This window comes from Chamaea fasciata, unplaced genomic scaffold (assembly GCF_029207755.1).
Source record: "Chamaea fasciata isolate MVZ Bird 193981 ecotype frontalis unplaced genomic scaffold, bChaFas1.0.hap1 SCAF_10, whole genome shotgun sequence".
NCBI classification, from domain to species: Eukaryota; Metazoa; Chordata; class Aves; order Passeriformes; family Sylviidae; genus Chamaea; species Chamaea fasciata.
Window position 1 is genome coordinate 31,062,094 of NW_027094095.1, and position 116,194 is coordinate 31,178,287.

Sequence of the window (116,194 nt, forward strand, 5' to 3'; positions counted from 1 at the left end):
ACATTTGGAGTTTTTTTAATGCTAAAATTGCCAAGATGCACTTGGTGCCAATAAGTAATGACTGACTTTGAAGCTGAATGAGGAAAAATGAAGCCTGTGTGGGAAGAATGGTGATTTAAAGCAGGGAGGGCATTGATTCAGGAGAAAGTGCTGCAGAGGTTCCCCTGTGAATCCCTGGGCCGTTTATTGAGGAGAACTGTATTTGTTTGATCTCATTTTCCTTTGTTCTCAGTTGTTATTCAAGACCTTGGCTTTGCTTTGTGGTGTTTATTTTAAGATTTACTCTTTTTTTTTTTTTTTTTGCTGCTGCTGCCTTTAAACACAGCCACGGAGATCTGCTAATGATGCATGGGGCAACAAAGGTTTGAAATTCTGCTGCAGAGACCACAGGTCCCAAAATAGCCCATTACAGCAGAGCCCAGTAATGATTTCCTTGCAGGAGTTACTCACTTTGTAACTCACAGCTCTGAACTCTCCCACCTTTTTACTATTTATTTGCAGGCCGCTGAGTTGAAAGAGTGGAAGCAAGGAGAAGCAGCTCAGCTGGCTGATCCTGAGATAACCCATCATTCCCAAACTCAGGGGCACCAAATTCACAGCCAGCAGGTTCCACTTGAAATGTCTGGCCAAAGAGTTTTTTGTGCCTGGATGGAAGAACAGGAGCGAGGAAACGTCCCAAGTTTGGGCATGTCACAGAATGGTGCACTGAGAATGCCAAAGGTATTGGAATTTGTAGGGGGGGAAAAAGGGATGAAGGAATTCCTTTTGGCACCTCTGGTGTGTTTTGGGTGCAGCGTGTATGGTGAGGTGATCTGGGTGATCATCACCGAGCTAATTATTGGTGTTGAAAATGAAATCTGCATCTCTTGGATTCCAACTCGGAGTGTCTTAATGAAACACCGGGAGCAGCTGGAGCAGGAGCAGTGGGAGCAGCAGGGACAAAAGGGAATGGCATTGTTTGTGCTGTTGACATGAAGTGCTGATGGTAATCCATTATTTTTATGGAATATGAAGCAGTTGATCCCACATCCCCGTGCAGGAAACATTTAATTGTTTTAATTTCTCTTTCATTAAGCCATCACTTACCTAAAGAGCTCACAGATAACATTCCCAGGACCTCAGATCCCTGGGAATATCAGGTGGCTCCTGTATCCAGCAGATGTTCTCAGTCTTGCCTTTCACTTTACGTGCACAGATCTGAATTTGTACTTTTGGATGTAAAATCCCAGGAAATCCCAGAATCCTGGACCGGTTTGGGTTGGGAGGGACCTTCAATCCCATTTCATTCCACCCCTGTCCCATGGGCAGGGACACCTTCCACCAGCCCAGCCTGGACAATTCTGCCTGACAATTATTCCAGTTCCAAAAGACTGGAATTGGAATTGTTTGGAATTACAATTCTAATTCACACTCGTTCCATAAAAATTACAAAACATATATGGCTGGTATGACTTCAAAGCTGCAGAAGCACAGGGAAATTTATCTTTTTAGGAGAGCTGGGGTTGGGTACTGGGATATCATTACTTGGATATTACTCTTAATTAGCAAGGAATTTAATGAACTAAATGAAATCATTGCAAGGTGGTTTATCAGTGTGACAGCATCAGGGCAGCAGCACAACTGAAGTTACACTGGACTGTTGGATTTTTTAAACAATTCTTTTTGCTTCTGCGGCAATATTGAAACCCAATGAAAGTGGTTTAGAAGATTGGAAACTGTTCAGATCAAAGCGTAAACGTGGAGGGGTTTGGTTTGGAAGCTCCAGAAAAGGAGCCAAAGCCATCCAAATATTTCATGGAGAACTGTAATCAACAGGAGGAAATTCCTTAGGGAAATACCTGCATGCCTTGGCTCAGCATCCTCTTCCTCCTGGAACAGCTTTTTTTTTTTTTTTTTTTTTGGCAGGCTGGTATCACCTGGACATGAACACTGTGGGGGAAAAGATGAATACTTTGACCTACAAAATAAAATATTTTAAAAATCTATCCCTAACCAAGAAAAAAAAAAAAAGTGCCTTTCTCTGATATTTTCTATATTCTCCGAATATATTCCTATTCTCTAGACTTTCTCTGGAACTATTTGCTGCAGGAGTTTTGTTTGTGCCATTAATATCAAACTGTTCATTCCGGAATTCTTTCAGCAATGACTTTTAAATTCGAATTACTTAAATTCAGGGACACCTGGCAGCCCATCAAAAAAAGACCAAAAAAAAGGCAATTTTTGAGGAGGAAATCGCTGTAGGTAGAATTAATGAGCACTGGTTAGAGGTGAAGCAGTGTCCACCTTCAGACTGGAAAATTAATGGTAAAATTAATTACTCTGCTTGAATTCCTTCATCAGCATCACTAAATTTTATGATGTTTGAGCAGATCCATAATTTCTGCTGTAACAGCTTCATCTGGTGATAGTTTTGGAGGAGATACCACACGTTTCAGCATTCCTAGGAGAAAAGTGTTCCTTTTCCATGATCCCAGAATTATTTACATCCCATAATCCATGAGCCCTTCACACCTCTCATTTCCAGTGATTTTCTTTATGACAAATAATGCAAATATTGAAGGAGGAGGAACATGACCTGTTTGAGGAAAAAATCAGGGGAAAGGGAGCCCTTGAACAGAAGCTTGTCAGCTGTCAACTTTTAAACACCAAACCAAAAATCCCTTTGATGGCTGTTGTTTTAAAATTCATTTTAGAAGTAATGAAAGTCCAAGATACTTTGTGTTCTTAACTTGTTTTGGTTCGGGCTAAAGCAGTTTCTAAAATAATTTATTTGGTGGCATTTTTTTAATCTGTAACTGGCAGTTAAAATGGCACCTTGAACCTTGAATTCCCCATCAGAAATAGATTTTCTTGATAAGAATAGTCACACCCAATTTATCTCCAAGCGTTCTTCCAATTTCCTTTTTAAGACTCCTTACGTTTCAGGTCTGGATTCTCTTTTTGCCTGTTCTTCGTGGTCGGCCTGGTGTCTAAAAATGGCTACAAATATTTAAATTATTCTTCACTCATTTATAGCAATGATGACAACGTTAAGAGCTAAATTTACTGTGTTGTAAATGACACTGCGAGGAACTATGCTGGAGGAAAAATGGATTTTCCAAGAGAACAACCTATTTGATTTTTTTAAGTGAGCGCTGACTGAGTGAAATGTTTTTATCAACAGAGACTTCATGGAAGGGGGAAATTTATTTTATACTGATTCCATGAAATATTGCCCTTCTGTTGTGCTGCTCCTTTTCATGGCAGGTCACAGCGCTGTGCCTGTCCCCTGTGTCACCAGCACAGCATCCAGGTGCCGCTTTCCTCATTTTCAGGGATTTTTAATTAGTTTGCCACATTTCCTGATGAGAAACAGAACGGGGACAAGATCACTCTGTGCCAGCTGATCTCCAGTGGAGTTCTTGGCTTCCCTTGGGATTAGAGGTTGGATGATCTCAGAGATCTTTTCCAGCCTAGTTTATTCTGTGGGATCTGCTTTATTTTGTTGCTGTTCTGTGTTTCAGTCTCTCCAGGTGGATCAGTGATGGGGATTCGGGGAATGATTCCTGATGATTTGGGGAACGATTCCAGGATGGTGCCCTGGCTTTGCCTTCCATCGGGATGGATCCTGGGGCAATTCCCCTCACAACAGAGCCTCAGCTCTTCTCCAGAGCACTCAAATCCTTCCCAAAACTCCGTCGGGAGATGCGTTACTGTGGGGATGAAGTGAGGAGAAGGGCCTGGGGGTGCTGGCGGACAACGAGCTGCCCCTGAGCCAGCAGAGTGTCCTGGGGGACAAGAGGCCACCGCGGTCTTCTCTGCAGGTCAGGGCTGATCCTGCCCTGTGCCCAGCCCCGGAGGCACCTCTGGGTGCTGTGTCCAGCCCTGGGTCCTCAGCGCAGCAGGGACAGGAGCTCCTGGAGCTCAGGAACGGCCTGGAGCATCTCCGTGCCCAGGAAAGGCTGAGGGAGCTGGGGCCGCTTAGCCTGGAGAGGAGCCCCAGTGAGAGGGGCCCTCAGCCCTGGGTGTCCCCTGGGTGTCCCCTGGGTGTCCCTGTCTGTCCCCTGGGTGTCCCTGTGTGTCCCCTGGGTGTCCCTGTCTGTCCCCTGGGTGTCCCTGGGTGTCCCCTGGGTGTCCCTGGGTGCAGGGAGGGCTCCGAGCAGGGCCCAGGCTCTGTTCCAGGGGCCCAGCAATGGCCCCAGAGCCACGGGCAGCCATTGATCCCAGGAACCCCCCTTGCACAAGAGGCAGAACTCCTTCACTGTGCGGGTGACAGATTGTCCAGACAGGCTCTGAACTCTCCTCACCGGGGATATCGCCGACCCGTCTGGCCACAGTGCGGTGCCATGTGCTCTGGGATGACCCTGCTCGAGCAGAGCGCGCTTTGGGACCCGTCGTGCGAGATCGCCGCTGCATTCCCCTTCATCCCGCACACCCCTCGGAGCTCCGTGTTACGGGCAGCGCGGGGTTGGGGCTGGGCGGGCCGGGGTCCGGCGGCCGTGCGGGGCCGTGCGGGGCCGAGCGGGGCCGAGCGGGGCCGGGGCTCCCTCAGGCTCCCTCAGGCTCCCCCCGGGCGGGGCAGGGCGGGGGCGGCCCCAGCGCCGCGCTCCCCCCGCGCTCCCCGGGCGCGCTGCAAGATGGCGGCGGGAGCCGAGCGCGGCGCGGCGGTGCCCGCGGAGGAGCCGCCGCCGCTCAGCGCCGAGGAGGTGGCCAGGCGGCTGGCGAGCACCCGCCGCCAGCTGGGCAACCGCCGCAAGATCCTGCTGAGGAACCTGCCGGCCGAGAGCAGCAGCCAGGTACGGCCGCCGCCGCCGCTGCCCGCACAGCCGCCCGGCGGCGTGGCGCGCTCCCCGCCCGCGCCTCAGGCGGGGGCCGGCGGCGGGGAGAGGAGCGCGGGGCAGCCGCGGGATCCCCGCGGGGCTCGGCGGCCGCGGGGCGCTGCTTTCCCCCCGGAGCTGCCCCGCACGGCGCCGGCTGTGCGGGGCGGCTTTGTTACCTGGCCAGAGCTCCGGCTCGCCCTCAGCGGGGGCCACGCCGGGCTGGCCGGGCGCCGCTTCCCCCGGGGAGCGCCGGGGGTCGCGGCCCGGGGCGGGAGGGAGCGAGGCGGGGGCTCGGAGCGGGCTGAGCGGGTAACGGGAGCGCCGCCGGAGAGGCGGCACCTGTGTGCGCGCAGGTAGGGCACTGCAGCGCAGCCGCTTTCCCCTGCGAAATCTGGGCGAAGAAAAAGCCTCCAGACTGGCTTCTTTTATTTATTTTTTTTTTTTTTTATTGTGAGGTGAGCCAGACGTAGAGAGGGGAAAGCGGTTTTCCGCAGTCTGACGGTGGTTTAGGAAAATTCCGCTCAAATTGCTGCTGTTGGTAGGAGATGGTCGCTGAACTCTTCAACCGACTGCCGTGAGTCAGATGCTGAGGTGATTTTAGCTGCACAGTCGCTTCACCAGCTCCAAACACAACTCGATGCACGAGTATTAACCGAAAAAAAGAAAAAAAAAAAAAAAAGTAACTGCGGCTTTTGTTCTGCTCTGCTCCTCGTCTGCCATCCCCCCCCTCTCTAAAGCACAGGTGGTTTTAGTACCTGCGGGGTAAGAGCAGCACGTGCAGACTCTCGATTCCCGCATAACTCCGGCAGGAAAAAAGGGGACTATTCATTTTGGAGAGGCTCTTGGAGCTCTCGCTGTAATCCGAGCCGCAATACCCAGCTGGCCGCTTCTTGCACTTCTGGCTGTTTTGTTCTCGCCTCCGCGGTGCCTCTGGCTCGGTGAGCCTCGTGGAGCAGGTTGAAAGTTTAGGGATGACAGCTTTGTTCAGGGCGCTTTAGGCACCTCTGTTTCCAGCCGCCTGATCGATTGCCGGCTTGGTGAAGGCTGCTAATCTTCGTCCCTTGGTGAAGTGTTGACAGAGAGGGCTTTGCTGGTGTGTCAGCGGATGCTCGCTGTGGCTGGCCAGGACAGCAGCACTCTCCGGCGTTTCCAGTTGTGTCCCTCGCTCCCGCTGCAGCTCTTTTTTATCGATTCCCGTGTGGGAATTCACCTCTGTGGAACCTCTCGGGTTTGGCGTTGCTTGCTCCGTGTGTGCCGCAGGGAAATACCAGCGCCGAGGTCAGGTTCGGCAGCCACTTCTGGAAGTTTGCCTTTTTATTTTGATGCTTTAAAAGCAGCGCTTCTCCTGTGTATCAGCTCTGATGTTGCCCTGAACACCGCGTGCAGATCCTGAAATGCACTTTGCAAACTGTCGTTTTGATTTTTGACGTTGATGAGCACTGGTGGTGGTAATAAAGTCAAAAGATACAGAAAGTTTCTGTCCTGGGGCAGTTTTGGAAAGAAGTATGTTTGTGGTCGGGCATGTTAAGTCTACATGTGTATGTGGTTGTCATACACTCCCAAAATTACTATGAAATTTAACGTTTCTTGTTGCCAGTTCACACCCGTGGTAAACACGGGTTTGTCTTCTGTTTTCTCCTTGAAGTAATTGGTGAGGCAAGTGAAATCAGATAAACTCTTTCTGACCTGGCCAGTTTTATTCCCTGTCAAGAGGGAGATGAACATCACTGAAAGGCAGCCAAGTCTCCCAGAATAGGTTTTCAGAAACGTAACTATTCATCTCTGAGCGTTGGGGTGTTGGCTTTGCTGCCATTTGTTGTTAAGTGAAGAGTGAGGCCGGGATTTACCCAAAACAGTTTTGAAGTGACAAATGACTGTTCTGCTGATAGAGAGAGAGGGATTGGTGGGGACCCTCAGTTCCTTCAGAAAAGTGGGGAAAAGACTGTAATTTTGTAACATGAAGTTACGTAACAAATGTAATTTCTCTGCCAGTTGTAGCTACATATTAACTTTATTATTGTACTTGTAATCTTCTATTACCTTTGGAGCCCCACCTGTGTTAAACCAAATTTAAAAAATTAATTACTCTCGAGGGCACAGAAGAAACGTCCCTTGGCCATGAGGTTTCTCAGCCAGAAACAGGTTTGCAGCCTCAGAAGCCAGACAGAGCTCAACCTGCAAGTAGATGTCTGCAGGATCAGGGTTTCTTCAGGCAATTCTCTCACTGCAGCCGTGGAGAAAGGGTTTTTTGTGGTGGATCTGTGGTGAACAATTGACATCCTCACTGTTCTTGAAGGCAGAGTCTCCATTTGCTGTTCAGTTGGCAGGTCTGTCGATGCTGAACTCTTGCAGAGTTGCCAGGGAGTTCCCCGAATTCATCCTCCAGCTCAGCATCAAAGCTGTGGTGTGATAACGACCTAAAAATGGCCACAGGCTGTTGCTGACCTCTCTGAATCTTCAGATCTTTGGTGTCTGTGGCAGTGACTGTGCCTGGAAGGCAGAATTCAGTCCTGAGGGTGGGGCAGGATCACCAGAGGCTTCCCCAGGGATCCACTGTGCTCCTGCGGCCTTGGCAGATCTCACTCCTCCAATTCCAGTTGCTCTTGCCAGAGTGAGGAAGTGTCCTGTGCTATTAGAACACTAATTTTTTTTCATTTGCTGGCTTCATTAGGGCGGGGCAGTGCTGTGGGCTGTGCTGCAGTAGGATTGTCCCCTCGGTGTCAGTCCATTTGAGGAGCAGCCGATCCTGAGGCTGTTCTTGTTTGCATTAATGGCCTCTGATGTCTGCAGGAGGAGTCTTTGCCAAGAGACATAAAAGTGAGCCTGCTTGTGGTGATTCCTTTTCTCCTCGGCAGTGGGATCTCCTGGGTTGCCTTGCTGTGTGTGTGCATCTCCCTGAGCCACCGGCCCTGATCCATCATCCATCCCAGCAGCAAGAAACACAAGGGATGTTGTAAGAGCAAAAAATTGCAACCAGAAGGTCTTTGGGACGACCGTAAAACTGTTCCCGGTGCTCTGGAGGAGGAGGAGGGCTGCTCTGAGCAGAGGGAGGGAAGGAAATGCCACTTTCCTCTCTCCTTTTCTGCTCAAGAGATGCCAAGAACTTCAGGATGGAAGTGAAATTGTACCTCACTAAAAACAGGAGGTTTTATTTGGAGCTTGTGTTGGTTTTACTCCAGCCAGCAGGGGAAAATTTTACTCCAGAATCAAGGGAAAAACAAAGCTTGGGAGTTAAGAACAGTTTAATTACTGAAGCAAAATAGAACATATCTAAAATTAATATAAGACTAATAATGCTAATATCAATTGTAATAAGAAGGAATTTAAAGCCAAGAGAAACAAGTGATGCCCAGTGGAGCTGCTGAGCACCCACTGGGTGATGCCAGCTGCTCCCAGTTTAGGTACTGGGCATTCTGTGGTGTGGAGCATCCCTTTGGCTCTGCTCCCTCCTGGCATTCCATGCCCCTGTGCATGGCAAACTGGAAATTTCTTGGCTCAGAGTTAGGCTCTGCTCAGCAACAACTGAACCATCCCAGTGTTACCAACATCAGTCTCATCCTAAAGTCAAAACACAGCACGGGACCAGTGAGAGCGAAATTAATTCTGTCACATTTCCCAAACCAGGAAAGTGCTAATTACCATTTACATTTTTTTTTTCTGTAATTACCCCAATGGATTGGAATAATTGATCTCGGTTTACTCCAATTTGTTGGGATTTTTTTTTTTCACTGTTAGATGCTCCTTAATTATGGCTGATGAACTTCCACAGGGGCAGTGGCTCATCACTGGGACACCGTCAGCAGACTGATATGGAATCCCAGTTCCTATCCCATGGAGTTCCTGCTGGGAGGATTAGACCTTAGCTTATTTTATCTTTTTTTTTTTTTTTTTTTTGCTCAGCATCACTGAGATTTGTAGACAAATCTCCAGTGTTCTGTGCCAAGGTCAGCTGCCCAACCAGAGCTGTTGGCTTTTTGCTTCCTCTCTTTGCAGAGAAGAGAAGATGCTGTGGAAGATCCAACCATTTTTGGGTTGATTATCCCTAAGCGCCAGCATGTCACAGCTCTACAAAATAAACCTGATGGAGGGGATGCTCTGCTTTAATGTAGGGCTGGTTAATTATTTTAATTAACCCTGTGGTTCTCCCGGCCTGGGACAGAATCCAGAGAACAGTGAAACACTGAGGTGTTGATTCAAACCTTGTCCAGTCCACCTGGGACTGGGATTTATTTGGACCCATTCAGTTTGTTTTTTTCTCTGCTGTCTGTTCCTGATCAAACCCCAAATCACTCCTTAACCTGGTGCTGTTTCTGGTGGGGTTGTGGTATTTTTTTCCCCCTTTCTCCCTGGATTAGCCCTAATTTTTCCTTGCTTGATGGGAAGCCTCTAATGAGGTGTGATGATTGAGGAAATGCTCTCTCCAGTCTGTCGGAGGCCAGACCTTTAAGCAGAAGGGCCTTTGTGTTTTCATTACTCCTCTGTCACAGTGCCTGAACATGAAAGGCACATTGTGGAGAGGGAGCAGCTCTCCTGCCTTCAGATGGACGTTTTAAAATTTTTTCCTTTATTACTTTTCTTTTGCTTTGAGCTCCCGCTCTCTCAAGTTACCTCTTTCTATGTCTTTTCCCTCTTTCATTTTGCTCTCACAGCACCCAGTGTACCCAGGAGGGTGGAATTGATTTCCAGTCCCATAAAGATCCTCTTACCAACACTCCCAAAAGTCTCTGGAAGATCAGAGGAAAAAGTTTTTCATTCCACTGAGGAATTGTCGCTTTCCTGTCTTCACATTTTCTCACGTTACTTCCCTGAAGATCTTGGAGAGCTCTGGTCTTACAAAAGTGAGAATCGATCCCCAAACACAGAGGTTTGCCCCAAAAAGCAGTTTATGGCCTGGAATGACAAGGCTTGAATCCATTTCAGGGTTCCTAGGTTGGGATTGTGGAAATGGAGAGGGAATGAGCTGAGCAGGAGCTTTGGGACACACCTCAGTGCTCCCTGTTCCTGGGCAGGTCTCACACTTGATCCTCCACCTTTGCTCCTCTGAGAACTCCCTTGAACTCAGCTCTGAAAACCACTTGGAAGTTGGGAAGGAGGAGATGTGGTGAGCCCAGTCTGCCTGAAATGTTACTTCTTAGGGGGATTTATCCAGCAGTTAATGAAGTTTTGGGGCCCTCCTACCTCTCTGATCAGGAGATGGTTAAAATTGCACTTTGGTTAAAATTTGCATCAGTCCTTTGGTTTTTTAGTCACCCTCCTGTTGGTGCCGAGTGCTGCACTTGCTCTCCAGCAGAGCTCAGGGTTTCCCCCTGAGTAACATTATTTAAACTGTGCCAATATTCCCTTATTTACTAATTATTATTTGCTTAATATCTGCAGTGAAATCCATGTGTCATGTCATGAACTCAGCTATTCAGCAGTCTAAAATCTGAATCAGATGAACACCCCATTATATCATTTTGTAAATGTAAAGCTTTTTTTTTTTATTTTTTTTCTGAGAACTTCTCTTTCTCCTGCCCTGCCTGCACAAATGGAACAAAGCCTTTCTCAGCTGTGAGATGATTTAAAACTTCTTGGTTGGCCAAGTAACTACTTTAAACTTAATTGATTCCCATTTCAGGCATATTCATGTGAAGTTCAAGCCTTCAGCTGCTCAGGGAGAGCCAAGTTATGGACCAGGCTTGGAGAGTGTTTATGTTGGAGACTTCCCTAAAGCTCACTGCAGAAATCTGGCCAAGGCACTCTTAGAGCTGTTAAATATTCTCTTGCCAGAATAGCACAATTATTACATTTCATATCAAGGTCCAGTTTTACATCTAGAGAGAGAGGAGTGCTTGAGTTTGGTGTGCTGTAGGCTTTATATACATTATTATATATATTTTATGTATTGTTCCAGGTGAATAGTGAGAATTTACTGGATTTTTTTTTCCCCTTGCACTGTGAGAGTCTGGGTAGGAGCAGCTGCTTTTGTTAGAAATAAACCACTGAGCTTTACTAATTTGATAAGTGTGCCTGTGAATGTGTCCCTTTCTCATTTGTGTTTAAACAGTGCAGGTACTGAACACAAAGGTCCTCTCTAAGGAATCCTTTCTGTCTCAGAGGTGCAAGTCTCACATTGGTAATAAATGCTGAAAACTCAGTTTTTGTTCCCAGGAGAGGACTGGGCAGGAACTGAAGTATTTCGAGGCCACCTTTACAGTAGTAAATAATACACTTTTTTAAAGGATAAAGAGTGATTTCTCTTAAACCCCCTTTATTATATTTGATTTTGCTTTTTCTGCTGATATTCACGTACGGCTTATTATTTCCTAGTTAAATCCTAATTTAATTTAATTTGTACTGATGACAAGATTATCTGCTTTTAAAGCTTTAAGGGGCTGTAGAGTAGCTGGACTTTATTGGTTATATTTCAGCTCCAGGAGCACAAAATCCTGGAATGGTTTGGGTTGGAAGGGACCAGACAGAAGCACATTATATTTTTGTTGTCAGAATCTACTTTGTCCAGTGTGTGACACTCGAGCCTTCAGCGTGTTGGTAAACATTGCTGTTGTTTATGGGATGTTAAATGAAGGTTCCTGTGGGAGTTGTCAGTCAGTTTTTGTAGATTAGCAGATTAATTGATTTATTAACGAGGGAAAAGCCCTTCGGGAGGAGCAGCTTTGTCACTGGAATTTTGGGATGCGGATGTTGGAGCACGGACGAGGTGGTGTCCCCGTGGCTTGGCAGCCACTGCTCAGCTGTGGCACCCCTCAGAGTTTACTCCTGCTTTACTACAGCTGGGAGCAGTGCTCAGGGTTTGCTCCCTCTCTGCTGGGAACGGGAACGAGCGTTCCCTGTTTGTTTGGGCCGTTCTCAGGGAAACATCCCTGTGCTTACATTCCTCCCGAGCTAACGGCAGCACGGCAGAGCATCTACCTGACTTGGCTGAGCCCCTTCTCCTCCTCCCGAGCCAAAAATTCCCTCCTGGCCCAATCCTGGAGAGCTGACACTTCCCTGACACTTGTGTCCTGAGCTGGGAACAACAGCACAATGGGAGGGAGCTCTGTTCCTTCTTTTCCACCAGACCTGAGTGCCAGGAGATGGTGGAAGTTTAGAGAAGTGCCTGCCTTGGCAAGCGGAGACATCCCAGTGCAGCACCCAGATGTTTACAGCTGTTTCACTGAAGGGAGCACACGTCTTCCTGCAGTTGGCAGCGTGTGTTTTATCTGTGTAAATCCTCACGGACGGTGTTTGTGTGAGGAATGCTTTCACTGGAACACCAGCTCCACAGGGGAAGGTCTCAGCCCTACCAGAACCTTCCTGGAGGAATCCTCTGCACGAACCTGGCAGTGTTCGCAACCACCTGTGGAAAAAATATTTAAAATATTAGTTAAAAATAGTTATAAAATAGTAGTTAAAATATTTACCGGATTTCTGTGCTTACATCAGGCTTTATTTTAAATCTCCCTTATATCCTCATCATTTTTTAAGAAGAGATCTCATCATTATCTCCCAAAGAGTTGTTCAGTAGGGGATGTTTTTCCTCTCAAAGTTTCAGGTACTTACAAACCTGGCAGTGTTTGCAACCACCTGTGGGAAAATATTTAAAATATTAGTTAAAATCAGTTATAAAATTAGTTATAAAATAATAGTTAAAATATTTACCGGATTTCTGTGCTTACATCAGGCTTTATTTTAATTCTCCTTTATATCCTCATCATTTTTTAGGTGAGAGCTCATAATTATCTCCCAAAGAGTTGTTCAGCAGGGGCTGGTTTTCCTCTCAGAGTTTCAGGCAGTTACTGGGAAATCATGTGGAATCATCTGACACACAGATGACTTTCAAAAGAGTGTTCAGAGCTGTTTGAAATCCCATTTCCTGCCACCTAATCATCATATAAAACTTCCCAGTGTTGCTCTTGTAAAATAATACAGGAAATCAAAAGGACAAATATTGTCCCTCTTTTTCTGAGTGGGACAGGAACAAATTGTTTGGAGTTTTCAGTGGCACGGCACAGCTGAGCTGCCAGAACTCTACAGAAAGTGTCATTTCAGTCTCTCACATCTGAGAATGACCCACCTAATTCTTGTTGGAGAGGTGTCCTGACTCACATCCCCTGCCTGGCTGGAATTTTGGGCACATCTTGCATTTCAGAAACCCCATCCTTGTCACGCTTTATTGGAGGACGGAGAAATGCTGCCGTGTTTTATTAATGCAGTGTTTGACAGCTGTTAAATAGTGAAACCAGAGATTGGTGCTCTGCTGACTAAAAGGTGTGTGCACCTGATACCCCTCACAGAGAACCCAATTAACCTTTAGGCTCCAAATATTGAATTACCAAACTGGCAGCTACACTCAGCTGCTGGAAATCAGCCGGGATTAAACTTTCAGCCGAGGCTGGTTGATTATTTTACTTGCAGAAATCATCTTGCACCCTTGGGTGTGGGATTTATCCAGCTGAAATAATGTAAATATCCAGGTTGTTATTGCTCCTGGTTTTTCCCTTGGGCTGGTGAATGCTCATCTCTGCTTTCTCACCGCTGAACTGACAATAATTTGGGGGGTTTTTGGGGCCACGTGCACCTCGTTTTTTTGGGAATAGCTGCAGCAAACTCCTCTTAGACTTGCTGTTCCCATTAATTACTGGGAGCAAATAACACTCCTGGGATCTGCTGAGCAGCTGTGCAGTAATTGATAGAGGATACTTCCCAGGGGGTACTCTGGCCACAGTTATCTGCTGGGTGAAAGAATATCCATTATTAAGAGTGCAAATCGATTAAAAGTGAACTTGAGCAGGAGACTAAAAGCAGCAGTTGGCTTTTGGGGCAGCCTTGTGCCCTCAGTAACGTTTGGTGACGTGATGCTGCCGGTGCTCCTGGTCCATGTGGTATTTTAGCTGTGCCAGTCGTGCTCCAGAGCAATGGGAGAGGGTTTTGCTATTTAACGAGCTGTGATGTTATTTGTCTTTATCAAAAGACGCTTACAGGACGCCCTTTTGTGTTTACCTGACCCTACAGAATGAAAAGTAAATGAATCAAATTCAGCCAGCCAGTTTTGTGTGTGAGATAACAACATTGCTGCAGCAGTGTCACCAACTCCTTGAAAAACAAACACTTACCAAGCGTTTCTATGGTGAAATTCTCTCTTTGTTGGGGAAGTTTTGGGTTTTGTTTGAAAGGAGGATGAATTTATACACTTGCTCGGTTTGGTGACTTATTTACCTGATGTTACTTGTACTTCTCCCTTGCAGGAAATCCACGACTTGTTTAAGGATTATGAAATCAAGTATTGTTACGTGGACAGGAATAAAAGAACAGGTGAGAACTGGGAAATTTCATTTATTTCAGTTCTGTGAGGAACATCATGTGCCGTGTGTGAAGTCATGGACTGTCCCAGCTTGTCTGGTGGCCCTCAGTGCCTTTTTTGTCACCTTCTACTGAAGCCAGTGAAAGTTGGGAACTTTCTGGTGCTGATCAGAAGCTTTTTGGTCCACTCTGGTCTCTCTCAGGAGTTCAGTGAGTGTCCTTTTGGGACAAAGCTGACCTCAGCTGCCTGTATTCCTTTGGAAAACTGGTCCTGAGGCCTCTCTTGGGACAAACCACACGTGCCTGAGAGGGAAACCTGCCCAGCTCCAGTTGCATTTGCAGTTTGCTGACATCAGGAAACACTTTAGCCCTGTGAGGCTCACCCGGCCCTGTTGTAGGTTGTCCAGAGAGGTTGTGGAATCTCCATCCTTTGGGATCCTGGGAACCCATCTGGGTGACCCTGCTTGAGGAACAGGTTGGACGAGAGCCCCTCAGGAGGTCCCTGCCACCCTCATCCAGTTTGGGGATTGTGTGAAATGCTTTATGGACCGAAAACCTCCCCAGAAAAAGATCTCTTACCCCAAAGTGAGAACTCGTGGGTGTTGTCAAATCAAAGAGATTCCATGGAATCTGTGATGGGTTGACTTCAGTGGAACATTTAATTTAGTACATAACAGTCTGCTAGTAGAATATTGAATTTTGTCCCCCAGCTACAAAAGCGGGTTGGGTTCCAAGCGGTGAAGTTGTGTGCACCACAACACAGTCACTTTTGGAGTTAATTCCCCGTGGTGTTTCATTGATAATCCCAGATTTTAGATGTTCTGTATGTAATCAATCTATTTATTGTGTCTTTGGGGTAAATGTGCAGCTCTCACCTGTGGTTTCAGGGGGGGAGGGAGAGCTGTGGCTGCAGATCCCCTGGGGTCGGTGATGTCCCCACTGCTCCTGTCTTGCAGCATTTGTCACCCTGTTAAACGGGGAGCAGGCGCAGAGCGCCATCAGGAAATTCCACCAGCACTCCCTGCGGGGGAAGGAGATCTCCGTGCAGCTCCAGCCCACGGATGCTCTGCTCTGCATCACCAACCTGCCCCTCTCCCTCAGCATTGAGGAGTTTGAGGAACTGGTCCGTGCCTATGGCAACGTGGAGAGGTGTTTCCTGGTGTACAGCGAGCTCACCGGCCATTCCAAGGGCTACGGATTCGTGGAGTACATGAAGAAGGACTCTGCTGCCAAGGCCAGGCTGGAGCTCCTGGGCAAGCAGCTGGAGGAGAGCACTCTGTTTGCACAGTGGATGGATGTGAACCAGCTGACCACAAACCTCATTCACTCCAAGTGCCTTTGCGTGGATAAATTACAAAAAGACTGCGCCGATTCCAAGGAGCTGATCCAGGCGTTCTCCCTGAAGTACAAACCCGTGTTCTGCCAGGTAGGGTGGGTTTCTGCCTTAGGGAAAAGCCAGGCTGGGATTGCAGCTTTGCCTCACTTCACCCTTGCTGTCTCCCAGTTCTGTTTTTCCTCTGATCACTCAGCTGTGCATCTGCATGGTGCTGGGAGTGGTGGTGCTGAGCTGCTCTGGGTGTGATCCGTGGTGTCTGGGAATTCTGCAGGACACCACTGCAGTGAAATGCCAGCAAAATGTTTGGAAGACATCCCCTTGTATCACTGACATCCCCTCATGTCATTGACATCCCCTCATAGCATTTACTGAAAATTATTTGGGGTTTTGAGAGCTTTTAAGGTTAAATCTTGCTGAAGGTTTCATTGCTCAAAGAAAGCCAGAGTGCATGAATACCACAAGTGCAACAGTTCAGATGATGCAAAATACATCATAGAATTAATATATTTAACATGTTTTTCCCTAACTGAGGAAGGTGCAGGCTTGGTTTCTTGGGTATTGTCAGGGATAGAAGTGACACATCTTTTGGAAAGTTGGGAAGCACAGAAGAGTTGGATCCTTGCCTTTGTAGTGCAGAGGTTTCCTTCTCATCCTCTTGGCTTGTGAGATGAGATCACAAATAAATTAAATATTTATGACGAGATCACAAATAAACGTGGCACAGATAGGTCATCATAAACAGGCAGTAGAAGGAAATCTTTCCATGGAACCACACAGATTTCAGTTGCAGGGTTGTTTTTTTGTTGGGTTTTTTTTTTTTCCCCTGAAGTCTCTTGGCAGGCTGCTCAGGGATCAGCCCCAGGGATGAGCACCCAGACATTCCCAGCATGTGGAGCTGAAGGATCTGCAGCCTGACCACCTGCAGGCCTCTCTTTTCCAACTCCAAAGTAAATCCTTAGACTTGCTTGATCCAAATCCACCAGGAGATGGATAGATTGCAATTGACTCTTCCCAGAAAATGCCCATTCCCGGTGATTTTGATCACAAGCCTGGGAATGAGTCTGGCTTCAGCCTCACCTCACTGATGCTTAAATTAAGGAGCTCTTGCTCCCCGTTATTCTCTTCCTGTAAGAAGGTATTAAATGCTGCACCCAAGTCCCCTGCTCAATCTTTGTTTAATTAGCTCAACAGATTGATCCTTTTAAGTCTTTTCCTTCAGGGCTTTTTTTTTTTTTTTTTTTTCCCAGCTGTCAAATAATCCGGGAGCTGTTCTCAGCTCCCCCAACGATTTTTCACCATCCTTGAAAATTCCTGAGCTTCAAAGAATAACAGACTTCTTGGGGAAAGATGGGTTTTCACTGCCAGAGCTCTGCTGTGCAGTTAGAGGCACCCAAAAATGGACTTTTTACCTTTTGAAATCATAATAAATCTTGGGTCACGCTTGGTGTGGGTGAGGAGAGCGAGAGATATTTTCTGGAAAACTTTAATGTAGCTCTTGTGGTGCTGCCATGACTCAGTTCTGCTGGGAGCTCATGCAGTATTTCATCAAGTAGATACAATCCCTTGCCCAGAATTCCTACCTGAACTCGTGAAATAAACTCTGGGTTTTTTCATCTCATCCCAAAGTTGCCATTATTTTTTTAAAAATCATTTTGATTTCTCCTCTGTTGACGACAGAAGTGTTCTGTCAGGAGCAGCTGAAGCTAAATACTTACACGTGGATATTAGGGAGAATGTGTTTTGTCCTTTGTTTTGACAAAATGGACCAGAAAATCTCATTTTTTTTTCTTCTGTCAACTTTAAATTGTCACTTAAAGGTCTCCACCCTTATCTGGGTGGGAATAAAGAGCTTTTTTTCAGTTCCTGTTTACCTGGGAAGCTGAAAAATTCCTGAATCCTTTGCAAAAATATTGGTGGCTGCACTTGGGACATGTTAAGGGAGTTTTAAACTGTGTTTTATTTTAGCTGAAACTAAAATACAGATGTTCCATAGCTTCAAACCCTTCTTTCCACAAGGACCTTTGTCGGTGCACCTAAACTGGGATCAGAATAAAACATAAATATGAAATGTATTTATATAGGAAATAGGTGTTCTCCAGAGCCAGGCTGGGACAGTGCCAGTAAAGATCTGACCACCCTCTTCTTCTTCCAAATCTTTGACATTTATATTTCAATTGTCAGGAGAAGTTTGTGGGGCTGAGGTTGTTTTTATCCAGCGCATTCTGGAGGAGGTTTTGTCTCCTCCCCACCAGAGCTGGTATCACTTTTATCACTCCCATTCATTTGGGGACTGGAGATTTTTTTCGCCCGAGCTTCGTCCCTCCCTTCTCAGCCTGTTTTTTTTTGTTGGATTTAAATCTGCTCATTCTCTCTCAAAGTCTGCACACAAAGGCCAGGGCAGCGTTTGCCACGTAAGCCCTTTTCCAGTCTGCTTGATTGATCAGTCTGGCATCTTCTCTTGGCATTCCCCACGGCCACAGCCTTCACATGCTCCCCCCCCCAAAAAGGCACCAGACACTGGTGGAATTTGCATTGTTGCATGTTTCAGCAGCTGTCATGCACCCTGACGAACGACACTTTGATTGTTGCAGGCTGAAAAGCAATGAAGAAGAACGAGTTTATAATTATCCTGCGAAATAAAACCGCTTGTGGCATCCAGCTGTATTTACAGCTCGCTCCTCATTCCTCCCCTGTTGTTTGAATATTGTGTTAAATGCATTTCATAGCTGAGGGTCTCCCTGAGGTGAGGTGGGAATGAAGGTTGGGATGGAAGAGATAATGGAAGGAATGACCAGATAACCATGAGGAGATAATCACGAGTGCACCAGCAAACAGATGAAGACGCAACATCCAATTAATTTCCTGCGTTTTCAGAAAGAAACCTCATGGTTTGGGGGGGGGGAAATACTAACCTTGAGTTGTGTCAGCTGTGCAAGATCTTGCAAGGGGCAGGTGCCACTCTTGCAGGGCAGCAGCTGGAATTGCCAGTTTTCCATGGAGAGCTGGGAGCCGCTGTTGTCGTTGCAGTTTGCCCAGGACGAGGACGGCGGCAGCGGCGACTTCGCCGTGGTGGAGTACGAGAGCGCGGAGCAGGCGGAGAGCGTGCGAGGGGCCATGGACGGGCTCACCATCAACGGCAGGAGGGTCCACGTGTCCTTCTGTGCCCCTGGAGCACCTGGCAGGAGCACCTTGGCAGCTCTGATAGCAGCGCAGAGGATGGTGAGATCCCCGGGAACCCCTTTGGGATGAGCTCGTCACGCCTCAGCTGCGGCTTGGCGCTGCGAGGAGAACGAGCCAGGCTTGGGGAAGCATTTTGGGTTTATTAAATCAGGTTGGACAGGGCTTGGAGCAGCTCTGGGATAGTGGGAGATTCCCTGCCCATGGAGAAGGAGCCAGGCTTGGGGAAGCATTTTGGGTTTAGCAAAGGCAGGTTGGACAGGGCTTGGAGCAACCCTGCCTTAGTGGAAGATTCCCTGGCCATGGTAAAGGGTGGAGCTGGATGGGCTTTAACCAACCCAAACCATTCTGGAATTCTGTATAAATCAGCCCAGTTCAGGCTTTTCCCTAGGCAAAGATGGCCAGGAAGAAGAGAAAATATATCCATAAAATATCACAAAGCTACCCCCACACAGCTCCGGGATTTTAGTAAATGTAATCTCCCGTGAGAGAAATCATTCCAGCTCAAAACAAAAGTGACTGGGAATGAGTCACTGGACGAGCTAAAACTTGGTTTAAAACAGAGAGGCAAGAATTTGTCAGCTTTAAGATAAATTTCAAGGCAGGAGAAATAGGTTTGTTTCATGCTGGAGGTAGAAGAAAGCTTTTTACACCCACATGTCTTACCAAATGATTTCCCTGGAAATTGGATGTGATCGGTGTTACATGGAGAGGCAGGAGAGTTCCCTCGCTCCAGCCAGCTCTGTAAAAGAGATGAGAAGTCTGTTACAAGATCTGGTGCTCATGGCAATGTTTCTTACTCTCCTGTACTGAGATAACTCTGGGTTTAAGGGAAAAAGAAAAAAAAAAGAAATGTGCTTGAAATTTTGTTGGAATGGTTTGTTAGGTGTTTCATTTGAGGGGGAAAAAAGAGCAGGAAATGGGGAAGGAAATAGTTTTTTTTCTGTGAAATGTGTACATTGCCGTTGAAGTTTAGGGGATTTAAATGTTTTCGTTGTTTTCTCCTGCCTTTAACACTTTTTCTCTCTTCTTTGGAGATGAGGAACAATAGGAAAGGTTTGCTTCCAGAGCCAAATCCGGTGCAGATCATGAAGAGTTTTAATAATCCAGCAATGCTGCAGATGCTGCTGCAGCCCCAGCTGCGTGGCCACGCTGTTAAACCTGGTAAGCTGTTCTGAAATAATGGAAAATTCAACCTTGTTCTTCGTGCTGCAGGGACTTTTACAAAGTAATTAAGTAGAAATGATGTTTGACATCTGTGCAGACGCTGTTTCAGTGCGTTTGTGCAGATAATTTCACATTTTCTGAAAGCAAAAGCAAGAGGTGCTTTGCTACACTTTTGTGTTCGGGTAAAATTCAGTGTTCCTGCAGATATCCTTGTATGAACTCTGTGGGCTCTGAATATTCATATTAGAAATGGGTTTAGAAAGAAACCTCTCGTGCAAGACTTTGCTAAACTAAAATGTGATTGTAGATGTGAATTTTGCAGCCGGAGTCTTTCTCCTGTTGCCAATGTAAATCTTTATTCCTTTGGCTGCTGCCACAGCTGCGCGGAGTGTTTATTACAGCATCAGCCAGAAACATTTCTGTGTTCTAATTAGGATGTGAATAAACAGAAACCCTAATTAATCACATTTCGAATGGGGCAAGGGCTCAGAGCAGGAACCAGGTGATGAGGAGATCAGGTGGGGGAGAGCTGGGAGTGTGGTGACAAAGAAACCCAGGAATGGAGTGAGAGGTGACCAGGGCAGAAACACTTGAGCTAAATCTGAATTTGAAGCAGTTTCAGATAAAGCTGAGAGCTGGGATCAGCTCAGGAGTGAAACTCTCAGGTGTGGAGGGGACCTTGGAGCTCTCACATTCTGGTGATTTTTACCTCAGAAGGTTTCACAGCCTCTCCCAACCTAAACCAGTCTGTCATTCCCTTACAATGACCTTTGTACCCTTCAAAACGTCCTGGAAAGCAAATTAAAAAATCCAAGATAATTCTAAAGATTTGTTACTTGCCTAGTTTGTAAAATACACGATTTTTTTTTTCTGTGTGTTTCTCGAGCAGTTCTTGGAGCATCTGCAGGTTTACCTCACCTCATAAATTCAGCAGTTGGGCCGCCTTTTTTACAGCTGAATAAAGTTCATCAGGTATGTGACCAAAAAAAAACCCAAACTGTCATCAAAAGAGGTATTTGGGGAGATTTTAACATGAGAAATCCTAAAGTTTTAAGGAATTACAGCTGAAATCCAATGTTCTTGTTAGAGCTCTAAGGAAAGTTCTGAGATGGGGGAGCAGGCAGGAGTTATTTTATCTAAATTTTTTGACTTAAAACCTGCCAGTGTAAACAAAACTTTGTCATTACTGGCAGAAAAAAACCCTCTTTAAATCCTCAAGGAGCCTGGCACATCCCTCTCCCTTGGAGCAGCTCATCCACACTCCTGTAGAGCCTTTGTGGATTTATCTGATTCAAACCCACGAGTTCAGCACCTTCAGCTTGGTTTTCAAGCTTGCAGGGACCCAAAAGTGCCATAAAAAAAGTGGTTTGAAAATGTTCTTTGTTACTTATAAACCCCTCGAGGTCCTCCTGCAATTCCAGGAGGAATCCCAGAATTCCTGAGAGATGATGGGAAGATCTTTGGGATGAGTTTGTGTTAGAAATTGAGAAGGAGAAAATGCACCCCCACAAACCAGAATTTCTGCCTTGAGCTGAGCTGCTCTCAGGGATTTCTCCAGCTCTTTGCCAGGAGCCAGAAATTGAATTTATTATTCATGGTTGGGATTTACACAAATACCTACAAGGGACTGGAGTTGATCTCTTGGCCTTACTTTTTCTGATGTTTCAGAAATTCCCATTTGAAAAAACCAAATCCCCTTCAGCATCAATTATTTCTGCAGTTCTTTTGGCAAACACAGGCTAAAAGAACTAGAAAAAGACCCCGCTAGAATGCAGAAATATTCCTTCTGTTTGTATTTTGAGCTTTTCTATTTTTTCTCTAAAAACTGGTAGGTGAATACATTAATTTTGAATAAATGCTGTTAATTTATTCAAATAAATAAATAAAATTAAATTATTTTAATAAAATGGATTGCTTTTGCCCATATCAAAAAGCCACATCATTCTTTGAGGTTTTTTTTTTTTTAACTTAAATGACATTTTCAATTGGTCTGTTTAAGTTCCTGCTGCTCTCTCTTCTTCCTTGGAAGGCAGAGCGAGTGTTTGGTGCTCACAGCTGGAGCCAGGGATGTTTTCCACAATTAGCAGTGGGATTGATGATGATCCAAAGGTTTTTTTTTTGCAGTGGTTTTTGGCTTGGGAGAGCTGCAGCCAAACAACTCCATGTTTTCTCTGTCCAGAGACTTTAAAAGTCTCCTTCTCTTCCCGGGAGCTTCCTGTCATTTAATGAGCTCCAAACCTGAATTTTAGAATGAGCTGATGATCCCAATTTCTTCTCTAAGTCACATTTTTCTCTTTTTGGGTGATTTATTTTGGAGAATTCTCCAAAGGCAGAGAAGCAAGTCACTGTTTTATTTTTATTGTCTTGAAATTCATATTATTGTCTTGAATCACCTCCCCAGTCACGCTGATTCAACTCCCTGCACGTCTTGGGTTTCTCTTTTTATATTCAGGGCTTTGTAAAGTAACAGAGTGAGAATAAATATTTTAAAATAATTATTTAAAAAGGATTCAACAGGCAGGATTTGAAGGTTATTCACCCAGTAATTTTTCGACTCGATGTAGCCTGATTTTCAACTTGCTTCTCTTAATTTCTCTTAGTTATAAACTATCCTGTGCCAAAATAATGCATTTTCAGCTTTCTCAGGGATGTTTTCTTCAGTCACCCAGCAATTTATTAAATCTTGATGAATCCAGAGCCTTTCCTCTGAGGATTCTGACCAAACTTGATTTTTCCACTCTTTTTATTTCTGAAAGTTTTGCAACTGAACCCCTTTGCCTTGTTGCTGGAGCCAAGTTCAAAAGGAGCAGCCCCTGGCACTGGTGACAAGAGCCAGCCCTGCATAATTTCTCCTGGAAATCACTGAGACAATTAAAATAGATGCTTAACTAATCTAGATACGGCACATCTTAGTTTGGAAAAGCACATTTCTGAGTCCAGAAGATCATATTTTAGTCCAGGAGATGATATTTTAGTCAAAAAGGGTTTTTTCCCCTAGGGAATTTAACCCTGCCACCCAGAGACACAGCTTGGAAATGTCTGGGAGGTGTTTTGCTGTCTTCATTCCCTGGGTTTGGTGATAAAAAAGAATAGAGAAGGGTGTACTTGGCGTGATCACAGTGTGCTGTATATTTATTTTTGTACAACACCCTATAGAACAACCTATATTTTACTGGCAGATGATGCTGCCAGACACTTCCAGGCCTGCAGCATAAATCAGGATGTCTTTTAAAGTTCATTTTAAGCCTCAGTGCTGGCCAGAGCTCCTAATGTTGAACATACCAGTGGCAGAGTCTGAAGAGAGTGGCCCCACAGTTATTAATTTAGTGGCTCAGTTCTGGTGGCAAACTGATCCAGAATATTTTGAATGAACGGTGTGAATATTTTATGGGCTTGCCAGTCTGCAGGCCCTGTGATTTGTCAGGTGCTAATGGCTCTGGAGTAGGATTTCATGTAGATGAGACATAACCTGGATATTTCTCTGAAGCAAAATCAGTTCTGTGGAGGGAATTTTTTATTTTCCTTTGCTGTCTCAACTCAGAATCTTAATTTTTTTTTTTTTTCCAAGCAGTGTTGTGTGAAAATGTTTCAAGGCTGCTCTGTTCTCCCTGACTAATTGTTCTAATCCTTTCTCAGAGCTCAATTCTGGGGAGCACCTCCAGCCTGCTGCTGCAGAGCCCTGCTCACCTGCCCCTGCCCCAGCAGCAGCTGCTGAAGATGGAAAACATGCAGGCAAACAGTGTAAGGCCATCCCTGCACCTCTAACTCCCTTTGGACACTCATGATTCCTAAAATAAACCATTTTTATCATCAGATGCCCATGATCTTTAAGTTCCCTCCCAACCCACTCGTGCTTCTGTGATCCTTGTCCAGTTTAGTGGAGCTGAAAAGGTTGAGAACGGTGGGAGCTGTAAAAAACAGCCGTGAGCAGATCGTTTTAATCATTCACACAGTTTTCTCTTCTTCCTTTTAGAAACCAGGTTTGCTGGGAGAACCTCCAACAATGCTGCTGCAGACAGTGCTGGGCATAGGGGTGATGCCAGCAGTCAACTCAGGCCTGGCAGCTCGAGGAGAAGCTCTCAAGCGTAAATGACATTCTATTTCACCCCAAAGCACTGAAAAACGCCCAGCTCCACATTGTGCACCTGATTTTCTCCCTGTGTCACAAAGGCAGGCTGTTAAATCCTCAGCTGCCTCAGTTACTGCCTTTTTTTGATGTTTTTTTTTTTTTGTACACTTACAATATGCTTTTATTTAGAGGTGGCGTTTTGTGGGGTTTCTCAAAGCAGGTAAACGGGAGCTGCTTAAGAGGCACCACGAGTTTGCTCTTCATTTTATTAAGAAATGAGTTTTAACAACCAGTCCGTGACAGATGTCCATTTGGAATGCAAATTTCTGTGCCACTGATGCCCTCAATATTTATGAGGAAAGATCAGTTGGATACTGGGAATGTTCACCTGGAGGAGAAAAAGCTCCAGGGAGAGCTCAGAGCCAATTCCAGTGGCTGAAGGGGCTCCAGGAGAGCTGGAGAGGGGCTGGGGACAAGGCATGGAGGGACAGGACACAGGGAATGGCCTTAAGCTGTAAAAGAGGGGATTTAGATGGATATTGGGAAGGAATTCCTGGCTGTGAGGGTGGGGAAGACCTGGAATAGAATTCCCAGATTTGCTGTGGCTGCCCCTGGATCCCTGGCAGTGCCCGAGGCCAGGTTGGAGCAGCCTGGGACAGTGGAAAGTGTCCCTGCCATGGCAGAGGGTGGAAACGGATGATCCTTAAGGTCCCTCCCACCCCAAACCATTCCAGGATTTCCTGATCTTGTTTCCTGCACTGCTCCACTGTGTTCTGCAATCCTGGCCGTGCTCTGAGTCATGGCAGTAACCAGCAGCAAGGGCAAGGTATCCAGAGAGCTCCTCAGAACATCCAGCTTTTCATTTTGGAGAGCAAAAATGAAAATTTTTGCTCTTTCCAGCTCTTCAGTTGAAAGAATTCTTCCTAATGCCAGCTGAGGTGGGGTTTCCCCCAGTCTTCCCATCCAGCATCCTCCAGGATGTTGTTCCCGGGGTTTTTTTTTTTTGAAAATACCAGGAAACACCAAGTTAGTTATCACAGGGGAATGTTTAGAAAAGTCGGAGTTTTATTGAATCAGCTTGAAGTTGCCTTGTTTGCCTGTGGGACTGGAAAAGAGCACAGGAACTCTGTTGCAAACCAGTGAAGCAGATGTAGAGTTGTTCTCCTCCTCCCTCACTAACCCCCGCATCCAACCCCTCTGTAATAAATGCCATGGAACAGCGAAGTTTCTCCATTTATGGCCGGCTGCGGCATCTAACGCGGCTCCCTTTCCAGCAGCAGGGATGGGCGTGCTGCCGTTCTTCCCGAGTCAGCCCCTCGTCGGCCAGGCCGTCCCCGGGCCCCAGGCGGGCGGCGCGGACAAGGGCGAGGCGGGCGCGGGGGCTCAGCCCTTCCCCGCGGGGCTGCCCGCCGCCCTGCGCGCCGGCCCCCGCAACGCGCCCGGCCCGCCGCGGAGCTGCGACCCCGCCCTGGGGGTAAGGCTGCCAGCGCGCTCCGCTCCGCGCTGCTTCGCTCTTTCCGCTTCTGCTCCCTTCTCTTCTTCCTCTTCTCCTTTTCTTCCTCCTCTTCTTGTCTTCCTCTTTTCTTCTTTTTCCTCTTCTTCCTCTTCCTCCTCTTCTTCCTCTTTTCTCCCTCTTCTCCCTCTTTTCTCCCTCTTCTCCCTCTTTTCTCCCTCTTTTCTCCCTCTTTTCTCCCTCTTTTCTCCCTCTTTTCTCCCTCTTTTCTCCCTCTTTTCTCCCTCTTTTCTCCCTCTTTTCTCCCTCTTTTCTCCCTCTTTTCTCCCTCTTTTCTTCCTCTTTTCTTCCTCTTTTCTTCCTCTTTTCTTCCTCTTTTCTTCCTCTTTTCTTCCTCTTTTCTCCCCCCTTTCTCCCCCCTTTCTTCCCTTTTCACTCCTGCTCCCTTCTTCTTTTCTTCTTTTCTTCTTTTCTTCTTCTTTTCTTCTTCTTTTCTTCTTCTTTTCTTCTTCTTTTCTTCTTCTTTTCTTCTTTTCTTCTTTTCTTCTTTTCTTCTTTTCTTCTTTTCTTCTTCTTTTCTTCTTCTTTTCTTCTTCTTTTCTTCTTCTTTTCTTCTTCTTTTCTTCTTCTTCTTTTCTTCTTCTTTTCTTCTTCTTTTCTTCTTCTTTTCTTCTTCTTTTCTTCTTCTTTTCTTCTTCTTTTCTTTTCTTCTTTTCTTCTTTTCTTCTTTTCTTCTTTTCTTCTTCTTTTCTTCTTTTCTTCTTTTCTTCTTCTTTTCTTCTTTTCTTCTTCTTCTTCTTTTCTTCTTTTCTTCTTTTCTTCTTTTCTTCTTTTCTTCTTTTCTTCTTTTCTTCTTTTCTTCTTTCCTTCTTTCCTTCTTTCCTTCTTTTCTTCTCCTCCTCTTCGCTTCTCCTCTTTTCCTCCTCTTTTCCTCCTCTTTTCCTCCTCTTTTCCTCCTCTTTTCCTCCTCTTTTCCTCCTCTTTTCCTTCCTCCTCCTTCCTCCTCTTTATTTTAACCACGCCTGTGTCTCTGGTGTAAATTTTGCTTCATCCCAGGAGCATCCTGGAGCCACCCAAAAGTCACTGCACTGTGGATAATGGGAGAACAATGCTGCTCCTTGGTGGTCCAGCTGGATGAACAAAGGAGGCTCCGCAGTGCTGCAGGGCCTTTTTCCATGTGTCTGATGATGAAATTGATCTCAGGAGAAGTGTCTCCTTTAAAGGCCAAAAATTGAACTTGGGGTTGAATTTTGTGATGAATCAGGAGCAGTTCTGGTGGTGGTGGGAGGCTCTTTGGGTTTCCAGCTGCTTGTTGTGTGTGTATAGAAATTTTCCACTTTTAATCATCAGTATTCTAAATATTATTTATTCCCTTGAAGGTGAGGTGTGAGAGGATGATGGGATTTAAGTGGTCTCATCCTTTCAGATTTTGTTTTCTGCCCTTAACAAAATTTACCTTTTTTATAATATACATCAATACTTGGACATTTTTTGGGGGGGAAACATGTTCTTAATTCATGATTTTCCTGACATTTGGCCTTTATTTCCTCGTGTCTCCAAATGAAAGAAGTTGATTTTTGTCTTGGCTGCGTCCTTCATGTTCACTCCCTGCATCTGGAATTGTTCGAGTGATCATTATTCCTTCACTTGCATATAAAAGGTTTTCTTTTGTTTGTTTGTTTTGTAATATCCTTTAGGAACTTGCAGCCTGAAGAGAAGCATTCCTACCAAAACTGTTGGGTAGAAAAAAACGGCAGGCAGTGTGTCCAGATTGCTGAAATAAAATGGAACTTCGGAAGGATTTGACTTCAAAAGTTTCATTTTATTTCAAACGTCGCATTTCAGAAGTTGATTTTCATAGGGCTAAGCTTTTTCCAAGGCCCTGCTGGGCCTCTTAACCTTATTTCTGATCAATTTTATATGAATTTAATGCAAACCTCCCCTTTTTTTGTTTTCAGACTCCCTTGAAAAAACAGACTTCTCTGCTTGGGGAACCCCCAAAAGAAATTCGGCTGAGCACCAACCCCTACTTGAATTTGGCAAGTGTTCTGCCTGGCATCTGTCTGCCAGGTAAGCAAACATTCCATGGATTTCATTGCAAATCCCCACAGCCAGAGCATGGCAAATGTTTATCCTGTTTGCCTGGTAAATCCAGTGACCACGGCATTAATCCTTCAGGAGAAATCTCATAGTGTGTCTTAAAATTGCAGAGTAATTTCCAGAGGCTCACTAGCTTCTGGTAGCACTGATGAATTTGGGGCACAGCCTAATGCGTGAAGGCAAATTTCAATTTTAATCCTGGAATAGACCCTGATTCGTGTGGTTTGTTTTTTTACAAGGCAGAGGTGTTCATTCAGATCCTTTGTGTTCCCAGCAGCAATTGCCAGCAAAGCCTCCAGTCCTCCACAGCAGACCAGCCTTCCCAACAACGTCGTGGATGCTGCCGTGTCTCAGGGAACTGCATCACAGCATGCAATGGAAAATTACTTCAGTTATTCCCAGCAGCCTGGGGAATACCCACAGGTAGGAATTCCACAGCCTCGGGGGTTCTCCCAGAGCTGCTCCTTGTTTTCTCTGGGTGTCCTTGCTGAGCCTCTCCACTGCCACTTGGTCTCTTTTCAGTGCTCAGAGCAGGTTTAGCACAGAGAACGTTCCCCGCTGAAATCACAGCCCTTGAAAAAAATTTGCTTCTGGAGAGGCTGAACTTTGGGCCCCCACTAAAAAATGACTCCTCAGCACCTCTTCCCTGGCTTTTGTCTGCCTTCAGAACCGGAGGGTTTTTTCTCTTTGCCTTCCCCAGAAGTTTTGAAGTGTTGAACTTTGGCTGGATCCCAGGGAGGAGAGCTCTGCCTGCCCGTTCCTGCAGAGCCTGGGGGATGTTTGCCAGCTGCTGTCAGTGCTCCCCATCTGCCCCACGTGCTGATCACAGGAGCTGCAGCCTCTGCAGAGCGTTGCGGTGCTCAGAGCCAGCTCCACTGGAGAAAAGAACCTTCCCATGTTTTCATTAACCATCCCGAGTCTGGAGGAAACTGGAACTGCACAGATCCAATCTGAGGAGTGCCTTAGTGGGGACACAGAGCCTCTCCTGGGCTGCTGGCAGGGACATCTGAGAGCCCCCAAACTCCTGGGAGTCGGCTGGCCCCTGAGGATGGACAGGCTTGGGGTTGGGAGGCATGGAACAGCGTCACTGCACAGAGCAGGGAGCTTTGCCAGGAGCCAGACACCTCTGGGATCACATCCGGTGCCTAAAAGGGCTCCAGGAGAGCTGGGAAAGGAGTGGGGACCAGGCATGGAGGGACAGGACGCAGGGAATGGCTTCCCACTGCCACAGGGCAGGGCTGGGTGGGATTTTGGGAATTGGGGGTTGTTCCCTGGCAGGGTAGGGGTGCTCAGAGAAGCTGCGGCTGCCCCATCCCTGCAGGTGTTCCCAGGGCAGGAATTGTTATCCCTGCCTCCCTGCCAGCCCACGGCTGCCTCTGGTGTGCTTTAAGCACTTCCCACAATTGTCAGCGTTTGATTTGAGTTCCACCACTGGTGCTGAAGGTGTTTTGATGCTTCTTGGAGAGCTTTGGGCTGTAAGGACTGTGGGCAGACACGGGAGAGGATTTCTGCTCCTCTCTAGGAGGCTGTCCAGTGGTACCAGCATTATGCTCAGGCACATCACTCTGCCCAGCCCAGAGTGGATGGCTTGGAAAAGGAAGCCTCTGAGGTGAGAAATAATTTCATTTCCTTGCTGTCTCCACTGGCTGTCGCTGCCATCAGCTTTTGGACACCTGCTTTGTGTGTTGGCACAGGAACGAGGGGCTGGAGAGCGTGGGGTGAAGGCACTGGATGGGGACACGGCTGCACCCCCTGGAGTCACCCCCAAAACATCCCTGCATAAAATCCCCCCTCCCAAAATCACCTGGAATGCTCAGGAGTGGATTCAAATCTTGCCACCAGGAAGCAGCACACCCAGTGCTGAATTTCCCAGCATTGAAGGGCTGTCTCTTGCCCAAGCTGAGGTTTTTGTGACCTTTTTAAAGGAATCACACAACTGAAAGCGTCATGCAAATCCCACATTTTGCTCCAGGAATTGCTGCACACCCGAGCTGCTGTGAATTGTCACTCAGGTTGTTTCCGTACCTGCTGAGAGCTCATCACCACTGCAGGGGAAAAAAAAAAAAAAAAAAAAAAAAAAAGAAAAATCATTAAACCTTTTTTTCCTTCTACCTCATGGATCCCGTTCTGGATTCAGGAATCCACAGGTGGATCTTTCCCAGACTACAGCAGCTGCCTGCAGGTGGTTCCTGCCCTTTTGAGTGGAGCCCAGCAGGGCTTGCAGCCTCCTCCTGCAAATCCCTTAAAGCAGGTGAGAGGAGAGGAGCTGCAGAGGTTTTTCTTCCCTGGCTGGTGCTGCCCCCGAGTGGAGCTTTCCCTCCGAATCCCTGCTCCGCACAATTCCTGGGAATGTGAGCAGAGGCTGGACCAGCTCCAGAGCCTTGCAGAACTCCTCTCAGTGCCCCAAAACCCACAAGGCTGGGTTTTTGGGAGCTTCTTGGAGAGATGTGAGTGTGGGAAAAGGCCTGGAAGGAGGCAAATGAAATAGGAAGAGAGGAGGGAGGAGGAGGTTCACTCTGGATTTAACTTGGTGTTTGCCTGACTTGCAGATGGTTTGCACTAGGATAGAATCTCTGAAGTGGAAAGAGCAGCTCAAAATGTCCTGGAAAGAAAATTTAAAAAAAAACAAAGCAGGATAAATCCAAAGATTTTTACTTACCTGATTTGTAAAATTCACTTTTTTTTTTTTTTGGTGTGTTTCTAAACCAGCTCTTGGAGCATCTGCAGGTTTACCTGCAGCATCCAGGTTGCCACCAGCCCCTTCACTGGATCCTGGGGGATAAAATGGGTTTTATTTGGAATTACAGCAGGTGTCAGCTGCAGCTCAGACTGGCTGAGCAAAGCTTCCTGTGCTGCTGCTCCAGTGGGCACGGAGTCCTCGTCAATAAATGGAGTGGGAATGCTTTGGGAACAGTGAGTTTCTGGAGTCTGGTTAGGATTTAGAACTGCTGAGGAATTCTGTCCCTGTGCTGCAGGTAAATGCCATTGCTCCTGTTTTTATGGATGGGGAGATGTGAGGGGCCTGGCCCTTCCATCACAGCATTAAATCCTGTGGGATTTAATGAAATTCCTCTATTTTTTTTTGGAAGATTTTGAAGGCAGTGCGTTCCTTTTAACTCCAGCAATTCCTGACTCGAGCTGGCTAGGGTGAAGATGGCCAAAGCCTGGCCATGGACTGAGACATGAAAAAATTTGAGTTTTCAGATTCCCAAGAGCTCTGACATGGCTGGAAATGCTGGGATGGCAGCCCAAGAAGAGTGTGAGGGGTTGGAGCCGAGCAGCACCTCCCAGTTTATCTCCAGAGAGGTTCCTGGGCTGGTGGTGTTAATGACAGGAGCCATAAAAGGCAGGAGGAGCGCTCTCAGTCCCTTGGCACGGTTTGCTCCAAATTGGAATTGCAGATAAATCTCGGTGAAGAGCTGCTCCCCGGGAGGCTCGGCCAGTCCGGTGTGTGCCTGTGCTTGCAGGGACCCTGCAGCTCCTTTGAATCCTGCTTGTTTTGGGTTTTTTTGTTTTAATCCTGGTGTTTCAGAGGCTCAGGAGGAGCGGGGTCAGGGCATTTGTGTGAAGCATCAGGACCTGCTGGGGGACACACAGGACGTGGGTGACATCCCCATGGCTTTCAGAGCTGCAGGAGAGAGGACAGGGGGGAAATTGCCCTCAACCAACTTCGTGTTTCTGATGAAGGTGCCCCCAGGGTGAAACTGGGCTGAGCAGGAGCAGTTTGAGCTGGGAATGTGGACAGCACAGGGTGCTTGGAGGTTTTCCCAAAGGGAAGGTGAACCCAGGGAGCCCTTGGGGCAGCCTTAGAGCAGCTGTGCCCTGACAGAAACCCGGCTCTGGGCCCCTCAGGGCTGAGTGTGCCAGAGCTGAAATTGCAGGTAAAGACCCATTGCTGCTCCCTCCGTCCCCTCGCTCGAAGATCCTGCTCAAACCCGCTCTGGCACAGCTGGAAAATCCATCTTTCACCCCCTGCCTTGGTGTGGGAGCTGGGCCAGGACTGTTGGACCCCTTAGCTCTCCGGGAGGAATGGAAGGTGCCTCGTCCTGAGGGCTGGAGATGTCTGCAGCAGCTGCAGGACAACGCCCCAGCCTTTCCCCCACTGGATTTTATCCGTGTGCTGTGGGATGAGGCTGCCTGGCCCAGGCACCGCAGGTTTAGACAGCACAGCACTGAAGGGACACCACGGACTTGGGAACGTTAATACCAAAAACCATCGTGCTTGAAAACCTGGGAAATGCTTTCCCCAGCACTCCTGGAGGTTTTCCTACCCGAGTGCTCAGGCCTGTGGAAGCAGGGAGGTGTGAGCCCTGTGGGGCTGATCAGTGTCCACACAGGGACAGAGGGGTGGACTTTCCTTTCCTTTTCCTTTCCTTTTCCTTTTTCCTTTCCTTTCCTTTTCCTTTTCCTTTTTCCTTTTCCTTTTCCTTTTTCCTTTCCTTTCTTTTCCCCTTTCCTTTCCTTTTTCCTTTTTCCTTTTTCCTTTTTCCTTTTTCCTTTTTCCTCTTTCCTTTTTCCTCTTTCCTCTTTCCTCTTTCCTCTTTCCTCTTTCCTCTTTCCTCTTTCCTCTTTCCTTTCCTTTTTTCTCTCCTCTCCTCTCCTCTCCTCTCCTCTCCTCTCCTCTCCTCTCCTCTCCTCTCCTCTCCTCTCCTCTCCTCTCCTCTCCTCTCCTCTCCTCTCCTCTCCTCTCCTCTCCTCTCCTCTCCTCTCCTCTCCTCTCCTCTCCTCTCCTCTCCTCTCCTCTCCTCTCCTCTCCTCTCCTCTCCTCTCCTCTCCTCTCCTCTCCTCTCCTCTCCTCCTTTCCCCTCTCCCTTTCCCTCTCCCTCCATCCCTCATCCATCCTCAGGTGTTCTCCTTTTATCAGTGGGGTTTGTTTTAGCCCGGAGCGCTGTTGGCCGCCAGTGTCCCCAGTGTCCCCAGTGTCCCCAGTGTCCCCAGTGTCCCGTGTGGCGTGTCGCCCGCAGGTGGCCCCGAAGCGCAGCTCCTCGTACCTCCTGTCCGAGCCCGGCCCCGTGGAATTCCCGGCTCCCGGCGGCGCCGCGCGCTACTCGGAGTCGTCGCTGAAGAAGAAGCGCGTGTATTGACCCATCCCCAGGGATTCTCCCTGCATTCCCCGGCCGGCCCGGCCCACGGGGGGCAGCTGGGAATCCGATCCCGCTGGATTTATTGCTGCCTTAACTTCGGACAAGGAATTCTTTCTGCGTGGGGTGAGTGTCCCGAGAGGAGCCAGCTCTGTCCAAGGACACCGAGTGACAGCCGGGCTGTGACAAAGGTGGTGGCTGCTTTCACTTGGAGAGGAGGGGACAGCGTTGGCTTTGTCACCTGGGGGCTGAGGGACAGAGCACAGGGACTTGGGGAGCTGGGGCAGCTCCAGCTGAAAGCAATAAAAACCCAGAGGAAAGCAAGCTGACCCTCTCTGCAGTCCTCAGCCTGAGGAAGTTAAAAGAGGAAGTCCTGATAGGAATTATTTTGTATTTTTTTAACTCAGAACGCGTGTGTGTGTGTGGGGGGGGGGGGTGTTCCAACTTTCCTTTTTCCAGGATTAAGAGCTCTGCATTTACAGCCTTTCAATTTTTGATATTTCTTCTTAATCCTGGAATGGAGCGATACCAAATGGATTCCCAGAGCCCTGGTGATGTTCTCAGTAAATGCCTGTTCAAAGGGAGTCGCTGTCCTCTGCTGCCTTGGAATCTTCCCTGGGATTTGGTGAGCTCGTCCTTGGACAGTGGAATAACTTTGTTTTTAGGCTGAGAATCCACAGCTTTTCCATGGAGCTTTTCCATTGTTTCCCACTTTTTTGAGTGTATTTTCCCTTTTTTTTAAAGACTTTTTGTATTTTTAGCTTATTATCAGCTCTGGCTCGAGTTGTTCCCTTCTGCCCTTGGAGCTGGAGATCAGCAATCCTTCCTTTGGCCATCAGGTAACTGAGGAGCCAGCCCTCATTCCAAGGTTTTTCCCCTTGGAATCCTGCTGCAAATCCACTGGGATCGAGTTCCCCCAGCCCAGGAGCCACCTCCTTTCCTTCTCCCTTTTCTTTGCTAGAGAACACTGAAGCCATTTTTTCAATACTGATTTTTTTTTTTTTTAATTCAAAGTCTTAAACTTTGCCTTTCAAGCTTTGGGATGTGACCAGGATCCACGTTTTCAAAGCTTAAAAAATAAAACAACAAAAATCCCAGTCAAAATCCCTCTTCCCTCAGCTGCTGGAAGTGCTCCACAAAGAGGAGCCAGGAGCTTTTCTGGGATTCTGCCTGTATGTATTGATAAATTCACTTGTAATATTTTGTTTCAGCTGTTTGTATATGCAACTTTCTCAACTTGTTACACTTTTCAATGAAAATAAATTGTTGGTACTTAATTCAAGTGGATTTTTTTTTTTTTTTTTTTTGTGGGAGGAAAACAGCCCCTGGACTCCTTTAGTCAGGCAAGGTGGGAAAAGGTTTTGAAAGAACACCATTTCTATGGAAATCACATTTTAAGAACTCTCCTCTGTTTAATTTATGATTAAAAAGGGAGGCACGTGGAGAAAAAAAAAAATTCTTTATTAGATTTTTTTGTATAAAGAGTAACAAAGTGCTTCCAGATTAAATTCAGCTTCCTAAGTGACATACAGAAACAGTAACACTGTAAAAATAAATCTGACCTCCTTGGAGCTCATAATTACCATTTTTATATATATTTATATTTATATATATATATATATAGACCTCTTTCTATTATTGCCAAAACTCGAGCATCTCTTCAGAGCGTTTCCCAGCTCCAGGTGTGGTGGGAAAAACCCTGGCAGCAGAAGGTTCCAGTTAAACCACTCACGGGCTGAGTCCAAATGTTCTTTAAGAATTTCGTTGGAGGGGTTCCCATTCCCTGGGACACCCCTGGGTGCTCAGGCCTCGTTTTCCTTTTGGATAATCCTGGCCATGGACTGGGGTTCTTTCCCATCTCCTCCATGAATTCCTTCCCTGCACATCCCTCACCAGCAGGGATGCAGCATTCACCACCCTCCCCCCTCCAGGCTGGGAGCTCCAGGGGGAAGAATGTGGGAGTGGAGTTAGGAAAAGCAAATTATTTATCCCAGAATTGGGGTGTTCTCACTGAAATGCTCAACTGTGCCCGCCCCTCCACGCTCCTGGGGTGGTATTTTTAACCTTTTTTTTTTTCTAAATACCTGTAAGAGCTCAGGGCTGGGGCCTGCTGGGTTAAAAAGAGCTGCAAATTTTACCTCCCCTGTATTTTTATGCCAGGGTTGTTTTGTTTGTTACTGGGATTGAAGTGCACGTGAAGGAGATTTTTGTCAGCTGACTTTAAAAATCATCTAGCTGAGCCCTCTCACGTCCACTGGCTGAGGTCTGAGCTGAGAAATGCAGTGGGATTTTCCCAGCTCACATCAGGGCACTTCCAATTGTGGCACAACCAGAAGCAGAGCAGGATAAAACTGCCCTGCAAGAACAGCAGCAAAAGGGAGCTGGAGTTCATTTTGCCCAAAAACCTTTTAAATTCCTTCAATCCAACTCTTCAATCCGTTGGTAAAAGAATCCTTTAGAACCGCATCAGCCCAGCCAGAGTACAAATTACAGGAGTGGGGGGAAAAAAAAAAATAAAGGAACAGCCTTGGGCATAGATAATTTGTTGGGCGTTTAAAGTCCTGACAGGATTTAAAAAAAAAAAAAAATTAATTACATTTTACTCATAATTGTTTCAAATCCTTGGATCAGGTTGTGGAAGGTGGTGCGTTCGTCGTGTTTGTAGATCCAGCACTTCCTCATCAGCTGATCCACCTGGCAGCACAGACAGGGATGTTTTGAAAGGAATGAAATTTTAAAGGAATTTCTTGGGGTTTTCCAGGAAAAGACAATGGAGCAGAGTCTCCCTGAATGAACAGAAGCACCTCAGGTGTTGGGCAGGGACCTGAGCAGGGGGGTTTGGTCAGTGCAGGTTTAAACCAACACAGCGCTTCCACTCCACAGGAATTCCCAAAATCAGAGGGATTCCCAAGGAATTTTCATGGATCCAGGTACTACAGCGAGTCCTTGACCCCCCAGGAAGGACACCACAGACTTGGAAATGTTAATATCAAAAACCATCTTAAAACAATACTTGAAAACCTGGGAAATGCCTTTCCCCAGCACTCCTGGAGGTTTTCCTACCCAAGTGCTCAGGCCTGTGGAAGCAGGGAGGTGTGAGCCCTGTGGGGCTGATCAGTGTCCACACAGGGACAGAGGGGTGGACCTTCCTTCCTTCCTTTCCTTCCTTTCCTTCCTTTCCTTCCTTTCCTTCCTTTCCTTCCTTTCCTTCCTTTCCTTCCTTCCTTCTTTCATCCCTCCATCCATCCATCCATCCATCCCTCCACCCATCCATCCATCATCCATCCCTCCATCCATCCATCCCTCCATCCATCCATCCCTCCATCCATCCATCCCTCCACCCATCCCTCCATCCATCCATCCCTCCATCCATCCCTCCATCCATCCATCCATCCATCCATCCATCCCTCCATCCATCCATCCCTCCCTCCCTCATCCCTCCCTCACCTCCTCCGGGCACGTTGGTGGCCGCGGCAGCCGTTTGTCGTCCTGCAGGACCCTGACGAGCCGCGCCACCGTCATCTGTCCCTGCGTGGGGCCGATCATCTTCAGGAACTCCTGTGGGGACAGCGGGCTCAGCTGGGAATCCCCCCACACCGCAAGGACAACCCTGGGAGCTTCCCAGGATAAACCTGGAGGCCGAGCGTTCCCCATGGGAGGGGTGGGACAAGATGAGCCTGAGCGTCCCTCCCGGCCCAAACAATTCCCTGATTGCTCCCCGTGCTGCCAAAGCCAACACCAATTGTTTTAAGTGGTGGGTTGAGGCAGCTGTGGCAGCCGTTTGTGTCCCAGCCACTTACTGCCATGGGGCTGGACTCGGAGTCACAGTAGGTGAGCAGCTCGTAGAGCGTCACCCCGAAGGACCACACGTCGGAGGCGATGTAGAACTTGCTCTGCAGCAGACACTCGGGGGCGTACCTGGGGACACGAGGGGACAGCGTCACACCCGGACCTCCCAGCCCTGCTCACACGCAGCCGCAGCCGTGTTTGTGGAGCCCGTGCGCATAAATTAAAAAGTCATTAAGGCGCGTTGCACAGCGAGGCACCGTGAAACCAAGGAGACCAACGCCAAAGCGGTGGGGAACTGGGAGAAACAAACGGCACGAGAGGGGAGTACGGTCCACCAGGGGCCTTTTCCTTGCTCTCACGGTGTAGCTTGGCTTAGGCCTCTTGTAAAACCAGGAAGAACGCCGTGGAGCACAGCGCAGAGGGGTCCCTGTCCCCCAGGGCCCTACCAGAAGACGGGGCTGTCGCGGTCGTCCTTGACGGTGTAATATTCCTTATCGGTCTCGATGGCCTTGGTGAGCCCGAAGTCCCCAATCTTCACCCTGTTCTCACTCTCCACCAGCACATTTCTGGCTGCCAGGTCACGGTGCACGTACTGACGGGAGCCCAGGTAGTCCATGCCCTAAGAGAGGAGGAAAGAAGCCTTTTGTTTCCTTTTCTTTTATTCCTCCAGTACTTTAATCCCTTTTTCTTGATGGCCCGACCATGCTCTGCACTCTGATCTCCAGCCCTTTAGACTTCACCTTGCTCCTTTCCTCTTGCCGACACACCCCCAGTGCTGCCCTCCAAATCCTCCCCCAGGAACTTTCCCCAGCAGACTCTGGAGCTTGGCACCTCTTCATTATCCCCCTGCTGATCTTTTTGTGCCAGTAGCACCCAAAGCACGGGAGGGGTTGCTTTATTAGGGACAAAGGAGGAGAATGAATTTGTTGCTGAAGTTCTCCATCCCCCCCGGCCCTGCCGATGGAGCAGAGGGGCTGCAGGCTCAGGGCCCAGCTCACCCTGCAGATCTGAACCGCGTATCTCAGCAGCTGCTTGAGATTGATCTTGTTCTTGTTCCGTGGGAGATACTCCTTCAGGCTCCCAGAGGGAAGGAATTCCATGATGAGTTTAATCCCACTTCCTCCTAAAAAAACCAGAGCACGTTCAGTTTGCAGACCCTTCTCACCCTGTGAGCACCAACAGCTTTTGGACAAGCCCAGAGCACCAAGAGGATTTTAAAACATCCCGTGGCTCATTCCCATCGCCCATCCCTGAGCCAATCCACAGGAAAACCTGCTCCAGGCCGGACATTGATAAACTGTAAAGGAAAACACATTCACTTGGCAACATTCTGCAAGATTTACCATCTTCTGTGCAAATCCCCTTGTATTTGACGATGTTGTCGTGGTAAAGATTCCTCAGGATTTCAATTTCCTTCTTGAGGTCAGCGATGTGATTCCCTCCACTCTCTGGCTTCAGGGACTTCACTGCCACCTGCTCCCCGGTGTTGTCACCTTCTGGGTCATACCTGCACAGTTCCACCTTGCCAAAGTGGCCCTGGGTGGCGGAGAAAGGAGCATCCTTGAGGACAGTGCCCAGACAGTGACACCCTGGCACTGATTTGGGTGTTTGTGTGACACTGCACAGGCTGCGGGGACACCCTGGCACTGCTTTGGGTGTTTGTGTGACACTGCACAGGCAGTGGGGACAACCAGACACTGATTTGGGTGTTTGTGTGACACTGCACAGGCTGTGGGGACAACCAGACACTGATTTGGGTGTTTGTGTGACACTGCACAGGCTGTGGGGACAACCAGACACTGATTTGGGTGTTTGTGTGACACTGCACAGGCTGTGGGGACAGCCAGACACTGATTTGGGTGTTTGTGTGACACTGCACAGGCTGTGGGGACAGCCAGACACTGATTTGGGTGTTTGTGTGACACTGCACAGGCTGTGGGGACAGGCAGACACTGCTTTGGGTGTTTGTGTGACACTGCACAGCCTGTGGGGACACCCTGGCTCTGCTTTGGGTGTTTGTGTGACACTGCACAGGCTGTGGGGACACCCTGGCTCTGATTTGGGTGTTTGTGTGACACTGCACAGGCTGTGGGGACACTCTGGCACTGATTTGGGTGTTTGTGTGACACTGCACAGGCTGTGGGGACACCCTGGCTCTGATTTGGGTGTTTGTGTGACACTGCACAGGCTGTGGGGACAACCAGACACTGATTTGGGTGTTTGTGTGACACTGCACAGGCTGCGGGGACACCCTGGCTCTGCTTTGGGTGTTTGTGTGACACTGCACAGGCTGTGGGGACACCCTGGAGCACTGGCTGTGCTCTGGGGGTGACATTCCTCTCACCTCGCCCAAATCCCGGATTCTTTTCAAGAACCTCTTCTCAAAGAGAGTGGGATCCACCTCGGTGACGGGTTTCTTCTCCGAGACAATATCGGGATCTAGGAGGGGAAAACATCCCAGGTCACATTCCTGAGGGACACTCCCTTGCTCTATTCCCACTTCCACATCCTTCCTTCCTTCCATCCCCACCTGTTTTCCGGCAGGGAATTCTCCATCCCCTCGTGCCGCTCTGGATCTCCCTCCACACCCACACCCAGATTTCCCCTGGCGGACTGCCCACCCTGGAGCGGCTTCCACGAGGATGGAAGGAGACGCTCTCCCAAGCCATCCCAGGCCAGCATTCCACGATCCCTCCCCCTGGGCCTTACTCTGCTCCTCCAGCTTGTTGATGTCCCTCATGATGGCCCTGAAGAAGGGTCTCTGGTGGGGGTCGTAGTTCATGCACTGCTTCATCAGGTCGGCCAGCTCCTTGCAGGACGGCGTGGCCAGCACAAAGTGCCCCTCGTAGAACCTCTCCTTCTGTGGGGACAAGAGGAAAGTCCAAATTCCGGCAGTTTGAACTCCCGCGGCTCGCCGTTCTGGGCTGGGGCAATGGCTGCACTCGAGGGTCTCTGAGGTCTTCTCTAACCTGAGCAGCTCTGTGATTCTACACCAGAGGACGTGACCCTTAAATCCTTAATTCAGTGGGAGCTTTGCCAAGGAAATCTCCCGTTTCAGCTGGAACTTGGATCTTTACAGCAGAGAATTCCAGTGAGCTGGAGCTGGAGCAACCACTTAACACCCATCAAGTGTTTAAAAGGGGCCGAGTATTTTCCACTTGCAGGAATCATTTCCTGCCTGGTTTCCCCAGTTATTTGTGCACCAGGAAATGTTTACCAAGGACAGCCTGGGTGCCAGGCCAAGGCTGGGATGGGAATTCCCAACCCTGTGGCCACAGGCAGGAAGGGCACAACCAGAGTGACTCCAATTGTTTAAATTGCAGTGAACAGCAGCAGTGTCCCCTGCGAGACCCTCTGGAATCAATCCAAAAGAAACAACAGAAGTTTGGGGGAATCTCACTCAGCTTCTAACTGGGCACAGGGGTTGGAAAAGGCTGGGAGGGCTGGGATTGTCCAACCTGGAGAGGAGAAGGCTCCAGGGAGAGTTCAGAGGGCCTGAAGGGGCTCCAGGAGAGCTAGAGAGGGACAGGGGACAAGGGACGGAGGGACAGGACAAGGGGGAAAACTGAAGGGCCCGAGAGGATGGATCCAAATTCAGGTAACACAGTTTCACCTCTACCAAGGTCTTTTCTTTCAGTGGAGTCTCTCCATTGTAGCAGATTTCCCACAGGGTTGTACCAAAACTCCATTTATCTGCAGCAATGCTGAGGTTTTTGGAATCCTCCACACACTCGGGTGCAATCCAGGGGATGCGCTCAACGCGCTCTGGGATCAAACACACGGGCGAGTGAATGTCACAGGAGGGGAAAAAACAGCTTTAAACTGAATTAATTCCTGCCTCAAATAAACTGGAGCTGCAGAATTTGCCCAGTTTCTTGGTTCTCAAATTCCTCTTTTCACAAAGATGTTCCTGTGGCTTTTACAGGCTTTTGCCTGGAGCCATCCACAAACTGAGATTCCTTCCGTCTCATCCCACTGGACACAACGTTTCGTAAGAGAAAGGAACGCTCTGAACACCCACAGTGTATCTGCAGATCCACGAAAACTGACTGTTCCTATTCCAGAGGCAGTTGTGGCTGCTCTAAATGACATTTGTCCCTTTCCCTGCACACACCTTGCCTGGACAGCACCGTGATGGGGATCCCCGGGTCGCTGAGCTTGATGAAAGGCCCATACTCAGAATCAATGCCCTCTCTGGCCAGCAGGATGTTCTTGGTGCACACATTGCCGTGCACCAAATCCTTGTCCTCCTACAGAAAAACAGGGGGAAAACAGTCAGGGGCGCTCCAGGTATCCGCACCATAGGGGAGCGCTAAAATATTCCAAGCTGAAATCCAGAATTACACCTGGGAAGAAACCGGAGGAAAAGAAGGAAAGGAGGAGTAGGGAAATAGTGGGAACAGCACTTTTCCTGGCTTGGGAAACGTGTTCCCAACCAAGCCCCAGTGCCTTTGCCAAGGTGTCTCTTACCAGGTAGCTCAGGGCACTGGCAAGTTGTTTGGCCACTTTGAACTTCCATGGGGTGGTGAGGACTTCGCTTTTCTTGTGCATGAAGAGATCCAGGGGCCCACATTCAACAAACTCCTCGACCATGATATCTACAAAGGCAGGCGCGCACAGTCAGGGCTGCAAGGAATGGTTGGGAGTCGTTTCCTTTGTGTCCCCACCTCCCAGCCCAATGGTCGGGAAACGTTTTGATTTCACCTTGCCCACGGTTTATTTCGGTGCTCAGAGTCTAGACTGAAAGGCTGAGGGGCTTCATGTGGCAGTGCCAGCCTCTGTCCCCGTCCCTGTCCCCCCGTCCCCGGACTCACTCTCCACGTCGCGGACGCAGACGCCGTGCAGGAGCACGATGTGTTTGTGGGACACCTGCCTCATCATGCTGGCTGTCTCAAAGAATGCCTGGGGGAAAGGAGAGAGAAATCACATCCAGCTGCTGCTCCTCAGCAGCATTCCAGGAGCTCAGCACGTCCCCAGTGCAAAAATAAATCAATCCCTGGCTTTAGTTGCAGAACGGGTCAGGGACGTGCCCATTCCCAGCCCATTTTCAGAAAGTCCCCCATGAGCAGCACACAAAAGGACAAAACTTGCCAAGGAAATGTCTCTGTGGCTGGGGTCCAGCACTTTGAGCAGGACTCGGATCTCTTTCTCATTCTGATATCCTTCGTTCTCGTCATCCTTGAGGCTGAGCATCCCCGAGTAAATCTGCGTTTTGGTCCCTCTCCCCAGGTGTTCTCCCTGAGACACAGCAGCAGCAGGGGTTAGTCAGACAGGAAGCAAACAAGATTCACACAAATATTTATTGCAATCTGCACTTTTTGTTCCTGTCTCTGGCTGCTCTGGTTGCAGACCGAAATTTTTCCAGTGAGAACCCAACGAGACAGAGAGTTGTTTTCGCTTCAGCGAGCTCTGAGCGTCCTCCCCACGTGAATTCCTTGGATGGGACACCTCCACCATCATCCAACAGCTTCCCCGGGATCGAACAACCCCAGACTAAACAAATGAATAAACAACAGCTGGGGCTCCCATTCACAAACTGCTGCTGAGGTGATCTTTAATGTGTTTCCAGAAGTGAGAGGAAGTAATATTTCACCGGCAGCCTTTGTTTGGGGAAGCAATTTCCTCCAATCCAACAGAGGATTCTGCCTTGGGATGTTTTTGCAGGATGCTCGGTGTAAACACGCCGAGCCAAACCCAATCTCTGTCTGCAGTGATGCAACTAAAAAAATCCCCCAATGCCTTTTGATTTCACAGGAGAAACCAAGTGCACCATTGAAGAGCTCCTTTAGCAACGTTAAATCTGATTTAAAATGTACAAAAGTGTTGAGGTTTATTTAGACGGCCGGAATAAGTAACTGCAAACATGAGGAGATTTGAAAATTTGGGGAGGTTTCAACACAGAATTCTGACTGCTCAGAGCTTTTGAATACTTCACCTTTTTTTTTTTTTTAACTGTGGAATATTGCCTTAAACATCTGCTTCTCTGATAAGTCAGGCTTTAAAAAATACACCCACAACCAGCGCAGCTCTTAAGACTCCCAAGAAATGACCTTCAAACCCCTTCTTTTCCATCAGAAGAATTCAAAATCCATTTCATTTCCATGAAATGAAAGAAATGAAAAGGCTCCTGAGCTCCTCTTTTGCCCACACGAAGCCGCGCAAACACCGCGCTTCAGCGAGCAGGGAATAAAGCTCCAAATAAAGCCAAACAAAGCTCCAGCTGAGGTTTCCTGAGGTTTGGGAGAGGCAGGAGCAGGGGGCAGGGCTGGGCTGTGTCCCCTGCGGGGCTCAGGGGCACCCCTGGGTGCCAGGGGAGCTCAGCACCCACCTGCACGATCTCCTCCTTGCGGATGCGGTGGAAGCTCAGCTGCCCCATGGGATACACTGGCTGCCACTCCTGGGCCTTCTTGGTTGCCACCAGCAAGTTGGAGATTTCTGCAAGGCAGAGGGGGAGAAAATATCCTTAAATCTGCTCAAAGGAACTGCTCTCCCCCCTTCAGAGTAACGACGTGGATGGAAATGGATTAAAATCCCCTCCCTCAAAAAAAGGAAAATTGGACTTGAGTTCTGGTCCTTTTTCAACAGAGGAATTGCCAAAGCACAGTTTCGTGTTTATATTTTAAATGCAGAGTTGTTATCAGCCAGATCAGGGCGGTATTGAGCGACTGAACTGAATTTTCTGCACAAAGATGGAAAGAGAAAAATACCTGTGTTGTACACGGTATAAAACGGAATAAAGTGTCCCCCATCCCCTCCTGCCAGCAGGGCCATCTCCTCCTCAGTGTGCAAGGGGGAGTCTCATTTCCTCTTCAACTCCTTCCAAATCCCCTCGGCTCTGGGAAACACCAACAGGGTTCCCAGGGCACTGGAATTCAGCTGGGGAACGGGGAACGAGCAGAAGGAACAGACTCAAAAATCCAGTGCTTGCTCCCCACGGCTGCAGGAGAGATGCAGAGGTTTTGCAGATGAATTCTGCCTCCCAGGCATTACTTATCAGGAGAGGATGGATTGGGATGTGTGTGGCCATCCGGGATTTCTCCTGCTGTGAGCAGAACCCGGGGCCAAATCATCATCTGCGATTCTGGAATCACCAGGAATAACCCCACCGTGCCAAACTGCTTTAGTCCCCTGAACTTCCCGGTGAATATTTGGGATTAAATACTCAAAAAGAAGGAAAAAAACCCACCAGGGAACAGCCAGAACAGGGACCATGCACTGAATCCCGCTGGAAATAAAGCCAGGGAGAAGCTGATCGGGGCAATGACCTCCCTGACCCTTTTTATTTTCTTTTATCCCAAATCCAACCGTCCAAACGGACCCGAAACGTCAAACGCGCTCCAGAGCGTGAGCGCCGTTCTTTGTGCAGCGTGTGAGAAGCTCAGGGACTCTCCCAAAGCCTCGGAGCAGCAGGTGATTGATGCGGCTCGGTTATTCCCCAGCTTCTGACAGGAAACCATTATCAGCTCAGCACAATCAGCCCACTGTGCTTCCTCTCTCACACCGAGCTCAGCTGCAAGGCTGCGCGAGTTCATCGCGCGCAGCTCCGCGGAGTGCTGCCCTGGCCCAACAACTGCCCCTTTGTCCTTCGCAGATGATTTCCTGCCCCCAGGCTCTTCAGGACAGCAGTTGGGATCAAAACCCTTCCCTGCTGCCTGCTGCAGATGGGTTATTAAACACCAGCTCACAAGGAGAGCACACACAGCAGGTTCCAACCCTCTTCTCCCCTCCTCAAACCTGCCCGCAGCACCTGTTTCGCTTGTGACAAAACCCCAGAGAATGAAAAAGCTTTAAACCTCTTTTTTTTTTTTTTTTAAACCTCTTTTTTTTTTTATCCTTCACAGCAGGAACAGCACTAAAATCACACCCAAAAAAGCCTCCCGTGCCTGGAGTTTGCTCCTTTGCAACAAGAAAACCCTGCAAGGCCAGGCTACCTCTGGGTCTGGGCTGGCAGCACCTCTTGAGGGTGAAGCTGATGTTGTCTGTCCTGAGGATTTGTCCCTTCAGGTGATCCATGAGGTCTTTCAGGGATTCAAAGGATTTGTTGGAGCCATGGAGGAAGTATCCCCCTTTCTTCACCTCGATCTGGAAGTTCTTGTAGGGGCCTGAGTTGTTCGTCACCTGGGGTTGGAGGGAAGAGGCAGCAAAGGGAGTCACTGGAGGGAAAGGATTGTGTGTAAAGCCACCAAAGCTTCCCAAAACCTTGGCATCACACGTAGGAACAGCTCATGCCCTGCTCCTAAGTCAAGGTCCTCTAATCAAACTGCAACAAAGCAGAAGAAAACCCTAAAATTCCTGGAATTTTCACTCCCAGGAAGGCTCAAAGGGAAGAGCAGCGACACAAAGATGCAATCACCCCACAAGCCCAAATTATGGCTTTTTCTTTTTTTTTTTTTTTTTTAGAGCCTGAGCAAATGCAGTTCTGCCTCTTCTGGAGGAATTTTCTCTTCCTTTGGTCAAGAATTGCAGCATCTGGGGCAGGGTTTCAAAATCTCAAGTTAAACCCAGCAGAACTCCCTTTCCCAGCCCGGAGTGTTCAATGAGATTTCAGGCTGGTGTTTGGGATCTTCCAGTTTCACTCAGAGGTGCTGGGGAAGGGCTGAACTTCTGAACTTCCCCATCTCCAGAGCTCCCAGGGCCAGCTTTGGGTCACCTCTCCCTTCCCTCTTTTCCAAGACAAAATTCCTTTCTTTTTTCACTGTTCAAAGAGAGAGCTGAGCATCTTTTTTGGGTTTTTTCTGGAAATATCTACAGGAGATAAAGCCAGTATCAAATATCCCTTCCTGACTCACAGTCACCAATTCCATGACCATTTTTTCCTCAAAGAAGGATCTATGCTATTATTATTCATCATTAATTATTTGTTATTTATCATCTATTATTTATTCTCATTCTTGTGTGAACATTTTAAATATTCTCCCAAACCACCAAGTGAGCCGCAGGCTTCCAGCTGAGGCTGGTGTGGGAATAAAATCCATCCAGGGAATTAAATCCACGCCCAAAAAAGACTCCAGGGAAGCTGAACCATGCTCAAGGCAAGGTGAAGTGACAAATTCCCTGTGTCACGAGTTTCAGATGCTTCATTTTTATTTATCCTGTTCCTGCACAGTTTGATTGGGAGGAATGGAGCTGTTCTGGATCTAATTAATCCCATTTGGAAAGGGCTGTGGGGAAAAAAAAAAACAACCCAAAAACCCAATTCCCTCCCCAGAGGACAAAAACACATCCCCAGAGATTCCGGGGAGCAGATTCCTGCTGGGAATGCCCGGCTGATGGTACCTCTGAGCCTTCCAAACACGTCACAGTCATCAGGATGTGGTTGAAGTTGGTGCAGCTCCACCTCAGCACGTACATGCCCACCTCGTTCCCCTCCTGCCTCAGCTTGTTGATGGCATACTCCGTGCTGCAAGGGAACGGACAGTGAGCAAAAACAACAAGGGAGCAGCCAAAAATCTGGTTTTGGGAGGGAACACGAGAGCGAACACCTCTGTTTGGGGTGCAGCAGCAACTTAGAAACATTTGTGTTGTTATTAAAATAGGATTTAAGGGTGCGTTGCTCGCGTTGGGCTGCACGGAGCAGGGGAGGAAGGATTTATCAAAGGGAATTCCGCATCCAGCACTGTGCAGGTGAACTCCTGGATTTCTACAGTTTGCAGTTTAAACAGAAAGGGAAAAGCCACAAAAGTGGGTGGAGAGGAGAGAATTCCTTCAGGTGTTTAAAAACCCAGGGCTTTGTAGATCCAGCCTGGGCTGAGTGTAGAGACACTTCCATTCTCTACCTAAAATATTCCTTGAGTTTAAAAACTCCAACTCTGAGTTTAAAAACTCCAACTCTTTGAGTTTAAAAACTCCAGCTCTGAGTTTAAAAACTCCAACCCCTTGAGTTTAAAAACTCCATCTCCTCGAGTTTAAAAACCCAAACTCCTCGAGTTTAAAAACTCCAACTCTTTGAGTTTAAAAACTCCAACTCCGCGAGTTTAAAAACTCCAACTCCTCGAGTTTAAAAACTCCAACTCTTTGAGTTTAAAAACTCCAAGTCTTTGAGTTTAAAAACTCCAACTCCTGGAGTTTAAAAACTCCAACTCCTCGAGTTTAAAAACCCAAGGCTTTGTTGATCCACCCAAGGAGTCCTGAGTAAAGACACTTCCACTCTCTACCTAAAATATTCCCTTGTGTCCATGGAGAAAACTCTTGGAACACTCTTTTAGTGCAGAAACACCGAGTTTATACATGAGTAAGGAAACACTAAATTTTTTTTTTTTTCCCTTTAACAAATTCTTTTTCCAACCTTTTGGCAACCACCGCCCACCCAAACCCCGCATTCCCTCAGTGGGGAATTATCAAAATAAAAGGAATTCTCAGGGAAAAAAAACTCCTCAAAAAGCAGAACTGACTGACCAGATGGGCCCGTGGCAGCCGTTTTTGATGTTGTGCTGGATGAGGGGAGGAGCCACGTCCGTGCACAGGTAGTGGTGGGCGTCTGCTGTGAGCCTGAAGTAGCCGTCGACCAGAGAGGTGAAGGACAGCGCTTCAGCGTGGGAGCTCAGCTTCAGTTCCTGCCACAAAACACAGGGAAGGCTCGGTCAGATGGCTGGAATGCCTTCAGTTTTATCTTCCATGTATCTCAGGTTGTGCGGTGCCCAGGGGTGCAGCTCCGAGCTCACAGTCAGTGTCACAGAGCAGGGACACAAAACAAATCCTTCTCCTGCTGCACACCGAGGACAACTCTCAGCCCCAACAGCACAAACAAGGGTGGGCTGGAGGGAGGGACAAGGAGGATGGGACCTCACAGCCTGGAGCTGGAATTGGACAATTAAACCCCCACATGCAAATGGACCAGAACTTATCAAAGTGTGAGACCTCGTGACCATTTATCCATTTTGTGCCCATTCTGTGTCCATTTTGTGCCCATTCTGTGCCCATTTTGGGTCCATTCTGTGCCCATTTTGGGTCCACCTTGGGTGCAGCCCTGGCCAGGCTCCTGTCCTGCCCAAGGTGAACCCTAAAGGCCTGTTAATAAAAATCTGTTTTATTCTCCAGCTCTGTCCAGTCTCTGTTCCAGCTCAGCCTTCCCAAGGCATCGGAATATCCCTGCAATGTTGGCATTAACGAGCCAGGAATACTCAGCCATTTCTGGCTACAGGATGTTGGGATTTAGTGGCCATTCCCTGTCCTGGCAGGACACTCAGCTCTCCACTGTCACAAATTCTGTAACTCCTCGTGGGATTTGTGAGGGAAAACTCGGTGCCAGTGAGGACACAACAGCACTCCCCCACTTTTAGCACCACTTTTGCTCTGCCCAGTGTCAAGGGCAGCGCTTTTTGTCTTATTTACACCCAAAATGTCCCTCAAGGACTGTTGCAATGCATCATAGGAAGTGTTCCTGTATTAGGAAAGAGTTTGAGCTTCACCCCTGGAACTTTTAGGGAAGAAGCAGCAGGAACTTCCATGCTCTGCTCACCGTAATCAGCCCAGTGCCAGGACAAAGGCACCTGTTGGGTCCTTGAGCTGCTCCTCAAGAATTGGAGCTGTTTTCTCTTGGGCAGCAAGCCAAAAATTCCTCCTAGATCATTAAATGCTCAAGAGAGAACACGGAGATTGTCTATTTTCAGGGTGTCTTAGCAGATGCAAGGGACCTCCCTGCACCGTGCACAGCTTTTGTTCTTTTATTCCGTGTAGTTTGTTATTTTCTTCTTTGATTAAAACCTTTTTGCTTTTTCCAAACACCTCCGATCATGCCATTTTGCTGATTTTTCTTCAGCCATTGCTGAGAGGTTGCTGGCAGATCTCAGAGTGTGATGAACCCTTGTGGGGCCAAAAATATTCTGGGCCCACCAGAAACTCATCAAAGGACGTTGTCACCTTCTGGCCACCCCCGCCCTGGCTCCCCATGGAAGGGAAATGCGTCGGAACCTTGGATATTGAGAATTCCAGGTTTTCTGTGCTGACAGGCTCTGACCCCCAAGCAAACTCTGCATTGACCTGAGACGTGGAAAAGGCTCCAAAATTGAGTGCCAGCTCTGGGATTGTGGGTGCGGGGTTTGGATAGAAGTGTGTGATAGCACAGGGGGGAAAACACAGAGGTTAAGGGTTTAGAATATAATAAAATATATAAAGAAAGATGGAGGTTTTAGGGCAGAGGCTGAGTCCTTCTTTTTCACCTTCTCCTCCATGGGTCTGGGTGGGATTTTGTAATTGGATAGAAAAATCCTCATTGCGGGCAAGGGGTGGTTGGTTATTGGGTTAAAAGTCAAAATAATTTAAGTCAAAATAATTTAGGTGTCACCTCACAGTTGGGACAATTTGTGCTTAAAATACCTTGTACAGAGACAGAGACGGAGCCACTTTTCACTTTGTTAGCCAGAACTCACAACCCGTGAGACTGTAACACAGACAAGAATTAATGAACATCTGAGTCCGAACACGAAAACGCCATCTCCTGAGCATTCATCCTAATTATCCATAATTATATTATGAATAATTATATTCTTAACAACTATTAATAATTTCATCTACCAGAGGGCAAGTCGATAAAAACCCCAGAGAAGCGATCCACCCAGGGAACTGAGTGCACGCTCAAGGGAAGGTAAGTGACAAAATCCGCGCAATGAGTTGAAAACGCTTGCCCTTCCCCACGTTCCCGCAGGGCTCTCACCATCCTTTTGTTGTCCTGCTTGTTGATGCTGACTGTGGAGTCCCTGATGACAATGTGGGTGATTTCAGGGAAATAGGAGAAATTGTTCCACATCTCCCGAAGTTTGTGTTTCTCTTCCTCCTTTTTGGTTTTGCCGTCGGATTTTTTCTTCTTCTCTTTCTCTGTCTGCACCGGCTGCGAACGGGATAAAAGCTTTGGTGAAAACATGTTTAGCACAGTGGTTTTACTCTAAAGCAACAATCCATTCTAGAACGGGAATATAAATTAATTATTCATTAATTAGAATGATATAATAGTTATTATGTAAATTATAACATTATTATAAATGAGAGAACAATATAAAATATAGAATATAATGTATTGTAATACATCTACCCTATACAAAATTTCATTCAAAATAATAATATAAATTATTTATTAATTGGAATTCTAGAATAGTTATATAAATTATGGCATTATTATAAAGTATAGAATAATAATATAAAATATAGAATATTGTACTGTATAGAATATAGATATTGTATAAAATATTGTATAAAATATAGAATATTGTATAGAATAAATGTATTGCAATACATTTATTCTATACCAAAACTTCATTCTAGAACAGTAATATAAATTAATTATTTATTAGCTAGAATTATAGAATAAAACTGTAATACAAATTATAAAATTTATATAAGTTACAGAATATTAATATAAAATATAGAATATAATGTATCGTAAGACATATACTCTATATCAAAATTCCATTCTAGAACAGTACTATGAATTAATTCTTTATTAGTTAGAATTGTAATATTAATTATAACATTAATACAAATTATGGAATAATATCAAATACAGAATATAATGTATTGCAATACATATACTCTATACCAAAAACTCGTTCTAGAACAGTACTATAAGTTAATTCTTTATTAGTTAGAATTATATAATAATTACAATACAAATGATAAAATTCATAGAAATTATAGGACAACAATATAAAATATAGAATATAATATATTGTAATAGTTACTCTATACCAAAATTCAATTCTAGAATGGCAATAGAAATTAATTATTTATTAGTTAGAATTATAGAACAGAATCATAATATGAATTATAAAACTAATATAAATCATAGAATATAATGCATTCAAATACATGGAATAAATCTATTTAATTCTGGAATGTTTTTCACAGTGTCTGTAATTTTCCTGGTAAAAGGGCTGCCCGCAGAGGTCGTCCAGTGTCCATTCCTGGAATTTTTCAAGGTAAAATTCCTGAGCCTGCTCTGGTCTCAAAGCCAAGCCTAAAAAAGGGGTTGGGCTGGAACTTCCTGAGCTCCTTCCAACCTGGCTAATGCTGTGATCCTATAAAAGCCCCTCCACTAAAAAGCCGCTCTGCAGTGTCTGAAGACCACAACCACCTTCTAACAGCTGTTATGTCCCTAAAAGCAATCCTTTAATTCCCGTTTATCAAGGGGGCTACTTACACTCGGCTTGAGCCTCCACTGAATCCCGTTGTTCCCTGTCACCATCACTTCGTACTTCTCGCTGTCTCCGCAATTGAATTTACCGACCTCGTTCTCGGCAGAGATCAGCAGGAACGACGTCTCGAAAATCTCTGCCCCGTAATATTTGGTCAGGACCTCCATGGTGGATAAATATTTCACCTTCAGGTCCCGCGGGGAGACGCTGTTGTTGCAGACGGTTTTGTTGTTGAACTCCTTCAGGAAGTGCTTGAAGACGTTGTTGATCCGGATCCTGGTCAAGAAATTCCTCTGCCTGATGGTCTTGTTGAGAGTCTCAGGGATGTAATGTTTGTAACTGGAAGGGAAAAAAAAAAAAACAAAACCAACAAACCAGGATTCAGTTTGTCCTGGGAGAGCAGCAGAGGCAGCAGGGAGAAAGGGATGGATGCCAGCTCACCTGATGTCCTTGGGCAGCTCGGGCAGCTTCACGTTTTTCTTGATGGCATCGTGGGAGATGGCCAGGACTGCCATGCCCAGACACTCGTTCTCGATCTCGTGGACCTCCTGGTCGTTCTTGGGATCACGGATGGGTGCCAGGCCCTTCACCAGGTCGTACTGGCCCTGAACAGAACAAAAAACCAAAAAAATATCCCAAATTACCCATTTGGTCTTTCCCAGAGTTTGTCCCTGAGCCAGGAGTTCATCCCAGGACACTTGGGCAAGGAGAAGCTGGAATGTCCTCCCCTCAGCTCACCAAAAATTCACTTTTTTTAAAAATTAACTACAGAAATCGCCACCCCTGACCCTTTTCAGTACCTTCAGTATTTATTTTCTGGTCCACAAAACCAACTTTGTGCCTCTGTTTTATCTCTACCCCATGAATCTCATGGATTCATCTCTAAGCCAAGTCTTGCTGTGGGGCAGCCTGGAAAGGGTTTGGTTATCAAAGAGCAAAGACATTTCTGTGCCTTTAATGTTTCCCTGGAATTCTCTTTCCTTGTGGTTTCCCAACTAAACAAGGATTTGCTGGAGCAGCTCCAAGTTGTGTCTTTTTCTGAAAGGCAAACTCCTATTTCCCAGTGTGACAACCCTGCAGGAATTCTCCTCAGAGTCAACAGAAAATGAGATTTCCCCAGTGCAAATTCAATTTGTTCTTTCTCCAACCCGAATTTTCCCTTTTTTTTTTTTTTTGGTGAAACCTGACAGCTTCTGGTTTGAAAAATCCTTTGGAAGGCACAAGAGGAGAGCAAAACAGCAGCAAGGTTATCAATCCTTATCACCACGGGGTTATCAGTAAATGTTTATCAATCTTTTAGCACCACCCAGTAAAAAAACACTCATTAAAAGGACCCAGCCCTGCCAGATTTCCCTCTGCTGCTGCTCCTCTCCAGCCACAGAATGTCCCAGCCCTGTGGAAATGTCCCACAAAAGTTGACTGACAGCGTTTATAAACACAAATAATTCAGAATATAAATAATTAATGATTATTATAAATCATTTAGAATAAAATATCTATAAAAATAAACCCCTTTTTGGACTGGGAGAGTTTCTTTACACCTCCTTCATGTAGCAAATCCTCTCCTCTCCACCAGGCAGCAGCACCAAGAAAAACCTCTGCAGCACTAACAGGATACACAATGTGTATTTTAGGAGCTTAAAAAGAGGAACAAAAGAATCCTGTTGGAGCCCTGGGCACTGGGAATTCCAGACTCTCTGTGCTGACAGGCTCTGACCCCCAAGCAAACTCTGCATTGGACCTGAGGCCGTGGAAAAGGCTCCCAAAATTGAGTGACAGCTCTGGGATTGTGGGTGCGGGGTTTGGATAGAAGTGTGTGATAGCACAGGGGGGAAAACACAGAGTTTAAGGGTTTAGAATATAATAAAATATATAAAGAAAGATGGAGGTTTTAGGGGGAGGCTGAGTCCTGCTTCTTCACCTTCTCCTTCATGGGTCTGGGTGGTGTTTTGTAACTGGGTAGAAAAATCCACATTGCGGGCCAGGGGTGGTTGGTTATTGGGTTAAAAGTAAAAATAATTCAGGCGTCATTTCATAATTGGACAATTCATCCTTAAAAGACCTTGTGACGGGATAGAGAGGGCTCCATTTTCACCCTGTTAGCCAGAACTCGCAGCTTGTGAGATTGTACTGTAGATAAGAAGGAACAAACATCTGAGTCCACACGTGAACTCCGTCCCTCGAGCATTTCATCCCGGCTCTAACAGAAGAAAATAGGATCAGAAACCCCACAGAATCCCAGAGTTTTGATGGGAATTCAGCATCAGAGACGATTCCAACCTGTGCAAAGATGTATTCCAGGGAATTGGCATCGAGGATGGGGGTTCCCTCTGGGGCCAGCTTCTTGTCATAGGCCTTGGCCTTCCTCGGGGAGTGTCTCCACACCGAGGGCTCGCTCTCGCTCGTCCCGTGCCAGTTGGTGAAATAGTACCTGGCAAAAAAAAAAAAAAAACAACAACAGTCAAGAAACTTCAAAAACTTCTTCGGGAAAAGCCTCCGTGTCCACAAGATAAATTGGGCTTTGAAAAGCAAAGCAGTCCAAAGCAAAAATCGGTCAAACTTCTGCCTTAAGGTGGAGTGGTCCAACATTCCAAGCACATTCCTGGCCTCAGGAACTGGGGGGAAATGATAAAATTATCACGTATTATTTGATTTTTTTTCCATTTTTTGTTAGAGAGATGGAGCACCTCTCCTGTGAGGAAAGATTGAGAGAATTGGGATTGTTCACCTGGAGAGGAGAAGCTCCAGGGAGAGCTCCGAGCCCCTGGCAGGGCCTGAAGGGGCTCCAGGAGAGCTGCACAGGGACTGGGGACAAGGGATGCAGGGACAGGACACAGGGAATGGATCCCAGAGGGCAGGGCTGGACGGGAGATTGGGAATTCCTGGCTGGGCTGGAATTCCCAGATTTGCTGTGGCTGCCCCTGGATGTGCCCAAGGCCAGGTTGGACAGGGCTTGGAGCAGCCTGGGATGGTGGAAATGTCCCTGGGATGGGATTTAAGGTCCCTCCCAGTCCAAGCCGGTCTGGGATTGACATTTCTAAAGCCCCAGATCTGCAGTGGTCGAGGCTGGAGTGTCTCAGCCTCAGTGCAGAGTCAGGATCTCCAGCAAAATAAAATCAGTATTTTTAGTTCAGCTCCTCTTAGGCAGGAACTCCAACCCAAAACTTTGCCAAAAACTCCTGACAAGAACCAGAAGATCCTCAAGAACTCCTTGGGCTGAAGGCTTAAGAGCAGAGCAAAGCAAATCCTTCTGAAATCCAAAGGAAATGACTTTGCTTCCCTGCTCTCCTGCAGAAGAGGAGTCAGAATTAATAACTCCAAATCTTTTGTTATTTCCTGAAAATAATTACGGGCAAGGTATTGTGCATTGTTTGTGATGGAGAATTTGCTCCTTTTCCTAATTAACTGCTCTGATTAAGACAACACTGAGGAGTTCCAAAAACACTTGGAGCCCCATTGTTTGAGGGAGGAGTAAATAAAGGAGAATATTCTCCTTGGAAAGCTCCATGGATTCGTGGGATGGATTTTTTTGGTGTTTCACTCCCAGGACAGGAACAGGTGCACAGATTTCCCCTGGGAAGGGAATTGTGTCCCTGAGCTCCAGGAGCAGGACCCAGCCCTCCCTCCGAGCATTTCCAGGAGCTGGAAAAGGGAACTGGGTGGGTTTAGGTTTCAGCCTGGCCAGGGAGTGCTGGAAATGCTGTTCTCACTCAGCTCCTGCTTTCCAGAGCTTCCAGGAAATTATCCCAGAATGGATCTGGAGGATCATCTGCTTCCAAAATCCCTCCAGAAGTGAACTGGATCTGTTTTCCACACCAAAAAAACCCCAACCCAGTTATGGAGGAATTCAGTTCTCCTCCTCTGGGAGCCAGTGACTCCAGGATATTACAAAACCCTGGGGTTTCTCATGCTGGAGACTATTTTTATTTAAAGTCAAAATTTAAAAAGAACTGGAGGCCAAGTGTGAAAATCTCAGGGTGCTCCCAAAGTTTCTGCGAAAAGCCCTTTTAGAACATCACCAAAAGTGCAGCAGCATCTGGCACTGATTTAGGGGAGAGGAGGAGGAGGAGGAGTTCACACAGGGAACAAAAAGCTCTCGGCACCTGGAGAGAAGTCAAAGCCCTAAAACCTCCTCAACCCGGTCACATCATTCATTTCAGAGATGCAATTAAACAGGCCTAAAACCTGTCAATGTGATCAAAAATACAGATTATTTCATTCCTGAATGATCAGGTGCAGTTCATCCACTGCTCTATTAAAACAGCCCAGACCATCTTTTTCCTTTTCCAGGGGAATTCTGCCTCTGGCAGAGCCCAGAACACAACCAAAGTCATTTAGGGATCAGCTTCATAACCCAAAACCCACGAGAGAAAGAAATGAAATGAAGCAAAACACCACCAGGACGTGAATGTATTCCTGGGAAAATGGGAACCTTTGGATTTTAGTGCTTAATTCTTCCCGAAATCCATCTGAAATTACTTAAAATCCATATTTTTTGGCCCAGAGTTTGTCGGTTTTCGTTGGTGGAGTACAAGGGACAAAACAGATTTCCCTGCCAAATTTCAAATCCCAACCCCAAAGCTGAAAAGAATAATAAATAATTTTTTTAAAAAAATTAAAAACAAATAATAAACCAGCAGAACTTTTATTTATGGAAAGCAGGGGGTTTTCCACAGCTTCACTCTACAAAAAAAAAGTACAACAGGAAAAAAAAAAAAACAAACAACAGAAAATAAAGCTCAGCAAAAATTAATTTTGTTCCTAATTATTTTCAGGAAATAACGAAAGAATTGCAGTCATTAATTATCTTAAATCACCTTTCTGGGTTACGAAAGACCAAAAATTATTTTTAAGAGGAGCTGTTTAGGCAATTTTAAGGGAGGTTCCTCCCATCATCCACCCAGAGTAGAAACACCAACACCCAACACAGCAAAAACTGGTTTTAGGAGAACTAGAAGTTCTTAATTAATTAAATTTAAAAGGTTTTAATTAATTAGAAATTCTTCAGAATGAAAAGGATTAAATCCCCACAGCTCCACTTTAAATGTCACCTTTTTTTTTTTTTTTTTTAAACTGAGAAAACCAGAGAATTTCAGGCTCAGGGGAAATTCCCCAGGTTCACATTACACCAGAAATTTTTATTACTCAGGGTGTTGTTCCTCTGGTTGATCTCAGGGCACCCAAAGCTCTGTAAAAACCCTTTGGAGTCCCTCAGTTCTGAGATTTTGGGGGGTGTTTATCTGCCCAACCTCATCAAACTGGGGAAATCTGAGATCAGCCAGGGTTAAGGCATTAATCACACTAATTAAAGAAAAAAGAAAACCCTCCAGCTTCCTCTTCCTCCTCCAAAAATGGGAATCATCATTACTTGAAAAGCAAAGCTCAATTATTTTTCCTCGCAGCATTTCACCCAACAATAACAATTCCAGTCTGGAATCCAAGTGGAAACACCTCCAGCTCAAAAAACCACATTGCAGAGCCCTCTCTTCGCACTCCCTGCCCCCCAACCTGCCCCAGAGTGGGGGAATATTATTTGCAAGGTTATTTTCTTACAGCTGTCCCTTGAAGAATCAAAAAATCTGTGAACTTCCTGAAGTTTCTGGATTAACTCTTCCTGCAAGTTAAGTTGATTTCATATATTTTTCTTCTATGTGGAGCACTTGAAGCTCATATTGATTACACGAAAAGTCAGACTAATAATAATAATAATAATAATTATTATTATTATTATTATTATTATTATTGTTATTATTTTAATGATAATGATGATAATAATAATAATTAGTAGCAGTAGTAGTAGTATTATTGGCAGAATTAGATTTCTAACAAACCCTACAAGGATGAAAGCTTTCCTTGCTCAGCAGCTGCCAGAATTCCTGCCCTCATTCCCACTGGATGAGGCTGGAGCTCCATCTCGGCCTCAAATTCCATGGGCTGGAATTCCCACCTGGAATTCCCTGAGCCAAAGGTCCTGGGAATATCCTGGATAGTGATTTTTCCCATGTTTTCCCACCGATCCCTTGCAGTCTCCAGGAGAATTCCAAAAGCAAGAGCCTGCTGCTGTTTCCTTTAAAGAGCAAAATTCCCACTGACGTCAGTGGGAAGTGGAACCCTCCAAATGGAAATTCATCCAATAAAAATCGGTTTGGAGGCAATTTTCCAGTTAACTTGGACCTTGTTCACTCCCAGCTTTGTGAAAATGACTTCTCGTGGTTTTTCACCGTTTTTTTTTTTCCAGGTTAAATCCCCAAGACGCAAAGACATCAGGAGATACTCGAAGCTCCTGCTGCTCCTCTCTCCTCTAAGCTGTGCAAAGCAAGCTCCTCCTTTAGGTTTTGCTTCCTTGCTTCCTCAGGGAGCTGAGGAATGACTAAACAAATCTCATTTTCCCCTTACCTCATGCGATAGTGGAGCCTGAAGGATGATTTTTCCTCCACCTTGAAGACCTGGTTTGGCGCATACCAGAGCTTTTTGTTCTCGTCGTACAGGGCAAAGAGGTTGTGGCACAGAGGGGACACAGCTGGCACAAAAAAAAAAAGAAATTACACAAATGGGTGAATGACGAGCCTCCCGTGCACATCCACACCCCGAAACACAAAGGCACAAAGCAAATATTGGATCATGGAAAGGAAACTGATACTGGGATTAGCTGGAAACAAGGATTAGGGAGGAAAGGTTGAGGTGGAGTTGTCACCTTGCTTCAACCCGTGGGGTTTGGGGGTGGATTAAAGGGATGTTTCTGGTGTTCAAGTGATTCTCAAATCCTGATTTTGCCCAAGGAAATTATTTAAAACCTTCATTTCGTCCAGGTCACAGAAATGGGAGTTTTACCAAAGCCGCAGCTTTGTTCTCAGCTTTATTTTATTAATAAATTCAACGCCCAGAGCTGAAACGGGGCTTTAGCAAACAAGCAGAAAGCTTCGGTCACCCCACAGAGGGGCTTCCAGCTAAGAACAGACTTTGATAACAATGGGCTGATCGGCTTTCACTTTGCATTTACTCCACCCCAGATCTGTCTGAATCCTTTGTTCCAGTTCTGGGAGCAGCTGCACCATCTGTGGGCTCAGCAGCTCCTGCACACCAACACGAATAAAGGTGTGCAACACCCCTCACTCGGCTTAAATCTCTAAAAAAACCCCAACATCAGCACTCATTTGATGAGGTTTGCCCTGCAGATTGGCAGAATTTCACCCCTTCCCACGGAAGAGGAGCAGCCAGGGGAAGGGGATTACAAGAATCCAGGTGACGCGGGCCAAGAGAACATTTGAGAGCTGCAGGAAAACTCCTGCCCAGTTCCCCTGCTCACAGCCCGTAACATTCGGTGCTCCGTGGGGAAAGAACCTCAGAAGTGTAAATATACAAAAGCCCACTGGGTTGTGAGATCAAACAGAGATTAAATCCACTTTTTTTTTCTTTTCTTTCCCTGAGGAATTACAGGTGTTTGGCACACGAGGTACAAGCAGCTTTGTGGGGATTTATTGGGACAGGGCGGCTCTTCCTCTGGCTGACACACAGGGGATGCCTCACTTTGGGTGCTGCCAGCCCCCTGAGAGCTGAAATAAATCCAAATACTCACAACACTTCTGGGCGGCCTCGATGCACAGCTCCTCCGAGGTGAACTCGCCGCTGGGGTAATAAATGGGGGCTTTGTCCTGCAGGTAGAAGAGGATTTCCAGCCCTTGGTGTTGAGCTTCCAGGTTGAGCTCATTCTTCTTTGCGCTCCTCATTTTTGCACAGAAAGCCATGGCTTTGCAGTCTTCTTTTACGTTGAGATACTGGGAGTGGAGGGGAAAAGAGCAAAAAGGGGAAGGTGAGGGGGAGTTGGGATTATCAGGACACAAATCCATCACTGCTGGCTGTGAGGAGCCAGGCACCACAATCCTCAAAACCCTCAGGTGGGGGATTTATTCAAAAGCAACCAGGTGAAAAGGGGGGAAAAAAGAAAAAAAAAAAAAAAAAGAAGTGTCAGTGATTATTCTGGTTCTGGGAACTCTGCTCCCTTCTCTTCTGGTGGCTCCACAGCTTTTCTCAAAGGTTTCTCCCCTCACTGCAGAGCATAATTAATTTTCCCACCCTTCAGCACCTAACTGGCTGGAAAACAACACTTGAGCCTGAGCGATTTAAACAGCTCATTTTATGGTTCCTTCTTTAAAAAAAAAAAAAAGTCAGCTGCTATTTTTACAAAATTCTTCTGGTTGTTTTCTCCCCTCTCACCCTTCGTGTTTGAAACCCCTGATGCTTTGTGAGTCACGACGTATTTTATGAGATTTATTGGCATTTATTTTTTTATGAATGCTCCCCTGTCTCCCCCAGAGGAAAGGGTAGCACTGAGTAGGTTCAGTGCAAGAGCTTTTCGATTGCCAAGGATGCACAACAGGGCGGCTCTGACTCAAAAGAAAATTGCATTTTTATACCCAGTGCTTAAATAGAAAGAGCAGAAAGTTATTTGAGTAATTTGGGTTCTTTGTCCCATGTTTTTCTAAGCTTTAGCTCAATCAACAACAAAAGCCCAATTCACCAATTTCGTAGTTTATGAAATTAATCCTCCCACCAAAAAAAAACCACCACAAATTAAAAATGAAGCCCCAAAGCCCAAACACACCTGCATTTATGTGCCTGTGGGATCCTCGACACAACTGAAATGGGTCTTCACTCTCCCCAGGAGAAGCTTCACTCTGACTGGGAAAAAAAAAAAAAAAGGCAAAAATTAACATAATCAGGAATGGCTTTGTACAGTTTGAGGCACAAAGGAAATGCTCAGGCTGATCAAATTCCACCTGCAGTCCCAGGGAACCTTTATTGTAACTGAGATCTGGATGTGGTCCCAGCCAAAGCCAGTCCCAGGAACCCCCCAGGAGTTTGGGCACGTCCCCTGATCCCTCCTGACACTTTGGGGCCACTACAAAAAAACCAAAAAACCAAAAAAAACCCAACAAACCCAAAGCCTTGGTTATCCCCCGGATTTCTTTTCTCCCCCTGTTTTCACTTTGGGATTGTTCTCATCGCAAGGCTCAGCTGGGACCCCTCAGGAACATCTTCCCTCCTCGCATTTCTCATCAGACGCCAATTCCAATTCTCCCCCCGCTCTCTGTTGCTCCTTCCCCTCCCAGACTATCACTTCAAACGTGTCCAAACCGGACCTGACAGCGCCGCTGCTTTGGGGAACCTCACCCATCACTCATCTGGAGGCCGAAAGATTCCTCCAGCCCTCCTTTCTCCCTCCTCCCCCAGCTCGGCCAAAACGTGTTTCAACCATGTCTGTGTTTATTATTTTTGCCAGCGTGAGCGCCTTAATGTGACCTAGCAGGCTTGCAGCAAATATTGCTTTAAAAGCCTGAGGCTTTTAAAAAGTCAGACAGGGAAAAGTCGAGACAGAGCCACACAACTTCCCTGGTGCTTGGGAAGAGCCCAGCAAACGTGATCCTATCTGCAGGACAAAAAAGAAAAAGATACTGAAGAGCCTGGCACAGATTCCCAATTAAATTGCATTTCCCTGCTATCACTGCCACTTGAAGGCTAAATTTGAGTTTCCAGACACATTCCTCTGGCAATAGTATGGGGAAGAAGTTAACTGAGAGCGTGATTTTTGGGAAGCGCAGACAAGCCAGGAATTATTTCTGCACAGCACCATAAAAGCGAAATGCAAAAGGTGAAACATGAAATCATTAAAACCACCCCCTTCTAAATTACACATGACTGAAGCTCAATATTTTTTAATGTCTGTGTGGGCCTGATGTAAAAAAAAAAAAAAAAAAAAAAAAGCTCGTCCAGATGTTTTAAAATGTGCGGGGGAATATAAAACCACGGCCTTGGACAGATCCATAAATCAAACCTCTCGTTCTTCAGCAGGGCTTTGCTTTGGTTAAAAGCTCCTGCTCTCGGTTTTAGTCACAGCAATTCCCAGAATCCTAAAAAAACCTTTAAGTGCTGCTTCATTTACAAAACCTTCTGGGGATGAACCGACCAAGCCAACGTCCAAGCTCGGATTTATTATTTCCTAATGCCTTTCCCAGACATTCTCATTGTCAGGGATTCGCCTTGGAAAAATGCATCTTCATCTTCCCAAAAAAGTCTCCTTTGAGCCCGACAAATTCCTGCCCTCTCTGGGCATCCTTCACCCCTGAGATGTGAAAGGGGATTTTGATCCTTTGCCACCGTCTCACCAATTGTCATTTGTGGATTTTCTGGTCTCTGCTCCAAGGATGACAGGGATGTGCTCAGTCCCTGCTGATGGACAGGACAGAATCTGCTTTTTTTTTTTTTTTCAGGCATCATTTCATTTCAATTTCTGTTTCTCCCAGCGGGAACAGCTCTTTGCGATGCACCTTCCAAAGTATTTTTGGGAATGCAGGATTCAGGCTCTTCTTGAGATCCCACTGCCCCAAGCCAAAGCTTTTCCTGCTGATTTGAAATCCTGACCCAGGTACACACCCACGGTTGGTCAAGGGAAGCCAGGTCAGGTATTTTTTTTTATTTCCTCACACACACACAGAGCCCTCAAAAACTTCTGGGATCAGAAAGAATTATGAAATACGAGGAGGGAAGTCTAAAAGTGAGTCGTTCAAAATAAATTTGGCTAGTAAACTATTAAGATAATTGGGAGAGAATAATATTTGGTAAATTATTATTATTATTATTATTGTGCACAAATTATTGTTACGCACAACAGGGCAGCTCTGACTCAAAAGAAAATTGCATTTTGTACCCAGTGAGAATCAAGTCAAGTTCCTGACTGTGATTCGCTACATTTGAAGCCCAGCATTTTTAAGGAAAAGCCCAAATGTACAACGGTATTTTTGTTTGTTAAACAAAACCCTTTCGGCTCGTGCACGCCTCGAAAAACGGAGGAAAGGCAGCTGCAGAAATTCAATCTTTTTGAACCTCCGTGCAAATCCTCCTCGAACCAGGAGGAGGCTGCTCCAGCACCACCACATTCCACCATAAAAACCAGGATCCTGCGAACCAAATGCAAAGATGGAAGGCGCATTGCAGGGGGGCAAAAGTCCCTAAAATAAGCCCACAGGAAAATCCCAGAGAAAATCTGACCCACCCAAAACTCACTCCGAAGCTCCGTTTGCAAGCTCTTCCTCTTTTTTTGCCCTCTCAGCCGATTTACTTCCAGGTTTCTCAACTTCTTAGAGACTCCCTGAAAATTTAGATACGTGAGCACGTGCTGTTCGCTCTCCACCGAACGTACATTCCACTTGTTCGATCCACTGTTGTGTTTGTTTTACGCTTTGAATTCGGAGTGATCCAGAATTAGCAATCCCCCCCTTGGGTTTTTCCGTGGAATCCACGCTGCGATACGACTGAGCCACGCCGTGACACGGCGGTTGAAAACAGGGCCGGGAGGGGCGCAGAATGGAAATTTTCACCAAAAGTGGCCGATGCTCAGCGAAGTTCTCAAGGGCTGAAAAGCAGCCGGCTTCATCAGTGCCGTGCTAATATTAACAGCGATTAAATATTTCCGTTTTTAGCTCAGGAAACCAACTCCTGGTGTGTTCTCTGTGCCACCCCATCCCCTGCTGCAGCCTGAGAACTGACCCTGCTCGTTTCCTCTGCCTTTCCAAGGCGCTTGCAGACGTTTCTCTGGATTTCATGATGTCTCACTGACGTGGGAAGAAGTTTCTCAGCCCTCTCAGGGAGCTGGGTGGTAATTTGCCACCTTTATTGCCCTGCCTGTAACGGCTGGGGCAGATGCAAGAGCACAAAGACACAAAATCTTTTTTTTTTTTTTGTATTACTTGCTCTTTCCAGCTTGATTTTCCTTTGGATGCAGAGTGGGCTGCTATAACGACCAACTTCTCCAAGTCTGGTTTGGGTTGGAAGCGACTTTTAAAGGTCACAACCCCTCTGCAGTGAGCAGGGGCATCTTCAACTGAGTTTTTAGAGCTTATAAACGTCTGCTTACTTCTCTTTCATTCCCGATTTCTGGCATAACAGCTTGAAATGATCCAGCTCTCGGGGTTTACAACCAATTATTTGATCCCTGTACAGTCAACCCCGAGCACTTCTCCGCTCAACCAGGATCAATCTCCTCGGAGGGAAAGGTTTCAAGCCTCAAAGAAGGCATCGTGGAAACCTTCCACCAACAACCTGATCTGTCTGTAATTAGTTTTTCCTCACAGTTATCTAAAAAAAAAAAAAAACCACCCAGCTTTATTGCTCTGATGCTGCCGGGGCTGAAAGGGGCATTCCAGTTTTTAAAGCGATTTGCACGGACAATTTGTTTTTATTCCTGCCTGGGGCACGGCATTAACGACGCTTTTCCTTCCTTGATGTTCTCCTCTCTCATCCCCCAGCCCGAGGCAGTTTGGAGATGGAAGATGGGATGGGAATTCTCTGGAAAAGAGCCACGTCACCTTCCCAGCAGCGGAGAAGAACTTCAGGAAGCGCGGCCTCTTCCCGGTGGCACCGCGCTCGTTTCAGGCGTTTCCTGAGGAGCGTTTCTGCGCGTTTGTGGAAAAACTCCCAGGGAAATCAGTCCCCCTGGCAAAACTCCTCGGGGTTTCTCGCAGGAGAAAGTGTTAAGGAGGTTGTGCAGAGCTTGTTCCTGCGGGCTGATGTGGCAGGGACCCTCGGCAGGTCACTGGGGCAGGATGCGGCAGCGCTCCGGAAAAGTGTTACAACTTCCATGGAAGCGAATTTCATGGGAATGAGGCACGGAGAGCCAGGAGGGGTCACACACACCAACAGCTCCAGAGCTTCAGCACCGGGGAGGAGCTGAATGCAGGGAACAGCTGTGCCTTTTCCAAGAGAGGAGAACACGCCGCGGTCACGGCGCACATCCACCAGAACGGGAGGAATGAAGAGGAGCGCGGGCTGGAAGAAAACCCATCCCTACACGTGCCATTTCTCCGCTGAGAGCAGGCCAACATCATCACACGGCCGACCCTGCGTGGACACGGGGCCAGGGCAGGGCTGGAGCAGCTTCCCTATGCAGGAAAAGCCACCAGGAAGGAGCGGAAGCAGTCTCATGGCTCACACCTTCCACGTGAAGGTCTGGAACCGGAGAATCCCTCCCGTCTTTAAGCAGGCAGGAGTGAGAGTGGCCACTTCATGCTGTTCTCCTGAGCCTTAAAATCTCAGTGATCCCACCATGCTGAAACGATGAATGAAGAAACCTCTGGGGACTCCTTATGCCTCCACAGATATCTCTCAGGGCTCCAAGTTCTCCCAGAAGCCAGGTTTGATAAGGCAGAGTCCATCCCACCTCACCTTATTCATTTAACAGAATCCTGGCGCCTGTGCCACTGGGTAACTCCTTAGATCATTCCAAAGGAAGCCCAACAACCACCCCCATGACCCACTGGCGCTCCTCAACAAGGGAATCCCACATTTCAGCAGTTTTTAAGGAAAAAACGTGGATTTATTACGACAGCACCCGGATTTCCGCCGGTGCCTTGGACCCTCGGTGTGAAATAAAGCAAACCAAGAGAGCAGCTGAGGTCTGCCAGAGCCAGGACCGGTGAGAAACGTTCTCCTTCTGCAAAGGAGAAATGAAATGAGGTGCTGACTAACCCGGGGAGTCAGTGGCAGCTCTGGCAATGCCCATGGGATAAAGTTAAACAACACTTAATATGAGTAAATTTCGGCAAAAGGAATCTCGAGTTGCATGAAGTTAATAAAATTTACATGTAATAGAACTGGCAACGCCCAGCTCGGCCACATCCCACCCTCACAGAGAGCCGGGAGCAGCTCCTCCAAACCCCACCCAGCAGGTGAACTCCTCGCAGGCTTTGCTTTCAGAGGGTGTGAAATGGGGCTGGGCGTGCACAGCTGCCGCAAAGGTCCCCACAAACCACCCGTGGTCACGTCCCTCCTGCTCAGCCCTGCGGCCGCTTCCTGGAGAGCAGCTCCACATGTTCCTCCTGACCCTCCTCGTTTCCACGTCTCGGCACGAAATGGAGACTCTCGTCCCCTTCTTCCCTAAGAGCGCGCTGGGAGCAAAAAACTCCTCACCCCCTACAACACCTCCAGCACAAACCCACGGATTTGGGGTCGGAAGGGACCTTAAAGATCATCCCATTGCTACCACCGCCGGCCACCACACGCACGGAGGTCACCTGGCCTCAGAGAAGGAACCAGAAACCAGGGAGGGTTTGCAGCAGCGGAATTTCCATTGAACAGAGGAAGAAAATTCCTTTAGGACAGAGGAGGAATGGAATTCCTTTAGTCCAGCACCATCCTGAGCCGCCCAGAAGCTCAGGACCTCCCAGCTCTTCCCAGGGAGCAGGAATTCCTTAGGGGAAGGACCAACCCCAACTTGCCCTGAGGAGAACAAACTGAAATAACGGCCCATCTCACACTCAGCCTGGTTTCAAAATAAATGTCACCCCCCCACTGCCATTTCGATCCCTTCCCAAGGCCCTAAAGGTTTTCTGACGACGTGGCCAACACTGTGAGCACCTGAACCCCCCAGACGTGGCAGTCACGTGCTTCCTGCGGCGGCTTTGCACTTTGGTGAGACTTTGTTCACGGTTTGCATTTTTCTTTTTCTGTTGTGTTTATTTGGGGGTTTTTTGGGTTTTTTTTTTTTTTTTTCTGTTGTTTTTTATTTAATGTGGTGAGGAGACACTGTTAAAGTTCGCTCCGAAGGGCTCGCAATTTAAAACGAGGCCCAAACAAAACTTCACCATTTTTATTCACCTGTTAAGAGCAAACCGTAAAACAAAAAGATCCCCTAACCAAGAAACACTCCTGCCATAACAGAGCTGAAAACCATGAAAATTCCATAATAAACTTGGGATTTACTGCTGATATCAAGAGAAATTTGATCTTCAGAACCCCTCTCGGTGCTCTCTGCCCCTCTTTTATTAAGTTAAAATGCTGTATTTAGTCCCAAAGGTGCACAAGGTCCTGTCAGGCTCGATGGAAAGTGGACGATATGGACTTTTCCAACCCTAAAAATTCCCAAGTGGAGCTGTTGGGCTGCACTGGTTTGGTACGCATAGAAAAAAAAAAATGTTTTCAGTTTAGAAAAGTGGGTGCAGAGCGAGCAGCTCAAGCACTCCACGGTAAAAACCAGACAACCCAAGGGAGGATCAAATGCCACCGAGACATAATTTTTAATACAAGTGGGAAATACAGTTATTTATTGCCCATCTGTTGGGATAAACACGGCCAGGAATTCCTTTTCATTATAAAGGCATCACCAGAGAACAGCTGTATCCATGGCTGGCTGTAAAGACATTTATCCCCCTTAGTCAGAGGAAGGAAATGGGACAAGTTAATGGAGTTGTCTGAGGCAAAATGAGGTTTGCAAGCCCTCTGACAGAGAAGGGATCTTTTATCTGCATCCCAACTCACCCCTTTAAACCGCAGATTCAAATCTGGATCAGTGAACTCTCCCCCAGGACGTGCTTCGGTTTGTTTGCAATTGCTTTTATATTTTCAGGCTCTAATGAATCCTGGTATTGCCTGCTCTGAATTCTCATATTGCCGCCTTCAGAAAAAGGAGCTAAGCCCTAAATACTGCCTGGAAAGACGACAAAGGAATGATGTGGTTCACATCTCCCCCTAAATCGTTCTTCTCCGATCCCAACTGCAACAAAGATTGGGGGGAAAAAAACCCCACCAAAACACTTTTAATTTCTCCCAGCTGAAGGCTCCTTTCTTCCCAAAATTCAAGGCCAAGGAAACTGGCAGAAAACACTTGAAGCAGAAGAAGGCAATCAGCGAGAGCCGAACGAAGCCTTTAGAAAGTTGTCTCGGTAAACAACCCGAGCTCTGCCAAAAGCCGGGATCCCTCGGTGCCCTAAAGCAGAACTCTGGGACGCTGAAGACACTTTCCCCAAGCTTCTCCTTCAGAACACGAACAGCCAGCTGCTGCAGAGTCCAAGCCTTATCTAAGAGCTGCCGTCTGCCTCAGCCAGAGGAACACCCAGTTATTTGCGTGCTATCAGTTCTATCTCCCGAGACAAGCGAATTCCGCGGCCGAGCGCGGCCGGCTGCGCCACCAGCGGCAGGCGGGAACCTGTCAATCCAGTCCTGCCCTCCAGCACCGTGCCCTAACAAACTCCGGCGCCACGCATCATGGCAGAGTTTGTTTTCTCAGCCACGCCGAGTTCTACCTGTGGTTTTCAGCCGTGTATTTTCGCTGGCTGGTTTAAGAGCTCTGCAGGGGCTGCTACAATCCAGAGTTTGCTGTCAACCGTGAGCCCAGGATCAGCCCGGCAAGCAAGCCAAATATTTACCCTCCACTCGTTCAATCTCTTGGACAAACACGCTCACTCTTTCTAACGAACTGGCTAGAGAGGAGTGAATTTCACAGGTTCGCATCTGGGGGTTGTGTCAACAGCGGTCCAAAGGTGGTGAGACAGGTGAACGGCTTCAGCGTGCAATGATGTTTTCCTTTCCTCGGGGAGTCGTGCCGCGTCGTGGAATTGAGAATTTGTCCTCCTGTCACTGAGGGTTTGGCCCCAGAATGCCCAAAGCTGCCTCTGCCACACGTCACACAGATGTCACCCCAACAGCAATTCCAGCCTGGCACCGACGACTTTCCTGCCCTAGAAAGCCTCACACCTCGTCCAGGTTAGCACTCCAAATAAACTCCTTTATCCCGTTCTGGTGGGGCTGAATCAGCTGGTGTTTATTTGCAATTCACTCAGTTCTCTCTTTTTAGAAAACATTTGCTTGTGTCATTTCTGCAGCGGCCGCCTGGTAACTCCAGGCGTTCTTTAATCCCAGATTCGTCATCCTGTGAGTCTTCTACCATGCAGGAAAGGTGAAAAGAACCCCAACTTTAAACATAAACTCTACATTTCAGAATTCAAAGTCAAAAATTGTGAGAGGAACGTGAACTTCCACCTCCCAAGGAGTCTATCTGCATTCCCAGCACTATCTGTATTATGAAAACTGACAGCAGCTCAATTTCTTGCTTTGGCCAAGAGCAGTTTCATAAAACTTTATGGCCAGTTAATTTTTTCAGCCCAGTCAGGATTTTATTTCAGCTCTCCAGAAGGCCAAAGCAGCAGGAGCAGCTTTGGATGCAGGACCATTTCCCTGCCACTGGAGAGACCTCTGGGGCCACGGGACAGCCTCTCCTCCCAGGAGACTGAGAGCAGGAGTTATCTCAGCCCCCACAGCTCCAGTTTATCCCCATCCAACACCCAACCTCTGCCCCGCCGCTCCGCTGGGGCAAGGAAAACGAATGGAGAGGAGAGGAGAGGAGAGGAGAGGAGAGGAGAGGAGAGGAGAGGAGAGGAGAGGAGAGGAGAGGAGAGGAGAGGAGAGGAGAGGAGAGGAGAGGAGAGGAGAGGAGAGGAGAGGAGAGGAGAGGAGAGGAGAGGAGAGGAGAGGAGAGGAGAGGAGAAAATTCCAACCTCATGACTACAACCCCTACCAGTGAACCCACGAGCCACTCTTGCACCTTCCCTGCTCCAGGCCAAGCCCTCCCTCCCAGCAGTAACCAGGAAGGCACGGCTGAACTCGGTGACACAGACACCCCAGAAACCTGCTGGGCTTCCTCGTGCTGCAGACACATCTGGAGAGGGGAGAACAGCTGTGCCTGGGCAGGACAGAGCTGCACCCCCAGGGTGGTGAACACGGCAAACGGGGCCGTGCAACAGCAAAGTCGGGACTTGTTCGCTCCAAAAACCTCGGAACGTTTCGTTCAGGTGTTAAACCACGGCCCCCTGGAGACAGAATTCCACCTGGTGAGGTCAGAAAAAACACCTCGAGGCACTGTAAGTAACTTCCTGCTGTTAAGTTCGGGCCCCGTTCAGTTTAGGTTAAATTGAAGCTTAAGTTTTGTAAAATTTACCTAAGGTTAGGTTATGCTTTGTTAAAGTTCTATCACATGTCAGTTTTATTAAGTTAATACAATTTAAGATTCTTTTTTTTTGGCCAAAAATTATTCATATTAAGTTCAAGTATTGTTTATAACTTTATTAAGTTTAATTGTTTATCATCCTGAGTTTATTTAAAATACTGATATCTAACTTGCAAAGCTTAGTTAGTTTTTCTTAAAAACAAGACAGCTTCGACTGAAACAGCTGTGATGAAACGAGCTGCTCCTGCTGGTTTTCAAGATAATTTATCCCTGTTTATTTTCCAGAGGCAATCCCGTGAGCACCACACTGCAGCAACTCCTGGAAGAAGCATCATTACACCCAGACCTTAAAAGCTCAGAAAAAAAAGAAAAAAGAAAAAAGTCAGGACTGAAGCTGTCACTCTCAATCAATTAAAGGAGCTGCAGCCATGGAAAGTGGCTTTAAGAGCTTACTCCAGCTCTTAACTACCTTTCCTGTAAAGAGCTTAGGACAGTAAATGTGAGTAAGCAGATATTAAAAATAGCAAAGCCGGGCTGCTCTTGCTCAATGGCTTTTAGCCCTGATTCAGACAGGGGTGAATCATCCCAAAGCTCATCTCAAACCCCTCCTGCCCTCTCTGCTGGCCCAGTCTGACTCGGACAGCTCCTGCATCACACCCTGGACACACCACTGCTCACCCTGAGGAGCTCCAGGACAGCGGGGTTGTGTAAACACCATGAGAAAATCGTCAGGGTTTGCTCCTCTTTCCTCCAGCCTTCCAGGAACATTTTGAGAAAGATGGTTCAGGAGTTTATGGGGTTGAAATCCAGCATTAAACAGGGTTTGGGATTAGGGGGCGTCACGCTAAAATCACCCTCCGAAAGTTACACAGGCAGCTCCCAAACATTTGGCTTCAGAGAATAATTTCATACCCTCTCCCCAGGAACTGCAGACACACTGAGCTACAGAGTTGCCTCTAAAACATTGAATTACTGAGTTGCCACCAAACATTGAATTACTGAGTTGCCTCCAAACATTGAATTACTGAGTTGCCTCTAAAACATTGAATTACTGAGTTGCCTCCAAAACATTGAAATACTGAGTTGCCTCCAAACATTGAAATACTGAGTTGCCTCCAAACATTGAAATACTGAGTTGCCCCCAAAACATTGAAATACTGAGTTGCCCCCAAAACATTGAAATACTGAGTTGCCCCCAAAACATTGATTTTTACTGAGTTGCCCTTCGAGATCATCCCCCCAAACCCCAAAAATTGTCATCACAAACTTTCTAAATGCAGGATCTCTGCCCTTTGTTGTCTGAACCCCACAAAAATCAGAAAAAAACCCCCCTCCTTTGTCTTATTTACAGGAACTGGTGGTCACATCCAGGGAATTTCCACAGAGTTAAGGTCGTAACTTTTATACTTTGACTGTACATTTACCATGAAAACAGAGGAGAACAGAAAAACCCTCAAAAAAATTTAAAAATCTTCACGACAGATGTAAAGTTTAATCAAGATGAATTCAGCTAATCACTTATCAGTGATATATGTGAGTTCCTGCGTATTTTATAGACACAAGTAGGTCTCCACAACTATTTATGTGCTTAAAAATGGTACAAACCAAAGTCTTTGGCGGGATTGCAATTCTTGACCCAATAATTCAATTGTGATGCTCGTGCCTGAAAAGAGATCATAAAGAGATGGCAAAGGGAAGAAAAGAGAGAGGCCGGCGGTAGCAAAGTGCAGAGTTCATTTATTCATATAATTAATCCTCACATAAATAATTCAGAAGTTATGTCAGGTTTTAATTGCACCTTCTCCTCTCACTGCCAAAAGAACAATTTTTTTTGGGGGGGGGGGTTGAGTGGCTTTTGTTGGACACCAAGTGGAAAACAAAAACCACAAGAGGAAAAACCCTGAAACCTTTAGGAAAAGTATCTCATGGAAAGTGCTGATTATTATACTTGCATCACTCTATTCGGTCCCTAGCAATGAATTTTTAATTTTTTTTCTCTCCATTAGGTTGTGCCGGCCATTTAAAAAATACCATTTTCTGCTCTTTTTTTTTTTTTTTTTTTCCCAAGGAAAAGCACAACAACCTCAACTTGGGCGAAGTTTTCACCTTCACTCAGTAAAAAGAGAGGACAGATAAAAGTTAAGCCCAGACTAACTCACTTTTAAACTATTAAAACCCATTTCCCTGCGTCCAAATCTACCAAAACCCAGCAGCAACAAAGTCCCAGCTCAAACTGTCAAGTCACAAAAACAGGAACCGGGCTCTGGAACTGGGGTTTTGTATTTCCCCTTTTGAACCCGATACCAGAACTAACAACACAGTTTTGTGCCTCAGAGACCATGAGACGCCAATTTTTTTTAATTTTTTTTTTTTTTTTAGACTGGAGGGGGGAGGGTGAATTTAGAATCCATTCTTTGCTGCGCAAAATTTGGGCTTTAATTTTGAGCTGAGCTGTGAGTGTGGCTTCGCATTTTCACGTTCAAAACTTATTTTTTTTTTCCACATTCCTACAAATGAGAAAACTTCCAGAGGAGTGAACGCAGCTGGGGAAAAAAGAAAAAAAAAAAAGGATTTCAAGGGAAATTTGTGAATCCCACGGGCAGGAAATTTGGAAAGAGAGAGAGAAAGGAGGAAAAAAAAAGATTTCAAGGGAAATTTGTGAATCCCACGGGCAGGAAATTTGGAAAGAGAGAGAGAAAGGAGGGGAAAAAAAAAAAAGATTTCAAGGGAAATTTGTGAATCCCATGGGCAGGAAATTTGGAAAGAAAGAGAGAAAGGAGGGAAAAAAAAAATATTTCAAGGGAAATTTGTGAATCCCATGGGCAGGAAATTTGGAAAGAGAGAGAGAAAGGAGGGGAAAAAAAAAAAGAGGAGAGAGGCAATTCTGAGGAACTTTAAATCAAAAATCACACTTCTCCCGCTTTTTTATCCACTGTGATGAAACTGGCTGGTTTCCAGCCACAATTCCAAAGCCTGGATTTCCAACCCAAAATCTAGGGAAAAAAAAAGGCACTTGTATGAAGCATCTGGACATTCCCTACTTGGCTCCAAAGCTGCAGCCAATTTACAAACACACTGCAGCTCTCCTGGCCAATAAATACCTACAAATTCCTCTTTGGGAAGCAAATCCCCCTGCAGAGCACGTGGAATCCTGGAGAAAATAATGAGAAATAAAAGCAGAAGGTGCCCTGTGCGTGCCCAAAACCGGGGAGACCACAGCCCTGAGCAGTCTGAGGGGGTTTTCAGCTCGAAATTCTCTTCTCCATCAACAACTTCCTTTTTTTCTTTTTTTTTTTCTGGCCTTAAAAACAACACAGAACTTGAACTGAAGGAATTCAGAAAGGAATCTGAGCAGCAAAACCTCCAATTTCAGCTTGTTGTTGGTTCATCCCTTAGAAAAACTTGGCAATCCCACATCAGGCATATCCAGAATTTACAGAAACCTCTGGATTTTGGGGGGAGGTTCAAAAACCACTGCCCTGTCACTGTAATTACCGGAGCGTTGTTAAACCATGAAAAAAATGGCTCAAAACGCATCAGCACATTAAAAAAAAAAAATAATAATAAAATCATAATGCTTGAATGGCTTCAGAATTCCAAGAGCTGAGAGGATATTTTAATATACATTAAATAAATATTAGGAAAATTAAGAAGATCTCTGTGTTGAAAGGTTAAGCAGAGACAAAACTCATAGAAAATCAGTTTTTTTTGGGGGGGAAAAAAAATTATCCGTAATTCTTGCAGTAATTTGGATGTCTCAACCCTCCTGCACTTTCCTTAAGCAACCTGAGAATTACCACGTGCGCCTCACGGAGGGCAAACACCTGATTTTCACCTCAAAATACTGCCCTGGGTGTCACAACCTGGAAACGTGGCCAAAACCAACGGCACCGAGTCAAACCGGTGCGTTTCTCCAAGGGAAATGCACATAAATTATATTTAACCAGCTATTAAAAAAAAAAAAGCCAACATTTGTTTTTGGCGTGTGTGGCTTTTGTGCACACACAGGGGTTATCTTTATGTAAAAAGATCATTTGGCATTAAAAACTGCCTGCTGCATCTCTCCCCACGATTCCAGACAGATCTTTCCGCGGAAATAGAAAAATAAGGAGCAGTTTTTTCTCGTTCTTACGGGGAAACAAACTCAACAGATCCACCAGTCTATTTTCATTCCCCTTCAGGGCTCGCTGTACAATTCATCTCTGCTGAAAATCTGATATTTTAGTGCAACGAGGCACGCCGAAAAGATTCTCATGAGCAAATTCACCTGAATTTAAACACAAAAAAATCCCACCAAACCATAAATCCTGTTCTACGAAACCACCACGAGGAGAATTCGATTCCCGAGAGAGAGAGAAATCTGCGCGGCCCCATTGCCTCATCAACCAGAGCAGGGAAACCTCATTACACTTCCAGCGCTTGCTCCGTACGTTTTTATCTTGATGACAATAAAAGCCTTGAGTTCCTAAGTGTCAAACACTCCAGAAATGCCATCCCACTTATTTTTTTTGTCTGGAGACACGCAGAGCTAATGGCTTGTGACCAGAAGTCACTGAAAGCAGGGCAGAGGGCTTCATTTGGGCCGCTTTAAACTCTGTTTTCTGCCAGTTCTCATCACGTGCTTGGCCTGGGATCACGGAATGGTTTGGCTCGGGAAGGACCCATCTCATTCCATGGGCAGGGGCATCTTCCCCCAGAGGAAAGAAACGCTTTTCTTTGAGAACAGCTCTGGATTTCCTGCCATTTTCGGCTGGGAACGATGCGAGTTGAATTGAGAAGTACAGAAGCCAAAGGCCACGGGTTTTAAACGTCTTGTAAAACTCTTTGCTGTTTGCTGTCACACGAGAGCAAACACGTGGGGCAAGGGAAGAGAATTCCGCATATTCCAGGAACAGCCATTTCTTCCTGGTTATCAATAGGACTCAAACACACGCTTTTAATCTGGCAATAAATCTGATGAGAAGTTAAAAACGGATGTCCGAGGTGTTCATTTTATTTAAAATTATTTCTTACTAAAGTGCTACGTGAAAGATGTTCCAGCCCCTTAAAGAGAGGCCTGGTTGTACAAAGTATTTATTTTCTTAAGCATAAGATGACATTTTGTCTCATTAAAAGCACATCCTGATCCAATTATCATTTTTCTCCTCCTAAAGCCGGAGCCTTTGACTTAGAACGAGACCACAGCTATAAAGTGAAAGAGGAAAGAACACAATTATTGCATAACTAATTGGCCTGACCTCCCCAGTTACTCATGCTCACAGATAAAAACCCACCCCGGTTTATATTTTTAGGTCCCAGCTCCAGGAAACAATCAGGGTCCAACGCAAATCGAAGCAGGGAGACAAACCTGAGCTGGAAACAGAAAATGATGTGAAGCTCAGCACGAAAACCCCGACCAGAGCCAACTCCACAACACAATCCTGTGTCACCAGTTCTGCCGAAGATGGGCCCCTCCACATCAGCCAAACCAAGCTCCCAAAAGTGAAATTTTCCCCTCCTAGTGCCCATTTTTCAGCTCAGCCCTGGCCCGGATGAGGCTCAGAGGCGTTGGGGGAAAAGGGAATTAGCCCATCGTAGCCCATTTTATAACGGGATGCTCATGGAGAAGAGTCCTTGCTCTCTTTAAGAGTCTGATTCTAAACTAAATCCTAAAAAATTCAGCTCTGCTAACACAGGGATAGAACACAGAAAGCTGCTCCTTAAGCCTCTGGTTTGGGGCTTGACAAATGAAACATTTCTGTTTCAGCCTGGGCCCTCCCAACGAGTACGGACACGTGGAAAAGTTTTGTAGGACCACAAGTGTGTGTTTGTTCAAAAGATAAGGATCATCATGTCGGTTTTCCCTGCTAATTAACCGCTCCCAACTTTCTCTGTCTCTGGAACTGAGCAACACGAGGTTTTAACAAATAAAAACATTGATTTATTTATAAATAAGCTGCTCATCTCCACTGGTTCTGTAAACTTCTAAAGCATATTGAACAGAGATTTTTATTTATTTTTTTTTTAAGGATAACTTGGTGATTAGAACATCCCCTAAAACATTCCTAAAATCTCTGTGGCTGTGAGCAGATGAACACCAGGGCTTGGTGAAGGTGTCACCGCTTTACTGGTGGTTTTCAGCATTTATTGATTAAAAAAAAAAGGGAATTTTCCCACCCAGCAGAGCAGGGATGGGACGTTTTGAGTGATGATGTGCACAGCTGCCAGCTGGCCCGGCCCCAAATGCAGAACTACAGCAGATTAAAGGACTTCCAAAATGTGAGCTGAAATTGGCACTAAACCTTCTTTTCCCTGGTTTCGGCTGGAAAAAAAAAAAAAGTTGCGGTTTTAACAAAAGCTTTTGCAAGATCAGCAAAATTATCGGGACGAGCGGTTTGCAGCTCAGCTGTATTTCAAAGGCCGAACTTGCCACGAAGTTTGGAGAAATCCAGTTTTTTTCACGCAATGATTTCAGTGATAGGCACCGATTTGTGCGGGCAAAGTTGAGTTTTTGCAGAACTCAGGAGCCAAAAGGGAGTCAGCAGCAGAGCGTGCGCACAAACAGCACTTGATCTGCTAATTAAACTTCATCAAGCAGTTGAGCAACGAGGACACGGAGGATTGAACAAGCCCTGAGGAGTTTGTTCGTCGGGCAAAACACGAAACAAAATCGACGAGGGGTCGCGTCGAGGGGTGAAGGTGAGGCAGGACGCAGATTTATGGGCTGGCAGGTCAGGGAAAATGAATATTTCAAGTACGGAGAGAGAAGGTGATTCTGCAGAAATGGGAAACGATGCACAGACACAGCACCAGGCTGGTGCAAGTGTGGGGAGAACAATTCTGTGAACAATTCGATTCTGTGCCTGACGGAATTAAACTGCTCCACCTCAACTCACCTCGATGCTCCTCACACACGATTCTCCCCAAACTCCCACAAAGCCTCAAGGACATCCCAGAGCAGCTCTGCTGCCTCCACACACGCCCACCACGAGCCAAGAAAAACCTCGGCTTCTTCTCCTTCGCTTAATTCAACAGCGAACTCCCCAGAACACGCCCCTGATTAAACCTGCGGGTACCACGCTCTTTTAATTGCAAGGCAAATATCCAGTCGGTCCCGACAAAAGGGGGAAGAGTTAATCACACAGCCCAGTTAATCCGATCAGCGCCTCAGCTTCGGGTGTTCAGGGCTGCGCTGGCACAGGATTTCAAAGGTGTCTTCTTTTCAAGCCAAGCCTGTTGGCTGATGTATCTTGCTTATATATCTGGAGCCTGGCTGAGTCGTCGGTCACGTGTGCAGGAAGCTGAAAGGACTGTAAAAACCACAGGGTCGTTGTTTTTTTTGGGTTTTTTTTTTCTCTAACTTGGCAGAAGATGGCTGTTCTTTGGTTAAAATGCAGCTCTAAGGCAGCCATCCCTGTATGGCCTTTCACTTACCCTGCGTGGCTCTGACATCGAAATCAAAGCCAGGCTTCCCCTTGGTTAATCCCCACAAGTACAAGAAAGTTGTTGGAGGCCATGGATTCCTCCCAGAACAACTGTTGGTGTAGGACAAGATAAGGTGATTTTTTGCCACGTGGTAAAAACAAAGGCTTCAAGGGGAGAGTTGCGGCTGGGAAAGCTCCGTTTGCATTTCCATGGGGGTTTGTTGTGTATCATCAATGGACAAACTCCACGTTCCCCTCAGGACAACACACACAGATTCCGTTGGCAATGAATTGTTACGAGCAGACCAAAAAATCAGGGATCACACAGGTCCCTTGGCTCTGATCAAAAATCAGGGATCACACAGGTCCCTTGGCTCTGATCAAAAATCAGGGATCACACAGGTCCCTTGTCCCTGATCAAACCAAAAATCAGGGATCACACAGGTCCCTTGGCTCTGATCAAACCAAAAATCAGGATCACACAGGTCCCCTGTCTCTGATTAAACCAAAAATCAGGGATCACACAGGTCCCTTGTCTCTGATCAAAAATCAGGGATCACACAGGTCCCTTGGCTCTGATCAAAAATCAGGGATCACACAGGTCCCTTGGCTCTGATCAAAAATCAGGGATCACACAGGTCCCTTGGCTCTGATCAAAAATCAGGGATCACACAGGTCCCTTGGCTCTGATCAAAAATCAGGGATTACACAGGTCCCTTGTCCCTGATCAAAAATCAGGATCACACAGGTCCCTTGTCTCTGATCAAAAATCAGGGATCACACAGGTCCCTTGGCTCTGATCAAAAATCAGGGATCACACAGGTCCCTTGGCTCTGATCAAAAATCAGGGATCACACAGGTCCCTTGGCTCTGATCAAAAATCAGAGATTACACAGGTCCCTTGTCCCTGATCAAAAATCAGGATTACACAGGTCCCTTGTCCCTGATCAAAAATCAGGATTACACAGGTCCCCTGTCTCTGATCAAAAATCAGGATTACACAGGTCCCTTGTCCCTGACCAAAAATCAGGGATTACACAGGTCCCTTGTCTCTGATCAAAAATCAGGATCACACAGGTCCCTTGTCTCTGATCAAAAATCAGGGATCACACAGGTCCCTTGGCTCTGATCAAAAATCAGGATCACACAGGTCCCTTGTCCCTGATCAAAAATCAGGATCACACAGGTCCCTTGTCCCTGATCAAAAATCAGGATTACACAGGTCCCCTGTCTCTGATCAAAAATCAGGATTACACAGGTCCCTTGTCCCTGACCAAAAATCAGGGATTACACAGGTCCCTTGTCCCTGATCAAAAATCAGGATCACACAGGTCCCTTGTCTCTGATCAAAAATCAGGGATCACACAGGTCCCTTGGCTCTGATCAAAAATCAGGATCACACAAGTCCCTTGGCTCTGACCACACCGGAGTCTGGATGAACTCTTGACTATTCCTTATCTTTAGGGCCTGGAGTTATTAAGAGACTTCTACAAATCAACACCCAAGTCAAATAAAAGACATCTAAGCCAAGCCCTGAGGTTTCTAACAGAAAAGTTCCAAGGTTAGAACTCCATTTCAGAAGCACCTGGTGCCCTTCACGACCTGCAGAGCCCAAAGAGAGTTTTCCATCGGGAACACTGGAATTTAGCAAGTGCTAAATCTGGGAATGAGTCAAATCAAATGCACCTCTCTCTTCCTTCAGCTTGAGTATTAAGGAGAAGAAAGAAGGGTAGAAGAAAAAAAATATTTTTAATTTAATATAAATGCAATGCAAATCAAGAGCAGGAAAGAGCAAGGAGTGAATTTGTCACATTTTTCTTTTTTCAGAGGGAGGGTAATTCCTGTAGCACAGAGTGACAGAGCTGGCGAGGTGACACCACGAAGGTGTGACACACACACAGCTCAGGCTCCCTGATCTCTGCTCCTTTATGAACTTTTAAACTCTCAGCCCCAACAATTTCAAAATTATCGGTGCTTTGAGGAAAAGCGAAATACAGAAGTGTCCAGGAAGTGAAAGGTTATTTCTTGTGCACCCTCAGTAAACACGAAACGCCGAGTGCACCAGAAATCACCACACAAAGTGACCTGCAAATGTCACCTGCCAGCTGGTTTGGATTCAAAACCTCAGCCCTGAGGGTGGCCACCCCTTTGTTTTTTTTCCATGCAGGAGCCCAGCAGCTTGAGAGTTTGATCTCCTGGGGACAAAAAAAAAAAAGAAAACAACCAACCAACCCATGCAAAAGAGATTTAAATACAAAAGGCTGAGCCTAATGCAGCACTTCAGGTGGTGCCTTTAATACTTCTCTTTTCCCTTAAACATCTGATGCTCTACAACTGATTTATCTTCATGAAAAGAAAAAAAAATCAAACAGAACAACACACACAAATAATAAAAAAACAAAAAACAACAAACCAGCTTTGTATTTGTTATCATATTTTAGTAAAATCCAGAGAGCAGAGCCAGGTATTTATGGATGGCAAGCACCAGGAAGTCATTTAGCCTGTCCAAGTGCCAAGGTTTTCAAGGCTTGCTTTGTTTAATGTGTCTCTCCGTGCTGCTGGTGGCTCAAAATGAACGTAAAAATCACCTCAGCCAAATCAATTTCCTGAAAATCTGAGCCCACGCACAAACGAATTGCGTCCCCTCCCTCCTGTCCCATGGATTGAGCGCTGTCTGCTCCATTTTCCTCATCTGAAAAACAAAGTGGAAGGTTTAGAGCTGTCCTTTTCCTGACAAACAAGGTGGTAAGGGGTTTTTTTTTCCCCCCGGATTTCTTAAGCTGAACAACAATTTTCTCCTGCTCCAAATGACATCAGTCAATATTAGCTCATCTTCCAGCCAGGAAAAATGAAGTGGTTTCAAAGATCTGAAGCGAACGACCAATAAACTCATTTTGAGAGAATATGCACCACATTGAAAGCTTATGAGGAGGAGCATCACTAAAACAATTGAATGTTTCAGTGTCCTGCTCAGCTCCAGCTGGGCCCCCTGATGAGCAAGACAGATTCCACTGAGTCTTGGAAGAGCTGGAAGAGACAGGAAACACTCAAGGAACAATCTAAACAGCACTTGGAGCCCAAAATTGCTAAAAAAATTCGAACTACACTCAGGTTCTGGGGCTTGAACAAGCCAAAGCCCCTCTCAGATCCATTGTATAAACAAGGGAGGAATGTGCAAACTCCCTTTAGGAGTTTTCTCGTGGAAGGAGGAGGAGCAGTTGCCACATTTTGCGTTCCGAGGGAATCATGCCTTTGGGAACTGGGGCGAAACTCTTTGGCTCGCAGTAAATCCCCCACGCTTCAAAATTCAGAGAAAACTGCATTAAAGAGTGGATTAATTCCCTTTATTAGCAGAGCCTCCCTGATGCAGCAGGCCTGCTTCAAAGGAGGAGCAGTAAAATCTGTCAAAAAGCAAAGCTACCAGATAAATGGATTTATGACAGCTGAGTTTCCCGAAGCCAATCCCCTTGTAAAGTCTCCTTCTTGGTATTTCCAGGAAAAAAAAACAACAAACAAGCAACTTGTCTGCAATCAGATCCAAGCAGGACCAACAGCAACACCAAACCACTCTAACTGAAATATTCTCCCACTCTCTGCTTATTTCCACCTTACTCTGCAGGTTGGTTCCTCCTCATATAAAAACTCCATTTTTTTCCCCCCCAGGTTTTCACCACAATTCAGAATAACGCACAAAATCCTCTGCTTTTTCCCTCAACTTCCAGCTGCTCTCCCTTATTTCCTAGATTACCTTTTACATCCCAGAGAGAAGAAAAAGAAATCTAGAGCAAGTGAAACAGAACACTTTAACGTGCCAGCAGTTTCATGGCATATTCATAATCCCATCACACGCAGAGAGCCACATTAATATCAGTGCTATCAAACCTCCCACACTGGGTAAAAGGCATTGTGGATATGCAGAGTGACTGCTCCAGACTTGACTCTTCCACGTCGAGGCTGCTCTCCCAGTTTCCCGCAGCTCAATTTTGCTGTCAGTTATGCAACTTACGTTACATTTATATAACCAGCTCAAGGGGAATTAAAAAAAAAATAATATCAAAACTAAAATCCAAGAATTACTCCGGCCAGCAAAACTGTCTGCAGTTTTATAAAGCATTTCAGCACGAAGAAAATGGTCAGGGCATGTTCCTTAAAAATCCACCTGGCTGCAACAGGCCAGGACATTAACACCACTAAACTGCACTTCCTCCTCTCCACTTTCAGCCAAGAGAAGCTGCAGCCATTTTGCCCAAGAAAACCATCAACCACTTATTTTTCCAGTAGTTTTTCAGCACTGCTTCAGGTTCCTTTGGAAGGATCTACGTCAAACAAATCCCGGATGGGAGCCCCAAAGCGCTGCTGAAGAAATCGAGCGAGGGAACAACCCCCCTTCATCTGCCGCTTCACATCCTGCACAGAAACTACAGCAGGAGATGGAAGTGACAATTTAGCTGCCAAAAACCCCAAAATGCTGATTTCTTTTTTTTTTTTTTCTGCTTTCCTTCTCGATGAGCTTCAAGCATTTCTGTCTCACCCTGCCAGCAAAACTGAGCCCATGAAAAGCCTCACTGCAGGCAGCTCTCGGCGTCAACCGCCCGAATGATGTGCTGGAACTGTAAAAGCCATTTTCTATCAATTCACCAAGTGTTTGCCATCACCAATACCTGCAACCTAATGGCATTTGAAGTGCTTCGAAGATCCGGAGCAACTCCGAACGTGTTTACAGGAATAAATGACTGACTTGCAAACTCTCAGCCAGGCTGAAAAGGAACAACGCGAATATTGCCAGTTTTTCACCCAGAAGAAAACATTTGATCGTTTTTAATTGCTGCTGGACGCGAGACAAGTCAGGAGCCGAGCCCCAGCTCGGTGCTCCCTCCACAATCCGGCTTCTCAAGCTCCTTTCTGGGTCAGAAATTCTCACAACAAGCCTTTTCACACCTCGACAAAACCGGTCCTAAGGGTTTGCTTTTATATGTGAAACCTTTGGCCTCTGCGAACAATGCAAACACCTTCCTCTTTACGGGATCAGAGCAGCTCTTTCTGCTGCAATCCACATCCAGCACAAGGATTATCCATCTGGGTGCTGGATTTTGAGTCCCCCTTCCTCATTTTGAGCCTCTGCCTCATGCCAGGTCGGGCAAAAAGGTTTTTTCACCTCCAAATGCAGGGAGCAGGGGGAGATACAAGAGGCGAAGCTGTCAGGATGCTACCTGTGAAAAGAGATTTTTTTTTCCCCCCACCTCCACACAAAAGAAAAGGAAGTTGATTTCTCTGAATTCTGTCTTTATTTGCACGACTAAACCACTAAAGAAATGTCAGCCTAAACTTCCCGAACTTATATCACTTATAAGAACCCTGCCTTACCTCCAGCCCCGAAGAGGTAAGGGAAAAGAGTTCAGCTAACTTGAAGTTGCAGACTCTGTTAAACCAAGGGGAAAAAGTGTTTAAAAGAAATATTGATTTTACCCCCGAGTCAGTGTTCAGGTGCACCTCAGCTTTTTGCTTCGCAGCCGACACAGGCTTGCTTTTCAAAGTTCTCCCATCAAATATCCCCGATTGTTTTATAACCCAAATCACTGAGCAGACAATTTGAACATAGAGAAATAGTTCAACTCTTACAGAAGCCACCTGTCAAAAAAGGGCCACTTGGCAACTAATCCTGAACTAACTGTGCAGCGCACAACCTTCCAGGAGTTCACAAACTCTAAAACTGTTCCCGTTGGGTGTTAATATTTTTGTGCAGGTTTAAACCCACTCACCCAGGCTCTTTACAAGCTTTTTTCCACATCACCTTTCCCAAAGGTCAAACAGAGACCACACCGTGCCACCGGGCTTTGGGGACAGCTTGCAGACACTGTGACGCTTAGATAAGTAACATATTTAACAAGTGAATCAGGAAAAATGTCTTGACAAAAACACTTGTAACATCTGCCTGCCGGGACAAACTTTGAACATCTCGAGCCTGAGGGGTTTGGTGGCTCAGCCAGAGCAGCACGATTTCAAAGCACCTGTCTTGGTGTCAGCGAACACAGACCCAGCTCAAGGTGCAACTTCCTGTGTGTTTTAAAAACAAGTGCCAGGAGGAAATGCCTCCCAGTCCCCTTATAAGGGCAAAACTGAACTTAAAAGCCAGCTGCAGCACCCGGAGAAAGCAGTACCAAAGTACACCCACCCCGCTCGGAAACCAGGCTGCAGGGACTCTTCCCCGAGAAAAGCTGGGCTCGTTGGAGTTTGGATTAAACACTGACACGACCTGGGATTATTTCCATCTGCGTCCCCCAATAAAAAAAATCACCAAAAAAACCCACAAAAATCCCAACGTTTTCTTGCCCTGCACTTAGCATTCTAGACACGCCTCAAAATATGACTGCCCGTGGCTAATGCCTGAGAACAGACAGTGTACCCTCCTAAGGACAAGGTCGGTGTTTAAACAGAGCTGGATCCATCCTCTCCTGCCACACTGAGCCACCGCTGAGTTGTCTTCCTACCCTCAATCTACATTGTTAGCAGCAGGTTTGATGTGCTTCACACCTGTCCTGGCTCTCCTGGTCCACGGATTTTAAAAATTACAATTCAACACGATTATAGTACCATAGATTGGTTTGGGTTGGAAGCGACCCTAAACCAATCTGGTTCCGACTCCCTGCCATTATCCACCAGAGCAGTTATTTCACCATGCACACACAGAGCAGGATTATGTTTTAGGTGTCAGCGGAAGGGGTACAGTCGGCACACCTTGCCCGCTGCCAGGTTCCCTGCGTGTCCTTTGGGGTGATGGATATCCAGCCACAGGTGACCTGGCATGACTGTCACCTACCTCCCGTGGGGGAAAGGGCAAGGGGCTGAAAGATGTCCCAAAGTGTCCCTATGCCGTAGAGAGGAACAGCTGTCAGAGCGACAGCCGGACACCATCAGCTGTCCCAAGCCCGGAGTGCAAGGCAGCGGGATCCCCCCGGCAGGCGCAGAGAGCTCACGGGGGTCCAGCTCCCCCACGGCCTCCGGGGGATTTCTAACTCCCCTAAACGCACCGGCGGCCAGAACCGCAGCTGCCTCATTGCTGCTCCTCCTGCCGCCGAGCTGGGGCCGAAACGTGGCTCAGACAGCCCTGCCCGGCCCTGCCCGCACCCCTGGGGCACCCAGGGGCACCTCTACCCGCAGCCTCTCGGACACCGCGAACGCGGAGGATCCGCACCCTCTCGGACACCGCGAACGCGGAGGATCCGCAGCCTCTCGGATAAAGGGAACGCGGAGGTTCCGCACCCTCTCGGATAAAGGGAACGCGGAGGATCCGCAGCCTCTCGGACACTAGGAACGCGGAGGATCCGCACCCTCTCGGACACCGGGAACGCGGAGGATCCGCACCCTCTCGGACACCGGGAACGCGGAGGATCCGCACCCTCTCGGATAAAGGGAACGCGGAGGATCCGCAGCCTCTCGGATAAAGGGAACGCGGAGGATCCGCACCCTCTCGGACACCGGGAACGCGGAGGATCCGCACCCTCTCGGATAAAGGGAACGCGGAGGTTCCGCAGCCTCTCGGACACCGGGAACGCGGAGGATCCGCACCCTCTCGGATAAAGGGAACGCGGAGGATCCGCACCCTCTCGGATAAAGGGAACGCGGAGGATCCGCACCCTCTCGGACACCAGGGACGCGGAGGATCCGCAGCCTCTCGGATAAAGGGAACGCGGAGGATCCGCACCCTCTCGGACACCGGGAACGCGGAGGATCCGCACCCTCTCGGATAAAGGGAACGCGGAGGTTCCGCACCTCTCGGATAAAGGGAACGCGGAGGTTCCGCACCCTCTCGGACCCCGGGAACGCGGAGGATCCGCAGCCTCTCGGACACCGGGAACGCGGAGGATCCGCACCCTCTCGGACACCGGGAACGCGGAGGATCCGCAGCCGCTCCGCACCCCGGGCGCGGCCGCCGCGCTGAGCTCGGGACCGGCGGCCGGGAGATCCCCACGCCTCCCCCGCGGAGCCTCCCCGGGAAAGGCGCCCGCCGCCCGCGCCGCCCTCCCCGGCTCCCCCCGGCCGGCCCCACTCACCGCTGCCGTGGCGCCCGGCGAGGCCCCGCGGGGCGGCCCGGGGCGCTGGCCGGCCGGGCCGGGCGGTGCGGACGCGGTGCGGACGCGGTGCGGACGCGGTGCGGACACACTGCGGACACACTGCGGACACACTGCGGACACACTGCGGACACGGCGCAGCCCGGGCCGGGCGGTGCGGACGCGGCGCAGCCCGGGCCGGGAGCGCGGCTCTCGGGGGCGGCCCGCGGCGCGGAGCGGAGGGCGGCGGTCCCGGCTGGGCGGAGGCGCAGCGGAGCATGCGCGGGGCCGGCCCGCCCCGGGGAGGCGCCTGGCCCGGCCGGGCCCCGCCGAGGCGCCGCCGGGGTGGGATGGCGTGCGCTGGGGTGGGGGTGTTCGTGGGTGGGAGCGGCCCCTTCTAACCCGAACCCGGCCAGGGTGCTGCGGTCACCTCTGTCACCGCCCGGACACTGCCGGAGTTGCGGGTTGTGCCCCAGCCCAGTGCCGAGGCTGCGGGTGTCGCCTCCGCAGGTTGCCCGGAGTCTGTCATGGTGCGGTTTGAGCTCGAGAATTACGGAATCACAGAATCCCCGGGCTTGCAAAAGCCCTCCAAGACCGTCGAGTCCTACCAGTGCCCAGTGCCAACCAGTCACCTGCCCAGAGCTGAATGCCACCTCCAGCCCTTCCTGGGACACCCCCAGGGATGGGAACTCCAAACCTCCTTGTGCAACCCTTGCCGAGGCCTGACCGCCTTTTCCATGGAGAAATTCTCCTGATGAACAACCTAAACCAGCCCTGGCACAGTTTAAGACCACGTCCTCTCATCCTGGAGATGAGATCCTCAAAATTAGCTGGTTACAGAAGAGGCCGACCCCCACTTGGCTACAAGCTCCTGCCAGGTGTCTTTAGATTGTCTTTTACAAACCCACAACCTCCTTTCCACTCTCACGCCGGTGTAAACAACTCGCTGAAACCAGCAGGCGCTCACAGCCCTCCCGGCCGCACAGACAAGAAACCCGTTTCTTCACTGCGGTTTCAAACTCTCGTCGAAGTCGCAGGAAACGGCACAAGTGGAAGTAAAACGCGTAAGAAAACTGTTCAGTTCAATGAAATCACTCGCCCCTGCTTCCCACACGCCACACGTATCTGGCATTTTCTTCTGACAGAAGAGTAAAACTGCCGCTGCCTTTTGGGGGAAATTGTCCTAAGAGATGAGTAGGTCATTAAAAACCCCATTTTGACAAGTTTCCCCTCGGTGTAGCTCAGACTAAGCACGCTGACACCACTTTACCAAGGTTTTCTCGCGTGTGGCGGCACTAGGTGTGAAAGGCCCCTCGCTGTTCTGAAGTGTTTACACACCACTGCAGTTGCTCTGCCCCAGCTCATCTGCCTTTTCGCCTCAGCAATCCCAAGTTTTGACCCTTTTTCTCCAGGAAATGGAGCCGGGAGCAGCTGGGAGTCAGGTGGTGGTGGCCGGGGAGTGCACGTGTCCAGGTGGTTTGTGATTTACAAACTAAAGAAATAATCATTGATTCCGTTTTTCCCCCTCGCCCAAGAGGAACCAAGCCAGCTGTTTCCAGCTGTTTCCACAGCTGCCAGGGAACCGGCAGGGTGTAACTTGGATGATTTTGCACCATGTTAACCTTTTTCCTCACCTACAGGGCCACGGGGTCTGGATTAACCATGCAGTGTGGGAAAGCACTGCAGCCTCACACTGTTTCCATCACTCCGGTAATCTCAAGACCAGAAAAGAGCCTGAGGCTGGGAGAAGAGAGGTTAAACAGCGCAAATCATGGAATCATGGAAGAGTCTGGATGGGAAGGGACATTAAAAATCATCTAATTTCACACTTTCCACTATCCCAGGGGGCTCCAACGTGACCTGGGACACTCCCAGGGATCCAGGAGCGGCCACAGCTTCTCTGGGCACCCTGTGCCTCACAAGGAAGATTTTTTCCTTAACATCTAAGATACGTGTGGGTCTACCATGGTTCCCAGGCCTCACCTCTTCCTGTTCCCTTTCCCCCACCTTGTACCTGCAGGTGCTGCTTCCAACAATTCTCTCTCTTTCTCACCAGCCTTTTCCACGGCTTTGCCTCGCTGAGGATAAAATCCGTTTACTTGGTGGGTTTTCATGGTGAAAACCACACCAGAGCTGCATTGTTCATGCCTTACAGGCAGCGCTGGTTTCTCAGCACAGCAACTGCTGCGGCAAAGGTCCTTAAATCCCAGAGCTGCCCAGCCCTGCCGAGGTTGTGACCAAGGATTGCATAAGGGGCTTAGCCGGGGGCTGCTCGTGGAGGAGAGCAGCTTTACCTCTCCTCCATCTAAATCCCTGCTCTGAGCCCAGGACCACGTCCAGGAATGACCCAGGCTCCCAAAGGCCACGTCCTTCAGCCAGAATTAAATTCTCACACTCCTCACTTTAAAAAAAAAAACCCAAGAAAACAACAGGGGCAGGGCTGGGCTACTCTGGAACTTGGATTTTGCTGAAACTGTGTGTTCAGTCTTACAGTCCTGTCTGCTACGTGAGCTTTTGCCTTCTGTTCCTTGATTTTGGGACACTGCTGATTTCTCCTGGTTGCTCTGTGACATAAACTGGGATGGAATCAATACGCTTCTCAAAATTCCTCCGAGAACTATGTTAATAACAGGGGGAGATCTCCAACCTATACCCAAAATCGTCTGTGTTCGCCACAACATTCCAGCCTATGGGAAGGATGTAATTTTGTATTAAAACTCTTAAAGTAGTTTTCTCTAAGGAATTAATCATCTGCGTTTGCGGCTGACTTTGTTTCTCGCGTAGAAAGAGAAGAGGCTTGCAAAGAGCTGCAGAAAAGTAAATAAATAAAAATAAATCTTTTTTTTTTTTCCCCTCTGAGTGCTGTACTGGGGTGCAGTGACACATCTGAAGGATTATTTTGTATCTTACATCCTTCTTTATTTTGCAAATTCCAGGATGCACTGATAATTCTCCACAAAAAAAAAAAAAAAAAAAAAAAAAAGAAGCAAGATACAGAAGACAAGATCCGGCTGTCTTGGTATTTGTGATTTAAAAATCAAACTAAATTCCAACAAATTTCCTCTTGTAGCCTTCCTTAAAGAAGGGGTAGGGATGGACGCACAGATCATCCCTTTCTTGTCCACTCTGCAGTTTGATTTCAAGCTTCACCTTCCCCTCTGAAATGGGGATATTTCCACTCCACTTCAAAGAGTATAAATGTTTTTAAAGCTTTTTTTGATTCATTGTATTTCAAGGTACAGCGAGGGGCATACGGTAAAGTGCTTTAAATCCCCGATGGCATCAGCTTGGGATTGACAGGACTTTCATATAAAGGTGATTTAACGCTCTCTAAGCGCTTCCAGTTTGTCATTGATTTGTTCCTGGCAGTAACTCCGGGGCCTGGTTCTCCTCACTCGTATCAGCAAAATTCAGGAGGATGCGATGAAGTCAGAGGCGCTGGGAGATGAGTAAAGGGAGATGTAAAATTCCTTACCCTGCAGTAGGATTTGAAAGCACTCTGAGAACAACTCTGGGCCCTCACAGGCTTCTGCAGGATGCTGCTGAAATTAGAAATAACTTCATGTGTTGGTTTAGCACATGGATGGTAAAAATGGATGGTAAAAACTGACTCGTAAGATTGATGGCCAGACTGGTCAGTTAAATACAGGTATACACCTGGGTCACACAGCCTTAAATTGGCTTGGGAAACTATAATATAGAACTTCTCTCTCTCAAAAACTAAATAGAAAACTATCTTACAAGCAGTACTAACCTAAAGTTCTAAGTTTTGCCTCTTCACGTTGTTTGTAAAAAATGAACAGTTCGCAGTAAGAAAAAAGTTGGTTTAAACTTTTCACTTTTTTTTCTTTTCTTTTCTTATTTTCTTCTTCTTAGTGTGTGTTAATAAAACTATCTGTTTACTTTTGTTTGAACCTGTTTGGCCTTTTCACCCTAATCCTATCTCACAGCAGAAAAACATTAAATTTCCCTACATGAAATTTGGCGGACAAACCCGAAATTCGGCAAACGTAAAAACCACCACACTTACGAATTACATAATTTTTGGTTCTCTCTGTGCTGGAGGATGTGGAACTGCCAGAATGCAGAATTTTGGTCACCCAAGCAAACTTTGGGTGCTCCAAAGCAGCCTTTTCACCCCCACGAACACCTCAGAGCCCGCGAGGTTATAAAACAGACCCCCAAGTGCACAAAGCCCTTCACATCTGATGCGTGGCTGAATTTATCTTCAGCTTCCTGTGCTCACGGAACATGCGTGAACCCCCGCTGCTGACACCTTTTTCAGAGGGCTCTGCTTGGAAACGCAAGCGACGCAATTTATTTTGAGACACTGGGAAGGTGTGAATTGCTTCCGAGTAATTAACTGCTTCTAAAGATGGTGCTCAAAAAAAAAAAAAACCCACCTTTTTTTTTTTTTTTTTTTTTTCTTTTTAAAGCTAATAATCTCGGTTTGGGGAAGGAGAGCTACTTCACGTCGCTAGTCCAAGTGCACTTGGCAAACAGGAGATTAGATTTTGCGCACGCAGAGCAGCGCTGGTTCCGAGGGTGCCCCGGCCGGGCTAAGGGGGATTTCCTGGGCACGGCTGCAGAGAGCTGCCAGAGCCGTGTGTGGGAGGTGAACAGGAGCTCAATTCCCGGCTTTCCTGGCCGGGGGGATGGACTTCACTCACTTTGTTCCGAGTTGGGGAGTGTGAAGATGCTGCAGCAAGCGTGTTCATGTTGCTGCTTGCCTTCACCGGCTGCTTTTCCCCGTTGCCATCTTTCTGGCTCTTCATTGTTCTTACACCAGACCAACAGTTTTATTTTCATTCCCCCCCCTCCAGATTTCCCTGCTGAAAGACGCCCTTTCTGTCGCCTTGCTGGGAAGCAGAAACTGGGTCTGTGTAGAGCAGCTGCAAAGGAGGAAGATGGTGATGGTGGCCAGCTCCAAACCCCACTTCTGGCTCCTCCTCCCCTGAACTCCTGCTCCTTCCACCAGCACGTTTTTCTCGCCCTTCAAGCAGACGAGTAAAATACATCAAGGCGAATCGATAGTGCCCAGAAGCTCAAATGCATTTTCTTGAGCTCATCCAGTTCCCAGCAGAGCCCTTTCCAGAAGGATGAGCGTGCTGCTGGCACAGCTCACAGGTACCCACTTGCTGCCTGGCTGCCTGCCAGCCACACCACTGGAGCTAGACAACGCTCCTGCTCATAGACTGACTCCACATCCACGGATATTTATGGATATTTATTGGTTTGTTTTTTTTTTTCTGGGACAGATATATATATCTCCCAGAAAAAGCTGTATGTGCAACAGCTGGGTTTTATAAGGGCAAGTTTAGTGTTTACTGGAACTGGAGTGTGCACAAAGCAGAGCAGGGCACAAAGCAGAGCAGTGACCTCAACCAGAGCAATATTTAAATATTTTTGGATGGGAAATGCCACGTCTGTCACCAAAAGGATGCAATATTGATCATGTCCCTCTCTGTCCACACACCCCAGAGCTTGTGTACATGGCTGGGGCATTTCTCAGGTCATGCCCAGCACTGTCCATGTTCCCTGTCCCATTCAGGGGGACACACGTGACACGGAGCACGTAGCATTTCTAAAATCTTTAATGCTTGGACAAATTCCAAAGCTCACCCTGCTGCTGCTGCATTCCTCGTGTGCTCTTTTGGAAATCACAGTTCCTCACTCTGGGTTATGAAGCAGCGTTTTGAGGTGGGGTTTACCATATTCCATCTCCCTCAGTCATGAGGAGATTGGGAATGAAGGTTGTGTTTGCAGGAAGGGTGCTGCTCATAATGGCACAGAGGGTTCAGAAATCCAGGCAGGATGGCAAACAAGCTCCAAATCTGGAGGAAAGTGGAGTTTTTTTCCCGTTAAGGATGAGCTGAGTGCTCCAGTCCTGCCGTGCACTTGATTCTAGTGCTTCAGAGGTTTAATCTTCAATAGCGTCAATTTTGTACTAAAAAGCAATTAAAGAATACAAGCAAAAGTCACGGAGGTGATGAGTTTACTCTGCGTTAAAGTTACTAAATTCTGCCTTCTGTTACTTGTTTCTTCTTTGGACAAAAACAAAAGCGCACAACTGTAAAGTGGGGCTGGTAGTTACACAGAAAACAAAATATTAACTACTCTGGCTCAGTTTACTTATGTTGCATTTCAAATAGGAGAAGCTGGTTATTAGGCACTTCTAGAACTTTTATGTCCCCCAAGATTTAGTTCATTGTGCTGAAATAGACTGCAAATAAAATATAATAAGGAGAAAATGATGGTATAAAACGTGGCTGTGGTATACTCTGTGGCTGCTGTGGGAAGGGAAAAAAGAAAGTGTCAGGGATCTTAGGGACAGAGAAATGTGACGTTATGGCTGGTCTCCGTCACCCTGAATCACCTTTAAATGGCACGTTAAGAGGAGAACTGTCACAGCGCACTTGAATCTGGGTTTCAAACCTCAGAAAATCCAGATTGCACCACCAAATCTGGTGGAAATAGCTGATGTTACCATTCCAGTCCACGAATCCTATAGAGGTGAGGAGCAGTGCAGGAATCTTCTCCCATCTCTCTGTTTTCCTCATTTCATCTTGTACTTCAGGCAGTTCTTTCAACAGGCTGTGACATTTCCTTTAACTTAGCTGAGTTCAAGAGGTGAAGAAGTGAGAAGTCCACAGTCTAAGAAGGAACCAAACACACCCCGTTCCTCTAACAATTTTCAGATAAAGCTGCCAGGAGTTTTCCTTTAGTGGGGCTGCAAACACAACTGCAGAAGCTTGGCACATTTACATCCAAAATTAATTAGGCTCCGTTAGCAACAAACCTCTGGAAATTTTCATTTCAAACATACATTTCAAACCAGGGTGCAGCAAGGCTTTGGATGCTCTGGAGATGGGGATGCTCTGCACAGGGAAGAGATTTTGCTCATGCAGCCACGTGACTTTATTATCACTCAGGGAATGTGAGCACATGCTTGAGGAAACTGCTGGCACATGGGACACACCAATTCAGGAACACCCTCGTGGAGCTTCTCACGTTATCTCTGTGATTTGTGGCCATCTCATCCAGCACAGCCCCTGCTTCCATGCGAGAGGGATTGACTCCTCCTCATCCACTCCCCTCTGGAAGAATCCCTTCTGCTCAAACACTGACACCTTTTAGTGTGTTCTCTTAAAGTCATGCTGTCTTTATTTAAAAGAAGCAGGAGGTCAGACTCCCATCATGGAAACAGCTCTCCCTGTACCAATAAAGCTCATGGCCTTGAACTTCCCACCACCCTCAGCCCCAGGCTGGTCCCACAGCAGGGATGAGAGCCACGGACGGGCTCTTGGCTGCTGGGATGGGCTCCACAGCTCCCTTGTCCATCCACCAACACCTCCACCAGGAATCATTTGCTCTCTGCCAAATGCAGAATTTGCTCTCTCTCTCGCTCTTATTTTTAGGCAGGAGGAATCTGAGGCTTGTGCAAATGTTTAAACACACGTCTCTCCTGAATTATTCAGTGTACTCTGCCTGCTCCTGGAGTTAATTCAAAGGGAGGGCAGTCAATAGAGCTCTGACATTCACCGTGGAGAGGAGGAGGCAGAGGGAGCACTGACAGCCCCCTGCCCTCTCCTGCCCCACAGGCTCTGGGCTCCCCTGGCACTGCTGGCCAGCACCAAATCTGAGCAAATTTGCCCTAATTTAAGGTGGCACAGACCTGGGCACTGCTGTGTCCTGAGCTATGGGTGAGGCTGCAGCGCCTGACTTAAGAAGATCCAAGGAAAAACCTGAGCAGCCTCATCTATTTCTCCATTTTCTGCTCTGGTTGAAAGAGGCTTTTTCCAGTGGCAGATGCACACCCCTGTGCATCACAAAACCCGAAGGGCAGCTCTCAGCCTCTTGAAGTCAAAGGGGAACTTGAGACTTCAATTCTAATTTCACCCATGAACTGAAGCACAGCTGGGAGCCAAAGCCCTCTGGAGTAGAGAGGTCTTTCCTCTGCTTCCACCACTCCAAGAAAAATGATAACATTTTATCCAACACCAATTAAAGACCTTGTATAAGAGTGCATTAATCCACACATGTGCACATCTGTGCACCTCTCCTGCTCCTGTGAAATATTATGAAAAGCAAAACTGTGCAATCTTGGCTTTCTCATCTGCCCAAACACAGAAATTACAGCAGTAACTTTGATACTGCACCACACTGGCACACTCAGCTCCTGCTGAGTACTTTTGTCCCTGATCAGCCATCAAACAGTCACAGCTTCCCTTGGTGAATCAAGCTAATGACAAAATGCAGGGTTTACGTATAATCCACCAACTCAGCAAGCAGCTGTTTCCAAAATGTGAGACACAGGCAGAAATATCTTACGGAGAAAGGAGAAGTGTCACCCTCCGCTCACACACTTCTCCTGGGCACTGCTTTTCCCAGTTCTGGGGAAAAACAGGAGAGCACAGGCAGACTTCAGCAGAGCTCATTTCACATTGTCCATCACGTCCAGGCTCACGCTGAGGAATCAGACATCAAACCCAAGCTGCTTTCTGGTACATCTAATATTTGCATGGTGACGTTTCAAGTAGGCAGCTCGCTTTGTAAAGATGTTGAATCACCAAGGTCTGGGTCAAAGTTCAAGTTCAAGTGTCTGCACTAAGCTGGAGAAGATCTGAATGAGCAGCAATTAGAACAGTCTGACTCATACGGGGCACTGCTGGACTTTGAAATGGCTGAGTGCTTGAAGCTCTGTGGGGAAGGATTCTTCTTGTTTTAGTCCAACAGTGACAAAAGGTACATTTGGGAGGGGGAAAAAAAGGCATTTTGGGGGAAAGGCACCATCTTCACCTGGCTTCAAGGCATGCAGACAATGGATGTCTTTAATCGTGCTGCTGTGAGAAGGGCCAGGCTGCTCCGAGCAGCAGCTCCCACCCTTAAAAGGCTGAGCCGAGGCTGGCAGCCAGGAGCAGAGCAGCCGTTCCAGCCTCACAGCCCCGGGCAGGCAGCACGGGAGCAGAACTGCTCCTCTCCTCATGCCGAACGTGGGTGGGAAGGCAGAGCCCAGATGGGAAAAGGGACTTTCCTGATTCAAGAGCCTGAGAACCGCTGGGTAAGAACAGACCCAGCTGGAACGGCAGCTGAGAACACGGCACGAGAAACTGCCTGGCCTTGGGATCAAATGCCAGAAATCACAGACAGCTTTATCAGAGCGAGGATGGACCTGCTTTCTGAGGCTCTCTCACTGCATGCAGGTTGTTTATGTCTGGCTTTAACACGTTGGTGGCAGGAAATGCTCCGCTGGCGGACTCTGAGAGCTGCATTGTTCATGCGCAGCAATATCCGGACAGCAAACCCACCAGTCTGTCCCATTCCCCCATCAGTAGGAAGGCACAGGAAAAAGAGATGGACTCTCTGTCCACTGTGCTGGAGAGAGAGAGATAAATTCTAGTCAATCTGCCTGTTGCGAGGCACAGGCAGTGCTTCAGTTCCTGTCCCATGCCAGAACTCGAGGCTGCGCTTGTTGTGACAGGAAATGAGAGGCACAAGTCTGCGGCGGGCTCAGTGCCCTGTTCAGCAGCCCAGAGGAGTGCCCCACAGGGCCCTGCCGCACATCCCTAAAAACGGCACGGGCTGGTCATTAACCTCACACCTGAGCCATGGCTCGGCAGGTGAGCAACTGTAATCCTTGGATCTGATCCACAGCAAACCTTGGATCTACCTCTGAGCCCTTATCTTGCTTCCCATGGGCAGGAAAAGAACTTGATGGTTTCTCTTAAGGGGTCAGCACAGTGACTATTTCCATCAGGGAGCACCTGGAGCTGTCCCTGGGGCAGCGCCGTGAGGACCTGGCTGGATACACCTGCCTTTCTCCCAGGAAAGGGGATGCACATTCCCCGAGCACCTGCTGCATCCCAAAACAGGTAAAAAGAGAGGCCTGGGCAGCTTTCAAATGCTCCCAGGATCCCACAGCCCCTCCTCTCTCCCGTCCATCCTGGACTAGGAATGTGGCACGGGAAGGAGGAGCACAGCGGAGTTCCCGTGGGACAACCAAAGCAGAGATGACCACTGCTCTTTTTTGGGATAAGCACATTCCTGCCTGATCAAGAGGTGCCTGTAGCCTTCAGAAAGGGGAAGCTGAGGGTTGACTCTGCTCAGATTTTAATCCCGAATTGCAGCTCTTGGTAGCAGGATGTCATTTTTCTTTCTTTTTATTGTTTGCAGTTTCTGGTGAGGCAGAGCCCTCCTCCAGAACCAGCCTCGAGCCTCTGTCACAGCAGCAGTAATATTTTCCCCCTTTTAACTGACGTGGGGTGACAAAATGTTCCATCACGGCTGCACAGCCCCGACCCCGCCGGGCCGACCCCAAAACCTTCCAGTGAGCAGCAGGGAAAGGAAAAATCATCTTCTTACCATCTCGGGGCTAATCCCTGTCCTCTCCCCCGAGCAGCACAGGGCAAAGCCCTGCCGGACGTGAATTATCCAGCCCAGAAAGAAGAATTTCCAAACAGCAGCGGGTCAATGACCACGCTGAATGTCAGGATGGAGAGCAAACAGTGACCTCTGGAAAGTGCTGCATCAGCCTCGGCACCGCTTCCTCGGGGAAGGGCAGGAATCTGGGAAACAGGCAGCGCACGGATATTTCTGCAGGGTGCCGGTTACTTGGTGCAAACATCTTCGAGATTTCACGCTCGCACCACGAGCCGGCCCGCGGGGCCCCTCTGCTGTCGTGTGCCAGCACTGCAGAGTGAACTCACACGGCACAACCCTGAAAACCGCCTCGGCCCCAGGGATTTTGATGGCATCGCTGTAAAAACGACCCAGGAGATTTAGTCTCCCGCGCACAGAGCCAGAGAAGCCCCGAGGACACGCTGTAAGGGACTGTCCCCGATGCACCAGTAACTCACTGCTGGAAAGAATCCATTTCCCACCATTTATTTCCACGTGAGCTACAGTAGCCAGCCAAAGTGTGGTATCGTTAATAAGAAAACATTAAAAATTATCTTAAAAGGGCTTAATTTTCCCTACTGCTACAGAATAATTTGCTCTGTTACCAAGTATCCCCCACCGAGAGACCTCTCGGATATTTAATATCCAGCAGGCTGCACAGGACCCCGCTTTGGGAACCATTTCTGAACAGTTTTCAAAGCACAGCGTTTCTGGAAGCCCTCCCACGACCAAACAGCCAACAACGGAGGCAGAGTGCGTAATATTTTATTGAATCAAACGTGCCTTTTATGCCAAGGGATCCAGGTGAAAGGAGCACGCCCCAGAGGAGCAGGACGGTGCTTTTGGTGGCCCCGGGACGCCGTGAAGCTCAGATGGCTGCCATCCTTCAGTTATCACAGTACTGTACCTTTACAAGAGACAGCATCAGCACTGTGATAACTGAGCCAGGGCAGCCTGGCAGTCATTGGCCCCTCCGTGGCACTGCCGAGTCCTCGGTGTCCCCAAAACCTCGTGTCACCCCGCAGGTGAAAGCCTCAGGGAGCTTTAACACAAGTGGCTTTGCAGCTGAGGTTCACTCCAGGAAATTAGCCACGTAATTAGCGTTATCTTAATGACCACGGCGGCTCCTGCAGCGGTTTTAAGCAGCAGCTTCTTCTGGGCAAATCCACCCACGCGCTGGGTTTGACGGAGAAAGAGCAACCAAGCCTCCTACACCAACCCTTCCTCCCCCTTAAATCCACCCAGCCAGCGGCACTTGGCTCCTGCGGCTCCAGTGTTGGGTGTCAGGGAGCAGCGGGGACAGTGGCAGGCAGCCAGGAAAGCTGCTGGGGCCACCCTGGGACAGCGGGATCGCCACGGGCACGGCTCCCTCCCCCCTCCAGGCTCCTGCTGCCTCATTTCCCAGGAGCTGGGATTTTCCAGCCCATCCCACACCTTCCCTGGGCTCCTCTGGAGTCGGGCACATGTTTCCAGAGCCAGGATTCTGATCCTTGCCGTGCCCAGCCCCAGCTGTGCTCACAGGGACTGCAGCTGCAGGAAGCCAACAGGGGCCTCGAGGTGTCTGAGCTGGCATTTTTAGGTTCATCAAATCCACATGAAAAACATTTGAAATGCACAATCCCACTAATTAGTTAAATTGCAAGCTTCCATCAACCTATATTTACTCACTCCTGGTTTTTTTTTTTTTCTTCCTTAAAACCAAGCATTGCTGAAAAGACCATGGAATTATTTCTGTATCCCCCTTCTTTGTTGTGTATTTCTACAACTTTACCCTTCTTGGCTTGTTTTCCTCCCTAAAACCTGCAAGGCACCCTTGAAAACATCACAAAATCACTTCTACAAGCCCCACGTTGCCCGAGGGGATTGGATACATCAAGTTCCCAACTGAGTTTGAAAAAACACAACGGTTTTTGCGCTGCCAAAGTTAATGTGTTACTTAGTTCCCAATAAAAGTCCATTTACGATGTCCACGGACTCCAGCAGCACAAGAAGCTGTTGTGTTTCCACCAGGAGGAAGCAGAAACTCCAAAAATTGGTTTGCTTGTTTGTTTTTAACACTCTAAACAACTCACCTGGCAAAGAGAAGGTGCTGAGGTGTTCCGGAGGCTGTTTTTTTTTAAGAGAGAAACGCAAAACACCCGGCTGGATCCAGCCAGGAAAACGCTGCCTTACAAGTTTGCAACTCCAGAGGGCAACGGAGAGGCAAACGTGGAATATCGGAGGAGCAGCACGCAGGGGGAAAAAAAAAAAACCAAACCAACCCAACATTTGTACATTTTCAACCAAACTCCAAACATACATTACATAAAAAGGGCACAGTCAACAGATTATGCAATGCTGACGTCAGGCAGCACGGATGACTTCAGCACGCATCCCCAAATTTGCAGATTTGCCACAGTCTGGGGATTAATCATTAAGGAATTGGCTGTTGCTAGGAAAGCACAACAAAAACTGGCTAAAAATATTAACGGGTTCTGCCCGTGCAAGGGTGGGTTTGGAAAAGGAAAGGAGCTGCATGAACAAGGAGCCCTGGGCTCTCACTCCCCAGGTGTCTTCATGCCACCATTGGTATTCCAGGTGAGGAATTCTAAGTGTGTGATTGGGAATTCTACACTTCACAGGCCGAGGTGTGATGAGAGAAGAATGGCTGCTTTGCAATTCAAGCATGCTTTGATCACTCTATCAGGATTTTACTCGTGCTCCAGCAGTTACTTATCAGGATTAAAGGGAGAGGGTGAACAATTCCTCCCCAGCACAGCAACTGCTGGAGTCACACCCGTATTTCCGATGCCATTTTCTCTGGAGGATCCAGCTCTTCCCCCAGTACAAACACAGTCCGTTGTCTTGCATCTCACACACACTCTGATTTTTGCTTTGCTTCAGCCAGACTAAAGCTACACAGAGCTGATGCAGAAAGCTCAAGGAGGTTTCTCCATTTATCTGGGAAAAAACCACCTCTTCTATAGGAAAACCCACACTGGTTTTGGAGTTCAGCACACATTTTTTCTTCTTGTTTTTGCTAAGGCCCTGCAAATTTCCATCCACTTTTTTTAAAAAAGCCCTCCAACTTTCCAGCGTTTGCTGACAGTTCTCACCTTTGAAACCAGCTGAAGTTGGCCTGGTCGGTTTTTAAACTCCAGTTCCACCTCCTGGCCCCTTTGGAGCCGGGGATATTTTTTTCCAGTTGTTTTGGTAGGAACCAAAATCCCTCCGGCGCGGCAGCGATGGGATCGGGGACGTTCCCTGCCCACAGCCCCGGGGCTCGTCCCTCCCCACCCCTACGCACGGCTCGAGGATCTCCCAGCGCTGCGAGCTGCTCTCCTCACCCCGCACGGCCCCACGAGGCGTGAGGGGAACAAACCTCGTTTCCATCCTCCCCAGCGCGCTTTCAACGCCAAAATCGCGGCGAGCCTGAAGAGGGAAAGAAAACAAACACCCCGTTACGGGGATCCGGCGGCGTGGCGGGCGGTGACACGGCGGCGGCGGCGGGCACGGGGCTCGGAGGGGCGGCGGGGCCCGGGCCGCCACCGCCGCTCCCGCCCAACTTCGCTCCCAGGGCGCTGCCCGGGGTTACCTGGACCGGGGGCGGGGGAAAAGCCGCGGGATGGGACAGGACGGGACGGGACGGGGATCCCCCGCCGTCCCCGCGGCGCGGCCCCGGCCCCCGCCCCGCTCCCCCCCTCAGGAGCGCCGCGACCCGCCCGGGGCAGGGGGGGCGGCGGCCCCGCCCGCGCAGCCCCCGAAAACGCCAGTGCGCCACGGGGCAGCGCCGCTACCCCGGCGCCGCCGGCCCCGCGCCCTCCGCCGCCGGCCGCCCACCCTCGCGGTGCCCGGGGCCGCGCCGGGCCGGACCCACCTGCGGGCGCGGCGGGGCCGGGGCGCGACATGACGCAGCACGGGCGGGCGGGCGGCGTGAGCGCCGCCATCTTGCCGTGTTTATGGCAGCGCCGCGCGCCCACGTGACCCGCGCCCGCTTCCGGGGGCGGCGCGGGGGCGCGCGCGGGCGGGGGGGGGAGACGGGGAACGGCGCGCGCCCCCGAGCGCGGGCACGGCGGCACCCGCGGGGGCGCGCACCCGCCACCGCCACGGTGCGGACACGAATGGACACGGTATGGACACACGGATGTGCCCGCCGGGACAGCGCGGGGAGTGACACACACACAGACACATGCACAGTGACACGCGCACGGGGAGTGACACACACGGAGTGACACACAGAGCGACACACGCACAGTGACATAGTGACACACGCACAGTGACATAGTGACACACGCACAGTGACACACACACACAGACACATGCACAGTGACACGCGCACGGGGAGTGACACACACGGAGTGACACACAGAGCGACACACGCACAGTGACATAGTGACACACGCACAGTGACATAGTGACACACGCACAGTGACACACACACACAGACACATGCACAGTGACACGCGCACGGGGAGTGACACACACGGAGTGACACACACGGAGTGACACACACGGAGTGACACACAGAGCGACACACGCACAGTGACATAGTGACACACGCACAGTGACACACACACACAGAGACACATGCACGGTGACACGCACACGGGGAGTGACACACACGGAGTGACACACACAGAGCGACACACGCACAGTGACATAGTGACACACGCACAGTGACACACACACACAGAGACACATGCACAGTGACACGCACACAGGGAGTGACACACACGGAGTGACACACACAGAGCCACACACACACAGTGACATAGTGACACACGCACAGTGACACACACACACAGAGACACATGCACGGTGACACGCACACGGGGAGTGACACACACGGAGTGACACACACAGAGCGACACACGCACAGTGACATAGTGACACACGCACAGTGACACACACACACAGAGACACATGCACAGTGACACGCACACAGGGAGTGACACACACGGAGTGACACACACAGAGCCACACACACACAGTGACATAGTGACACACGCACAGTGACACACACACACACAGACACATGCACAGTGACACGCACACAGGGAGTGACACACACGGAGTGACACAAGCACAGTACCATGCACGGGGAGTGACACAGTGACACGCACAGAGGGAGTGACACACGCACACAGTGACACACGCACAGTGACACACGCACACAGACACAGAGGGAGTGACACACGTACCGAGGGACACACACACACGGAGTGTCACACGCACACACGAGGAATGACCCTGGTGAAGCCACACACTCAGAGAGAGTCACACGCAAACACACAGCGAGTGCCACTCACACACACTCACAGTGACACAGACACACACACGGAGTGACACAGCCACCCCCCGCGGTGTCACCAGCGCTGAGCAGCCCCTGGGCAGGGCGGGCCGTGCGGTGCCAGGCTGTTGACGCGCTGTGCACCGTCTCCGGGCTCTGTGTGTGTGTCACCGTGTGTGTCACTGTGTTTGCCGCCTGTGCATCCACAGGTTGTACCTCGCCGGGTGCCGTTTTCCAGCTGTGCATCCACAGGTTGCACGGCCGCGTCTCCCGGCCGTTCACAGCTTGTGCCCGCCGCCGTGGTCGCGGTCCCCCGTGGGTCCCCCCCCGGTTCCCTCCCCGGCCGTGCCGGGCGTGCGGGACGTGCCCCGGGAGGCGCTTCCATGGGCGGCGCGGCTCGGGCGAGCCGGGATTCACCGAGCCGGGCTGCGCCGAGCCGGGCTGCGCCGGAGGGGGATGCCCCGGAGCGGGATGCACCGAACCGGGATGTGCGGAACCGCGGGGGCCCCGTCGGGGCCGGGGGATGCGCGGGCGGCTCCGGGACTACAAATCCCAGGGTGCCGCGGCCCGAGGGGGCGGGCGGGGGGAGCGGCCGCGGGGTCCCCCCGCCCTGCTGATGTGTCCGGGCGGTGCGGGGGGAGCGCGGCCGGGGCGGCTGACGCGTGTCCTGCCCCGCAGCGCTCCGGCGCCGGCAGCCGGCCATGGCTTCCAAGCTGCTGCGGGCCGTGGTGCTCGGGCCCCCCGGCTCGGGGAAAGGCACGGTGTGCGAGAGGATCGCCCGCAGCTTCGGGCTCCAGCACCTCTCCAGCGGGCAGTTCCTGCGGGAGAGCCTCGGCGGCGGCGGCGGTGAGTGCCCCGTGGGCACCGGGGAGCGCGGGGGGGTCCCTGGCCCGGACGGCGGTGGGGATGAGCACAGGGAGAGGGATGCGGATGGAGGTGGGGCTGGGATGGAGACGGGGATGGCTGGGGATCCGTCTCCGCGGCGGGTGCACCACAGGTTGTTTTCTTGCCGTGGATTTGGCACAGCTCATTCATCGCCTGCTCCCTTCCAGCCGGAGCCGCTCGGGAAAAAGTGGGATCTGGAGCCGTGGATGTGGGATAGTTTGTTATCCCTGTGCTGGGTGATCACGGCTCCGGAGAGGGCGGTGTGAAAACCCCGCCTGGCCGCGCACCGAGGGTCCCTCCGGGGGCTCGGGCCGTTTGCTGTTATCAATAATTCCACCGTGCCCCAGGTGGTGTCCGCCGATGGATGGCAGATGGCTGGGATGCTGCTGCGCGCCGTGTGTGCCCACGGTGGCAGCGATGGATTGGGAACGAGCGTTTATCCAGAGGGAAAACCTGCCGGGAATATCGCTGCGGGTCACCGGGGCTGCTCTGGCCGGGTCCCAGAGGCGGGGAGCTGCAGGACATGGGTGTCAGCACCCACCTCGCACAGGCACCCCTGGACACACGGGGTTTAACCCCCAGGCAGGGCAGTGCTGCCCATCCCGTGTCCGATAGCCAAATCCAAACCCTCTGGGAGCTGGGATGTGCTGTGCCCGTGTCCGTCGGTCCCGGCGAGGCTCGGGAGCGGCCGTGCTGAGCCCCAGCTCCGCAGCGTTGGGCAATCCCGGCGTCTTTCTTTTCCCAACACTTAATTCTCTCCTCTGCTAATGTGTGAATGACCGAGCCGGGGGAGGGGAGAGGGGGGGAAGCTGACTCAACGGTGAAACGGCGTCGATTAAAAACAAGCCGAGAGGATTTACAAGTGATTTCTATTCTAGGATGGCAAAAAAAACAGAGAGGAAAATTAGGGAGGGTGAAGTTTTGGAGAGGTGCGCGGTCCGACAAGGGCGTTGCACGCAGCTCCGCTCCGGTCACCCATGTGAAAATATCCAGATTTCCTTTTGTAAATAAAAAAGGACAATAATATTTCCTTTAGAGGGAGGCTCAAAATTTGGAAAAATTCCGACGAGGGCTTTGGCTGGAGGACAGAAAGCTGGGCTGAACAGCAAGGAGAGGGGCAGCACCGTGAGGCTGCCCACCCGGAAACTCCCACAGCCGAGCTCTGAACCACCGGCTTGTCCCGAGCTTGACATTTCAGTTCATGCTCTTGCCATGGAGCTCCTCTGGGGACACTGGAGAAGCAAGCAGAGTGAGCTGAAGGTGTCTTTGGGTACATTCAGAAGGAAACAACAGGGAGAAACTCAGGGAAAATTACTCAGAAGGAAACCACGCATGGTTTGGTTCATCTGGCGTGACATTCGGGTCCCACCTTTGACTCAGCCTCTAACAGCTCTCAGTGAGCTCCAGTTATTTTTTTTTTTTTAATTTTTTTTTTTTTTATTTGCTTTGGACAAGCTGTTGCATGACTGCGCTGCCGTGTGCCAGCTCTGGGGGAAACGAGGTGGAAGCAGCTCCTCTTCCCAAGTTTATCAGCTGCGTCACCGGCTTTGTGCTTTAGGGGAGCCGGGGCTCTGCAGAACCAACAGAGCCATTACAGGCTCATCCTCCCAAAGGCAACTCCGAGCCCTGTGTTTTTACAGGGATCTTGGCCTGATGTGCCAGCGCTCCAGGGGTTTTCCTGCCGGCCGCTGCCAGCCCTGAAGTGGCCACGGCTGAGGTTTGGGGCTCAGGGTGCTCCTGCTGCCGGAGGAAGGCTGAGCTCCCAGCATGGAGAGCATTCCAGGCCTCTGCTGGAGCTGGCAGCGGCGGCCTCAGGGAACAAAGACTCGCTTTAGAGGCAGGTGAAGCAGCTGAACGCACGGCTGCTGCTGAAGGGCTTCGAGCTGTGCCCCAGCAACCCCCAAGTCCGTCCGCCCCCGCCCGCGTGTCTCCTGATTAGTGCCTGTCAGCAAGCGGCTGCTCTGCTGTAGGAAAAGGCCTTTGTAACACCCTGCAAAACTCACAGGATGTGTTCCGGTGCCAGGCAGGGGTGCTGGAGCGTGCCGAGCCGTTTCCTTGGCCAGCACTTGCCCCGGAACCCAGGTGGTTGGTCTCTGGTGTTGGCAGCGTCCCCGGGTCATGGCAGGACTCCGCAGTTCATCTGCCAAACAACCCGATTGCTTTGCCCCGCCTTTGGCTGAGGGTCTGTGGGTCCTGTGTCTGTCCCACTGCTCCCTTCCAGGTGCTCTCTTGGAGCCAGAAGTGGCTCCTGTCCCCTGCTGGTGACAGATTTCCTTTGTGAGCAGCCACCAAAGTCCGCACAAAACAGGATTCCCTGGGGGATGCGGGCTGTGCACAGCCTCGCAGCCCTCCTCCACCCCTCTCCCACCGACTGTGCTCTTTGCTGGCCACACCGGCCTGCTTGGTGGCCAACGATGAGCCCAGGGATGCAGCCTGCTGTATCTGCTGCTCCCTGCTGTATCCCAGAGTGCGGGAGCGGTGTTTTCACCACGGGGATCTCTCCCAGTCCTGGCTGTTGCCCTCCAGACAGACCCCACTGTCCCTCCAGCCTGGACTTGGGGCCACGTCAGGCTCCTGCTGCCTGAAATGACCTCCTGATGCTGAGGGCAGGGTGGATGCAGCACCTGTGTCAGGAGAAAGGTCCCAAAATTTGGGGTGACACCTGTTGTGGCTTAACTGCGGTGGTGCATTGGTTCCCTGTTCGCTCCCCGGGCTCCAGATTGCATTGCTGTAGCCTAAATAATAGGGAAAAAAAATCCTGGAAAAGGTTTTGGATAGGGAGAAAGTCCAGGGTTGTGCTGCAGGCTCTGGAGACTGCCCAGAGCTGGGTTTGGGAACGGCTTCTCCTCCAGCCTGTCCTGCCTGGCGCCGCGTGGCTGCTGGGTGGCCTTGGGATTGGGACTTGTCCCTTGGGCCTGGGACACTTCCCTCGGGGCTGGGACACTTCCCTTGGGGCTGGGACACTTCCCTTGGGGCTGGGACACTTCCCTGGGGACTGGGACACATCCCTTGGGGCTGGGACACTTCCCTTGGGACTGGGACACTTCCCTGGGGACTGGGACACTTCTCTTGGGGCTGGAACACTTCCCTCGGGGCTGGGACACTTCCCTTGGGACTTGGACACTTCCCTTGGGGCTGGGACACTTCCCTCGGAGCTGGGACACTTCCCTGGGGACTGGGACACATCCCTTGGGGCTGGGACACTTCCCTTGGGGCTGGGACACTTCCCTGGGGACTGGGACACTTCCCTCGGGACTGGGACACATCCCTCAGGACTGGGACACATCCCTTGGGGCTGGGACACTTCCCTGGGGACTGGGACACTTCCCTGGGGACTGGGACACTTCCCTGGGGACTGGGACACTTCCCTTGGGGCTGGGACATTTCCCTCGGGGCTGGGACACTTCCCTTGGGACTGGGACACTTCCCTGGGGACTGGGACACTTCCCTTGGGGCTGGGACACTTCCCTTGGGGCTGGGACATTTCCCTCGGGGCTGGGACACTTCCCTTGGGACTTGGACACTTCCCTCGGGGCTGGGACACTTTCCTTGGAGCTGGGACACTTCCCTGGGGACTGGGACACTTCCCTCGGGGCTGGGACACTTTCCTTGGAGCTGGGACACTTCCCTCGGAGCTGGGACACTTCCCTCGGGGCTGGGACACTTTCCTTGGAGCTGGGACACTTCCCTGGGGACTGGGACACTTCCCTCGGGGCTGGGACACTTCCCTGGGGACTGGGACACTTCCCTCGGGGCTGGAACTGTGCTGCTGTGATAAGGAGGGACAGACCAAGGTCTGGTGGGGGAAGCCACAGGGAGCTGGGAGTCCCGTGAGCTCCAGCGCCGATTAAACCCATGGTCATCAGATTAATGGGCTGAAAGCAGGAGTTTGAAAGGCTGGCTTTGAGCTCAGCACACCAAAGAGCCCTTTGCTACCTGGAGTAACTGCAGAGTAAAGCCTGCGACCCCTCTGTGACCCCACAGCACACAGAGCTGGGGGCTTGGTGCTACGGGGTGAGCCCCAGCTCCTCGTGGGGGGACCGGGATCTCCCCAAACCCTGCTCCCCTTTGGAATGGGGCCGGGGAGGGCTGCACCAGGGGGGTCTCACATGGGGCAGGCTGGGCTGGGGGTAGCAAATGTTAAATTTGGAGTTTGAAGTGCCTGGAAGAAGCCCCAAGGGCTGGGAGGTTGGGGTGATGCTCCCCAGCACATCCTGGGGGTCTGGAGAGCTCTGCAGGTCCTTCCTGCAAATCCATGGCCATTCCTCCTTGGAGAGACGAGATGTGGCCGTGCTTTGGAGGAGGGAGAAGCTCCAGGAGCTTCACACACGGAGGGGACAGAGGAGCAGCAGGAATTGTCCATGGCAGAGCCGTGGAGGGCTGTCCCTCTGTCCCGGGGACGTGGGAAAGCTGCACCCTCAGGGCAGCGGGGCCGTGGGGCTCTGCTGTGTTCCCACACTCTGTTCCCAGCCCCAGCTGTGGCTCGGCGGATTTCTGGCTTTGCAGCTCCAGGCCTGGCTCCAGCAGCCCTGCTGAGCCACAGCTGGTCCCCGGGATGGCCATCTGTCCCCAGGTGACAGCTGGACCTTGTGTGGCCTCTCCCAGCTCCTGGGACGGCCATCCCTCCTCAGGGTGACAGCCAGACCCTGTGTGGCAGCTCCTGGTCCCCTGGATGTCCATCCCTGCCCAGGTGACAGCCACACCTTGCCCAGCAGCTCCTGGTCCCCTGGATGTCCATCCCTGCCCAGGTGACAGCCACACCTTGCCCAGCAGCTCCCGGTCCCCTGGATGTCCATCCCTGCCCAGGTGACAGCCACACCTTGCCCAGCAGCTCCCGGTCCCCTGGATGTCCATCCCTGCCCAGGTGACAGCCACACCTTGCCCAGCAGCTCCCGGCTCTCCCCGGAGCAGCCCAGCCCTGCCATCGAGCTCATTGAGCCTCCGGCACTGTGCAGACCACGTCGATAAATAGAAAAAAAACCCCAAAAACCCCCAAAACCACGAAAGCCCTCCCTGTTTCTCCAAAATCGGTGCCCTCGGGGCTCCGTGCTGTTTGCATAACCCGCAGGGTGTTTTTTCCATCGCCGTGCCCTTCTCTTTCCCAGTCGGGAACGCTGCCACGGGCTGGGCGGTGACAAAGAGGCTGTCATTGACAAAAGGTGTTTTGTGCCGGCTGCCCGCGGGGCCGGCTGGAATTCCAGCCTGGATGGGAGGCACTGGGATGGATCCCGGTGACTCAGCCCCGTGAGTCAGCGCTGCCCCGCTCCCGGGCACGTTGGGATGCTGGATTCCAACATCCTGCGCTCCTGGCCCCGCTCCAAGGAGAAAGAGGCCGGAGCTTTCTTCTGGTGTCGGGAGAAGGACTCGTCGTGCACAGCAGGGAAAAAAAAAAAATCTGTGCGTTTTCCAAGCAGATTCTGGATTTGATGCCTTAAGTTTGAGCTGTCGTGTGTTTCAGGTTCTGTGGTGCCCAGGGGCGCAGCTCTGAGCTCACAGTCAGTGTCACTCAGCTCTGCACACAGCAGGGACACAAAACAAATCCTTCTCCTGCTGCACACCGAGGACAACTCTCAGCCCCAACAGCACAAACAAGGGTGGGCTGGAGGGAGGGACACGAAGGATGGGACCTCACAGCCTGGAGCTGGGACTGGACAATTCAACCCCAATGTGCAAATGGACCAGAACTTAGAAAAGTGTGAGACCTCGTGACCCTTTGAACATTTTGTGACCATTTTGTGCCCATTTTGGGTCCACCTTGGGTGCAGCCCTGGCCAGGCTCCTGTCCTGCCCAAGGTGTACCCTAAAGGCCTTTCAATAAATCCCTACTTTATTCTCCAGCTCTGCCCAGTCTCTGCTCCAGCTCAGCTTTCCCGAGGTGTCAGATTAACCCTGGGAGTGCGGCTGCCGTGGGAACCCCACCTGCCCGGCTTCCCAGGCAGGCCCCATCCCCGCTCTCCCAGGGGGATGTGTTCCGGCTGGTTCTCCCCTTAGATCAGATGAATTCTCTCCAAGAATCGTTGATCTTGCAGAAAACCCCCTCCTGCAGCTGAGGAATTCATCCCCAGCCAGGTGCAGGTGCTGCCCACTCTGACATCTCTCTGCCTGGAGAGCCGGAGCCGCCTCCAAGCGCAGGATCCTGGGGGTTATTTTTAGAGAGGACTCACACTTGGAGAGGGCTGAAATGTGCTGTCCTCACCAGAAAGGGCGCAAAAAATAGATCAGGGGATTGTTCATTTCTGGTGACAAATGCTTTTTCAGCTGCTGAGGGAAGGCAGCACAAGAGGTGTCTGTGAGGTCCTGGTCCAAGGGAAAAGGGGCTGGAGCTCTCCTGGGGCAGGAGCAAGGCTTGTCACACACAGGGACAAAGAATATTCGCATCTTCCAAATGTTTCCTTTGTGTTTCTGAGGGGCTGAAAGAAAATCACGGCGAACATCAATCCTGGAATGGTTTGGGCTGGAAAGGACCTCAAAGCCCATCCTGTGCCACCCCTGCCATGGCAGGGACACCTTCCGCTGTCCCAGGCTGCTCCAGCCTGGCCTGGGACACTTCCAAGGATCAGCTTCTCTGGGAATTCCATCCCAGCCCCTCCCCACCCTCCCAGGCAGGAATTTCATCCCAATCTCCCATCCAGGCCTGCCCTCTGGCAGTGGGATCCATTCCCTGTGTCCTGTCCCTCCTTCCCTTGTCCCCAGCCCCTCTGCAGCTTCCAGAAGCAGCTGAAGCTGAGGGATGTGGGAGAGCCAGGCAGCAGCCCAGGAATGTGCACTTACCTTGCAATTACCACAAGCATGTTCTCAAGGACGTGATCTTGGGAATAATTTCCTTATCTGAGCTTATCTTAAGTGGAGACTGCCAAATCTTCCGGCGCTGGGGATGGGAAGCAGGCTCAGGTGTTTGGGACAGTCCTTACCTGTGCCAGCGTCACCCGTGACCACATCAGAGCCATCCCCTGAACCGAAGAGCTCCCAAACCAAAGGAGCACATCCAGGGCTTCTCTCTCCATCAGCGGAGGGTTTGACTGGGGCCCAACATGTTCCTGTGATCCCTTCAGTTTTATCTTTCATGTATTCTAGGTTGTGTGGTGCCCAGGGGTGCAGCTCTGAGCTCACAGTCAGTGTCACTCAGCTCTGCACACAGCAGGGACACAAAACAAATCCCTCTCCTGCAGCACACCGAGGACAACTCTCAGCCCCAACAGCACAAACAAGGGTGGGCTGGAGGGAGGGACAAGGATAGGACCTCACAGCCTGGAGCTGGGACTGGACAATTCAACCCCAAGGTGCAAATGGACCAAAACTTAGAAAAGTGTGAGACCTTGTGACCGTTTGTCCATTTTTGTGACCATTTCTGTGCTCATTTTGGGTCCACCTTGGGTGTAGCCCTGGCCAGGCTCCTGTCCTGCCCAAGGTGTACCTTAAAGGATTTTTAATAAATCCCTACTTTATTCTCCAGCTCTGTGCAGTCTCTGTTCCAGCTCAGCCTTCCCAAGGCCTCACCTGCTCTCAGGCATCTCAGGAATTCCCATTCCCCCAGCCCCAAAAGGTCCATGCGGCCTTTCCATCACGAGCAGAGCCACGCTGCCAAAAATCCCCCAGACAGAGGAGGCCAGGCAGAATTTGAGGGGGAGTGATATAAAAAAAAAAAAAAATAGAAATATCACGACTATTGGAAATGTCACGATTTTTGGGTTTTGTTTTTTTTTTTTTTTCATCAATTGCTTTTGTGTTTTCCCTTTCTTGTCTCGAGCAGAAGCTGGAGCCCTGGCACAGCAGTACCTGGAGAGAGGGCTCCTGGTGCCCGACCACGTCATCACACGTGTGATGATGACGGAGCTGGAGAAGCGGCGGGAGCAGCACTGGCTGCTCGATGGTGAGTCCAGAGGGGGGAAAACCCCAGTCCCCTTCGGAATATTCCTTTGTTCCTAATGCTTTGGCAGTTCCAGGTGAGGAAAAAGCCAGGAGGTGCCTTGTTGTGTTTTATCTTCTTCTTGTCAGGGTCGGGATTAAATGCTCGAGACGGTGTTTGTGTTCGGACTCAGATGTTTATTAGTTCTTATCTATGGTACAGTCTCACGAGCTGTGAGTTCTACAGAGTAAAAATGGAGCCCTGTGTCTCTCTACGAGGCCTTTTAAGGATAAACTGTCCAATTAAGAAAGGACACCTAAATTATTTTGACTTTTAACCCAATAGCCAACCACCCCGGCCCACAATGTGGATTTTTCTACCCAGTTACAAAACAGCACCCAGACCCATGGAGGAGAAGGTGAAAAAGAAAGACAGCCTCTGCCCTAAAACCTCCACCTTGCTTTATATAGATATTACTGTATTCTAAACTTTAAACTCTGTGTTTTACCCCCTGTGACATCACACCCTTCTATCCAAACCCCACACCCACAATCCCAGAGCTGTCACTCAATTTTGGAGCCTTTTCCACGGCCTCAGGTCCAATGCAGAGTTTGCTTGGGGGTCAGTGCCTGTCAGCACAGAGAGTCTGGAATTCCCAGTGCCCAGGGCTCCCACAGTTCTTTGCTGGGGGTGGGAGGAGAGGCAGGAGCTGACCTGCTGGCAGGGACATCTTCCCGCTGGCCTGGGGGTGTGTGTGTGTCCAGCTGAGCCCTTGGCAGGTGGCCGGGAAAGGGAAGGGCAGGGAGAGGAGCTGGGTGCTCCACAAAGCAGAGCAGGGCTGGAGACATGCCAGGAAAAAACTTCTTCCCTCCTCCACGTGCGTGTGGAGCAGCTCCTCAATCCCAGCCCCAAAAGCCGCCTGAGGTGGAGGGATGGGAGATGCTGAGGGCAAACGGGCACGGCCTGGAGTCCCTGGGCACGGCTGGAATGGGAATCAAAGGATCCCAGAGTGGTTTGCATTGGGTGAGACCTTAAAGCTCATCCATTCCCACCCCTGCCATGGGCAGGGACACCTTCCACTATCCCGGGTTGCTCCCACCCGGCCCTGGGCACTTCCAGGGATGTGACAGCCACAGCTCCTCTGGGCACACCTCTGAGAGCCTCCCCACCCTCCCAGGGAACAACTCCTTCCCAACATCCATCCAAATCCACCCAGCTTCAGCTTAAAGTCATTCCCTGTGTCCTGTCCCTCCATCCCTTGTGAAAGATCCATCTCCATCTCCCTGGTGGGCTCCCTTGAGGTCTTTAAAGCCCCTTCCTCTCCAAACCACCTGGGATTCTGGAATTCTCTGCTCCAGCTGCTCTCCGGCCCTCCCGAGGAGGACAGGACGGTTTTGCTGCAGTCTCCTCCATGCCCTCCCCACGAAGCAGCGCTCCGTCCCCGGTCTGTGCGCAGCGCTCTGTTCCCTTCGCCTTTTCCCTCCTCATTCCGGCATCTCTCCCCGCTCTGCCGCTCCCTGTGTCCCCCTGCCCGCCCCCAGCCCCCGCCGCAGGCGCGGCAGCCGCAAACCCGAGCCCCGGGTGTCACATTTTGGGAGCTGCTGCTGCTGCTGCTGCTGCTGCAGGAGCTATTTTTTCTCCAAGCCATATGGCGGAGTCTGCCTCTCACACCGCTTGTGCCGCAGCGGGGCCGGGCCTGACGGGATGAGTTTGCCTCCGTCCCCGCTGCTTCCCAGCCCCTCACTGCAATTCCCCTGCTGCCTTCCGAGGTTTCCCTCGGACTCTGGGCCAGGCCAAGGCTCTGGATGGGATCTGCGAGCTGGATTTGGTGATCAGCCTGAACATCCCCTTCGAGACGCTGAAGGATCGCCTGAGCGCCCGCTGGGTGCACCCGGCCAGCGGCAGGGTCTACAACATGGACTTCAACCCTCCCCACGTCCAGGTAAGAGCCCCTGGGGCTGCCCCGGGAGACATCCACGGAAGGGAAACGAAGCAGGGAGCCCCTTAAAACGCGGGAAGCTGGATAGGGGCAACGCAGATCCAAACCTATGTGGTTAACATACGTTCTCCTCCGTTTATTCCGTCTAAAATGGCAGCTTATGTGCACTTGGAGACAGCTTACAGTCACAAGTGTTTCCCCATTGGTACACAGCATAAGGAAAAATGCGAGCAAACGTTGTTTATGTTCTCCTTAAGGTGGGTGGGACGTTCACGCCACAAACTGCCGACACCTAGAAAACCCATTGTCCACACCTCGACGTGATTTCTGACTGCGCCACAGGCTTCACACGTCTGAATCTGGGGCCCGGGCTGGGGCCGCTCAAACCTCAACGCCAATATAAATCACGCCCTCGCTCTCTGGGAGATTCTGCCACAGGGAAACTTCTCCAAAGTTTTTTGGGTTTTTTTCTGAAGCCCTTTCTGTGCAGGAGCTGCGATCCTGAAGAAGCGCTGGGGTGGAAGAGCTGAGCACCGTGAGGGGTGGTGCGAAATGTTCACGGGCACAGAGGGGTTTGTGCGGGCAGGACGAGGCTTCGGGCAGCTGCGGGGCGGGTGCCGGGGTCGGTGACATCCCTGCGTGGCTTTGTGTCCCCTCAGGGTGTGGATGACCTGACGGGAGAGCCGCTGGTGCAGCGCGAGGACGACAGGCCCGAGGCCGTGGCCGCGCGCCTCAGGAAGTACAAAGATGCTGCCAAGCCCGTGATTGAGCTCTACAAGTGAGTGAGAAACCGCAGCAGGGATGTCACAGCAGCATCCAGGGCTGTTTGCCGCAGGATCACAGAGTCACCAGGCTGGGAGAGACCTCCAGGATCGCGGAGTCCAACCCAGCCCCGACCCCTCGACTAAACCACGGCACCGAGTGCCGCATCCAGGCTTTGTTTGAACACACCCAGGGATGGGGACTCCACCACCTCCCCGGGCAGACCATTCCAGTACTTCATCACCCTTCCCATAAAAACCTTTTCCCCGATATCCGGCCTATATTTCCCTTGGCGCAGCTTGAGGCTGTGTCCTCTTGTTCTGCCTGGACAAAGAGACCGACCCCAGCTGAGCACAGGCACCTCTCAGGGAGGTGTGGGGAGTGATCAGGTCACCTCTGAGTCCTTTTCTCCAGGATGAACAGCCCCAGCTCCCTCAGCCCTTCCTCACGGGGTTTGTGTTCCAAGCCGCTCCCCGGCCCTGTCCCATGCCCACACCCCAAAGAGCCCTGGCAGATTTTTGGGGCCAAGCCCTGAGCCTGGACGGGGCCTCCCTTGGAGGATGGAGAGCGATCCAAAGGAATTCCCAGCTCCTGTTCGTCCTGCTGGGCTCATCAAAGGCGTATTTTAGCCTTGATCCAGGGTGGGATACGCCATGAAAAATCCTTCCAGGGCCCTGAGGGGTTTGGGGGAAGCACAGGGAGCTTGGGAAGAGGGCAGGAGATGGGAGAGACCCCGGAACTGGCTCAGCTGGATCTGCTGGGAGCACAGGGGAGGGTTCCAGGACTTGTTCCCCTTGTGGGGCCGTTGTTCCCTTGAACTGTGGGATTGTTGTTTCCTGGAAATGTGGGACTGTTGTCCCCTGGAATGCTGGGACCGTAGTTCCCTGGCACCGTGGGGCAGTTGTCCCCTGGGGATGACGGATTGCTGCAGGGTGGCAAATCCACTGCTCAAAGGGAGTAGAAGCCCAGGAGTGTTTTTAAGCCAAAAAATGCCAAAATTGACTTTGCAGGGGAAGGGGGAGGATTACAGAACCCCAAAACGGTTTGGGTTGGAAGGGACCTTAAAGCCCATCCCATCCCATCCCATCCCATCCCATCCCATCCCATCCCATCTCATGGACAGGGACATTTCTGCTCTCCCAGGCTGCTCCAAACCCTGTCCAAGCTGCCTTGGGATGGGCTGGCCCTGACTTCTCCCACCTCTTTTTTTTTTCCCCAGGAGCAGGGGCATCCTTCACTCCTTCTCTGGCACGGAGACCAACAAGATCTGGCCCTACGTGTACACCCTGCTGTCCAGCAGGATCCCACCCATCCACCCAGAGGAGGAGCACTGAACAGCTCGTGCCAAGGACCGGGATTTCATCCCATGGTGGATTCGGTTCCCAGTGCAGTGCCAGGGCTGTGCTGGGCTTGGCTGATGATGAACTGGGGGATGTTGGTGGATGCCAGGTGCAGCCAGGATCAGATCTTTGTTTTCAGAAGGTCACGTCTGCTGGAATTTGGGGGGAGTTTTCCCCCCTCTTTTGGGGGCTATGGAGTTTTCCTGCCTGTGGTCCATCCCTTGGTGATGCTGACCGGGGCATTGGTCATTCCAGGTTTACACAGCTTTGCCATGGTGTCCTTGCCATCCCTTGCCAGCCCCCCAATCCCCGGCCGAGCCCACGTGTGCCATCCTGTTGCTCCACAGGACCTTTTACTGCTGAGGACTCTCTAGGCTGAGGTTTTTTGGGTGGTTTTGTTTTTCCCTATAAATTATTTTCTATCAAAGGTATTTCTCAGAGAAATAAAGCTCTAAGCAGAGACGCTTAGCCCGGAGGGAATTTTGGGAGCAACGTGGAGAACGTCTTTTCTACGAAGCTGAGAGATGTGAGGATCACATTTTCCAGCACGAATCCACATGAAAGAGACACAACCTTGGAGGTGGAACCCTCCCTGGTACTCTTTCCACAGGGAGAGCTGAATTCCCAGGCAGGAAAAAGCTGCTCTCCAGGTTTTTACGGAATGCTGTGAGGCTGAGGATGGGGCCGAGCAGGATCTGGGCTGGGGATGAAGCTGCACTCCTTTGTTGCTTTCCTGGTTTATAGCTTTGAATACTACGAGCTAGCGACGTCCTAAGAGTTTTCTCCCAAAGATTTTATCTCCGTGTGCGCTTCTGTTCCGGGGGAGAAATCAGCTCATCCCGTCCTCTGCGCTGCCTTTGTCCCCGAGGTCCCCTGGCCACGGGGGTCCCTCCAGCTGCTCCCGCTGCCTTCCCCTGGAAATCCCAGAGATCTTTCCTCCCTTGGGTTTCCCCATGATTTTTGGATTGTGTTGGGGGCCGGGTTTTTTTCTCAACTGGAAGTGCTGTCACCCTCTTTTTGTAGGATGCAGCGGCCGAGCAAAGGGGGACGGTTCTCGTCTCCTCGAGTTGCCTTATTTTATAAACTATATATTTAAGGGGAAAAGAAAAAAAAAAAGGGGGCAAGATGTGTTGTTTGTAAAGGTTTAACAAACAAACCAAAAAAAAAAAAAAAAAAAAAGCTGAATTTTAACATCACCTTTTGGGAATTGTGCGTGGAGGTGCTGGATGCACAGGGAATGCTGCTTGTCACAGGAGGGCAGGAAGCTGGCACTGCCTGGCGCCTCTTGGATTGCTCAGAGCAGCCTGGGCACCTTTCTGCTGCTGGATGTCCCCGGGTTCATTTTCCCTCGGAGAGCGGCAGGGAAAGGGGAATGATCAAATTTTTTAGGGATTTTACTTTTTTTTTTTCCCCCCCACGCGTGACACTTCAGCACCTGCGTGGGTTTATTTATCCCAGCTGACCAAGGATCCCCTAAAATTAAAATTGTTTCATCCTGGCAGCTTCGTGCTGGTGCTCTCCCCAGTGGAGCCAGAGCAGGATCACTGCCCACATCCCTGCCTGGGGGAGAGGCCAAAGTGCTCCCACCCTGCTCCAGGTGGGAATTTTCGGCGTCCTTTCCGCGCCCTCGTGCTGGGAGGCTGCAAATCTTCCAGCCGGCAATGAAATCCTATTTCAGAAAGATTTGGGATTTTTCCCATGACCCCGGGATGAAGGTCTGGGCTGGTTTTAGACACAAATCCAGGAACAGCCAAAACTTGTGTGCTGCTTTCTTTGGAACAGCTTTGGGCGGGAGGGGAGGAGATTTTAATGGAGTTTGGTTTTTTTTTTAAGCTATAAAAGCAGCTGAGTGCCAGGCAGAAGGGCTGATCCCTGCTTTGCCTCGTCCCCTCCTTGTGTCCTTGTGTCCAAAATCCCTCCTGAAGAGAGAATTCCATGATTCCCAGCGCAGGACAGGCCTGCAGAGATGCCTTTTCCAGGCTTCGAGCCCTGTAACGGCTGTAGAAATCCCGTGCATGCATCCAGCCCTCGGGGTGGATTTTTTTTTTTCTACCGGACCCGTGGCATTTTCCGAGACCAAATTCCAGCAGGGATGTGGGGGATGCCCCCTCCCTCGCTGTGCCGTGCTCCTTTCCCCTTTTTTTTGGGTATTTTACTGTGAATCCCAAACCTTTTGTAAAGCCACAGCAAATTTTGTACCGACCCGAGATACTGTGTGGAGGGAGGAGCTTCTCTCTCTCTCTCTCTCCCCCCTGGAATGTCGCGCCCGAGTTTTCTTCTTCTCTTCCCGGAGTTTTCTTCTTCTCTTCCCGGAGTTTTCTTCCCGGCGAATCGCTGCAGCTGTGTTAACTGCTCTCAAGATGTAAATAAAGATTTGGCGTTTTTCTTCCTTTCTTCCTTCCTTCCTTCCTTTCTTCCTTTCTTTCCTTTCCTTTCTTTTCTTTTCTTTTCTTTCTTTCTTTCTTTCTTTCTTTCTTTCTTTCTTTCTTTCTTTCTTTCTTTCTTTCTTTCTTTCTTTCTTTCTTTCTTTCTTTCTTTCTTTCTTTCTTTCTTTCTTTCTTTCTTTCTTTCTTTCTTTCTTTCTTTCTTTCTTTCTTTTCTTTCTTTCTTTCTTTCTTTTCTTTCTTTTCTTTCTTTCTTTTCTTTCTTTTCTTTCTTTTCTTTCTTTTCTTTCTTTCTTTCCTCTCTCCTACTGATCGCTGTGCTGGCCGAGTCTGTGTGGCGCGTTGTCCTGGAGTTTCTTTCGGAGGAGGAGGAGGAGAGGGGAGGAAGAGGAATCAGAGCATCCCTGACCGAATGTGGAAAACCCCTCGGGTTTTGGGGTTTGGACACAGATTTTTTGGGGGGCTTTTATCTGCTATAACCCAAAATATTGGTGGAAGAGCCAGTCTGGATGCTCCTGCCCTCCCATCGTCATCCCAGAATCCCAGACTTTGCTTTGGGTTATCCTAAACTGATCCTAAAGTGAAATTAATGTGCGTCGATTTTCATAAATTCTTACACAAATTCTACACATGTGACTCTATCTCATCTAAAAAATTCTAACAAAATTGCATTGTTTTTTTATTATAACTAGAATTTAACTAATTTTGTCAAAACCAATATTACTGAACTATAAACTAAGTACTAAATCCCTTTGTTTACTTGCTAACACAAACTTTTGTTTTTAAAACACTTAAAAAAACCCCTCTACTTATTTAAAACGAAACTTGCATTTCTACTTTATATCTAAATAAATGTATATACCTCAATTTCTCAAAAAAAAAAAAATTAACACAATCTTTAAACATCTTTAAACACCCCTGGGCCTATCTAAAAAAGGCCCAAGAAAATTTATACCCCAACAGGGAGGATCCTTAAAGCCCATCTCAAAAAAAAAAAAAGACATAAAAGTACGGAAAAAAATTCATAAATCTGCACATAAAATGGTTTAAATTTCCTTTTTAACTTCTCCCTGATTAAATAAAAAAAAATAATCCCGGGGGAATATTAGGACAGGGAGGTTCTGAAATCCATCCCGCGTGTTTGGAATTGGGAATTCACCTCCCGGGAGCTGCGGTGCCTCCTCCCAGCTCCGCCAGTTGGCTTTAAACAAACTCCCTGTTTGGAGTGGGCAGAGCCTCAGGAACGATGGGGAGAGTGGGAAAAACAGGGTGATACACGGGGAAGCTGCTGCCTGGGAGGTTTGGAAAGATCCCCAGCCGGCTCGGGGTGGGGATGTCGCGATTTAGGGTCGTGACAATGCGGAGGCGGAGCGGGGATGTGCGAAGAGGGAAAAAAAAATATCAACGTGAGCTGGGATATGAGCTCAGTCTGAAAATAAAAGCTGGGAGGGGAAAAAAAAGGAGAGGAATATGAGCCAAAATCCAGCTGGGATCAAAGCCTGGAGTGCCATCGGGGGAGCTGGGAGGGCACAGGGGACACGTCCCCACCCCACAGCCTGGCCTCGGCCCGGCTGGGACCGAGAGCCAAAGGAATCGGCCTCAAATCGCACCGGGGGAGGCTCAGCTTGGAGATTTGGGGGAATTTCCTCATGGAAAGGGTTCTCCAGCCCTGGCACAGCTGGATGAATCCCAGTCCTGGGGGGATTTAGAATCCCTGTGGATGTGGCACTTGGGGACGCGTGGCAGTGGTGGCCTTGGCGGTGCTGGG

The 116,194-nt window shown here is 49.0% G+C and overlaps 3 protein-coding genes and 1 long non-coding RNA gene across 10 annotated transcripts; 2 read left to right on the forward strand and 2 right to left on the reverse strand.

Moving 5' to 3' along the window:
• The first annotated feature begins 4,586 nt into the window (after positions 1 to 4,586).
• RAVER2 (ribonucleoprotein, PTB binding 2) lies at positions 4,587 to 33,741 on the forward strand. Of its 7 annotated transcripts, none has more exons than XM_066192991.1 (14): positions 4,587 to 4,775; positions 14,027 to 14,093; positions 15,038 to 15,507; positions 18,445 to 18,636; positions 19,632 to 19,758; positions 20,651 to 20,733; positions 23,398 to 23,502; positions 23,735 to 23,846; positions 25,105 to 25,304; positions 27,242 to 27,353; positions 27,658 to 27,806; positions 28,906 to 28,992; positions 29,521 to 29,634; positions 32,348 to 33,741. In XM_066192991.1, exons 1-14 carry the CDS (start codon positions 4,617 to 4,619, stop codon positions 32,465 to 32,467), a joined length of 2,097 nt encoding a protein of 698 aa, XP_066049088.1. In that variant the 5' UTR covers positions 4,587 to 4,616; the 3' UTR covers positions 32,468 to 33,741. The 7 variants fall into 7 exon arrangements, with proteins under 7 accessions (XP_066049088.1, XP_066049089.1, XP_066049082.1 ...); XM_066192985.1 differs by having other exon boundaries at positions 4,617 to 4,775; positions 27,661 to 27,806; XM_066192986.1 differs by having other exon boundaries at positions 4,617 to 4,775; positions 25,108 to 25,304.
• On the reverse strand, positions 10,952 to 12,967 carry LOC136294321 (uncharacterized). The gene is made up of 3 exons (XR_010722363.1): positions 12,856 to 12,967; positions 12,220 to 12,365; positions 10,952 to 12,138 (listed from the first exon to the last, which is right to left on the reverse strand). It is a non-coding gene; the product is annotated as an uncharacterized lncRNA (long non-coding RNA).
• Positions 33,742 to 33,906: 165 nt separating the features above from the next.
• Positions 33,907 to 83,732, reverse strand: JAK1 (Janus kinase 1). Its single transcript, XM_066192984.1, has 25 exons — positions 83,607 to 83,732; positions 58,982 to 59,058; positions 57,956 to 58,154; positions 56,776 to 56,899; positions 52,660 to 52,810; positions 50,821 to 50,984; positions 50,385 to 50,718; positions 48,906 to 49,079; positions 46,649 to 46,806; positions 45,530 to 45,653; positions 44,185 to 44,371; positions 42,582 to 42,688; positions 41,345 to 41,491; positions 41,068 to 41,155; positions 40,724 to 40,851; positions 40,368 to 40,503; positions 39,867 to 40,018; positions 38,963 to 39,113; positions 38,598 to 38,692; positions 37,597 to 37,789; positions 37,252 to 37,376; positions 36,700 to 36,872; positions 36,265 to 36,382; positions 35,912 to 36,022; positions 33,907 to 35,158 (listed from the first exon to the last, which is right to left on the reverse strand). The coding sequence occupies exons 2-25, from the start codon at positions 58,985 to 58,987 to the stop codon at positions 35,057 to 35,059; spliced, it is 3,447 nt and encodes a 1,148-aa protein (XP_066049081.1). The 5' UTR covers positions 58,988 to 59,058; positions 83,607 to 83,732; the 3' UTR covers positions 33,907 to 35,056.
• Positions 83,733 to 99,929: 16,197 nt separating this feature from the next.
• On the forward strand, positions 99,930 to 112,500 carry AK4 (adenylate kinase 4). Its single transcript, XM_066192993.1, has 5 exons — positions 99,930 to 100,116; positions 107,906 to 108,025; positions 109,771 to 109,943; positions 110,600 to 110,718; positions 111,922 to 112,500. The coding sequence occupies exons 1-5, from the start codon at positions 99,972 to 99,974 to the stop codon at positions 112,034 to 112,036; spliced, it is 672 nt and encodes a 223-aa protein (XP_066049090.1). The 5' UTR covers positions 99,930 to 99,971; the 3' UTR covers positions 112,037 to 112,500.
• Positions 112,501 to 116,194: the final 3,694 nt, after the last annotated feature.

Coding starts and splice junctions, on each gene's coding strand:
- AK4 (XM_066192993.1), top strand. CDS start 99,972: ATGGCTTCCAAGCTGCTGCGGGCCGTGGTGCTCGGGCCCCCCGGCTCG. Junction 108,026..109,770: donor GCAGCACTGGCTGCTCGATG/GTGAGTCCAGAG, acceptor CTGCCTTCCGAG/GTTTCCCTCGGACTCTGGGC. Junction 109,944..110,599: donor TCAACCCTCCCCACGTCCAG/GTAAGAGCCCCT, acceptor GTGTCCCCTCAG/GGTGTGGATGACCTGACGGG.
- RAVER2 (XM_066192991.1), top strand. CDS start 4,617: ATGGCGGCGGGAGCCGAGCGCGGCGCGGCGGTGCCCGCGGAGGAGCCG. Junction 15,508..18,444: donor ACAAACCCGTGTTCTGCCAG/GTAGGGTGGGTT, acceptor TTGTCGTTGCAG/TTTGCCCAGGACGAGGACGG. Junction 27,807..28,905: donor AGCCTGGGGAATACCCACAG/GTAGGAATTCCA, acceptor GCTCCTCTCTAG/GAGGCTGTCCAGTGGTACCA.
- JAK1 (XM_066192984.1), bottom strand. Junction 50,985..52,659: donor TGGAATACATCTTTGCACAG/GTTGGAATCGTC, acceptor TGTTCTGTTCAG/GGCCAGTACGACCTGGTGAA. Junction 40,852..41,067: donor CTGCGTCCGCGACGTGGAGA/GTGAGTCCGGGG, acceptor CTGCCTTTGTAG/ATATCATGGTCGAGGAGTTT.